General features: G+C 42.0%; 2 protein-coding genes across 9 annotated transcripts in view; one reads left to right on the forward strand and one right to left on the reverse strand.

Moving 5' to 3' along the window:
• Positions 1-9,754: 9,754 nt before the first annotated feature.
• On the forward strand, positions 9,755-82,450 carry CAMKK2 (calcium/calmodulin dependent protein kinase kinase 2). 4 transcript variants are annotated; one of them, XM_075178301.1, is made up of 17 exons: positions 9,755-9,852; positions 32,521-33,091; positions 38,890-38,937; positions 41,874-41,927; positions 42,944-42,995; positions 44,482-44,615; positions 51,281-51,317; positions 53,275-53,296; positions 58,697-58,785; positions 60,190-60,389; positions 60,742-60,795; positions 62,619-62,692; positions 62,908-62,995; positions 66,201-66,329; positions 69,659-69,759; positions 71,482-71,501; positions 73,925-82,450. In XM_075178301.1, exons 2-17 carry the CDS (start codon positions 32,570-32,572, stop codon positions 73,948-73,950), a joined length of 1,650 nt encoding a protein of 549 aa, XP_075034402.1. In that variant the 5' UTR covers positions 9,755-9,852; positions 32,521-32,569; the 3' UTR covers positions 73,951-82,450. The 4 variants fall into 4 exon arrangements, with proteins under 4 accessions (XP_075034402.1, XP_075034394.1, XP_075034399.1 ...); XM_075178293.1 differs by lacking the exon at positions 71,482-71,501; XM_075178298.1 differs by lacking the exons at positions 9,755-9,852; positions 71,482-71,501 and adding an exon at positions 10,538-10,698.
• A 17,602-nt stretch (positions 82,451-100,052) lies between these two features.
• LOC142095348 (P2X purinoceptor 4-like) overlaps positions 100,053-144,179 on the reverse strand; it is a 52,870-nt gene continuing 8,743 nt past the window's right edge. Inside the window, exons 4-12 of one of the 5 annotated variants that reach the window (XM_075178302.1) lie at positions 113,101-113,173; positions 111,119-111,215; positions 110,948-111,028; positions 109,824-109,965; positions 108,530-108,663; positions 106,470-106,560; positions 105,159-105,224; positions 104,306-104,386; positions 100,053-101,639 (exon numbers count right to left, since the gene is read on the reverse strand). In XM_075178302.1, coding sequence (XP_075034403.1) covers positions 101,544-101,639; positions 104,306-104,386; positions 105,159-105,224; positions 106,470-106,560; positions 108,530-108,663; positions 109,824-109,965; positions 110,948-111,028; positions 111,119-111,215; positions 113,101-113,173 — 861 coding nt within the window. In that variant the 3' untranslated portion in view covers positions 100,053-101,543. Of the gene's footprint in view, positions 101,640-104,305; positions 104,387-105,158; positions 105,225-106,467; positions 107,780-108,529; positions 108,664-109,823; positions 109,966-110,947; positions 111,029-111,118; positions 111,216-113,100; positions 113,174-144,179 lie in introns of those variants that run through there. The other 4 variants (XM_075178303.1, XR_012677776.1, XR_012677775.1 and 1 more) reach the window with 4 other exon arrangements.

Below are 144,179 nucleotides of genomic sequence, written 5' to 3' on the forward strand. Positions count from 1 at the left end.
CGAATCATATGCAAACCTCTAATTACAAGCAGTACGCTAGTTCAGGTGTTTGTCATCACCATCATGAATCTGGCTTCGTTGAGGTGGCAAAGAGGTTAGCATTGCTGGGGTCCTGGGTTCAGTTCCAACCAAGCCACTATCTGTATGGAGTATCAATGTTCTTCCTGTGTTTGCCTGGGTATTCCCCCCACACTCCAAAAACATACTGGTAGATTAACTAGCTTCTAATGAATTTAACCATAGCATACCTCCCAACATTTACAATTACTAAATCAGGACAAAAATCCCCATTTCTACTTCGCCCACAAATGTGGCTAATAGGTAATACCCACACCCACTTTTAGTTAAGCCCCACCCCTTTTGTGGTTGGCAAAATCTGGACAGTTGGAAGTTATGCTATAGTGTTATGTCTGTGTGGTAGGGGACAGAGTTTGTAAGCTACACTAGGACGGGAACTGAGATGAATGGTTAAATATTCTCTGTAAAGCACTGCGTAATATGTAGGAAATATATAAATAATGGTTAATAATTATTATAATAGGAAATTATTGGGATTTTTGTTTCCCTGTGCAAATTATTTGCTTCTTCTTGTGCATTAAGTTCAATTGTCGTTTACTGTTTATATCATGGCTATAAACAAAGTGATCAGTTATTCCTGTCTGCACAGCATTGTTTTTTTAAAAGCTTAAGTTAGAATATGAAGAATGATCATGGAAAAAATCCAGATAGGTTTCGTGAGAGCTCTACAAATACCTAATGCCAAAGTTTAATCATTCACTTTGTTGCTCATGGAAAGTTATTAGAAGATGTAGCTAGAAATGACTGTTTACTCTGGTAAAGAAATAAAGGCTCTGGAACTATCTGACTGTGGATATTATTATAACCTGTGATATAGCATCTTGTGTTTCAGAGTCTACTCTTCACAGAAAATAAACAAATCTTCACGCATCAATTCATACTGATCATTCTTTGCTCACTGAGTGCTACCACGAAGAATTCGTCCAGTGAGATTTACCATGATTCATGTTGAGAGCAATGATAATAGAAATGCTTTGGTCAGATTAGGGGAAGTCTGGCAAATTTCAGCCCAAGGGGGCAAGACTCGCATCAGCAGCCTATTTTAAAGGGAAAAAACTGCAGTTGGCCCAGTGACCAAGGCCAAAATAGCTCTCTATGGGACTAGCCTGGGGGGCAGATTCCCCCCTGCCCAGCTAGCCCCTGGATTAGATTGTCTTTTTGTGTGTGTGTGTGTGGCATGCTGTGTAAACCAGGGATGGACATAAATATTCTTGTGTTACTTACATTCTTGCTAATACAGCGATTTATTGGTCAGACTGAGTATATCTATTATCTTATAGGAGGCAAGAAGAGTATATACAAAGAACTAACTGCTTTATTACTAGACACGCTTTAAACAATTAACAAAAGACCGACCGTCTGGGTAGCGACTTTCACAGCCATATTGTCGTGTTAAAACAATTTAATTTCGTACACACTGAAACGACATATGACATCCTTACAGCAATATCGTCAAGAAATGTAAATAATTAGCAGAACATCTCGGTACGAACCTCCCAAAAACTCATAAAAGGAAAAGAAAACAGGTCTTCATTGATTCTATAACACATCTTTGTGTATATAGAAGGAGGAAAAGGAAAGGGAATGGGGGATGGCATGATAAAAGATGCTGACAAAAAACGGGTATAAGGAGTGTATTGTAAAGATATTACAGTTACAAAATACACAAGAGTGATCACTCTGATATACCAAACATTGTAGTTATATACACAGTATCAAATAACAGATGAGCCAGCCGGCTTCAGGTTAATAGTATAACCTTTCCCGGGATAGCAAGTTGGTGCTTAGCCCTCAGGGTCTTCTATAAGGCAGTCATTGTCAGTAAACAATATAACAAGCTAGAAACCAAAATAGTCCTTACAGATAATTGCCGTTAGAGAAACAGTTATTAGGCAGCGTTACCGGACAAAATAGAATCTCGGACAATATGTTACCGTTTTTTGTCACCATCTGTTATCATCCCATCCCTATCCTATCCCCCATTCCCTTTCCACCTTTACTGCCCCGGGGAACCCTCCTTCTATAAAAACCATTAGGGGTTTGGGACCATTCCCCTCCAACTCTTTCCCCTGGCTGCATATTCATCTACTCTGGGAAGCGCAGATCTCCCACCTCTCCTATATAACATCTTTGTGTACAGTATATGTTTGTTCGCAACTGCACAGCAACAATTTATTTTAATATTATAGATACTGTTGAAGAACAGCAAGTTCCTGCTCTTTTGCTACTCGCTATGGCCAGAAGACTGCAAGACACAAAGGTATTTGTAATGACATGTAAACTTTGTCAGAAATGTTTGGAGCACCCTGTAACGTTATACTCACCAAAATGGCGCATGATTTACACCTATGGACCAAAAGGGAAGCTTCCCAGAGATACACCAAGAGGGACCACAACATAAATTTATTTTGAGTAGTGTTTAAGGTGAGGAAATTGTACTTTTTCCCTGTAGTTAAAAAGAACTTGGGTTCCGTCTCTTCGCTCGATATAATTAAAACGCTAAAAATGTATTTTCCTTTCCTCATAGATAACATTGTCATATCAGACAAAAGTTCGGAAGGGGAGGAGAATATTTGTAGTCCTTCTGGTGATGGGAGGGGTGTGGTCCAGAAGATGGGGAAGCTAAACGAATATTTTACAAAATTAAGGGCCAACATCATTGATGTAAAGAACAAAATTCAAGAAACTTGAAAAAAATTTCATGTAGTGAGTCACAAAGCAGTAGCCAGGTTCAACAGTAAATCGTTCAAGCTGATAGTTAAAGTATAATTATATTTTTGTTTTTCTATATATTTTTCAGCAGATAATTTTTGGATATTGTTCAACAATAAGGGGGGTATTCAATTGTCCGCGGGTTCGAGCGCGGAAAAACTAATACCGCTAATACGGTAATCTCTCGCTGGATTTCAGCTCGCAGCTTCCTGAGCTGCGAGCTGAAATCCAGCGAGTAAATTACCGTATTAACGGTTTAATCCTGCGCGGACCGCGGGATTTTCGGCAATCCCGCCGACAATTGAATACCCCCATAAATGTGTTGGATTAACAATGTGTGGTTTATTTTGTGTACTATCGATAAATATATATATTTATTTATTTAAAATAAAGGCACAAGTATAAAACATGTTCAATAGACAGGTACAGTGTTCCACAACACACCTACAAATTACGTTCCCATATGCTTTTCTTCATCACTAGATGTACACAAGTGTATAATTATGCAAGCAGACATATACAATACACATCTATATAAAACATCGCTACTTGCTTTTCCTGTAGACTGCAGACAGAGATGTATAATTATGTAAGCAGCCATGTACAATACACATTTATATAATACATAGGTACGTATTTTTCTTCTGTAGTTCTGTAGTCACGATCAGCACTCACCTGAGCCTGCGTGACGTGTGTGTGAAAACCGGTTAATCAAAAACACTCCCCTGGTCTGTCTAAAATGATTAGATCCTTATCTATCTATGCCACAAACTAGCTTTGAATGACCAATTATGGCACCACCTCGTTTTTTTCGTGAAGAGCTGACGCTCTTATTACGGAAGTCTTAGCTTTTCGCTTAAAACTAATCTATCACAATTTACTTTAATCAGAGTTAACATAAACCACAATATTCTCCTGTTTCAACTATGTAGCATTTTGACCAAACTCGAGTGAATTTGTAAGAACACAAAGACCTGGGGGTAAATGTAGCAAGCTGAGAGTTTTCCGGCGCGTTTGAAAAGTGGAGATGTTGCCTATAGCAACCAATCAGATTCTAGCTATCATTTTGTAGAATGTACTGAATAAATGATAGCTAGAATGTGATTGGTTTTTCAAACCCGCCGGAAAACTCTCAGCATGATACATTTACCCCCTGGACTTATTAAGGGTATAAGAATACATCCACAATGCTTAAGATAAAACAATTAACAAAAATGACATACAAAGGTATACTGCAATGATTTCTTGTCAAATAAAAGGATAAAACACAGAACTGATAAACTACTAATGATCAAGTTTATGTTGCTAGGAGAAGCAGAAAATGGGACACTCTTCAATATAAGATTGTCTCCCAAAAGTGAACAAAACCTTAGTGTTTAAACTACAGACCCCCTTCCTGTGATGTCAGAACTAAAAGTATGTGTAAATGTAAATTACGGTTTTATGACTTCTGTTAACAAAAAAAAACACTTTCCCAGTCAGGTTGTATGTATGCTGTCCTAACTTTTCACCAGAATTGTTTACAAATAGGATTTTGCCTCCACACAACAGGCCATAAGTTCCCCTTCTGCACATACCACACAAGACGCCTGTAAGTATAAAACTGGAGAAAATATGATTATATGTCACTGACATAAAACCCAACTGCCTGTCTCAGCAGTCGAAATGTCTGATTCTTTCCAGAGGTGTCTTAAATATCACTCCAGAAAGAGATATTTCCAAAGGCTTTGCCTTTTGCAACGTGCCATAAATTGATACAAGGTGCTCATTCGTAGCCATGGATCTTGGGCTCTCTTGTCTACAAACACCATTTGGGGAGAACAGAGAAGTTTAACCTAATCAAGGAGACACACTGATGTAGTTTAAGTTTGAAGGTTTTAAGGTGTTAACCTCTGTCTGTACACAGCTTCCTCTGAGCCTAGAAATTAGCTTGCACATGACATACATGTATACAGGTGTATAAATATGCAAGCAGACTTATCCAATACACATCTATAGAAAACATAGCTATGTGCTTTTCTTGTAGACAGTGCAGACAAAGGTGTATAATTAGACTAGCAGACATATGCTATACACATAAATGTAATAGACAGCTTCTATTGCTTTTCCGTTACAAGCACCTAATTGACAATTGACTGACATGTGGGCAACGCACCACATGTGACGGATACAGACATCAGAAATTTACATACACACGCCCTGAAAGGAGTCGCAGTTTGTGGAACTATCGGCAGTTGGTCGTGGAATCGGTCGTGAATTCATACACACTACATGATTGGAATGCAATTTTAAACAGTACGACCAACCAAAGGAACCGACAATCGGTACTTTGGACGACTTTTGACCATCGTGTGATTCTACACACTAACACGACATCCCACCGAACGATCGTATGTCAGCTGCTTGACCCGATTATTGGACGAAAAAGCCTTAGACTTATGGCTGAAAAGCAATATTTAAATTTTACTAGCTTAATTGTTGTAACAAAGTAAGAACTTAACTGGCCAAGCAGTCTGTGATATTGCAATCAGGTCGGGCAATGAACTTATTGTTGCAACGTGTGTGGTCCAAAAAAATAGCTGTGATGCCTAATAATCTTTCTATTAAAAACAATAGGATCATTATTAGGGATGGTGGTAAATGTGGTCAAAAGATACCATTATCATCTGTCACTATCCGGTCACAATGAAGCCAGATCTCCATCTGTTTGGCCACCAAGGTGTGGTGCTACCTTAAGAATCATGACTGGCTGACAATTTCTATTGTGGTAACTAGTTCATGGTTTCCAGGTTTTTCTGTATGTTGTGAAGCAATTTCTGAACAAATAACACATAATGTTTTATAACACATCATTATTGTAGAAACAAATGAAAATGCTGTCACTCAGACTGGTGTCACTTTCTTCTTTGGTGCTAAGTCTCCCAGGTAGCAAAGTGCTTAATCTACCAAAGATTATACAACACAGAGAATGGCAGCACAGGGCCCTCTTAAGAACATCTTGGGCCCCCGGGCACAGCAGTGCACCGGGGCCCCTATATATACAAAAAAAAAAGATTATATATATGGGCCCTTCGGAGGCAGCAAAAAAAACCAAAAACCTGGAAAAAAAAAAAAGACAATACTTACCTTGCGATCCGGCTCACTCCATGGTCTGCTCCCCCGTCGCGCTCCGCAATGGATGTCGGGCGGGCGTGATGACGTCACGCCCGACATGCACTGCGAGCGCCGCATGGAGGAGGAGACCATGGAGGGAGCCGGATCACCAACTGACCGCAAGGTAGGTATTTGTTTTTTTTTCTCCAGGTTTTTTCTTTTTTTGCTGCCTCCGATGGGCCCCCCTGGGCTGCAAGGCCCCCGGGCACCTGCCCATTGTACCCAATGGGAAAGACGGCCCTGTGGCAGCACACTTGTTCTCCTTTGATAATTTTGACACATCCGGCCTAGTATGATGACACACACTTGTTTGTCATGATCCACTGGTTGGGAATGACAGGGCTACTGTATATTTTGAAACTAAACTATTACATGTTGGCTGAACTCTTTGGCAAGTTTTCGGGAGATGCTGGGGACGGGTCTTGGTGAATCGCGCTGTTTGGCCACGATGACTCGTGATTTACGTCATTAGCCCGCCCTTGCCACTTAATTAATTAAGTGTGTACAGGCCGCGGGAGGTTGCTCTGCTCTCCCAGAAATTCGTGAGTCTCCCGGACATTTTGGGAGAGTAGGCAACTATGCTAGATAGTTGATAAACATACATTATGTAATCAATTGGGAATATGACTTTTTTTTAGAAAACATTTGTATGTAGATCCCTCTTAACTCTGAAAAGAGTTCTCAATCCTAAGGAGATCTGATCTAAGTCTAGTGAACCCTAAGGCTATGTCCACACTCAGCGGTGCCAAGAGGGAGTGAGGTAGGTACAAAATACTGAGGCCAAGGCCTGCATGAGGGCCCTGGTCTGCCAGAGTAGTGGGAGGAGTCACCAACCTGGTGTGGCCCACCCCCTTCAGTTGCTATGGAAAAGGGACACAAGAAGTTCTTGTACTGAGGCCCAAAATTTCTAATGGCGGGCCAATCCACACTGATGTGTTCTTCAGTCTGCATGCTGTGAAGGAGTATGAACAATAATGCACACATAATTGTTCACATCATACACACCTGAAAAACAAACAAACATCTGTGTGGACCTAACCTGCCTTCAGTGTTGCCTAAGAAAGCTGTGTGATTACTTTTGCTGTAACTGTATTACTGCTAATGACTACCACTATTTTCCACAAGGCGGTGCTTATTAATAAACGTTCATCACCACACAGCTAACCGTTAATGCACAAGCCATTAAACACAAATATATAAAAAATCCAAAGTACATGCATTGGGCCTACAACCAACCATGTCCAGAAAAAGGATACCCTTCCATGAATGTGCACTGTGAGTCTCAGTCACATCTAGGTTTCACATCTAGTTTTCCTGGAGCTCATATAGGTCCTGTACCCATGGTTTGTAGACCTCACATATGCCCCTTTCACTGCTGCATGGCAACTGCTTTCCCTGGACAAGGACCAGTTTTCTACAAGTAGAAGTAACTGGCATAAAATGCTGAAAAAAATCTCATTCTGTGTGAGATAGGATTATTTGCATTTACTCTGTCATAAGATATATTGTTATTTTTATAACCAATTTCACTAGGTTACTTGATTGTTGACTTCTGCATTAGATCTGTCCCCTATTTTGATATATGCACATATAATTAAATCAAAATATTCTATGTAACTAGCCATTTGTGGGCCCCATAGCATAGTTTTGTAAGGACACCCATGTATGAACCAATGATGCAAAGCGCACCTATATATTGGGCACTTTGACTGGGAAGGTGGGACCCCCTGCACCTATGGTAGTTACATCCTAAATTCTACCTGTTGTGTGCTGTTAAGTGACTTGTGCTGTATATATATATATATATATATATATATATATATATATATATATAGTCTATGAACGCATGAAATTCACAACATAAATAACGCTTATGACTACAGAGTGACTGTGAACCTAATGGTCAGTTTGGCTGTGATAACCCATGTTTTGGTGTGTGGCAGATTTCTGCAAAACAGAGAAGTATGACAATCCTGAAACGTGTTTCTTTTTACTCATTGTATTTGTTAGCAAGCATACCTGAAAATGATTGTTCAGAATAAACATTATGGGGTATATTTACGAAATTGCTGGTTTGCAAAAGGGGAGATGTTGCCTATAGCAACCAATCAGATTCTAGGGGGGGAATTCAATTGACGGTAGTTTTTTTTTGCACCGCGTTAAGTCATTTTAACGCGGTTTTCACTCATTTTAGAGCAGGTTAACTTTACCGATATTCAATTACATTTTTAACACAGCTTTTTTTTTTTGCACAAACGGTCCTATCGCGGACAAGTAGAAGAAAATGTAAACTTTGGTGACATGTGCATATGTTTACAGATACTCAAAATATATTGAGTCATGTTTTATTTTAAGGTTAATGAAAATGTTTATTTTAACATATTTTGTTCGCTGTAGAACAGTAAACAAAGTATAATTTAACATGATCTTGAGAGAGAGAGAGAAAGAGAGAGAGAGATAGAGATAGAGATAGAGAGAGACATTGGGGCACATTATGTTTATGTTCGCATAAAGTGAAAAATAGTTTTTAATCCTTATCGCATTGATGGGGATTTAACTATTTCTCAAATTTATGAAGAACCCAACACAGAAACAGCAGTTTATCGGAACTGCTGCTTCTGTGTTGGATTCTTCATAAATTTGAGAAATAGTTCCGATAGTTCCGATAAACTGCTGTTTTTGTGATTAAAAAAAAAAACATACTTACCACGCCTCTTCGGAATGCGCTGTCTCTGGATCTCCTCCTGGTCCTCTTTGTTTTCCTTCATACTGCAATTGTGCATGTGCAGTTCAAAGAACTGGACATGCCCTCAAACATCTCCGCTCTGTCGTTGCAGAGAGAGAGAGCGCGGTGAGTGATCATGTGATCCCTCCACACATGCGCTGTCCAGCTCTGCTCTTCGGAGCAGAACTGACAGCCCTGAAATTTTTCAATTATGATAATGTACGCGCGTACATTAACACGACAAGTTTCCGAAAAAAATAAATAAATTTCGGAACTTGTTAGATTGCGGAAGGGAGCAGTCACCATACTATTGAATGGTGACTGCTCCCAACAACGAAGCAGAACGCAAAGCAGCAGATATCCACGATATATGCTGCTATGCACCGTTCATAAATATGCGGGACCCTACAAGTGGCGTGGATTTTACAGTAAGTGTCGGAAATTGAACCATCACTAGTTGTTAAATATGCTCAAGAGAGAGAGAGAGAGAGAGAGGGAGCGAGAGGGAGAGAGAGAGAGAGAGAGAGAGAGAGAGAGAGAGAGAGAGAGAGAGAGAGAGAGAGAGAAAGGGAGGGAGAAAGACACAGAGAGAGATAGAGACAGACAGTGAGGGAGAGTGAGAGGGACACAAAGTGAGAGAGAGAAAGAAAGATAGAGACAGACAGTGAGGGAGAGTGAGAGGGACACAAAGTGAGAGAGTGAGAGAGAGAGAGAGGAAGAAAGACAGAGATTGAGAAAGACAGAGAGAGTGAGACACAGAGTCAGAGAGGGACAGGGAGAGAGAGACAGGGAGAGAGAGACAGAGAGGGACTGCATTTGCGAATTAGGAACTATAGTCTATTAGATTTAATAGCGTCCCCAATGTTGTAGTGTTGTGGTCCCTGTACATGTGCCTTATTGTATGGACATCAGGACACATATTTCTCACTCACCTAGCAACTGAGGAGTTAACTTTAGTCCTCGCCGTCAAAACATAGTGATTGGGCCAATCACAGGCTCTCTTACATCCGCGCACATCTGGACCATTCAGGAACACGCTATACGCTGTGGGAGAAGGGGTGGACTGTACAGTTGGGGAAGTCCCAGGCAGCCAATCACCGAACGACTCTCATGAGCTGGTGAAGCTGCTGCCTTGGCAGGACCTGGTGCTCCCTCTGACCCTCTGCCAGTCACCCAGGAGGCAGGTAAGAGCATGGAGTATCCCGCAGCTGGGTGTCTAACCCTCAGCCGGCTGCATTTACAGGGTATTACCGGGTGCATGGGAACCATCCAATAACACATCGCCTGTATCTTATAAGGGTGATGATAAATCCTCCAGATGGGCAGCACCCATCTCTAGCAGAATAGACTCCCAGCATCGCCCTCAGTGCCAACATCTTCTTCCTCTGTCTTCTCTTCGCCGTCGTATTGTTACAAGTATTAATAGCACGTGAGATGCTTTAATATATGAATCGTGGAGATGTTATGATGTAAACATGTTATATTGCCCATACATACTTTGCAGAGAAGCTCATCCACCACTACAACAAGTTGGCTTCCATGTGCATCTGTCCAGAGCCATCGATAATTTTGTAGAACTAGCAATAGATAAGTGTGAAGCTATGTAGAAGGACATATGAATATATATATATATATATATATATATATATATATATATATATATATATATATATATATATATTTATTATTCATATATATATATATATATATATATATATATATTGGACGAAGATACTGCAATAGTTGTTTTTTCTCTCAGATGCAGACATGGGGCGTATTTCTGTACCTGTGTGCATTGTATGACATGTTGGGGGCTTGCTAGGAGGTGGCTGCTGCTGATAGGGTTAGGGTGTTGCTTCAGAGCTATTAGAGAAATGTAGGCAGATGCTGCAACATTGCTGAAATCAGTGGTGTGCTGGCCGAGAGATCACAGGAAAAGAGCTATAATAGGAATGTGAAATGCAGAAATAGATCCAGAGCAGAACACGAGAGGAAATCATCTAGAAAGCTGTGGGAAATATCTTAACCAGGTCTGTATATTGTTCGCTAGCAGTACTAGATAAGGATGGCATGGATATAATACTAATAAGGTCTATATATTATTTGCTAGCAGTACTAGATAATGATGGTATGGATAACTCACACCATCTTTATATTTGACGTCTTTCAAGAGTATTCTTGTGATTACTTAACTCGCTGAATGTTGCCTGAACTCTTATTACACAGTGATCAGCCAATATTTTATTTATCGCTAAGCTGTTTCAATAGTGCTTCAACCACCACTAGTTATATAGGTTTTGCATAAAAATCTGATCTTTTTTGGAATTAATGTGAATGTTTTTGATAGCTACACCCCTTTAAATTAATTTATCTATTTTTGGAAATAGACTTGAATGAAATACTTTTTTCCCTAACAGATGCTGAAAGTACTATACAAATGCATCTGTAAAACTAGCCCAGATCTGTTTCCCAACATATAAATTTCTGAGCTTGATTCCAACTGTAGCTGTACCCAGTTTGAGATCTCTTGTAAATCATTTCCTCTGTTTATCCCCACTCATCTATTTATTAGAAAGTAATTGTCATTTGTAGATGTTGTTATGTGTTATTGTAAAGTAGCAAGAGGTGTTTAAATTCTTATAGCTAATGAGGATTGAATAAATCATTAATAATGTGTGTACAAAATACTGTATGAAATGATAATAGTATATTATGTCTTCAACTTCAATACTCAAAATGAACAGCAGCACAAAGGTATATTCTAAAGAATATAAATTGTATTCACCCACGGGGAGTCAGGCAATGTTCTGCACAATTCTTTGTACTTAAGTATCTATGAATGAATCAATTCCTCTTTAGTCAGACTCCCACCGTGTTGCATTCTCACAGTGCCGTGATCAACTTATATAATTAAAAAAAAATTTTTTTCTAGATTGACCTGCTCTTCTCTCACATGCAGCAATGTACACCAAAGGTACTCATCCAAAAGCCAATTTCCACTATAACAACAAAACACTCACTAGGTGTAAATAGTGCTAATGAAAACAATCCCCCTCCTATTTCAAAATAGTGGGTCTATACAATTTTCAACAAATACAACATTCATTAAACCAAGTGAAAATATATTGAATTTCAAAGTAATGTCCAACAACCTTGTAAAAATTCTGGAATTCTCTGGAATCTGTTCTCTTGTTATAAACGTGATCTTATTCCTCCCAGTGAAACATGTAAAATAAAACAATGAAAAACATTATACTGTAGACCGCACCTTCATTTGTATTCAAATTTTAAATGATCCACAACAACACTAAGGGGTATATTTACTAAACTGCTGGTTTGAAAAAGTGGAGATGTTGCCTATAGCAACTAATAAGATTATAGCTGTCATTTTGTAGAATGTACTAAATAAATGATAAATAGAATCTGATTGGTTGCTATAGGCAACATCTCCACTTTTTCAAACCAGCAGTTTAGTAAATATACCCATAAATGTTTTATAAAAGTGCCAATAAGAAAAAATAATTGTTACTTATCAGAATCTCTCATAATGACTGTGCTTTGAATAGCATGTTCTATGCCCTCTTTAATTCTGGGGAAGCACAATGAAACATTTACAATTGCAATGCAAATACTATTTCATGTGTTAACCATACAATCACTGCTGATAAAATGCAGTACACACTGTGTGGTTTAATGAATGTTGTATTTGTTGAAAATTGTATTGACCCACTAATTTGAAATAGGAGGGGAAATTTTTTTATGAGCACTATTTACACCTAGTTTGTGAACTTATATATAATTGCCAACTATTTCTAATGTCCAGTGATGATCTCTAGTTTTAAAGATCCCTGGAAATTGTTGTCCCTACTTTGCGGCACAATAAATTCCCCTCTATTCTACATGTTAGCTGTAGCTATTCTTATTCTTTAGGCTGTCGAAGTTAAATATTTATGCAAAAGGAGTATATAAAATGCAAAACGTGCACTGGCTCATCACTAACATGGCCCTGGAGTATATTTAAAAATGATGGCAACTGTGCTTTAGACAATATTTAGTGTGCAGTTTAAAAGCTGATGACACAACTAGTCCATATGCCACGTTTTGTATGAATGTCATAGAGGTAAGGGAGCGGGACAAAGCAACAAGTATTTTTGTATACATATGAGAAGTACGATACATAGTCAGTTACTGGTGTGCTTTTGAACTCAGAGATGTTTAAAGTGGAGCCATTTTGTGGAATTAAAGAATATTCATGAGAGTGCAATCTATTTGTTCAGTATGAACAAAATGCCTTATGCCTCAGCGATGTCACTAGTTCATAGTGAATTGAGAGACTGAATAATGGTTCATATAAGAACAGAGGGAAAAGCACCAACTCCTGTAACTACCTCTGTGTGCTGAATGAATGTGTCGGCGTGATCCAGTATGTATACTGATCTCTGGTGTCGACATGACCCAGTATGTATACTGATCTCTGGTGTCAACGTGATCCAGTATGTATACTGATCTCTGGTGTCAACATGATCCAGTATGTATACTGATCTCTGGTGTCGACATGACCCAGTATGTATACTGATCTCTGGTGTCGACGTGATCCGGTATGTATACTGATCTCTGGTGTCGACGTGATCCAGTATGTATACTGATCTCTGGTGTTGACGTGATCCAGTATGTATACTGATCTCTGGTGTCGACGTGATCCAGTATGTATACTGATCTCTGGTGTTGACGTGATCCGGTATGTATACTCATCTCTGGTGTCGACATGATCCAGTATGTATACAGATCTCTGGTGTCGACATGATCCAGTATGTATACTGATCTCTGGTGTCGACGTGATCCGGTATGTATACTGATCTCTGGTGTCGACATGATCCAGTATGTATACAGATCTCTGGTGTCGACATGATCCAGTATGTATACTGATCTCTGGTGTCTGCGTGATCCAGTATGTATACTGATCTCTGGTGTCGGCATGATCCAGTATGTATACTGATCTCTGGTGTCAACGTGATCCGGTATGTATACTGATCTCTGGTGTCGACGTGATCCAGTATGTATACTGATCTCTGGTGTTGACGTGATCCGGTATGTATACTGATCTCTGGTGTCGACGTGATCCAGTATGTATACTGATCTCTGGTGTTGACGTGATCCGGTATGTATACTGATCTCTGGTGTCGACATGATCCAGTATGTATACTGATCTCTGGTGTCGACGTGATCCAGTATGTATACTGATCTCTGGTGTCCACGTGATCCAGTATGTATACTGATCTCTGGTGTCGACGTGATCCAGTATGTATACTGATCTCTGGTGTCGACGTGATCCAGTATGTATACTGATCTCTGGTGTCAACGTGATCCGGTATGTATACTGATCTCTGGTGTCGACGTGATCCAGTATGTATACTGATCTCTGGTGTCGACGTGATCCAGTATGTATACTGATCTCTGGTGTTGACGTGATCCGGTATGTATACTCATCTCTGGTGTCGACATGATCCAGTATGTATACAGATCTCTGGTGTCGACATGATCCAGTATGTATACTGATCTCTGGTGTCGACGTGATCCGGTATGTATACTGATCTCTGGTGTCGACATGATCCAGTATGTATACAGATCTCTGGTGTCGACATGATCCAGTATGTATACAGATCTCTGGTGTCTGCGTGATCCAGTATGTATACTGATCTCTGGTGTCGGCGTGATCCAGTATGTATACTGATCTCTGGTGTCGACGTGATCCGGTATGTATACTGATCTCTGGTGTCGACGTGATCCGGTATGTATACTGATCTCTGGTGTCGACGTGATCCAGTATGTATACTGATCTCTGGTGTCGACGTGATCCAGTATGTATACTGATCTCTGGTGTCGACGTGATCCAGTATGTATACTGATCTCTGGTGTCCACGTGATTCAGTATGTATACTGATCTCTGGTGTCCACGTGATCCAGTATGTATACTGATCTCTGGTGTCGACGTGATCCAGTATGTATACTGATCTCTGGTGTCGACGTGATCCAGTATGTATACTGATCTCTGGTGTCGACGTGATCCAGTATGTATACTGATCTCTGGTGTCGACGTGATCCAGTATGTATACTGATCTCTGGTGTCGACGTGATCCAGTATGTATACTGATCTCTGGTGTCGACGTGATCCAGTATGTATACTGATCTCTGGTGTCGACGTGATCCAGTATGTATACTGATCTCTGGTGTCGACGTGATCCAGTATGTATACTGATCTCTGGTGTCGACGTGATCCAGTATGTATACTGATCTCTGGTGTCGACGTGATCCAGTATGTATACTGATCTCTGGTGTCGACATGTTCCAGTATATATACTGATCTCTGGTGTCAACATGATCCAGTATGTATACAGATCTCTGGTTCCGGCTGGTTCCGGCACTGTGTAACAGCTTCTGCACTAGATAACAATGAATAAAATAGAGAGCGTCACTTCAACATAATACACAGAAGAGAAACTTGGTTCAAATAGAAGAAAACTTTATTAGTGATTTCAGGTGGTAGAAAGTAGTTTGGGTCCGTGTGTCCCCTGGATGCCTTCTTAGTTTGACACATCACTGGGTGTTTTCTCAGAAGATAATTCCTGAACACTGGTCCAGGCCCCCAATGTATGTTGTAGGTCCACTTTGATTCACTGTGTTAAATTCACTTGAAGGTTATACTGAGAACCAAAGGTGATTTTCGAGGAACTTGCACATTGTACTCCCGGTTTCCTAAATTGCCCATTCACAGGCATGTTTTGTTGCTAAATTTTGGTGAAGTGACCCAGTACATTCAGTAACAGAAAATTTCTGTGGTTGAAAACATACAGGGTTACTCTTTAAGTATGAAGATAGGGCTCAGAACTTGATAAGACAATGGAGGCAAAATGTCAAAAGGCCGCACTTAGCTTAAAGGGTAAAAAGATTATTCCACAAGTTGTCAATGAGACAACAATTGACTTTTAACTTATTACCAGCTACCATATTAAAGGCAAATGCCACTTATGTGAACTTTCATTTTTTGAGGAGGGTGTTTAAGATAGACCCTTGTCTATAAGTGTACACGTATATAAACACTTCAGTAGAGTGTATATAGCAGTGATCTGTCCAGATGCTCCTACCATCTTCAGGGTTGGGCATTGAGCTCTTTGTCTACGAACAGTCTCCTCTGCCACCTCACAAACCTGGTGTCATTGGGTTTGAACTGAGCAGCACAAATAGTATACTTTAGGGTCTATTTTCCAAATTGAACCCCTAAAGAAACCTCTTCAAAAGTGTAATTAGCCATTAAGGCTGTGGCACCTTGATTTAAAATAATCAGAACATTGTTAACAATTTTTGCTATATTTACCATAATTTAAAATGTGCTATTTAAATAGGTGAATTGTACATGTTTATTATTGTTGATCGATATGGTTCTCTTTCGTTACTTTTAATATTTTTTTTTATTAATGGCATTTATTTGTATTGCACCATACTCATCAGTGCTGTATAATTGGGAACAAAATAATAAAATGTAAATGAAGAGAAATAAAGGATTTGAATGGATGGAGAGTGTTAGCAAGGGAGGGTTGGGCAAGGGCTCACTTGATTTCCCCCCCCAGGTTTTGTTGAGCTATGACTGGTAGTTCTGTAGGACATATGCTTATCATCATCATCAGCAGCTATTTATATAGCATCATTAATTCTGCAGTGCTGTACAGAGAGCTCACTCGCATAAGTCCCTGCTTCTTTTAAGCTTGCAGTCTAAATTTCCTAACACAGACACAGACAGAGAGAGACTAAGGTCAATTTAATAGTAGCCAATTAACCTACTTGTATGTCTTTGAAGTATGCTTAGGGCATACACCTACTCTTTTCCCTAATGACCAGTTAGGTTAGGTTAGCTACCTTGTGCTGATTTGCTTACCTAGAACCTGCAGGATTGAAAGGTTCGGTGTGGGAGACTGTTTATACAGCGGAGGCCGATTCTGTAATTTTACTCATATGCTTCTCTGCAAGCTACTAAAGCATATGGCTGTTAATGTATTCATCACTTTATCAATAATAGAGGGGTTTGTGGCTGTTCTGATTCTATTTACAACATATGTTGTAAATAATGAGAATATGTATTGCTCTTACTGTGTATTGCTGAGTTTTGTGCTGTATCAGAGTTTTTTCTTGTGTTGCATTTATATAAAATTTTTTTAGCAAATATCTGAGAAATACCAAAATCTCCATGTTTTATTTTCTGTGAAGGTTGCAAATATATTATGAGTGTAATATGTAATAACCGCCTGAACGTGCCAAATAAGTAAAAGCAGTTATAGGAACCTATCCCTAATTATCCTGTTAATTTGAATGCACCCGTAATCTTAATTACCGGAAAACAGGTCCTGTGAGTTAAATCAGTGGTTCTCAAACTGTATGCCGCGGCGATCTCACAGAGGTGCCACGGTGATCTCACAGAGGTGCAGCGGGGATCTCACAGAGGCGCCGCGAGGGAACTCAGAGGTGCAGCGGGGATCCCACAGAGGTGCTGCGGAAATCTCACAGTGGTGCCACGGTGATCTCACAGAGGTGCAGCGGGGATCCCACAGAGGTGCTGCGGAGATCTCACAGAGGTGCCACGGTGATCTCACAGAGGTGCAGCGGGGATCTCACAGAGGTGCAGCGGGGATCCCACAGAGGTGCCGCGGCGATCTCACAGAGGTGCCACGGTGATCTCACAGAGGTGCAGCGGGGATCTCACAGAGGTGCAGTGGTGATCTCACAGAGGCGCCGCGGGGATCTCACAGAGGTGCAGCGGTGATCTCACAGAGGTGCCGCGGGGATCTCACAGAGGCGCCGCAGGGATCTTACAGAGGTGCAGCGGGGATCCCACAGAGGTGCCGCGGAGATCTCACAGAGGTGCCGCGGAGATCTCACAAAGGGCAGCGGCGATCTCACAGGGGCGCCGTGGCGATCTCACAGGGGCGCAGCGGCGATCTCACAGGGGCGCCGCGGCGATCTTACAGAGGTGCAGCGGGGATCCCACAGAGGTGCCGCGGAGATCTCACAGAGGTGCCGCGGAGATCTCACAGAGGTGCCGCGGAGATCTCACAGAGGTGCCGCGGAGATCTCACAGAGGTGCAGTGGCGATCTCACAGGGGCGCTGCGGGGATCTCACAGAGGCGCCGCGGCGATCTCACAGGGGCGCAGCGGGGATCTCACAGAGGTGCTGCGGAGATCTCACAGAGGTGCAGTGGCGATCTCACAGGGGCGCTGTGGCGATCTCACAGGGGCGCAGCGGCGATCTCACAGAGGTGCAGTGGCGATCTCACAGGGGCGCTGTGGCGATCTCACAGGGGCGCAGCGGCGATCTCACAGGGGCGCCGTGGCGATCTCACAGGGGCGCAGCGGCGATCTCACAGGGGCGCCGTGGCAATCTCACAGGGGCGCCGCGGCGATCTCACAGAGGTGCAGCGGGGATCTCACAGAGGTGCAGCGGGGATCTCACAGAGGTGCTGCGGAGATCTCACAGAGGTGCAGTGGCGATCTCACAGGGGCACCGCGGCCAGGTCCAGTGGTGAGCAAGGCGGGGGAATACTTGGTAATTATTTTGGATTAGGGGTGCCTTGAAAAATTTATGGAGACCCTAAGGGTGCCTCGAACTGAGAAAGTTTGGGATTCAAAGAGTTAAATGATTTCTACTGTCTGTGAAAACTGGGACATAAGTGAGCCATATTTATTGTACATGGTGGGAGAGGAAGTATACGTCCTGTACATGGACAACAGCCATATTGCGATATTACAGCCCACAGATTATTAAAAACAAAAAGCAGCTTTATATACCCATGAGGTAATTCTGTGCACAGTTGTCTATACACAAATTTAGCAGTTACCAACAACATACTTCTGACCTGTTATATTAGAAACATAAGATTAGATTTGTTTTGTTGTGTGTTTTTGGTAGTGACAATATATACATTTAGATGTCAGTCAGTGTTGCTGTCTATAAAACATGTATCTGGGAACTAAATGTAACTCTTTGATAGAAGATGGCTATAAGAAGGTACTACACAAGTTAAAAGTAAATGTATTATAGTCTGAATAATTCTATGGCACGTAATGGGGTTGTCCTAATTTGGGTCATCGGATAATATATAGGTTGAACATTACATTTTTGGAATTTCTGGTATTTGACCATATGAGAAAACACTTTAAAGCATGTAAGTGGTAACAGTTTCTAATTCTAGGTTTGCGTTCAGTTCTTGGTACTTATTTCTGTGTTGATACAACAGTATAAGAAACAACTTGCTGGTCAAGCACAATGATCGCCCTCAGTGATTTTGCACACAACGAATTTATGGTTGAAAAAGACAAATATGCCCAATGACTACCCATGTGTACGTCCTTTATCAGATTTGTAGTAAAGTGTGTGATAAAAGGGAAGATCACCTTCTTTTATATTACTGACTTTTGTAATTCTTAGGGTTCATCTTTGTTGATGCCGTTGCCCATTTGAATGAGGGATAAAGAATAATAATGTAAACCTCTCTATGCAGCTTGTCTGTAATACACATCAAGCTGGTAAGAGGCAGGTGTAGTGGTCATGGTGAGCAATGGTCTAGATTCCGCTGGTATATCACAAAGCATGTGCTATGGATGAGTTCATCTCAGTGTGAAGCTGGGCACACACTACAGGTTCTTCAAACAATTATGATGCCAATCACACAATCGTGTACGCTCCCAGAATCATGTTTTATCTTACCAAAGCAAATTGTATTGTTTAATTTGATTTTATAAACTGACGCAAAATCTCTATCAACAATGGAATGATGTTGGGAAACTGTGGAAGTGGGTATCCACTCATGACCAGCAGTGTGGGCAGATCTCTATAGAGTGTGAAGAGTCATGATATTTTCAGCAGATGGTTATGACAGATGAGGAGCACAGATCTGAAGGTAAATCATATAGGTGTGTACACATGTATCAGCGTGTTCACCAGGACTTCAGTCATTGGTAAAATCGTTACAGAAATCGCATCTGCAGTTGTTTTCTGTAGTGTGTACCCAGCTTGACTGTACTACATGCAGGCTGACATGTATACATAGGCAGATCAGTTTGCAGCTATATATCTTACAGTAGTCTTAGAATATAGTACAGTGCAGATAAGTTGTGACTACTGAGAAAAAAAACAAAGCTCGTGCTCTCAATTATGGAAAATTTATGTATCCATGGCTAGAAATGAGAGAGAGTACCTGAATGGACAGTACACAGCCATAAATTAGGAGCACACTGTAAGTTTAAGTAGTTCTCATATATCAGTATAGAAGCTTACTAACAGAGGCCTTCGCTAATAGTAAGTGTACACACTAAAGTAATAGCCCTGATTTACAGTTAGATGTACCTTATCCAAACCATGGTGTGCTGCAGTCTGGGCAAATATGAAATGTATGGACAGATTTAGAATTGGGAGTGGTGTGTGTCCTAGCTGAAGTCCGAATCACAGTGTAAATGTAGCTACCCAGTATTTATGTGCTACATGGAAAAGCAGGATATCAAGGAGCAAATTTGGTGCTTTAGCTGGATCTGCCCCTAACTCTATATTAGATACTTATTGTGCTGTTCTGACACCAATCTAGCAGCCGAGTTTACAGACAATGCACTTTCTTCTTCCTAGATAATGCTGGTTGTTATGCCTTACAATATAAAGCAAATGGGGATTTTTTTTGAAACCCTTATTTTGGTCTATTTTTGTATGACTGTCTTGTTATATCCTGTTTTCTATTAAAGGTCTACATAGAGGAAAAAAATAATGCAGCATTTGTAGACTATATTATGTGGTTTTGTTACAATACATGAATACCAAAGAAATTACATTTTGCTTTCAGGTGTTTCAGCCAGTGAAAGGGTTAAGACGTGGGATCTGTTGTCTGTGTCTCAGTGTTTAAAGTTGAATCCTTTCCCTTCTCATCAGCCATGAAACTCCTGTAAATGCGAGAGCTGTGAATTCCTGGCTGCTCATCTCCCAGATCTGAATTCATGTCACACAGTAAGTTTGCATTTAATGAGGCAGAGGATAAAAGAGGACAATTGATACAGTAACAAGAGAAGCCAGGGGTCAGGCGTACGAAGGATGTCACAATTTCTGCAGCAGTTTTCTTATCTTGTAGAAAGTACACAGCTTTCTTGCCTAATGAGAAATGGGCTATTTCATTAGTCGAAAATTCAATCAGTAGTCATTCGGAATACAAGAGTATATCCATATATATATATATATATATATATATATATCTGTGTATATATATATATATATATATATATATATATATATATATATATATATAGCAGCATAGAGGCGGTAAGTCATTTCAATGATTAGCGGGTTGATGGGATGGAAGAGCTTTAATTTGATGGTAAATTCTGCGGATAAGTTCTGGACATAGACAGCAGCATCTATTTCTGACTTATCATACATTCATACATTTCCTGTAGAGGAAGGCTTTACATTGTTTGGACTGAGGTCACAATTGGAGTGGGGATTTTCCATATGAATCTGGCCTTTTAGTTGTGTTGGAATAACCCATTCATTCATATTTCTCTCCCTTTCTCTGAGCAGTTAGGGAGGCTGCAGTACAATATCAGAAATTTCAGGATAAACATTTATGTAACTTTAAAAAAAAAGTTCAAATGTTTTTCCAGCCAAATTATGTTGTATTCATGAACTTTGTTTCATATCTAGGTGCGTTAGACATCACAGGCCTCTCACACTAGTTTGACGGTTGACTCCTTCCACTATGGGGTAGATTTACTAATACCACTTTCATACTGCCGCCCCGGCAAAAACCCAGCTTGAAAAACCCGGGATATTTTGCGGGGCGGCAGTATGAAAGTGGTATTAGTAAATCTACCCCATAGTGGAAGGAGTCAACCGTCAAACTAGTGTGAGAGGCCTGTGATGTCAAACGCACCTAGATATGAAACAAAGTTCATGAATACAACATAATTTGGCTCGGAGCGTCCCAGCTCAGAAACACCATTCATACTGCACCTCGGACCCGGGAATTTCCCGAGTTGACTCCATTCATACTGCACAAGTCTGTGCCCTGGCAAATTTGTGGGAGTCCTCACCAGAGTAGTTTTCATTGGCTGAAAAATGAAGACTGGATGCTGCTCCAGTGTTTAAATCCTGGCAGAAAAACCTGAACTTTGCATCCTTTCACACAACTAGTATTTCCCAGACGTTGTACCTCTGTAATGTGGGATATCAGCTACATCAGACACCCAAATAAATACACAGCACTGCACTTTAATCAGGACAAGTAATCTTTAAAGGCAAATATACTCTATCTATTAGCATGATTTATATATATATAAAAAAGTACAATAGTGATGGTATGCCTTCTCTATATATCTCCAATCATGTATACCCTATGGTATATTTATGTATGTAATAGCCATTAATAAAATTTCTGTAAACTGCCCTTCTTTTCATATACATTCTTTGTATTCTCCTGCTTTAAATCCTCCAGAGACAGGCAGACAGCCAATCATCTTGTTTTCTGTGCAACCCGGGTTGAAAAACCCGGGTTGCACCATTCATAGTGCAGGCAACCCGGGTCCGACCCGGGAATTACCCCTCGATAAATCCTAGGTTGAAGACCCGGGTTTTTAGACCCGGGATTTTTGACTTGTACCATTCATACTGCACCAAGACCCGGGTTGTTTGAGCTCGCCCCGGCAAAAACCCGGGATTTTGGTGCAGTATGAATGGGGTATAAGGCTTCTAAATAAGAAAAGTGAAGGTGTTGTCCATAGCAACCAATCAGATTCTATATACCATTTTCTAGCATGGATTAGATGAATGAGAGCTAGAATCCGATTGGTTACTGGGAACTCAGTGTGATTTTCATTTGGTTATATCTTGATATTTGCCAGTCATTGCAGGGATACATATTTCGATGAGGTATCCCACCCCTTGACAGGTGCCTTTGTATCGAGATAGTCCGTGTTATTCAGTTCACCTGCCAGTGGTTTTACTGGTGTGGCTGATCAGTGTATAGTTCCATTGATAGAATATTTCCAGGATATTTATAGCCGGTAATGACAGCTTTATCCATCAGATACTGAAGAGTTTGCAGGGGTGTTAACTAACGTTGTAGCATTTCACACTCTATAAGCACATGATAAGCATTCAGACACTCCTGGTAATTGAGGCAGAAATACAGATGGAAGGATCAAAAGAATTCTGAATAATTTTGAGAGGAACCAAATCACTTATAAGAATTCCCAGGAAGTATTCTCCATCTAAAGGGTGCAATGTATGAAAAAAATGCAGGTAGGCCATAAATCACATACTATTTCTTATATTTTATGAAGATATTTATATACCATAAATGTGTGTTTTTAAAGCTGCGCTACTACCTCTGTAAAATAATTTATTAAGGTGCCCCTCTCCCTAGCCAGGGCCCCAGGGTCTTGCCAGTCCTGTGCTACAGAACCAGCAAATCAATTAGTTGACCAATTATAATTGGTGGCGTGTGATTGGTCCTCCCACTTGTACACACCTAACACCTCTAATCACACCCTCTCCACATCTGTCTTTTAGCCAGGGCTGTGAGGAACGGAGGAGCAGTTCCAAACACAGGATTTTAGGATGTAAAGGCAAAGCTATGCGCTTTTGTAAATGACCTTTAGTACACCTCAAATTAAGCGTCTAATGGAATATAAACCTTACTTCTATATGGAGCACATTTTCTAATTAATGTTTCTCCACTGAAAGGTATCACTCACTTAAAGCAACCAACTTGACCCCAAGAGCAATAGAACAAATGACGTTTTGTGGTATGTTACAGGATACATAGGATACATTTTAATGTGACATGGCATCTAGCTGCCTCCAGAGGAAAGAAGCAGGAACTAATGAGATTTAATGAGGCAGTAAATAGATTGTAACTGCCCTGGATTGCATCGCTTGGGGCTCACGAACAGTTAAAGCAAAAGTGTTTTGCCAGTGATATCCTGTACACAGGCTAGGGCTCTGTGTAGCATCCCAAATGGTCTAATAAAGGTTTGGCAGAGGTCTAATTAGATAACTGAAGTGGTATTTCATGTCCGTTTGTAAATGCATATCTATAAAGGGAGCAAACATACTGGGGTGACTAACGTTTTTATGTAGAATTAGACTAAAATTACTAATTACAAACTTTGACAGGGACATCTCTGCTCTGCATTCTCTCATTTGACAATTGTGGTTATGGTGTAGAACAGATGTCTCCCTTCCTCTTGTACATTTGTTAAGTTGGGGTTTTTCCCAGCAGTTCTATCCATAAGTGCTTTTGGATCCTTGATGGTCTCAGGGGAACTAACTATGCAGTTAATGGAAGCATGTTTATTTTGTTATTTGGCACCGATCCTAAAAGAGCTCGTGGAGGAGCATGGAAAGATGTACTTTTCAGGGGGGAGCAGAATGCACTTACTCATCATCATGGAAAAGCTTAGATTAACAGTGATATGAAACTGCAGCCACTGTTCTGGCACTAAAATTTGTCTCTCCCATGTTTTTATTTTTTTTCTCCCTTAATTTTGTTTCCTTACGTTTTAGTGATCTTATATGTATCTATTTACTGCATGCAGTCAACTGTAGAGAAGTAGTCTAGAAGTTATATCGCCATGCTGGTCTGGTAGCCTTATAACAATACATTATCCTCAAGATACCTATATACAGGGGAGATTTCAGCAACTGGATCTCTCTCAGAAAGATCCGCTTTGAGCAGTTATCCGCGTCCGACCAAATGCCATTAGCTCAGCTGAATGATGACCGCACACGTGATTGGGAAGAGCACGCCTAGTTATCATGCATGCTGTAATTTGTGGCCATATAGGTCTAAACAGGTCTAATTGAATGTTAAACTTGGAGTGAAGCTTTGATCTACTCAGACCAGATAGGGTTCTTTCCCAACAGACAAGCGTCTGATAATACCCACAGAGTTATTGATCTCATCCACCACATCAATACTCCAAAGCTCCCATCTGTTTATCTTAGCCTTAGATGTTGAAAAGGAGTTAGATAAGATCTCCTGGCCATTCATGTTTTCTACACTGGAAGCATTTGGTTTCCAAAACAAATTCTTACTAGCTAGTCGTGCCCTATACGCCAACCTCGTCCAAGGGGCTGTCCTTTATGACCATCACTTTTCACTTAATGCACAGAACCCCTGGCTGCTAAAATTAGAGCTAACTGTGACATTTTGGGGATTTCTCTTGGGACCAACCAGTATAAGATCTAACTTTTTGCGGATGACGTGCTTCTGACAGTATCCAACCCAAGAATCTCCCAAATCTCTTATCCGAACTAGCACAATATGGGAACCTATCCGGTTATATAATCAATTACTCCAGGTCTGAGGCTTTGGTGCTCCATGTACCCCTCAAAATTAGAGATTGTTTGGAGGCTTCTTTAAAATTTCAAATGCGCCCTCAGGCCATTCGCTACCTGGGATTTGCTATCACCAGAAACTACTTCTGTTTATACCAATTCAACTATTCTCCCCTGATTACTAGAATTCTTCATGACCTTACTAAATGGAAATCCCTGTATATTTCCTGAACTGGCAGGATCAATGCGGAAAAAGGAATGTTCTTGTTAAGGGCAAGGTATAAGTAATCTTCAAATACTAGAACCGCTTCTTGAGATGTTTGTCTTTAGCAGTCCTATTTCCGACGAACTAGACATGTTCCACAGTACTCACTTCCCCGAGGACTTAAGCTCGGGTAGTGGTAGTTGTTGATTTACAATTGCCCGGTGGAGTGGTCAGAACCAGTGGTAGTCAGTATAACGATACTGACAACACTGACTGTGAAGAGGCCGACACCGAAGGGTCAGTTTCTGGGTCAGGAGACACAGACGTGGGTAATATAGGCCGATTAACAACATCCGGAGATTCAGGTTCACAAGGGAAAGCCCTTGATAGGGCATCAGCCTTTTTATTTCTTGAGCCCGACCGAAAAGTGACAAGTAAATTAAAATGAGAAAGGAAGGGAGACCACAGGGCCTGGTGGGGGTTAAGACATTGCACAGACTAGAAATAGAGCAGGTATTTGTATTCAGTTAAAATGGTCACTGGAAAACGTGCCCCTTCCAGGAGATACCTCCATTCAGAAACTGCCAACCTCATTGCTAGGAGTTCTCTGTCACCGATAGTATAGTTCTTTTCAGCCAGTAGGAATTTGCGTGAAGAGAATGCGAAAGGATGAAGCTGTTTTCCTGCAGAGGAGTACTGCGAAAGAACTGTGTTAACTCCCACTGCTGAAGTGTCCACTTCACCAAAAAACGGTTGAGAGGGATCAGGGTTGTTTGAGAACTGGAGCTGTAGAGAACGCCTTCTTGAGGGTGCTAAAAGCAGACAGAGCCGGCTGGGACCTATTCTTAGTGTCGGCACCTTTTTTGGTCAAAGCAATAATGGGAGCCACAATAGAAGAATAACTTTGAATAAACTGTCTATAATAGTTGGTGAACCCTAAGAAGCGTTGAATGGCCTTCAGGCCTAAAGGAATAGGCCACTCAATGATAGCTCGCACTTTCTCAGGGTCCATACGTAAGTTGTCTTCCGAAACAATGTATCCTAAAAACGAAGTCTCCGTGACTTGAAGACACATTTCTCAAGCTTGCAATAGACGTGATTAGCCCTGAGTCTTGAGAGAACCTCAGAAACATGTTGTCTTTGAGAAGGCAGATCCGCGGAGAAAATTAAAATATCGTCCAGATAGACCACTGAAGAGTGGAGAAGGTCTCTGAAGATCTCGTTCATAAAACTTTGAAACACCGCAGGAGCGTTACTAAGTCCAGAAAGCATGACCAGATATTCATAATGCCTGTGTCTGGTGTTAAAAGCAGTTTTCCACTCATCTCCTTTTCTAATTCTGATTAAATTGTATGCACCCCTCAGGTCTAGCTTGGTAAAGATTCAAGCCCCTTTTATCCGGTCAAACAGTTCAGTTTCAAAGGAATTGGATAATTTTTCCAAGTGATGGCATTAAAACCCCTATAGTCGATGCTCGGATGTAATGAGCCGTTCTTTTTTATAAAAAAGAGGCTGGCACTAGCTGGGAAGGAGAAAGGATGAATTAACTCTCATTGAAGGTTTTCTTTGAGGTAATCTGCCATGGCCTCCGTCTCGGGAACCGACAGCGGATAGACATGGCCCTTGGTTGGATCTTGCCAGGAAGGAGGTCAATGTGGCAGTCCCAGATACGATGTGGAGGTAAGACCTCAGACTTCTGTTTATTAAAAACATCAGCAAAAAGGGTGTATTGGGAAGGAAAAACCGCTTTGGTGGATTCTTTAATAGTAGCAACAGAACATAAGGGCTTAACATGTACCAAGCACTTGTAATAACAGGATGCACCCCAAGACAGAACTTGAGAAGACATCCAATCAGTGTGAGGAGAATGCAGACAGAGCCAAGGTAAACCAAGAATAACTGGACTGGAGATGTGCGACAAGACATAGAAAGATATCTCCTCGAAATGCAGAGCCCTGACTTGGAGAGACAATGGTTCTGTTTGTGTCAGAATTCTCCAATTAGCAATCTGACTCCCATCAATGGCTGTGAGCACCACTGGGGTAGGTAGTGACGTGGTAGGGAGTGACAAGGTCCAGAAGTGCAGCCAGTTGTTTAGATTCCCTGGGACCATGAAGGATAATGGGAATTAAACAAGCACACAAATTATTAAATTCTGGAGAGGACTTGAAACTCCCCAATCTGACCTCTTGATCACAGATTAGAGTTTGGCATTTAGAGCATGAGACCAGGCGATGCCCTGTTTCAGCACAATAGAGACAAAGTCCAATAGAACTTCTCCTTCTCTCTTCAGGAGAGAGCCTAGAGCGCCCTAACTGCATAGGCTCCACTGTAGCACTAGAGGGTAGGCTCTGGGTGACCGTTAACACAGGATTCCGCCGAGAAGATTCTTTATCTGAAGCCCTTTCTCGACATCGGATGTCAGCTCAGTGGCACAATGAGATCAGAGCATCTAGGGTAGTAGGCAGTTTGGTCAGCCAGCCCTTGCCAGAATGTTTCCACGAGGGCTTCATTATTCTATTGCAGCTCGGATGAAAGTGTACGAACTGGATAATGTATTGAGTAAGGGTACGGGAACCTTGTCGGAGTAAACTTAAAGCGGCTGTGGAAACACGCCCTGGCTCACTGAAATTTTTTTTCAGAAGGTTGCGGTAAACACAGCACAATTCTGCAATAAAGACTTGTTTCTCTCCCACAGAGGGGGAAGCCCACGCCAGAGCTTGTCCAGAGAGGAGCGATATGATGTAAGTCACTTTAGTGCAATCAGTGGGAAAATTTTGCAGGAGTAGCTCAAACTGAATTGAACATTGGTTCAAAAACCCTCTACAAAATTTCGGGTCACAATCAATCTTTTGATGAGTAGGTAAACATAGAGATGAGGAGGATTCAGTCTGTGTAACTTGACTGGGCATGTAAACTGGTGGTGCCTGGGCGACCTGTAAGGCAATTTGCAGAGAATCTAACCTAGAGGCTAGGGCCTGTGGGCATTAAAGAAGTTGCAGTTGCGTAGCATTCTGACGTTCACTGTGACCGACCAGGTGTTGCAGCATGTCTTTAGCAGACGGCTCCCGATTGGGTCCATTCCTTTTTTGGCCAGATCTTACTGTCACGAAGCCTGGTTTTGAGTAGACCTCGAAGCCCTGCTCTAGATAGACTTACCCCCAGAGAGGTGCAGAGACTATCGGTAGAGAGATATTCAACAGGGATTCCCGCAAGGGAGTGTGGACTTAGCTGCACAGCTGAACAGGTAACACAGGATACCAACTGAGATGTGGTGAACTGCAGAGAAATGATGCACTGAGATCCCTGGAAAGTGAATAGCTTGAGGACGGGACTGATGTGCAGACGGGAGCCAGAGAGAACAGTGTCCTGACAGGTAAAGAGACCTGAAGGTCTGGCACCTTAGTAGAGAAGCAGGTCCTTTAAATACACAGAGCTGACAGGCAATTAGCCAATCAAGAGAATGCAGAAAGTTTTGAAAAGACCAGGTGTGCGCATGCTCAGTTCAGATCAGCAAGTAAATGCAGAGAGTGAGAACCAAGGGAAACAGGTAAGAACAGTGACCAGAATGTAAGGTAGCTGGTGCAATGTGTGACACATCTTGTAATAAATTCATATGGGGGGACAAGAGAGCTAAACTCAGCAGAACCATACTAGTGCAATCCATGCATAATGAAGGACTTTGTCTCCCTCTGCTCTCAAATTATTATTATGCCACTCAACTTTACAATGTCATTTCGTGGCATATCAACTCTGAAAAATGGGTGGACATCGAGAATGACATGGCCTCAGACATGCCGGTACACTATCTACTGCGGTTGGCCACGATGCACAGTCCTGCCTCGGTGTATACTAGCCTCTCGGTTAATTCTACCATCTATATGTGGGATACTACAAATACCCATTTCAAGCTGGCTCCACATACCTCTCCTTTATTTCCTATTTCCTCCAGGCCACACAGACAGGGCCTGCTGAGCCTTGGAAAGCCAGGAATTTCGATAAGTTTTCCACATCCTTGGTGAATTCGCTCCCTCATCCTTTGCAGACATACTGACTAAATACCATCTCCCCTCATTGCTGTACTTCCCATATCTACAAATTTGGGGTATCATTCAATCACAAACGCACACTAAATCACTCCGCAAACTTTCATTTCGAAAGACATTTTATCTACTCTGTAAGCTGCAAAAGTTACATCATTATAATAATATCACTCTGTCCTTGCTTCTGATTCCCTGTCCAATGTCAATAAAGACATATCGGTATATTACTTATACCGATATGATGCTCTATTGAGACAGCATAGTATATGTTTGGTCTTACAGTGCATGAAATGTTATCTCACTGTTGTGATAAAGTGCGCTTAATCTATAATGTATGTCAAACTTTTTTTTTTTTTTTGCTTTTTTTTTTATCAGATAGTGATGTACTTTATCTACTGTTCTACAGGAAGCACTTACTTTCCGGAACTGGTACATCTAGTAAGACAATAAGTCTTCCTTATACAGACTAACTGTGCCTAGATTGTTGAGGTCATTTATTGCAACTGATGGCTCCACAACACAAATACGTCTTTGGACTCGCCGTGTGCCTTGTTGTAGGCATATACATCTAGATTTATGCTCGGACATATAGGTTTGCGAAGGGGGGAGAAGATGGCCGTAACGAAATCAGTCCTAGTGAAATATGAAGTAGGTACAGTGGTGACCCTCGATCCCCAGAGCATTGCCGAAGCGAGATTTCAGAGAGTGAGATTATTGCAATGAGAGGTGGCCATTCGCACTCTGCAAAAGGGCTTGATTTCTCTACCAGTTAATAGCTGGCAGTGATCGTATCTTATCCTGTATTTGTTAGGTAATAAAACTATAATAAAAAAAACGAATTTATTTTTTAAGGCATTTATAAGGAAAATCAAGAGCTATTTAGATTAAAAACATAAAAGTTAAAAATGTATTTGATTGAATGGAATCCTGCTAAAGGGTTAGGAGGTTAGACTGTGATGTAATGTTTACACTCTTGCACAGTATACCTCATAAAGATTATTCTGCCCCTCCATACAACAGAGCACTTTGTGGAGGCTACTACTTAGTTCTATAAGGAGGCCGACACCTTGAAGTGCGCTGGACAGATCAGGCACCTACTGCAAAACCAAGGTTTGTTTGTTTTTTTACACATGTGCCCTGATGAGAGTTCCTTCTAAATATCTTTCAGTATATGTAAATTAAACAATAATAAGTCTAGGAAAATATAGTTATATACAGAGTATAATACAACATGTTCATGTATATGCCTAACGAATTGAGATTTAGTTTACTTTAGGAGGGTTTACTGTACTGTGAAATTATACTATATTGAAAGCTTCTTTGAGAAGGAACCTTCCAGTGCTGTTCTGTGTAACAGAAGTTCATCTGACTCATTTAACCAATATACTTTGGCTGTGCTCCAACTGTATTCATAGGTACATGGAGTATGGACACACATTGTTTTGGACAAAAATAAACATGATGATCAACTGTTTGCAACACAAAGCTGTCACAATAGCTAGCTAGCAAATTGTTGTTATTCGTAATCAATAGCCTTCACGCACAGATATATGCAATAGCCACCTGTAGTAAAAACAGCCCCCATATTTCCACATTCTCGTGATTGATATGAGCCACAAATTAAGTTAAACAGAACATTATTTAATTAAAAGGGATGGCATTAATTTGTTAATGGGCGCTATTTACAGTTTTGCACAGTGTGTCTTTAAAGATGTTTCCCCCTCTCTGCATATAGAAGAGCGCTTTAATTCTCTGAGTTGTCTTCCAAGTATGCGTAATGTGTGTGCTTCCTGATGTGTGCTAGGTGTACCATTGAGACGCTGTGGTGCAACTCCAGATCGTTATTTGCTACCCAACCAGTGTTCTTTGTAAATGTCTTCCACAGTTATATGATTATATTGAAGTTGTAATAAAAGAAACAGTGGTTTATACACTGATAATTGCAGCTGATTGACTGTGCCTACACAACACAGGCATTTGTTAGTGTAGAAGCAGCGCAGTGCCATTGGGGAGTCAAACAATACATAGAGCATGTGCTATTGGCTGTTAGAGCAACATGTTAGAGCTGGCTCGTGAGAGTCACTCTTCTTCATATGTATATATCTTTTTTACTAAAGAACACTGCATACAACATGGGCAAGCATACTGGACCACCTTACTGAAGAGCTTGCAATCTGTTATGTGTACGTGCCTGTGGTAGAGCTTTATATCATGCAGAATTATGGTTATATATTGAGTGCATATTTGCATATTGTGTGTACGGCTTTGCAGAGCTTGTTGACTTCGATATCTATGGTACTAATTAACACTTCAAAGCTGCTAGGTGCACTTAAGCTGCCTTTATGCATCGGAATAATTTTTTTCTCTTAATTGTTATTCATGCAGAACGCATTTGCATTTAGTATTATCATACCTGGTGGAAAAAAGGAAATTAAAGATTCTTTACAGATTGCTGTTTCTCCCCTCTCAATAATCTAATGTCATTTGAATGTTGAGAACATTTAAGTGATTCACAATGAAGGAGAATTGTAGCCATCTTTATGGTAAATAACTGATTTTTTTTTTTCACATTTTTTCCCACATAATACCAATTTATATGGTTTGTTTGATTTACTTAAAGAGACAGTCTAATGAAATGTGTATTATTTATATATTTCCTTTTGATTAAACATTGAATAGCTGAGTACATGATTTGAAACAATGAAATTATATTTGTTTGCCCTTACCAACGATGGGAATGAGCCCATGAGAAACAACTCAGGTGCTAGCGGATGAAATGCACAACTGTCAATAGGTGGGAACGAACCCAAAATGTTTGCATTTATAAATAATCAACTGTGAAGTCACTTTATTTGGTAGTTTTATTAAAAAACTGTTAACCTATGCTGTGGGTATAGTTTTTTATTGACACCGCAGTTTTGATTCCACACACAAAGCTAAAATTTAAATGTTATGTGTTTACATTATCAACCCCCAATCACAAACAATATGGAAAATATAGTTTTGGATGGACAACCACTTTAATAACCCATATCAGTATTCAGGATTTAGCTTTGATCAGTGTGCTGTACGTTATGAAAGCTAATAGCTGATTGGCTGGTGTAGGCCACAGAACATTTATGTAATTTCCACCATGGTATTAAATTAACCATGTGGCCTTACTGCATTGGGAAAGGTTTTGTTATGTGTGCAACTTCTTAACTCACACCAAAGTTTATTTCTTTGTTTCTTATGCTCATAGGTTCCAATGTGATCACATTAAGTTAGTGCATGAAGCTTGGTCGTACACCATGTCATCATGCGTGTCCAAGAGGGCTTCTTCTGAGAGGTCCATCCTGCAAGATGATCATGAAACTACAAGTCAGCCTCACATTGTCTGTAGCTTCTCAACGCTGAGTTTAGACATAGGAATGGAATCTCTTATCGTGGTCACAGAATATGAACCTAGTATTTCTGAGAGGGAGCATGGTCAGAATGGACAGACTGAGCACCAGGAAGGAGGCCTTAACGAGAACTGCAGAGAAGGACCTGATTTTCATAGACTTACAGAAAGTGGGTGTATGACAGATAATACCGAAGGGCTTCCAAAGGATAATAAGGATCAGAGAGGCAAACTCAACATGTCCAATAGAAAACTTTCACTTCAAGAACATTCCCCATCTACTCAGTCTCCAAATGATAATTTAGCCATGAATGGACGATATATTTACCCAGCTCTTCCATATTCTCCTGTGACTTCACCACAGTCTTCTCCACGTTTGCCACGGAGACCAACAATAGAGTCTCACAGAGTTTCCATTAAGGGTTTTCAGGTAAGCATAGTTTCATTTCACAGAATTGTCAAGACCTTGTGCAAACATAAAACAACACAAGCCAGAACATTGAAAAAAAAACAACAACAACAAATAATTTAACTGTGTGCACTGGACTGAGCTATATAAAGGAATGAACACAGATGTAATAACCTGACATAGTTAAGTAAAATGTATTAACTTCTAGTTTCGGGAGCAAAATTTCACTTTCATTGAAATTGTTGTAAATCACACTAAACCTCTGTATTAAATTGTGACTTAAAAAACAAAAATTAAAGTTGGCTACATGTAACATCTAAGTAGTCAATACATTAGAGCAAATCAGGGATTTATTGATTTATTTTTAAAGATAAGTCTACAATTGTGAAAGATTATAAAAGCCACACAGCTATGCTATTTTCTAATTACAGCTACTTCTTGTAAAAATGGCACCAATGTTAACCCATTTAGTAATCTTGTCACAATGAGTAACATTTGTCTTATGCTTTTCTAATGGAGAGCTGCTTTCAACTGTATCTTATTCATAGTGCTGCCACTGCACATTTTAGATCAAGTTGGTTGAAAGTCGCTTCATGTACAGGCCACAAACAAGCGCAGTCCCAATCAGCATGTCATAGATGTTGATTGGGACAGGTGTAAAATCCGGATTGTTGAAGATGGTGATCTGCCATGTGTGTGGACAGTGGCCAAATACACTAATTGTCCGATTGCTTGGTCTGAGTGACAAGAAACTGGATTGTTCCAGTTGGGTCACCATCCTTTTCTAAAGTATCCCATTAAATGTATAGGTCTTCTGAAAATAATAAAATGAGGTGTATTCTATGGCTAGTTCTGTGGTTCTGGTTCTCTGCGTTGTGTGGGCAGGTGTGCGTCATCATGCTCTTATGTGATGTGTGCACCTTGGTCTGCACTTCCCATTACGCCACCAAATGTCTCAATCACTCTCTTATTATCTCTCTCTTTGTCTCCTGTCATCTCTCCCCACTTCAATCCATCCTCAGCTTTTCTGGAAGACTGATTTCCCTCTCCCGCCGCTCTGCTTCTCACCTGTGCCAGTCTCAGCACTGGCTCCCCATTCCCTACAGAATCCAATTTAAATGCCTCACCTTCACTTACAAAGCATTCTTCCACTCTTTCCCCCATACATCTCCATCCTCATCTCTCACCACACTCCCTCACTCCCTCTCCACTCTCCACTCTCCCTACTGATAACCACATGCCACTCTTGCTTCTAAGACTTCTCCCTTGCCGCTCACCTCTTATGGAGCTTAGATTGTAAGCTTTCACACCTCATACACCTGTGTGTCCTTGTACCATGCCTCTTGCATGGTATGTACAACACTTGTTTATTATTTACCTTCCCTATTATGTCTTGTGTTCAGTATATTCTCCAATTTCTTGCTGCTCTTTCATTTATGCCTGTTGGTCCTCTATGTCTATGTGTGATGCTGCAGATTCTTTTAAACCATATAAATAAACAATAACAATAATAATTTGTGTAGCTTACAGTTTTTCTCATAGTGTACCTTCTGCTTATGTTTCCTGCTTCCAACACATCAACTTCAAGAACTGACTGTTCACTTGCTGCCTAATATATCCCACGCCTTGACATTGTAACAAGATAATCAATGTTATTCACTGAACTTGTCAGTGGTTTTAATGTTGTGACTGATCAGTGTATAATTTGATACAAATCAGACAAGTGGATGAATGAGCAACAGCTTTTAACACCAGAAATTGGTATTATAAATAACTTTTAATGTACAGGTAGTTGCCTTCAAAGATGGTTCTGGGGTTGTTCTTTTCCGCTATTCTGGAAGTCTTATCAATCATGACCACTGTGCTTATTTCTACAGAAAATTTCCTCTGCCAAAAGTCCTTATGATCAAGGTAGCTGCAAATTGTAAGCAGTCAAATGGACATTTAAAAAGCAGCACCATTAGTTAGAAAATGTTCTACATCCTTTGTTGGTATTTACATATTATATAAATGTAGAATTAATTGAAATCAGCTAAATGATTGAGTCACAGGCTGACTTGATTGTCCTTGGTTTCCTCATAGTTTTGTCATCTATAGATCAGGAACTAAGAATATCAGAGCTGATCCTCTGTCCTGTAGATTCACCTGTAGTAGCTGCACTGAGGCCATGAACTCATAGCCATCAATGTTATAGTTGGTTTAACCTTACCCAAAGAATACCATTGTTTGTGTAGTGTAAATCGCTTCCACATAATAGACCACTTCTTTCCTTTGTCTCATTTACCTTCTGCCAGACATTTACCCACTATATTCATAGATCAAGTACCAAGGAATTCCCATCAACATAGTGTCTGATAGAGGATGCCAATTTATGTCTATGTTTTTGAGAGCAGTCTACAATTTACAAAGCTGAAGCCAAACTCCTTGAAGAAATGGCCCATATCCGTTAAACACCCAGGACCACTAATATAGACTAAAGGGGTATATTTACTAAATGGCCTATAGCAACCAATCAGATTCTAGCTGTCATTTATTTAGTGCATTCTACAAAATGAAAGCTAGAATCTGATTGGTTGCTATAGGCAACATCTCCGCTTCTTCAAACCCGCAGTTTAGTAAATCTAGCCCTAAGACTTGATTTTATACACTCAACTTGTATAGTTGCTCTTACAAGATCTGGAGGCAACTGAGTATCGGTTAACATATTAAGTTTTATGGGAAGACAGCTAAGATCATATGTAAGATCTGGCATTAATAGCTGACCTACTGCTGTGGACATTACAATTTCCTCTTGTTTTACACAGGTACTTTTTAAATGGGGTGATTTGTTTTTGTTATCACTCACTTTGATTCCTAGTATTTTTTGTTTTCTACCTTTGTAAATATAAACAAATCCAATATATTTAAGAAGTCAGTCATTTCATAACCTCTTCCTTTCAATGTCCCCAGTTTATTGTCTTGTAACCAAATAATATTAATTTTTAATGTTTTGCTGTTTATATACTTGGAAACCTTTACGTTTACCCTTTATTTGTTGCATTCCTTGTAAATACTTCATTACTTTTCAGCCTCTTCTAGATTTACAATTTAAACTGCCTTATTTTTATTTTTGCATCATTGCCAATACTTTATTATTTAGTCAAATATTTGTCTTTTTACATATCTGTAATTTGTGCTGCCATACAAGAATATTCCAACAACAATACTTATAGTTTTGAAAATGTCCCATTTGTTCTCTGCACTTTTATTGGTGAAAGCATTAATCCATTCTACAAGCTTTAGCCTTTCTGTGAGCTGTCTAAAATGTATTTTTTTTTAAATTCATGGGTTTTTGCAATAATCTTACATAATATTTTATGAACACAGAAGTCATATGTTATCCTGTTTTGATCACTTTATTTTTTTATAAATGCCCATTGACCAATATGTTGGGGGTAAGATATGTCCATTTAAATTATTCCATGTGCCAAAGTGGGCCTATCACCTACAAACTACTGCACAATAAAACTATTTGAACAGACAACATAAATTAATATATATAGCTTATTTTTTTTTTTAATTATCGCATGTTTATTTTTTCCTGTATACTGCAGAATGCAGTATATGTTTTTTATGCTGGATTTTCCAAAACTGCATGACGGATACACAAAGGCAATGTAGCTTAAATATAAAGCTTCAACATCCTAATTTATTTATGAATAGTTACATCACCAATAATGAGGACCCTACTTGTTTTGCTGGCATTTACATTTTCATTAATGATTGAATAATGTGAATCATGTTGAATATTTTACATTTTGTTACTTTTCATGTATCCACCCATAAGGACTCTGTATTGTCATTTTCTTCAGAGGTACCGTCCTCACCCCTGATTCACTTTTGCACAGTACTGGGTAGCGCCCCTCACACATTAATTATTCTAATTTACCTCTTGTTTGAAGGAAGGGAATGCTGCTAACATTTGTTACTATATATTTGCAAAGTGTTCTGCTACTTTTTAAGCACTTCCCCATTACTTATTATAACCCTATGCCCCTACTCCACACCTTCTTACCATCTGTTCCCTAGCTACAATTCCTAGTTTCAAATCTCCTCACTTCTAACCATATTTCCCCCCAGCACAACTACATCTTATCGTAGAATCTGTAATAGAGGGAGAAATTGTCTCCATATACATCAGACCCTCTTTTCCCAAACCACATTTTCTAAAGTCCATGGAACTGACAATTTGCATGGAGTGTGCAAGTTACAAATATAGTGCAAAATAACAAAGCAGATCTCAAAGATTGTATCTGCAGAACCTCTGCGAAACGTACTGTTCCGATGTAAAATGAGATTACTCGCTGCAACTTCCATCATATTTATTTATATACATGGTTAAATAAATCTCTGTCCATATCTAGTGGGCTTCTAACTAAATCATACACATGGGCTATCTATCTACAATAAGACTCTCCTCTGGTCTACAAACTTTCAAGCGTTCTCTTAAAACCTACCTATTCAGACAAACTTATAATATTCCTCATCCACCCTCTTAACCTCATCGCCTTTAGCCTGTTACCGCCTGTTACACAATTTCACACAAGACAACTACCCCCTGACCAACATTGTTGTGTGACAGGATCATTTAGCTTATGGGTCACTTTTACCTTTGCAGTCTGGCTGGGCCAAAATGCAAAATGTAGACTTAACCTCATGTGTCAATCTCCCATTGTCCCATAGATTGTAAGCTTGCGAGCAGGGCCTTCTCACCTCTTTGTCTGTTTTACCCAGTTTGTTTATTATGTTTGTCTCTAATTGTAAAGCGCTACGGAATATGTTGGCGCTATATAAATAAATGATGATGATGATCTATCTATCTATCTATCTATCTATCTATCTATCTATCTATCTATTTATTCCTTTTTTTAGTCTACCTATGTGTTTTTAATTTCTAACTATTCCATATTTTGTTTATAAAACAACCATAAAGAGCATTTAGCTATGGAATTACCCTGTGTGATGTCATTTTCTCATGTGGTTTGTGCTTCTTAGCCATACATAACCTGGGTTGATATTTATGTTTGACTTGGGGAAGCAAAACTAAACCTTTAATTATTATAACTCTGAAACTTTCGATTTATTTTGTGGTTCTGTGTATCCAAATCTATGTTGTTCCCTAAGTCAAACACATACTTCAAGCTGGATTATTTATGGTGATAACACAGGGTATATACCGAAATCCAGTGCATATTGTGCTGTGTAGTGCCTCCACCCCATGACCAGTTTCATTGTTTGCCCCTCATTAAATAAAATAACTTGTTCCACACAGTGTAACGCTAGAACTAAGTGCCCTTTCTGTTCACTTTATAAAGGTAAAATGGGAATAAACATTATGCTTTACTGAAGTCATTTAATTCTGATGTGTATGCGATTGTTTTTCTTTTTGTTGTTTGATATGTTTGTACCTTGAAAAATTTCAATAAAAATACTGGATTTAAAAAAAAAATGGGAATAAACAAACAACACACAGTTAGCATTGTATATAGTAATGGCTATAATAACTCAAGCTCAGTCTGTAAGAGCAGAGTTGTTTGGAAAGAGGTTATCCACATTACTAACTACAACATTGCAAGCTATTATTAAATACAGTGTTTGGTTTACTGTACATTTTCTTATTTAAGTGTTAGTATGTCTTTAATGTACACAGAATAACTTCTCTCCAGTGACAATGTTTACCAGCTGCCTGAGAAAGACCAGAAATAAACTGTCTCTCAGAACCAAGGTATTCAGTCTCATGTCCCTTTGGTAACAATATATTTTCTTTTCTTGTTATAAAGGACTGTGTCCAGCTCAACCAGTACAGGCTAAAAGATGAGATTGGGAAGGTGAGTGTATACATTTCTCAGCCAGTATTAAGAGGTTGTATTATGGTTTTATAATCCTGAATTCCATACAAATATTTTTTATGTAATTTTTGCTTATATCGGACTTATGTACTCATGTAGCTTTGTAATATAATTCTTCACCAACTATAGTTAGGGCCTTATATTATTGGATATAATATGAAGTCACATTTGAAATAAAATATCTTAATTGTTAAACACGGAACTGTACTTGGACACATGTGTTTCCGTCTACCCCCGTCCCACACATAGGACTAATCTTTACATCCTACTAAATATGTTAAACCATGCATTTCTAATTAAAGCCTATCAAGCACATGTATTCCGCAAAATAGATGAAAATATTAGAAATGTTCTATAAGAAAATGATAGAGGAAATGAAAAAGCATTTTAATTGGCAAGGATCCTTCTTGGAAATAGATATATGTACTAGTTTGCAAGAAGATTTGGTTATTAGTGGGAATAATCGGTATTCTTCTTTCTGAGGATTGAGGAAGACCAATATTTTCTCTACACGTTGTTATCTGGTCCCTCTGCATGAACTTCACAAAACCAGATCAGTGAGATATTTGGGTATACACTAAACTGCCCTGATCTGGTTGTTCCAACAATACAAACAGCAGTATTGCAGTACTTTGCACTGTCACTTGTATTTTTGGGTTATACGATGAACACACACTCTAGAGATATACACTACACATGTAACAGTGTTTTGGGTTTTCTTATGTGGTTAAATTTAATAGTATCCAATTTTTATTGTGTACATACATATCATTTGTTTTGAAGCCTGAAAATGTTTCAGTGGTTGTTTTCTTTGGTCAAACTGGTCCTTTAGATTTTGCAGACCGGATCATAAGGTGTAACAGGAACTGAAATGCAGGTACAGGCAACCAGAATAGGGACGGATAGAGTGCAGCAGCAGTAGAAGAATGTTTTGCAAGGAACATTATCTAGCAGCTGCATTCAAAATAGATTGTAGGGTGGAAAGTCTTTTAGGGGGAGACCAGTAAGAAGGGAGATTATGAGTGCATGAATTGAACTTTTTGCAGAATCTTGTGTGAGATATGTGCTGTTCTGGAAATGTAATAGGATTTGAATTGCGTTTGAAGTGGCGAGAGATGATATGACAGTAAGACATTCAGTAACATGAGCCAACAATAATGGTGGGAGATCTGGAGACGATAATTACATCTGAGTATCTACCACATAGAGATAAAATGACAGTAAGACATTCAGTAACATGGGCCAACACTAATGGTGGGAGATCTGGAGAGGATACTTACATCTGAGTATCATCCACATAGAGATGAGATGACAGTAAGACATTAAGTAACTATGGGCCAACACTAATGGTGGGAGATCTGGAGAGGATACTTACATCTGAGTATCATCCACATAGATATGATGCTGAAATCCAAAGGAGCTTGTTAGTTTTTGAAGAGAAGGGGTATAGAAAGAAAAGAGGGGAGGGCCTAGAATGTGCAGTACTCCCAGCTGATAGAGGAAGTGGAGAGGAAATAGATCTAGAGAAATGAACACTGAAGAAGTGGTTTGATAAGATAGGACAGCCTCCTGAAGACCTAGGAAAAGTAGCCTTTGTGTGAGAAGAGAGTGGTCATTCCTGTTTAATGCAGCACAGAGGTCTAGGAGAATTGGACGTGAGTAATGGCCTTTAGAATTGACAGTGACCAAATGATTGACCACCATAGTCAGTGCAGTTTCTGTGAAGTATGGGTAACGGATGTCTCAATAGAGAGGGTCCAATAGCCTGAGTGTGGAAAACAAGTGCGTGAGGTGAGTGTTAGTAAGCCTCGCAGGAAGCTTGGATGGGCATGAGAGCTGAGAGATGGAACAATAATCTGCCAGACAGTGTGATAACATTGTAACCATCCTGTTCCTCATTTCTCACATAATGTGGACTATAGCAAGTACTTTTTATAGCCCTTGCTTTTGTTCCCCAGCTCAACAGACTACAACTGCAGTGTCTAATTACATGTGGATACTGGGACTTTGTAGCTCATTGTAAATATGTATGTTTGCCAGAGAGGGAAAAGCTCTATGAAAATTAGACCGTACATATAAGGAGCCATTCCATGGGGGGAGGGGATATTAATTCTGGGTCTGTAAGCTGCAGGGTGGCTGGTTTTTGAGTTGCCGTTCTCTGCCAGTGAAATACATCAGCAGATCCATGGGTCGTCAAGTCCGGACAGCCAGGTGACTGTAACTCCTTATGCTAGTGGGGTAAGGGACAGATAATGTGGTAAACCTGCCTGGCATTTATTTACTGTGTGTATATAATAAGCTAGTGATTGTTTTTGTTACAATAAATGTATTGCTTTACTTTCTAACTGCATTTGCCTGAGTGACTAATAAGAACCTTAGAAGGTACTGGGCAGGCTTCCCTGGCCTAGGAAGGCACCCGTGGGTAGCCAGCCAGTGTGAAGTGGGTAGAATTGGCCCAGATAAACCCGGTATCTTCACAGACAGCTTGGGCCAGAATTATTATATTTCAGAATAGGAATAATAACTACATGCTGGAAAGGAATTGAGTGGGTTGTTTGCTTGGGGAAGAGGATAACATCTCATATTGAGGTTTGGTAGAGTTAGAGTGCAGAGATTAAAGTGGCGGAGAGCTAGCAAGTGATATAGTCTACCAGAGGGAATGGAGTGTTAAAGATATCAGAAACTGAATAAAGTCTGGAGAAAAGACAGTGGCAGCGACCATCACGATATGTTTCTCTGCAGGGAGAGGCCAAGAGAGAAGCTTAAGAGGGAGGATTATTAGTAATAGATTGTTACGTTTTAGTTCTAACTGATATCCACCAATCCAAGACTTTCATCCAGCTCTCTGGAAATGAGTGTTTTATGTTTATTTATCCTAATAGGGTAGGTGAGATTTTCTGTTTGCATTCCCACAGGGCTCATATGGAGTGGTGAAACTGGCGTACAATGAAGATGACAACACATACTATGTAAGTGAACAGCTATGAAAAACAAGACATAATATTATATAGCAAATTGTCATTCTTATATGTAGAAAAAAACATTTCTATGTTTTATACCTCCCAACATTTATGTCCTCGAGGTCATACACGCATAAGGTCCGCATTAAAAGATGACATGGCATTTTCCCTGGGGTTAGTGCCTCACACTTCTTAAGCACTAGGGCGCAAGTAAATATAAGTTGGACATTCTGTGCGGTCCCTGCTGTCAGATATATTTGTTTTAATAATTATGTCAGATCTAACTCCCAACTGTTCTGAGTCAGGACTGTAATTACATTAGTGTGATACTGTGCTGAGAGGGAGAACTGAAAGGTTTCGTTGAATGTTCCTTGAATTAAATGCTGAATAGAAATTGTTTCCATGTCCATTATGACCCAAAGTCTTGGGGTAGGAAAAGTTGACTTTTTTTTGTTTCTTCTCTTTTTTTTTGGAGAGAAAGGGGGGGTTCTGGTTAACTTATTTTTTTTCAGGGCCTGGGACCACAAAAGCCTTTTCATCTGTTTGTGTTTTGCTTTGAAGGAAATGATTCCGCAAGACATGCTTATCTACTGTGCAGTACAAACAGCTTAATCAATAATTATTTTCTTGCTTTGCAAATGTTAATATCCAGCGTGTGTGATAAAATGAGATTTCAGGTGGTCTTGAACTATATAGCATTTTCTCCTAGCTTTATATAATTAGCCCCAGCGTGTGTATGCCTATGCTTCAGGTCAGTACTGCCTTGCTTTTCTTTCTGGTGTTCATAGCAGTAATGTTCTCTGCAGTTATTGCTTTAGGTAATAGCGGGGGAGATTGTGTGGGAGCTTATCTGGTGCTGCATTCTTTTTAATATTCATTGTACGGTTTGTTTTTGCCTTGTAAAATTAGCATAGTAATGGTACATTTAACAAGAGCTATGCATATTTGGCAGTACATCCTAAGGATTTATAATCGCTTATTACCTATATATCCTTGTAATTGTTTTTACTTTAATATTATTACAGGCAATGAAGGTTCTTTCAAAAAAGAAGTTAATGAGACAAGCTGGATTTCCACGTGAGCTTCTGTTGTCATTTAGTGTTGTGACCGTGTGTCAGGGTCTCTGTGCTCCAGCATCACGTGTCTTAATGTGTGGTACACGTGAGATATACACGGCACACATGAGATATACACGGCACACATGAGATATACACGGTACACATGAGATATACACGGTACACATGAGATATACACAGCACACATGAGATATACACGGTACACATGAGATATACACAGTACACATGAGATATACACAGTACACATGAGATATACACGGTACACATGAGATATACACAGTACACATGAGATATACACGGTACACATGAGATATACACGGCACACATGAGATATACACGGTACACATGAGATATACACAGTACACATGAGATATTCACAGTACACATTTGGGGACCTGAATGGCTTTGACTTTCAGATCATTGTTAAAACCAAATAAGAGAGCACCTATCACCGTGATATAACATTATCAACATGTTCCTCTTCAATTACTAAGTGGTTCCTCAGTTTGATCTTGACTGAAACCAATAAGTAGGTAAAATAAAAGCATTTGGTGGCTCTATATGTGCTTCAGATGGAGGGTGCAATATAGACATAACTATATGCAGCAAACTATTAGTGTCAACTCCAAGTAGTTTATGGGGGCAGAATATGCCGGTGTCATTTATAAGTTTCAGTGTAATGTTCTCTGCTCTAAAGCATCAGATTGTCAGGATCACAGGACTCCAAACTCTGTTTCCACCTACACCTTCTCACTCAGCATACACAGCAGCATGCACAGCCAGAGTTGTCATTTTTAGAACCCTATAGGAGATAGGGTTGCACACGGTAGATACATTCAACAGCAACATTTTCAGGCTCACCATTCATTTTGCCTACCTGATTATCGTAACAGTGCCACTTTTTAAACTATATATTTACATTATCAAGAGATAGAGCAAGTTAGAGATTATGAATGCTTGATGATAGGCACACATTTTAAATATTGAAGTGGACCTGTCAGCACCTACATTGTGCCTTGTGCACCTGGGAGAGAACCTTTTTTAGTTTGTGAGTTTTGCTCTTCCCTAGTAGCTCCCTCCAGCCGACACAGCAAAAAAAAGATGTGACAGGTTGGGTTGGTCAACCCTCTAGTCCGTCAGCTTGACGTGGCTTCTGGGTCGACCTCCTCTACACTTCACATCTCTACTTCTGCACAGACTGGAGGGAGTGAGCATAAAAGCTAAATAAAATGTTTTCTTTCCTGCAAACAGCGTTCTGAGGGAACATTGTTTTTTTGTGTTTTTTTGAGTTACTACATATAAACTATAGATAAATCCAGTAATAATGTCAGCGGGCCTGGGGACAGTCCCACTTTAAAGTTGCATTGTTGGTTGTATATATAATGAATAAATGTTGATTGTGATGTGTCTTTGCCTAATAAATGAAGTTGGGACTAGATTGATTGGCTCCAGATGATTCTTCCCAACCTGTATTCTTCATTTTACAGGTCGCCCTCCTCCCAGAGGTGCAAAAGCAGCGACTGACGGCAGTACCCAGGCCAAAGGGCTTATTGAGAGGGTTCACCAGGAAATAGCTATTCTGAAAAAGCTGGACCATCCCAATATTGTCAAGCTGGTTGAGGTAAGTCAGTGTAGATAGGTTTACTGGCTGTCTGACATAAAGCAACCACTGTAGCAGATCTTGTTTCAGCCATTCCATTCCGGTGTCACCATTGAAACGGTGTACTGGTATTTTTGTACCATGGGAATGTGGTAAGTGGGAATCCAGGGAACAATTATGTGCCTATAAAAACATGATATAAGTTCTAATATTCATGCAGAATATTTGATTATTGTTTTTAAGAAATATTTTTCCAGGTTTTTCAACTCGGGTAGGGAGAGAGGGTACAAAAATGGCAGTGGGGAATATCTACAGATTTATTGTAGACGAATAAAACATACTAGAAATATAAGTAGTTTTTTTTTCCTTATAGCTGAGGAGAGTGTAATGGGTAAGTCCATGTAGTTTAGAGAGTCCTAAATTATTCCAATACTGGGCAATGTGAAAGGATGCCCTATGTTAACTATGTTGTACATAGTGTAGGGATAATCTAGCACTCGTTAATTTTCATGATGACTACATAACATATTCTTTGATGTGTAGTACACCAATCATAGAGGACATTGGATGTTGAGGTAATGTCGGAAGACATTACCAGTTAATAAATAAAATGAATTAAAACAAATTCTGTAAAGAACCAACATATTCCTTGTTGCTGTATTTTGTACATAACTAAAATCTATGAAAAAAACACAGAGACAAAGGGTAGTAAGATCCCTGATAACATAGCTTGTTTAAGAGGAATAGAGAGCAGATGTATGAACACAAGGGGCCTGGACTCTTGCAATGTGTAGAGATTTGAGAGTTTTGCCACCTGCAGTTCTCACATATCTCAGAGTGGTTATCCTATAACATCCTGGCTCTAAGGTGAAAGAGAATGACTTTACCAGTTTTATAAATCACTAGCAAAGTAGCTGTGAAATCCAAATCTTGTTTTAAAATGTACATGTCACTATGTGGTCAGCCATTTTGTAGGCTAAACTAAATATCCAGCTTACCAATTGGCTAAGACCTTGTGACATCACTGTGGCTTGAGGAACTTCAGTCCACAAAATAGCTGCCTCCACTGTGCCTTTGTGATAAGTCAGCAGATATCGCCCGTAGTGGATTGTACCACCTACTGCTCTACAAGGTGTAAAATGAGGAAATATTTCAGATGTGTTCAATGGAAAGTTGGTCTTTAATGTCAAATACTGTAAAACTGTAAGAAGCAATGTCTACCTGGAGTAGATTCAAGGAAAACAGTTAGTAAAGCAAATAAAATGTTTAGTGGAAAACAAAGTATACCTATTTCACCAGACTTTTATACAGTAGAAAAGTAACTTTTCCTTATTCACCAACATTACAAAAATAACAAGACAACTGACGTCACATGTGTAAAGACTGCGAGTGCTTTGTCTAATTGATTGACAGTTCCATAATTTTAGTGCCTAATATTTTTGTACTGTACTGCTAGGAATAGATTTCTCATCAACACTTTTCAAAATAATAAATCTGCCAGGTCTATGATGCAATGTGACAGTGGACAATGATGATGGCAATTTTTCCGTGAAGGAATTGCTTTGAGTGAGAGAATTGTGCTCTCAACACCTCTCTACATGAGTGGGGGCTGCAGTGCAGATGTTGCCCCTGCAGCACTAGAAGGCTTTTGGGGTTAATTATGAATGTTTTAGAGACTACTACAGCAGATTCTGCATCTGTTCCCTTGGAAACATGCAAACTGGATGAGCTTGATGCAAAGTCTGAATAAGTGAAACCTGATTAGCCTGGTTTTAAGAGAGCTGTGTATTCCCAAGTGCAATAGAACACTATGAATTATAATGCGACTATAAAATACTCCTCACTTTCCTGGCTCTTACAGAAAGAAATTATGTGTATAGTTTGACCCTTTAGCTACCATTGAGGCCTACCAGGAATTATGAGAGTGTATGCTAGTCATGGGCAACAGATGGCCCTAGGCTCTGTCTGTTGGCCCTAAGAGCCTTCACCTGTGGCCCCCAGCTCCTTCCTGCTTTATTGACAGATTTGTTTGTTATAACTTGTAACACTTGTAATAACATATGTTATTACAGATGGGTGTCGCTTTATTTGATTAAATGTATTTGAACTTTTACTGAGATTAAGGGTACTGTGCGGCCCTACTGAAGGTTACAGGGGTGCACCATGCAGCCCCGGAAGTGTATCAGGTTGCCCATAACTGGTCTATGCTAACAAACAGTGTTATCTAAAGGTATTCATAGAATTCGCCTCCACAAACTAGAACAGCTCCTAGGTTTGCAACCAGCAGAGGAAATCTGAAGCCGCTCATTGTGTAAACTCTTCTGGTTTTTTTCAGCCTGAAATACTGCTCTGCTAAGCCTCATTTATGACTTATATGAATCAGTAGAGTGAGGGGCATTGGGGCTCTCTTATTACAGTGGTCAGCATTGCTGCCTCACAGCACCATGGTTCCATTGTAACCAGAGTATGATCTGTGTGGAGTTTGTATGTTCTCCCTGAGTTTGCCTGGATTTCCTCCTACAGACCAAAAAACACTGGACCTGATGCAGAGCTGAACATATGGCTGTTTGCTTAGCATAAATTGTGTGAATTCACACTGCTGACGCCCACGAAAAAACCCAGCAAGTACGTAGGTGCTGGTGTAAATACACCATGATGATGATCCAGCACTAGCTAAGCGCTTCTGATAGCGACTTCAGCTCTGATGTTGCTGGGTGCTCTCTTCACTGCTCAAGCATATAATATAGGATTTTGTGTGCGTATTAAAAAATAAACTTTTGCTACCTTCATGGAGAAGAAAGGTAATACTTGTGGTGGTATTATGTGAAGCCTAATAGTGAATACATTTTTCACTATGAAAATAAACGTTTATAAAGTTTTATTGCGCTTACTACCTGGTTCTGAGACTTGGCATATGGACTAAAATACACTATCTTTGCATGCACTGTTTTTTGTCCCGTAAATTACGGCCAAGTTGAACTTTGCATCAGGCCCACTAAAGGTTAATTGGCTTCTGACAAAATGTACCCTAGTGTGTGTGTGAGGAAATTTAGACTGTAGGATCCAATAGTGTATGGACTGATAATCAGTCCTAATTAGCCCGCAGGGTTAATTGAATTCACCGCTCTCAGGTGTCCTGTGTTGACAGGTCGGCGTCCGGCTGTTGCCCTAGCAATGGTCAGGCCGAAAAAACGATAGTCAAGGAGACGGCCAGGATGCGGAGGACAGAGGGAAGCGAGTCGCGGCGGTGCCTGCGGCCGCCGCGGGTCGTAACACTGTATTAGTGTTTCACTGGAGCTTATACTAAAGAAGTATTTATTCTGTTTCGGTCACCAAACTCAGAGCAAGCACATAGTGCATAATGAACTGATTATGCTACTACTTCCAACTAGTTGCCAGCTCATTTTCCCAGTATAAACTTTTGCAGCCGCGGCTTTACATGCAGATTGCTGGGCCATACTTAAAGCAGATTCCTATCCATAGAAGCATTTTACTGAGAGATACTCTCCTGTCTAATGACTGTCTAACGGTTCACTCTTGTGCCACTAATGGCAGTGAAGTTTGAAGCTCTGTTCTTCTGGCATGTTGCGGTTTGTAGTGTCTCCAGAGCACTAATCAGTCAGTCGTCTTCACACAAGTGTGTCAGAAGAGTAAAGGTTCACGTTTCCCCTGACTGGAGAATAAGATGTTAGATGGTCAGGAGAGTGATTATCTGCTGATACTGGCATCTGGCGTGAGGGGGCTTTACTAGTAAAGTACTTCTCTGGGTGGTCAGCTCCTATAAATAATACAGTTTAGTTCATTCAACATTTTAAAAAGTGCAACTAAGGTGTAGAATATCCAGGGAGAAGGGTCTTTCGCAGCCTAACCAATTTTGAATATATGAGAGTGAGAGATAACTCACACTTAGTGCCCCCTTGATTGGGTATATTTGCTGAAATAGTGCATCCAAGCTTCCATATACAACTTCGTCCAGCAATCAGGCACAAATAACCCTTCTTCTGTGATTTATTATACACAGAGATCGCACAACCACTTACGTGAACAGCATGTGACAGGCAATGCAAAACCTAACCCATCTTGAATGATAACCTGTGCTATCTCTTTCTTTCTTTCTCTCTCGTTCCTTCAGCCCTGTGTGTGTGAGATTATCTGGTGGTGCCCACCACTTTACCACTTTTAGTGTCCATTCTCCTGCGGAAATGTGAGCAAGCACACTCATTTTTGCACCATTTTCATTACATCCTCACTCTTTATACTATATTTAAAAATGTTCCCAACTGATATAAGAATGTAGGTACATACTGTATCCAGCCCAGTTAAGCCTCTTTACAGCCTGTAGCTTCAATACATATAGTCTTTTGTCCTTGTTAAATTTATTTCACATTCCGAGAATGTATTTCTGGCTGGGGCTAATTCACTCTTGTGTAAACGTTTCTGATCACCGCTAGCAGTTACATTCTCCATAGCTAAGGATGTGTCAGCCAATACTCACATGACTGTAAGAAACCAGATAAATGGAATTCTCAGACAACAGTGCCGGCTACTTACTTGGCTGCAGAGATGGAAAACTGTACAAATGTGTCATATAAAACAAGCTCTAAGCACAAGCTGTCCTGGTGTAATTCATTCTTTCTGAATGTTTTAACCATTTGAATAATGAATCCTTATGAAGTCATTATCACTTTATATTATATGTCTTATTTTGTTTGTGTATATATAAATACACATACACACACACACACACCATGTATTAAATATTTTCCAATATAAACTGCGTACAATTAAGAAGTGAAATAAGGCTTATCTGCAATTAGAAGTCCTCATTGGCCAGTCTCCAGGTATGCCCAAATCTAGTCAATAAGTAAGCTATAAACCTATAAAAAGCAGAAAAAGAGCCACAACACGTGAAATTGTTTTCAAGAGTATTTTATTCACAGCAGCAGTTAAAAACTCTTAAAAATAAAATAGTTTTGTCGCTTATCGGAACCATCATCTCTTTTGGAAAGCTGCAACAGGTCTGGACCAAACAGCGCCACCAGGGTTAAGTGATTGACACAAGCACAGTGCTTAAAAAGCACTGACGAAGTGCACTCTGGCTCTATTTTTGTTTCTAGATTGCTCTTTGCTGGTTGGGGTGACTTTCTAGCCCCTGAAGCTGTAGGAATTTTAAAAGGTTTAGATTAATTTTAGCCCTAATTTTAGATTTTTAACACTATTTAGCAAAATACAAAGACTTGACACCTCTGCATCTCACCTATCCCATGTCACCAACACATGGGATACACAAACACTCACAGAGACTGATAATAACATCCACTGTACTTAAATATGTCTTTATCACTGAAGTACTGTCTGTGTCCTAAGATTAATGGTGTTGAGTAATTAAATAAATATTAGAACCCCTGGTTTGTTCATTCTGCTGAGAAGAAGTTCCTAAATAATATTTTGCCAGAACATCAGTTTTATATCAGAGTTATATCAGGTAACACCCATTTTTCTCAAGACTAATATAAACAGAGGCCTATGCAAATAGCTCACCCACAATGGCTTCTGCATTGGAGACAAATTTTATTGTGACAGTTGATCACCAAGTGTTGAGTCAGACGAGCAGCAGGGAATAGAGCTTTATGACAAACCTTTGTATAACAGCCCAGTTCGACCACTGTATGTATATTACTGTAAAGGGTACATTATTCCTTACATTTATGATGCACAAGTTTTAGTGTAAAACAAAGAAATCTGCTTGTACGAGATTATTCTCATATCCAAGAGTGTTTTTCCTTCACTGAAAGTTATTTATTCCATCCCTGAACACCTTAAGTGACATCAGTACTCTAAAAATATAAGTTGTGACATCACTAGTCAACAATATAAGGACATATTGTACCGGATATTGCATATCACAGGGAATTAATCATACTACACACAACAAATAAATCAGTGGTCCTGAATAACATTTAATTTTCCTTTGCTTGAAGTGCTGTTTTATATGTGTCAGAGCCCCCTTGCTGTGGGGAACTAGGTGTAATATAAGTGTGATCAGGGGCTGGTTGGCAAATTTTAGCGTGGGGGCGAGACTCTGCTCAGCAGCCTATTGGGAACTTTTTAAAGGAAGTAAAATGCAGATAGCCCAGTATCGGGCAGGCACAGGGCGGCAGATGCCCCCTGCCGCCCCAAGCTCAGCCATCACCTGCGTATGATCATCATGTACAGCAGAGCTGGGCAAATTCCAGGAGTCAGGTAACCAATGCACCTGAAAACGACTGTTGTCGCCTTTATTCTGGGAAATTGTTATTGAGGTCAATGGGTGCACGTTTTCCCTGGCTCCCTATAAGTTCCTGTTGACTCTTTATCTTTATCTTCACCGATGTTGTACTGTACTCCAACTGTTAGTTTTTGCCAATCCTTTCCTTTTGCCAAACAAGACACATGCTCAGTGGTATCATATGGATTTCCCTGAATAGATGTCCTCTTTTATGAGCAAATAAAAACTAAATTGAGTAGTGTAACAGCTGTGGCTATATTCATATTTACCTATGCTGAAACTCCAGTGTCTTTATGATATGTTTATATGATAAATTGTCAGATAGAGATAGTGAATATAAATGCTGATGAGAGAATGTTAGTTAATGTTTCACTTTCCACCGCTGTACATCTTACTGGTCTTCCTTTTGTGTTGCTAGGTGCTGGATGACCCCAGTGAGGACCATCTATACATGGGTAGAGATCCTTTCCTTTACTTCTACCACTGTCACCCCTTCTGCGTACTTAAAACCACACTATGGCTCTAACATATAGTCTGCAATGTTTACCTCATATTTTATCTCCATGTGAAATAAAGATGTGAAAGCTTATGTACTAACATGGTGCAAGGATGCTGTAGCCAATAGCAACAACATTATTAGTTTAATGTGGAATAAAGTGATTACAGCTGGCGTTTCAGTTAATGATTGATATAAGTAGCAAAGATAGTATCGCAGCATTTGTAAAATGTGCTGAGCAATGGAGCAGAATGAATAAACGGTTATCTGCTAGATCTGCTTATTGCTTTGTTTGTTTCTATATACCTGAGCACAGTAACACCATTGCAAGATTATGATCACTAATCAATGACTAGAGCATGATAAAGACCATTTATGTGCTATTTGTTATCAAAAATGGATATATGTGTACAACTAGTAGTTCTAGCAGTTTACTAATAACATAGAGAGTAAAGAAAGGTAAGATTCACCTGCATTCTGAACACGTTGGGGTTATTGCTTTAAAACCATTTATGCCTTTCATTAGTCATTTTCCTAGAACGATGTATTTTAATGTATTTAATGTTATTATTTTTGTTAATGCTGTTATGATTATTTGCATTTTTTTAAATTACAAGTGTCAATGAAGGAGTTTATATCAGGTCACAATTACTGTAAGTATTGTTGCATTAATTGGTATCAGAGACACATAAGGAAACGTAATATCTTTAAAGCTGTCGACTGTTTAAAAATGCAGATTTTAAAAATTAGGCTTAAAATGCCTAGCCCTGGGTAGTCTGTTTTAATTAATGACCTTTTAAAATCCCAACTTGTTTAAAGATGACAGAGCCACTTTAACATCTAGAGCCCTGTTCTCACTGAATGGTCATTGTGAGAGTCTTGTAGTTCTCAGATAGTCACAGAATGCCTAGTTGCCATGGTCACCATTTCAGTCACTTTAAATCACCTGGTCCACCTGCACAGCAGTCCTTGGTTGCCACAAGTAGATGCTTGATGCCAGTGCATGTGGCTGGACTGCCCATCTGACATGAAGGTGCACATCTACTGTCAGGAGACATCTCTGCATACTAGAAGTGTGCCTAGTTGTGTGCAGAGTGAAATATTACTGATCTACAAATAGATGCTTTATAAAGCTTTTCTTGCTAAGTATACTTAGATGATGTCCTAGGCATTATGGGTGTTTATGCCCTAAGTTACTGTGATCCCCAACATGTCCATGCACTTTATTTATTTTTTTAGACCAAGTAACTAAAAAGTAAACAAACCCATTTTGTATACTGTCCTGCCGTAGGTACATGCTTAGTTTGCTTATTTGGCAAAGTACACCCCAAAAATCATATAAAATAGACACAGGCAAAGAAGAAAACACCTATCAGCCATAGAGGTGAATCCACAATCAGACAGTGGCTAGCTAGTGCTGGCGACCTTCATCATCATCACGTATTTGCACCAGCCCTCGGGCACCGTCAACGTGATTGATGCGGCTACTGACAGGTGTATGTGCAGGACTGCCACAGTTTACAATTACACCATCACACCCTTACTGTACTCACACTGTGTTTGCACTTCCCTTATCTCTGCCATTTCACCTCTCTAAACGTAAGGAGGTGTTAGTACCCAATCTGCTTATGGAGGTAGGCATATGCCTCATTCGTGGGCATGCACAGTACAAATTTGTGTATTTTACGCTAAGCAAATGGGCACCCAAGTCAGCGTGAGCCCTAATATGTCCTCTTAACTGTGATATGTTTATGATTTCTGATTACTAGGTTTATACCGGATCCTTGGTTTCTTAGAGAACCTATTTGGTTTTGTTACATCACGGAAGAAGACATATGTTTCAGTCAATGTTTTAATAAAATCACTTTTGATCTGGACAAAATAATGATAGATATCTTTCTTTTCTTGTTTTCCAGTGTTTGAATTGGTTAAACGCGGGTAAGTTGAAGTTGATACTTACAATGGTAGAGCAGTCTTAATTTTACAGTGCTTTTTGTGTAGTCATGATGTGTTGAGATCACAATATATATGTATAATATATGCGATAACGTATCCTTATAAGGATGTTAGAAGTCACAGAGGAAGTATTTTACCAGATACAGGCATGATCTCTGTCGAAGTGCTTTTATGAAGGTTACGGAAATCTGAGGTGAATGCTAGCAGTTCAAGTTCGAGTAGGGGTGCATTATTATGTATAATATAGATATTTTTCTAATGAATGAAGTCTATACATATATTAGCTTCACTTGTATATTATTAAAAGTGATGTTATTCTACAGCCTTTTTAGAAATTGAATATATTGTGTGCAGGAAGAATGATTTGGGTTGTACCTTATTCACCTACTCATGTTTAGAAAACTTATGATAGGTTTTCATGAACTGGTCAAAACAAGGGAAAATAACTAGTTTTTCCTGTATTTTTGTGTAGGACAGTGTTAAGTAAATATTTGACTTGTATATTTTATGAAAACAGGCAGATTTCTATAGGGAGATTGATAATGTTGTAAACAGTCAAAGAGTAATGCTTAACCCTTTGAGTGACAGGATGATAAAGCTTTGATAACTTTTCATGTTAGAAACTTGCTGAAGGTTGAAAGGAAAATATGTTATATTTACAATCTACATAGACTGATTAAGAAATAAAGTAGTTATTCCAGGTGTAAGTTATGTGTAACTAGTCTGGTCATTAAATGCAGCTAAACACACTGGGCCCGATTCATTAAGGAAAGTAAACAAAAAAAGAGGAACTTTGGACCTTGGCAAAACCATGTTGCATTGGAGGGGGTTGTAAATTTAAAATGTGATGGCAGATTTATACCTAGATCAACTTTAAATATCAGTGTACAAATAAAGCTATCAAGTATTTGTGTGCTACATGGAAAAACAGCACAATAATAATGTACAAAGTAATAAACTAATTTGCACCACTTGCATCGTAACATGGTTTTGTCTAGGACAAAACTTTTTTTTTGCCTTACTTTACTTAATGAATCAGTTCCACTATGTGATTTCTCCTACAGTCCATAAAAATTAGTGCAGACACAAGGTTATAATACCGTGCTGGCTGGAGGCAGGAGAAACTTTCACATATAACACAGAATTTTTTTCTGCCACCAGGTGGCACTGAAAAAGGGAGGGTGTTTCTGCTTTTTAATATTGTCAGTTATTATTTAGCTATTATTGTTAACACTTTTATTGTTTTGTATATGTGTCTGACAATGTTGCTTATTTAGCTAGGGCATTTTACAGTATATCTACCTTGTACATAGCGGTTGCTGAGTAATGGTCAACACTTGACATTTGCGGGTCTGCATGAGGCACATCTATCCTTTCACAGTCATCGTTCTCTGCTCTGAATGACAGTTTCAATGGCAGCTTAGTGGCAGCTTAGCTCAGTTTCAAAGGCAGCTTAATGGCAGCTTAGGGCAGTTTAGTTGTCTCTCTTATTATCACGCTCAAATGGTGACTGGTTTTGATCACCCAGCCTTTGTTATTGCTCCCTTCTTTCTCCCTTACTCTCTTCTCTCCTGGTGAATATGGCAATTGCTGGGCTCCGTCTAGGTGGTTTTGGGCTCTGGTCAGTGGGTTTTTGCATTGTAGAGCTTGTCCTACGCTTATGATGCAGTAACAGTTTCAGTTTGCTATTTAGGATTGGTAACTGCTGCTTTTGTCATATTCTTAATTTTTGTGGTGTGTACACCATATCACGAATGATATTGGCGACTACAGTTATAGATGACAGGTACCTCTACATTACTGTCTTAGTTCTATTTCTGCTTATATTCTACCCGTTAAAGTTTTGCTGATTAGTAATGATTGTGTGACACAAGAGAAGAGACCAGTAACATGGTCATTACCTTCATCTACTAGGTCTAATGGCATTCTCACTCGATGCAGTTCCACTCTCACGTGTACCAGTTACTAATTAATTTCCAGTCACAGTGGAACGAAAGATCCAAAAGTGAAGTTGAGATAAAGATTTATTTATCCCAACTTCACTGGTTGAATTCAGTGAAACTGAATCGAGGAAGGTCCATAATCCTGGGTCATTGGACAACAATGTATGTGTATGCGATGGGCCCACCTTACATACTTGGGGGCAGTATGGAAGTTAAAAAACTGTCAAAGTCTGTGGTCAGAGTGGGAATCAAAGCTTCGCTTGTTCTCATGTTCTTGAACTAAGTGGTTAATAGAATCCAAAAATAAACCAATCACAATTCTATTGAACAACACCACAGCTATTGCATACATCAACTAGTGAAGAAGCACATGAAGCATTCTAACTCTTTGGGAAGTTTTCTTTCTAAGTCTTCCTTCCTTGGTAACCCATCCTTCTTTCACAAGGGGCAATTCTTCATTGCAATCTGAAAATGCTTTCCTAGAAACATTTTTTACTTAATTGAGAGATGATTTTCTGCATACTTATTAATCCTGGTAAAGAATCTAATAGGAAAGTCTACCACAGAACTTAAATGGCTATCGCTGATTTGCATTCCCATTATGAAATACTAAATCAAACTTTACTTTTTAATAAAAATTAAAGTGGATGGTCATTATTATAGGAATAGTGCAATGTACCTTTCATTTTCATTTATAAAAAGATTTACCAACTGGTAGAGCCATAAGCTGTAGGTGTCAATGTAGACACTGGGTTATGATTCTAAGCTGACTGGCGTCAGGATAAAATTAAACAAATTATATATATATCTACTATATAAATCTACTATATAAAAGCCTAGTGGCGTGTGTCTATGTGTGGGGGAAAAAAACCAAGCTGCAGCGCCACCTGCTGGGCGAAGTTATACACTGACCTACTAAATTCTTAGTGTGTGTGTGGAAAAAAAACCTCAGAAAGGGCTGAAATTTGCTGCAGCGCCACCTGCTGGGCGGAGTTATATACTGACCTACTAAATTCTTAGTGTGTGGAAAAAAAACTCAGAAAGGGCTGAAATTTGGTATACTAAGATGTTTTTAATTTGTTAATTTAATTTGTTAATTGTTAAAAGTGTTTATAAAGATTTTAAAAATATATATATATATATTTCTTGAAGGAGAAGTGACAGTTGGGAGTGGTTGGTGGTTGCTGGGGGTGACAGTTGGGAGTGGTTGGTGGTTGCCGGGGGTGACAGAGTGAGAGGAGTGTGATACTCAGGACCGCTGAGAAAGATCCCTGTGTCTGGATAGACATCTGGATAGATGTGGCGATAAAGATGAAGGATGAGGTGATGGAGAAAAATGATGAGGTGGTGACATGTGGACAAAACCACGTTAAAAAAGGGCGCTTGCGTCGGGAAGTAACACTCTTCCCCTGAGGAGGCCTGGGCTATGGTCCAAATGCATGACAAGAACCTTTTTAACACCTTAAGTAGCTTGATTTGACTAGAATGCATGAGTATCATGCACGGGTTATCTTGTATGTATGTGTATATATATATATATATATATATATATATATATATATATAAGCTAGTGTGAAGTTTTTGGGGTTTGTAGATGATTTCTGTGTATTGGTAGCATTGTATTAAAGGTTTAAATAGATATTGGAGTTCCTTTTTAAATTAAACAAAATGTGCAAAATGATATGTGAGCCATTGTTCTGTATTCTAAATCTCCAGGCTTTGCATAATACATACATTTAGCATCTATCTGCTCGTAATACAAGGCAGATTACATTTTGTGTTCAGTTACGGACATTGCTGGCAGGGGTGAAATGATGGTGACACAAGTCCGTTCTCTTCTACCTGGGCAAGATCGCCATTATCAATACTTTGATATCTGTTTGTTACCATCAGGAAATTCCAGCCTTACTCAATTTGAAGTTACTTTCCTGGGAAAGTTAGGCCCCTTTTGCAGTTTAAAATGAAATTAAAACCAACTATGTGATCATCATTGATCACAGTTCTCATTGTCTGCAAAAATACCTATGTTTCATAGCCCTAAAACAGAAATTCATGAATTGTGAATAATGAAATGAACGTGCCATGTTCTTCTCTTACACAAATTACAGCTGTCACCAAGTCAGTCTGTTTAGTTAGTGGTGACTGTTACCTTGACGACATCACAGATAGGAAGAGTAGGATGTGTTCCTCTTAACCTCTGCACTGCCAGGGTGTTTTGCAAAAGCATTTTTCCTCTTCTGTACCAAAAAAGGAAACTGGTTTTAAAGATCTAAAAAGCTACTAGTAACATTCACGATATGTGTATATTTGTTCTCAAACCTTGACAGAACTTGAGTAAGATTAGTATTTACATTTTCTATGCAGCAGAGCGCAGACAATTGTACACTGTTATTGTTATCCTTCACCAGTAGTGTCACCTCTAGTGCATCATAAAACACAGCCAGCACAATCTAACATGTACCTGCTGCATAGATAAGACTAAGGGCTCACACACACCTGTTATTGTTATCCTTCACCAGCAGTGTCACATCTAGTGCATTATAAAACACAGCCAGCACAATCTAACATGTACCTGCTGCATGGATAAGACTAAGGGCTCACACACACCTGCACCTTCCCTGTACCATAGGAACTCGGGTCTAGGCTTCTTTCATGGCCTGATAAACACGGCTTAACCAGAACTAATTAGGGTCAGTTGGTGAATGTAGCTCTAACCAGACATAGATTTCCCTGAGCCATGTCTACGAGCCCGAGAGGTGATCTTGCTACAGTATCATTGGTAATATCTGCCAATGGGTAATATAACAATATATCTATCTCTAAAATGACCATGCTGCTCAATAATAACCTGACTAAAGTCAATTGGCTTTTTGTTGGCATGTTGGAAGAAGGCTGCTAACAGTCTGTATGTGCTGGCACCTTCCAACCTCACTGACAGGCCCCCGTTTAGGCTAGAAGTGATCTGGCTGCTCTGCCAAATGCCCATCTCATTCAGCTTGGCCACACATGTGGGTGGACACATTCAACAGTTATTCTCTTGCTCAGGAAGTGTTGTATGTGTTGCCTGCTTTAGTTTCTCTGTACTTTATTAATATACAGTATATCAATGTTTTACTGAATATTTGTTGAACTGCAGTGGAGAAATAATCACTGATAATATAATTTCTCCTTATAGTGGACCTCTCACCTACATGCAGTAGAGGCAACTAATGTTCATTAGAATGCAGCCTATCAATTAACCAGTAACTCTCAAAGACCACTAAGATGTCATTAGCAAAGGAATAGAATATTGGTTCATATCACAATATGAATGCCTTCACAATGCCCCACTTTAAAAGAGATAGCAAATGGTCAAAACCAATCTAGTTGTTTATGACACTGTCAGATAAATGTAGAAATACTCTGTATTGAACGTGTTGATAATTTGTGTTTACTTTAGGGCGGTGATGGATATACCCACTACTAAGCCACTAACAGAAGACCAGGCACGTTTTCACTTCCAGGATCTGATTAAAGGAATTGAGTATTGTGAGTTTTTACTCTGTTGTGTTATAGGCCTAAATAATATATAGCTCTTCATTTGTAGTTCAGCTACAATTCCCAGCATGCTCTGATACTAGCAGTTGAATAGAGCATGATAGGAACTGTAGTTCAGCAACAGTTTGGATACCACTGGATTTCTGAAGCAGAACGCTATGGTTCTACTTGTAATGTTTGTGTGAAACATTTCATTTACTTTCTTATAATACAGTGTATTAGTTTATTACATATTATAATGTATGTATGCCCCCCTATTACACTATTTTGAAATGGAAAACTGGAACACCAACAATATGACATGAAGTTTGCTAAGGCCATAACACAGACACCATGCTTCCTTTTGGTTTCCAAATTAAATAATCATGTACAGGAACCTGTCTCCACTTATCCTGTTATCACCTGGCTGATACACCTCGTCCAAAGGTGTGGCTGCAATATGCAGGATAACACCCGATTGGATGCTATGTGGTTATTGGTTAGATAAAACAGTGTTAAGTTAGTGGAGGAACAGGCAGATAGGGTCACATTCAGACCTAAAAACACAATATTTTGCTTAGTTTTAAAGGCAAAAATGTGTGTTTTACCCTCTGAAAAACACAGAAAAAAAATAATACTACAAGTACTGGGCAATACATGGATGGTGCTCTTATATCCAAGACGTCTAGAGACTTCTGTTTTATGGTGCGTAGCTTGTATCTTATAAGATCCTGCAGTTATGACATTTCCAGTTCTGCAGTGTTGCTGCACATGCTCTTGCAGTGCCCTTTGAGATGATAGCCATCAGTTGCAGGTAAGTAGTTTAAAAAGAAAGTGATAAAACATGAGTAGGACATGTTCAAGGTCATCAGTCTTGCCTCTTACTATAGATGGCAAGTGAGACCCATATAAATGCTCTAGAAAGCTCACGGACTACATAATTATTAGCAGTGCTGGGCAACTTAAAATATCTTAAAAGATGGTATTCCATTTTTTTCAGTGAAAGAAGAGATCCTGTGGCTAATGCACCGTTTACTTGTCCTATGACCACATTATGACATCACAGCAGAAGTGCAGTAACCTCAGTTTGTTTAAATGGAAAAATGACTCTTGGGGGTGAGATTTTGACAAATTGCCAATATTTGGCGATATTGCCGGCTAAATTTAGAGCCGCAATGTGATTAAAGGCAAGTGTTGCCTTTAATCACATTGCTTTAGAGTTAGCCATTGTCGATTTGTGAAAATCGCACTTTAAAACATTTACCCTCTGGTCAGGAGCGCCACAGGTCACCTCGTTAAAGCTGCATGATTCTCACTGCTGTAATAGAGATGACTTTTCAAATGGTTCCCTCAAAAACACAATTTCATATATTGGCAGGAAAAATATCATAAAATTATTACACCTTTTCCTTGCAGTGCATTATCAGAGGATTATACATCGTGATATCAAACCATCCAATCTATTAGTGGGGGAAGACGGTCACATTAAGATTGCTGACTTCGGGGTCAGTAACCAGTTTGAAGGAACAGATGCGTTTTTGTCTAATACCGTGGGAACACCAGCGTTCATGGCTCCTGAGACCCTCTCAGAGACCAGCAGAATATTTTCAGGAAAGGTGAGCAGCAGGTTTTCTACTGCAAAGAATGTTTAATATTTTAATATTGTGTAAATGAAATCTGTCACTTATTGATACAGTATAAAAATGCATCTTTCTCTGTGTGTATATGTGTATGTATACATTTCACTGGCAGTTATGCAAGTGAAATCTATCTATCTATCTATCCCACACACTGACCCTAATCTTCCCCTTCTGTGTTTAATATCTACAGATACCCGACATACATGTGCTGTGTAGGTAGTGCGGGGGGTAACCATGGATACGGAATCTTGTGATATTGCGAATCCTGCTTGGCAGATGTACAATGTTAGCAGATTAACATCATTGTTTTATTACCTTTCCTTTACAGGCTCTGGATGTTTGGGCAATGGGAGTCACCCTGTACTGTTTTGTGTTTGGTCAGGTATTTATCTACATAGAGTAATTTGTAAGTCTTAGTTTCTATTTGTCTTTTTTCTTTTCTGTGCATATAAATAATATTTATTAATGATACCTTTAACAAAAGAGCACACTATTCCTATGTAATCTGATTAATTAATTCCAGTGAACCATAAAAAACTAGATGAAGTTTTTTTTTTTATGCAATAAAAATACTAAAAATAGCTTTAAACACTGGTGGACAATGCACCAGCGTACACAGATTACATTTCAACACCTTCCCACATCACAAATCACTATTGCCAGAGATATTAGGGGGTAAATATATCAATCTGCGGGTTCTTCAACACCCGCGTGTTCAGCCTCTTCCGCGATTAAATTTCAAGCGGCGCTGCATTGTAAAGGGTTAACTTTGTAAAGGGAAGTTAACCCTTTACAATGCAGCGCCGCTTGAAATTTAATCGCGGAAGAGGCTGAACACGCGGGTGTTGAAGAACCCGCAGATTGATACATTTACCCCTAGATCTGATTCTAGAGCTTGTCATTCCTCTGAAATGCAATACTGGACTCTTATAATAAGATGATGTACAGTATCAGATCTTATTAATGCAAGGTCTAAATACACACACAATATGAAAATAAATATATTTACACTTCCAGCGCCGAGACTTACCGGTAACCCTTTCGGCAGTTTGTGCCACAGCGCCCCTACATTAAATATATACATATAAATTAATAAATATTTCCTTTAATATATTGTATATCCCCAGTGCTGGGGTATTAACCCTGTTCGATGCACTGGCAGCCATCTTGACCTTGTGAGAGATGAGGAGGACCTGGTCCCAGACGCCATTACAGTCTCAGTTAGAAAAGTCTTATTAAAAGGAGAAATTTTAATGTCATACTGTAATGTAAATCTGTCTAGATAAGGTAAAACAAATTAGTGTTTATAATTTATAAGCATAATACTCTTTAAAACTTTGTTTAACTTACGTGTAACATGTGTTATGATTTCCATTAAGGTTAGTGCCTTAGTACCTGTCATTTATGTTTGTAGTAGTGACCATTAAGTGTGGTCCTATACATTAGGCCAGGACTCTGCTTTAAGAACCAGGAGATGTCATTCTACTTCTCCTTTAACCTTGACTTGTGTGAAACAGTTCTGACAATTATTGCTCTAATGCTTCACCACAAAAGAACATTACTTGGAACTCTTGCATCCATGGGTCACTAAACATGGGGCAAAACCTCTATCAAATTTAAGTAATGCTTTGTTCAAAACTTGTTGCTTGGTAAAGCGATAACAAGAAAAGGAGCCACTATGGGGCACTGTTTCATTGGTTTCTGTGGAAGATACTTCAATTAATTGGCCACCTAGGCTGCAGTGTGATTGGACAGTTGTGGTTATAGATGACAATATTGTCCTACCTTTATATACTGTGTGTGAGCTCCAAAAGGATTGTTATAAAAGGTCAATGTACAATACAATTACTGGATCCTCATTAGACATCATACTTGCTTGGAACAAGTTCACTAGATCTTGTGTCAGTGGAGAACCATGGAAATATGGTCACTGACCATTTTACTGTGGAGGAACCCAGGACTCCTGGCCCATCAACAGCAGCCTAATTTTGTGGCCTGGCACCAGATACACATACAGTATCTAGCTAAATAATATATGACACTGATTGGAAAGTGGTTCTGGCAATCGGCGCTAAGTGCGCATATAACTTGAAAGCAGACAGTAAGGACAGTTACATTCCACCCATAGTGCATGTCAATGTAGTCTTGTGTTTCTGTATTATATTCTGTGCAATATGTTACTCAGCTGACATCTTCATATTTTAGTGTCCTTTTATGGATGAGAGGATTTTATCACTTCATGGCAAAATAAAGAATCAGCCACTGGAGTTACCAGAACAGTAAGTTCCATACATCTCCGGTCAATTGTGTGATTTTGGGAATTTTGTAGGTTTGGTGGCATATGTGTAACACTGCTAATGATGCTACGGATACAAAGTACTGGTAGATGTTTCAAAAAACCCGCAGGAATAGTGGGATGTGTGGAACAAAATAGCTTCTTTAACATTGACTACAAACCACACATCTGATTTGTATTCCTTTCCTGCATGTACAGGCCTGAGATATCAGAGGACCTAAAGGATCTAATTCTGAGGATGTTGGACAAGAATCCAGAGTCTAGAATTTCTGTTCCTGACATAAAGGTAAACCTAATATGAAGCCACAGTTGACAATTGTGATATATCTCCTGCTAAAAAGGGAATGCAATAGTGCAGACGTCTGAGGTTCCAACTATATTAGAAATATATGACAAACAGTCACAAGTGAATATAAACTAGCTTGAACGTTGTTTAGTGGCACATCAGCAATATGATGTAGAAGCAAATGAAACCTGGAGTTGGGTTGAATATGTACCATTTACACTCTAGCATTAACTCTGATATGTTTGTTTATACATTTTATTTATGAATAGATCAGCAAAATGTAAATGGAAAATAAAAATAAATGAAGATCATAGAATGTTCACAATGTATAAAGAATTACAAATTGAATGGGGCCAAAAAAACATACATTACCAGATAAACATCATTACCAGCTGATCAGTTTTATAATAAGGAGGTGAAGATGAGGGAGGTGGTAGCAAGACATTGTGGTGTACCACCAAGGAGGTGGGGAAGAGGGCAAGGAGGGATTGTGAGCCAGGTTGACAAGTTCCTTTAAGTGCTGTGATGAGACCTAGGATGTATAAGCTATTGGTTATATGTGAATGGTAAGCGAATGTTGAATCATGACAGGGCTCCCTGATCTTAGCAGATGCTATTATGCTGCTCATGTATTCCATGCTGTGTGTGTGTGTGCCAGATCCCACTAATAATGACTTGAGCTGAGGGGGTGTTAGACTGTTTTGAGTCAACCTCTAGCTGGCAATTGGCGGCAGAAATTATGTGTCGTACTAATTTATTTTGGTGGCGACTAGCGGGTGGGACTTGAAGAGGAAGCAGGAAAAACTGGGAACTAAGGAAATGTCTATCTGAGTTATTAGATTTTTAATGTTGAGACCAGAGAGCTTTGGACAACTCTACCAGTTGTGAAGGAATGAGCCCTCTGCAGTCTCTCCAGCATCTATCTGAGGTGTCTTGGTGTGCCTTCTGGAGCCTTGTTGGGACTCTAGAAATATCTGTTCTAGAGTTTACCTACATTTTCCTTGATTCTTACAGAGATAGAGTTGGAGGAGGCATTCTCCCCGATCTCTACCCAATTCTCGCCATGTAGACTCTCGCTGAAATCTATGAGTGCCTGGGGGCTGGCTCTGGGACCATCAGTTTCGCATACAGTGTAGAGACCAGGCCTGTCATAGACTAATCATTTCAAAAGTGGTTAAAGTTCTGTTGCAAAGAACTACAATTAGATTCGTTGTGAAATTACCTGATTTGGAGGTACTGAAAGAAAGTTTTGTTAGAAATGTTGATATTGGTCTGGATATCAGTTAAAAGAAGAAAGATATGGCCCTGTACAATATAATTTGTGTTCCTAATGCCACCCGCCAGCCAGGCTTCAAAGAAACTATTATTAAAGAGCGGTATGATAGGGGTAGGGCGGGGTAAGCTAAAGCAAATAGGCAATTAGCCTGGTCCCACACTGTCATGGTGTGGGAGGCAGCAGAATTGTTTTGGGATGACATGGCCACGGGAGCCAGAATAGAGGAAAGTGAGGTCACTATCAGACTTTTAGCATCAGTTTCTGTCCATATTCTGGAAGATCTGGTATTACTCTACAAGATGCATTGAATAAGTTGCACTGCGATATAGTAGCTCTTGAAATTCAGGTACTGAGATGACCACCTTGTCAAGACCCTTGCAGGGCCTGAAGCTTCACTCATGGGTGCCTACCTGCCATATAAATGGCATGGTAGCGTGTTGTAGAAACCTAAATATGTATGGTGGAATACGAATGGGGAGAGTTTGGAAGAAGTATAAAAGTCTGGGAAGCATTTTAATTTTAATGCCATTAATATGGCCAATTCAAATAAGGGAGAGAACATGGGGATGGAAAGGACAGGGAAGATAGTCCAGATATTCATGGCCAGATGAACCATATGTTGATAAATTGCACTTAAGAGAAGAGAAAATAAGTGTGACCTATACAAGCAAGGGAAACTTGTGAAAAAGAAATTATGGGTTCCAGAGCAGCTAAAATGTATGTGCTGTTTTATTCAGCCTGATGTAATATTTTCCATATTGACCACAAGCCAAATAGTAGTGATGATAGACTCTATTGGGCAAGAGTTCATTTGTTTTCAAACCTGCGCTGTCCCTGGCATGCTAGAGTGTCTGAATATTGTTGCAGACCCAGTATTGAATGTCCTAGTAAAAGGCTCGAAGCGTTTTTAGAGATTGTTCTATTTAGTACTTTTTCCATCAAGACTTTAATCTCATCCCAAAAAGTAATCATCCTGGGACATGATCACCAGACATGGAGGAAAGAACCATTCTGACCACATTGCCTCAAACAGAGGAGACTATAGAGAGAATCTTATGCAATCTAGTTGTGACTAGATACGATCTATAGGACATTTTATAGATATTTTCCTTAATCAGCGTGGATATTGAACCCCTAGCCATCCTCTCCATGATTTCCTTCCACATTTAGTGGGGGTCCAAGTCCCCTCTCATTCAGAATCATGTTTTGGAGTATTAGCAGATTATAAGAAAAAAATATAGAGTATTGTCATAAGACCTTTTTTAGATGGGGAGTAGGGGCATATATGCTCGAAGGCCGGTGGTTTTGCATTATTAAGGGAGTTAGGAAGGAATGGTATCAAAAGCTTCATCTTATATATTCAAATACATGGGGCTCACAGTTTGTGGATAAGATCCTCCAGTGTGAATCACAAGTATTTGTTTATAATTAAACAAACAATCAACCATTGCTACCATTGCATGAAGGTCCCAGTGGTAATTTGGGTTATCCCACAGGGGTGTAAATAATGATGGGGTTATGGGTAAGTTTATGTTGACAGTTACACTTCTCACACAGTTGACAAGAGAAGTGTGTATTCAGTTGGATTTTAATAGTTACTTCTATGTTCCTAATAAGTAAGCCAAGTATGTTATTAGCGGTATCCTATTTAATTTCAACCCAGCTTTTCATTCGAGGAGAGATAAACCTATAAATGGTTACTAAATAATAGCATTTCTCCTTGGGGTATAAAATCTGGTTCTTGGCAGTCTACTATTCTACACAAACTTGACTTTTGATGGGACTTGTGTTATTCCTCCCAACCCTTAGATTTTTCCATCTTTTTTGTTTGTTTGTTTTATTCACGTCACCAACTTTGAATTATGTTATTTTGTAATGTTAAACCACAATATCTATACAATTCCTAATTCAGAGTAATGTTCTATTTAGCTGCATCCATGGGTCACTAAACATGGCGCAGAGCCTCTACCAAGTGAGGACGAGAACTGCACCTTGATAGAGGTGACTGAGGAGGAAGTGGAGAACTCAGTGAAGCACATCCCAAGCTTGGCTACAGTGGTGAGTTCAGGCATATTAATCTGTTATTAATTTACAATCCTCTCCATTTCACAGTACACTATGTGTTCACATTGTATCCCTTCTCAGTGGCCTTTACTAATTAGTGGTCACATGGAAAACAATTTCAGGAAGATAGAAATGTAAACCACATTGCCACACGTACTTGTTTCATTGTTTTGTACCTGTTATCCTGTTTACACTTACTTGTATTGTATCTGTTATCCTGAATCCTTTGCCTACACACAGCAGTGGTTAAACCCTTCCTGCTACCCACATCTGTTTTACTCCAGTCCCTTACTGTTAGGACAAGTTCACTCTGCCTCCCCAATCTTCAACAGGCAATTCAGACTGTCCTTCTCCGTGTGGTGGCCACCAGCATAGTGCTGAGATAGTAACTGCTTTGTGGTGTGCCTTGTTGTGACAACAGCTGTGAGCTGCTTGATGCATTACATTAACTGGTGTTGTAAGTTGTTCTGAGCACTCGGCAGAGGTGTTGTAAATCACCTTAACTAACAGTCTTCATTGGATGGTCACAGACCTTCAGGTGCAATGACTCCACGAGGTTCAGGGAGCCCAGCAGTGAAAAATTAAAAGGATTCTGGTGTCTTTTGGTTCAAACCACACAGGACTGCACGCCTGCAGTTTCAAATAGTTACTCAAGATTGTTTTCTTCTGTTCTGACATCCCAAGTGTGAAGTTCACCTTGGGTAAACATTGTGATTATAGTCAACAATACGAAATTACACTCAGTACAGGAAAATTGAGAGGGCAAAGATGAAAAATCTGTCCTTATAGGCCAGAACATTGACTCCTTGATGGCAGCTAGAAATCTTCCATGTCCTTGGAATATTGGCAGACTTTCTTTACTTGGAGTCATCAGGAGATTTGAAAGCAACTCTATAAAATGAAATAGTAGTAGAGTTCATGCAGGACAGCCACGATATAAATGTAAGCCTTATTACCCAGCACATATATATGCTCTTTTAGCTTGAACAGAAAAGAGGTGGTCAGAAAAAACATTAGTCTACGTATTTATTAGAGTGATAACTCTTCTGACCCTGGACCAGCACTTTCTCGTTTTTCAGGCTCTGATGAAAGAGCCATTTGAACCTCATCGTTCATATCATTGGAAAGTTTGTCGCTTAATGTGACAATTATGAGTCAGTGAGATTAATGCAAAGCAGTCTCAGAACTCACTATAGTAGGGCCAGCTACCTTATTGGCATGTAAAACTTCAATTACTTTGGATGAAATTTGCAGAGCTGCAGCGTGGTCTTCAGTTAGCACTGTTAACTTGTTATAGAAGTTATTTGGCTATAAAGTTTTGGAGGCCGCTTGTTATAGTGGGTTTCATTTGTTGATGTCCCATCCCTTTGTTGATTGTGTCTGCTCTGGTGGGTCCCATCAGTGACCACTGCCAATTATAGGTTGTGAGCTACATTTACTGGGATTTTCTTTTCCTGTACTCAGGGCCGGATTAAGGGAATGGAGGCCCCTGGGCTAAGGGGCCCTCCATTCCCCGCGAGGCCCCCAATGTGAGCCGTCCGCCGCCCCCCACCCCCCGCGAGGACCCCCCCCAAGCACTTACCTGTCAGTGCAGTCCTCCGTCCCGGCGCGCTGTAAGCTCCTTACTGAGGAGATCTCGCGAGAGTTCATGAACTCTCGCGAGATATCCTCAGTAAGCAGACTACAGCGCGCCGGGACGGAGGACTGCACTGACAGTACTCAGCAGCATCGATCGGGCCGGGGGCGCCCCCGCCCCCGACCGATCAATAATGCTGCTGAGGAGTTTGAAGGGCCCCCTGGATGCCCGAGGCCCCTGGGCTATAGCCCAGTTAGACCTCGGGTTAATCCGGCCCTGCCTGTACTGAAGTCTGGCATTAGTCTACAATGTATAACCCTGATCCCGCCTGTTTTGGACAAGTCAAGAACTGAAATGAGGAGCAAGAGTGGATTTGTTCTTTGTAATTAAGCTTGATAATTACTGTCCACATATGACAGGAAACAGATTAACCCAACAGTGTCATGGTTCTTTACAGAAAAATAAATATTTTGTTTAGTTTAGTTTAAGTTTTCCATTATCCTGAAAGTTCTGAAAACCAAAAAGAAAGTAGTGAATAACTGCTGCTTTTCAGTAATCATGTCATAAGCATTACCACACATGTTATCCCCTATGTCACTATGTGGAGCATTGTTAAACATGATAATAAAGAAGGGCAGTGCTGTATAAGACACCTGTAATTTTTAGATGTAATATGGTATATTTTAGGTATGCTACTCCCAAGTTATTTGGAAAATTATATGTGAAGCCCTAAGTCTCAAGTATTCCCAATAATAGATCCCATACCGGTACATATAGATACCTTTATGTAGTCAAGAAAAAAAACAAGATGTCTCACTATTCAGACTAAACGTATCACAGGTTACTAAAGATAATTGTAATGTACCACATAGCGATCACATCTTCTAATGACCATCATGGGATGGGGCTACACATGTTTGAAGCTGTTCCAGAATTAGGGAGTGCACAGTTACTTTTCAGCAGTGCAGTCACCTTTACCCCTTCAGAGGTGCCGGTTACCAAACTTCAGCCGACTTTTAATGGGGCACCTTTTGCAGTGTACAGACAGATTTGATATGGGAAGTTTAGATATTAATATGCACAGAGAAGTCTTTGTAAATAAAAAATCCAAATGTAAAGTTGTTATATTCTTACATATATATAATTTCAAGAATAGGGTCTGACGACCAATGAAAATGCAGAATTATAGCACTGTCCAATCTATTTATTTTTGCGTTTTCAATAACCCCTGTGTGCTTAACACATTAAATCGGGTCCAACGTCTTTGGCCACCAGGCAGGCGTAGGCTTTAAACCTGCAGGCAGCCTGACACTCCACAGAGACGGTCAGCTGCTGTCTTGAAACATCCCTGTAAAAGCAATCTACGTTTAGTTTTGTGTGCTGGCTGATGCTCTGGAAAATGTGCGCAATGGAAACGATCTTTGAACCACCCTCTTTATTTAGTTAATCCTGTACATTTTTCTCTTTTAAATACAGCTTGATTTAGCTTCAGTTGATTTACTTGAGGAGGTATTGCGCCATGTAAAAATTCATCCTACGTAATACTTGTCACACTATTCATGTGCACAACTTTCACTCGTATTTCAGTTGAGCATGTCATACTTGCACTCACTTACACTTGGAGAGACAGGTCAAGGATGACTTACCCGTATCTTTAAGATGCATGTTTTAGGAGGCTTATATTTGCACGTACCATAGGCTTGGTGCATATCTTTTATATTGCTATGTGGATATTACTCTTTCCCAGATATTGGTGAAAACCATGCTTCGGAAGCGCTCCTTTGGAAATCCATTTGAAGGGAGCAGAAAAGAGGAACGGTCCATGTCCTCTCCTGGAAATCTACAAACGTAAGTACCAATACATTTGGAATATTATTGTGTTCTATTATTATAACTATTTATGTATAAAGCACCATTGGACACATCCCTTAGTGCTTTAGCCTGCTATAAAAATCTGCAGCTAATGTTTAGGGAATGACCACCAATCCCAGAATTGAAGTGTTAAGATACAATCCATGTAAATAACTTACAATGTTCAGCATTAACCTGACTTTCCCCTACAGTTATCTTAAAAAGTTAAGTGTTACCTCCCCACTCCACTGCAGACAGCTGGAGCCCCTTCCTAATTTATAGGACAGCATCCTAATGGAATCTGATGCCGGTCAATAAGCAGTTCTTTGAGCTGCTGTGACATCACTGGCCCTGCCCCTCTGTATGAATCCACCAATCCGCACAGTGCGGTTTTGCAAAGGAAGCATGCCAAGCTGTTAGTCACCCTGTGTCTGCTATGTAGAGAAGCACCTCCCTCCTAACACGGCAGCCTGCTGTGGAGGAGTGAAAGAGAGCTTTGTGGACCTAATTAGTTAAGTATATTTTTGTGTATTTTATTCAGGGCTGTAATATACAGCCTTTGATATACATTAATGCCATTTAAGGGCTTTACTAGCTCTTTGATGAGTTTCACATAAAGTTGCTCAGTTTGAAGCATTTGAGGAATATAGAGAAACCCGCGGCCATTAGTGCATGCTATTTCTGTATATACACTTTGAAACGGACCCTGGCCAAACAGCGCATAACAAAACATTAGTGTGACATAATGTGGGAACATGAAAAGACTTTACCTTAATTCTCAGTCTGCTCTGATGGTGCCCTGCACTGTCATTGGTTTAATCATCGCAGTGGCATGAGCATGGCTTGGTAGGGTCTCCAGGGAAGGCCTAATGAAACCACTACTACCCTTATTCATGAGTCCCGGTCTATCTGGTAACACAGTCCCCTGGGCACTTAGCAGTTGCAAGGAGCCTCAACTGCCCCAATAATGTTTCCCTTTAACCCCTGCCCAGCCTCTAACCTACGTTTAGCAGATGACACCAGCTGACCATGAGCCTGGTGGAATAGGAGGTCACTGGGGTAGGTGAGATTGTTGTGATTGGGATGAAGGTGACAGATCTGCCAGGAAGAAAAGGGGCATTAGACGCATCTCCTCTCCTACCAGGTGGGAAAGGAACATATTTTGAGAGAGTAAAAGTGCCAAGCCAAGCAGCGGGCATTTAACATGGTCCTCATTCCACCAGACTCTGGCGGTAAACTAACAGAACACATTGCCTGGGAGTCAGCTCTGCCAGTGGCGAAAGTGTGGAATGGGGGGAGCTGGACATCGTTTAGGCCAGAGAAAAATAAAATGTTCCTGTCAGACAGACGGGCCACTTTCTGATCAGGTGCCCTGGTGCTCTACCCTGGCTGTAACAGCAGTAGTTCTGCTAATGATGTGGTTCAATGAGATTTAATTATTGTGCTTTAATTGTACACAATCTACTTTGTAGCTGTTATATTTCTTAATAAAGCCATATGGATTAATACATGTTTGTATATGGCTACAAGTAATCTCTTGTAAAATGACCATTACATATGCTTTTATCCACTGATGTTATTTTTTTATGTCTTTATTTAAAACACGTATATCAACCTATGTAAACCTTTCAGGAAGCAGACTGGATAATAGGTTTATAATGATCTGTTTAGAGTCCCGGTGCTTCATCCTCCCATAAACCTTTTTCTTTTCAATTTTAGAAAACAAAAGTCAGCGAAAGGTAACAATAGTATAGCAGAAATAATCTATCTATCTTCCTAATCTATTTACTTTACCTAACACAGCTTTGCATGGTATTCACAAGTGCATTTTAGGCTGGGTACACATTACAGGAAAAGTCTGACGATACAATAGTTTTAGCGATTTTACCCCATGACAGGGGGAAAAAAAAGTCCAGATCAGCTTGTCGATTTATGTGTACACACTATACAGGTTGTACACGATTACCTTCAGATCTGTGCTCTTCATCTGTCATAACCATCGGCTGAAATTTGTGTGGGCAGCAATGCCCACTTCTCTAGCACCGTACAGCCCACCAGGACGCTGGACATACACTACTATTTGTGCATCAATATGGAAGAATAAATTAGTTGGGTGCCCGAGGCTGTGTTCTGACCTGATCATCAAACAAACATAGACAGGATCCCTGGATATCATATGCTCTCCCTTCCATCACAGGCAATTAGTATTCCAAACAGCAATTATTACTATCACCACATTAACCCTCTCCAAATTCCCTGCATAGAGGAGCTGAACCACTTTTCCCTTTGTCACCAGATCTGGACATATTTAACCCTGGTGTACTGTGGATAATTATCTCCTACGCCCTCTGTAATGCACCAGTAACAATACATCTGGTATAGAGTGGCACGGTGCAGTAATGTGGGATTGTGTCTCCATGTCCTCTGCATTAGATAAAGCGCAACACCAGTTGTGCTAAATCAGATCCGAGAACTGCTATAAGCTTATCTTGTGGTGCTTAAGGTTCGTTCGTGACCCCTATATCTGCAGCTGTCACACTCTGCTACCATTCCATGGCCATCACCTTACCAGAGCTGCGTCCTGTAAACAAAGCCACTGATGGATCATTGGTTGAAAGACCGCTAATCCCCGTTCGTTGCTGGCATCTGTGAGACGCCGAGTTGCTGCACACTGTAAGGTGACCTGAGAGGATAGAGTCACCCGGGCCATCTGGCTCTGCTCCAGCGGTAAAGCTTAAGCTCCCTATTTCTCAGCTGTTATAGCAGTTTCCAAATCTTTGACACCAGCTGTCAAACACAAGGTAAATAGCTAAATTGTCATTCCAATTCTGCAGAGTGCATACACACTGCAGAATTCCATCGTTGAACGAGATTTTTGTTCAGTTTAAAAATCTCCTTCAATGATATTATGTGCTTTAGAACGATAATCGTTTCTCGTTGCAGGGTACACACTACTGTGATATCAGGCCAACCAGTCGTTTATCGTCTGATTGGCCCGATAATCTCCTGAAAACACCGTAGTACACAGTCTTACAAAGGGCAGTTTGCAGCGGGCTACAAGACGGCTTGTGATATGTAGGATGAATTGCTAGAACTCTCGTTACTGCTGAAAGTAATGCAGGCTGTGCACTATTACCGTTACTACGGTAATGGTGCGCATTATTACCGTTATGCTAATTTTTAACGCTGGTTTTTGGTTGTGGCTCGAGCATAATCCGGGTTAAAATTACTGTATTAACAGTAATAGAGCGCAGGCCGCGTTACATTCGGCAATAATGCGGCCAATTGAGTTCACCCCTAAGTACTTAAAGGGCTTGTATACTTTTGGTAAAGCCACCCAGTTTATGCAGTTGCCCCTACCATCATGGAGCAAACAGAAGACCCTACCCATGATCCCTCACCATTACCTGCAGCTGAGAGCCACACTGTCTATGTGGTGGCAGCTCCTGCAGCTCACAGAGCAATCCGAATCAATAGAATAAAATAGAAGTGCTTTATTGAATAGGGCTGGATGGACTGAGTCATCCTGCACTGTTTGCTGCATTCCCAGGGTAGATGAGGAACTTGCCTGCTGTAATGTCTGTTCTACATTCTACATTTAGCTTCTATTACATCTTAAGGAAGAAATAAATAAAGTAAATGTTACCAAGGCTTTGAGGTCAGCTCAGAACACTTGTTTCAGGTACATGAATAATTTATGAACGTACAAGTTCCTCTGGTTCAGTTCATAAATTTCATCAACAAGAGATTGTAAATCACTGTGTTTATATGCATAGAGGACATGGGTCTATATAAAAATGAAACCACAGCATCCGAGAATAGACGTGTCTCAACATCATAATTACATAGATTTACAATTGAAGACGGTTTAGCGTTCTCTCAGGTACTCTATGTTCAGTGGATCCAGTACAAAACAATCTAATTGCTTTGCAACTCTGCATTATGTTTTGTTAAAAAGACATCCACTCAACCTCTAAAATTGCCTTCCAAATGTGCCGCAGTCTGCCTTGATCAAACATGTCACATCTGTACTACGCCTGTATTATCTGCTGCTAATTTTATTCTAGCCCTTTTCTTTTTCCTGATACAAAAACTACTGATTTTATGTACAGAGAATAAGCACTTTTTTTAGGATACTCATAGCTTTATGTTTAATTCACAGGATTCAAGGCAGCGATGAAAGTGTGAGAGTATGCGACTTACAAGAGTTAGGAGAGGACGAGGTTCTTTCCTGAGTGTATCTGCCCAGAGACCAGAGATGATTTGACTTGTGTGCATCATCTATGACTAGGACGTGTGTATGTCAACACACCAAGTGTAATCTAAACCGTGCATGCTACTTGCTCAAAGAACACCTTATGTTGCTGCATGCGCTAAAGACCTTGTCCTGCCTTGGGTTGTTAAGTCGTTAAACGTTATTGATTGCTTCGTAATGGGCGCACTCTTCCAGAGGACTCCTGGAGACTTATCCAGAGAAGGTGCTTGTATTGTATATTGCAAAAAATGATTCAAGTGGCTTGTAGCATATGTATTAATGATGCCAAATATTACACACAGACATTGCACACATCTAATGCTTTCAGGACACTAATGTTTTACAGACAATGGGCTTAGGATACATTCATGTATTGTAGGCCCTACTGCAGGGGGCACTGATGGGACTCAGTAACAGTGAGGTGGGCTCCCTAAACCTTTCAAGTCAGAGATTTCAGATTTGAAGAAGTGACAGATGAATGCTTAGCGAAGTTTTTGCATGGACTGAAATCCCTGGTCTGTGGATGGTCATTGAGGATATCAGGCAGCTGAAGACGTTTCACTACTTTTTACATTGGAAGTAGAATGTACTAGAGCACTTTTTGTGCCATTTTTTCTAAAGATGTGACGTCAACAGGGAGAGTGCTGAGTCATCTAATGCTTCCATGTCCATTTTATGTAATACTCTAGTACATTGTCTATAGCACCATCTCATTAACTTAATGTGCTTTGTACATTACTGCCTCACCCTGTGCTCACACAGTATTTTTGCACAAGCTTATTATGCATAGACCATTTTCAATCACTTGGAATAATTGCACAGAGAAATTGATCGCCAAGGTATGCATACATAAACAAAGCCAACAAGATCTACATCTCATCCTAGACATAATTATGTGACAATTTAAAATGACTCCTATTATGCTACCAATGTCCTCACAATGCTGAACTGCAAGCAGGACCGCCAGTGAATGAAGTCATCAATGTTCTCAGCTCATGAATCATAAAGATTACAGAGACTATTAGTGTTGTTGAGTAGATGATGCTGATTATCTTGTATCCTTCCTCATTCTCTGTACAGCTGGCCTGTGCTTCTGGCTTCCATATCAAGGTGAGTGGAAGTAAATCTATAATGGGGGACACATATATACGAAAACTGGAGCACATGAAAAATGTGATGTAACCATAGCAACTGATGCAGTTGTAACTGTGTTTTTTCTAGTTCACGTTTTTTCCTGTGTGCCACTTTTCCTAAATATCCTTTCCTATATATTGTATTTATAACCTGAATTTTAGGTTCTGCGTAGAACACGGTTTCTATGACCCAGTGAAATAACTGTACACTAAACCCCACTAGAACTGCTTAGCATTGAAGATTTAAAATAACTCACAACAGTAGAAAGAGAGTGTTGGTGTCATGTTGTGAAGCTGAACTACAGATAACTAGATCTTACCTCATACTCAGGATTCCCTTGTTTAAGCCATGTCATATTTTTATAAGGACTGTTTATTAATGGTATCAGGAACAAGATACACATTTATGACTCGCATATTACATATCTAAGACATGACAAGTACATTATTGTGGGGTAGAGTATAAAATACGAGTGTGTCTAGTGTGTCTGATGGCAGTTGATAGTATAAGCAGGAACAGTGTGATTTCTGCAGTTTTTGAGATTATATGAAGGAAGGGGAGTTAAGTTGGATGATTTGATATTGGTGAGGAAGGAAAGGATTTCAATTTGGGCAGGGCTGAGAATATTGTCTTAGTAGGGTTAGTGACATATTAGGGGTGTCTGTTTCAAAGGTATGTGAGTGAGGGTCAGTAGTTGGGATTGGACTGGTTACTAAATGAGCCCCAGGTTTTATGGAAAGAGACAGAGGAGCCTCTTGGAGCACTGGACATAGTGCATAGCAGTTATTACACTAAAAATGTGTCTAATGCGTTTGTTGTCATGTCTCGGGGTGTCCGAGTTGGGAAGAGGAAGATGGTCAAATTGTAGATTTTTGAGGAATCATAATAATCGTAATGCTAAAGATTAGATTTCTGATCTCTGTCCATAAGGATTGTATTTTTGGACAGTTCCACCAAAGGTGTAGGTAGGATGCTTTCTGATTGCACTCTCTCCAACACATATTGTAAAGCTATGACATTTTGGGGCTCATGCAGAGTTGGACTCATTTGCTACCAGAGCAATAGCAGGAAAATACTTGCTCATGAAAATGCTTATTTACGTGCATATGCTCAGTCGGACCCATCTCATGATCCATACAGATCTACAACACCAGCATATAGACCAGGTTTACGTCAGGAACAAGTGTAGCGTAGAGACAACGTTAGTAGTAAATGCACAAGTTGCATTACCCTATTTCTAGACAATGTAATAATTGAATGAAGTGTCATTTACCTGTCACGGTCCATATGGAATATTAATTAAGTAATTTTAATAGACGGCCATGACTTCATATAATAGCCACACTAATGAAATAAGTACTGGAGAGGTAAATCCCATCAGAAGCGACTAGTTAGTTCTGCTGATCGTCATCATCATCAGTGCGCCTTGTTGCACCAGCTCTCCAGCATTCGCAACAGATAGGCCTTCTGATAGGTGCTTATGTGTCTGCGTCCAGGTATACCTCAGTCACTATTACGTGAACACACCTTTACTGTACTCAGCCTATGTTCTCCCACCTCTTTCCTTTCCTATCCCGCCTTTCCAGTCATAAGGAGTCACAAGTGTAAGATGTGACCAAATCTCTACATGGACATATGCATACAGATTTTTGGTGCACCTGTGCAGTACGGAAACGCGTATTTTATGCTAATGAAACAAACAAATGTCCAACTCTAAATGAAGCCCTCTAATAGGTGACTGTCTTTCACATGTTTACACATCCCTGCCAGCATACACGATGGGAAAACTGAGCCAGTATAGGCCATGCACCCAATCCACCCATACCATGGTCCAGTCTACCCAAACCATGTTGATTTTGGTTAAAGTGAAATGGATTGTATTTAGAGCAACTATGTTGGATCCCTTCTGTTACAGAGGGAGCTGAGCTTCACAGGGCATAGCTACATGCTGGGACCCTACTAAATATTGCCATTGGGGGAGCTGGGAAAGAGAGGGAACTCCACCAAAGTACTTGTATTAGGAAATGTAGTAGAAATGATATTTAAAGTGGTGAACCCCATTAAAGATTTGTCCCTAGTGGTGTAGCACAGAACCATTATGTGTGCTAAGTCTTCCCCACCCTACCACACCCAGGACTAAAGAGTGACGTGTCAGGGGAGGCACAGCCAGCGTGTAGAGCCAGAGTTAAAAAAAAATATAAGGAAATGATAGTGCTCATATAGTGAAGTATAGTTGGATCAACTCGTGCCACAATCACGCAGATAAGTGTACTACACATCATGTTACAAACAAGCTAAACTGATGCCACAGTGGACCTCCTCTTTCCAGGGATCACACTCTTCATTGATAGAACTCCCAGATAGAGAAACAGAATAAATAAAATATAGTGTAATATTGCTAAAAAAAATATTTATTAGTACAAGTGAGGAAAATATATGTTAAAGAACTAGTTAAAACAACTTATTTGAAGTGTTGAGTAGATAGCCAGTCTGGATTAGTTTAAAAATCCATGAATGATATTCCACCACTTCAGGGATATTCCCTACTTATAGATACTTGGCAGAACATTGTCCTCCTCAGCAAGACAGAGAATAACAATAGTTTTCTTTATTAAATGCATTATTTTCTGTCTTGCTGAGAAGACAAGTGTTTGGCCAGACATCTCCTAGTAGGAAATTCCTTCTCAGTTGTGGAACCTCATTGATGGATTGGTAAACTAATCCTATTTATAGTTCTGTAAATGGAACAAGGAGACCCACTGTATCTCTCGGTTAAGCTTTTATTTGGTACGTGTTCACTTATCCACATGGCATTGACACAGATTGATTCCACTATACGTCAGTATATGGGCGCCAGTTTGGGATGTAGCAGGTGCTTTATAAAGCTGCCACCTTTGTGTAAGACGGAGTGATGTGATATCATATATATATATAGACTGCAGTTATAGGACTGAATTGGGATAAAGTGGATGTTTTATGGTTATTACTGTATGCACTAAGATAGCACCTATTATACTTGAATTACCTGCAGCACATCTATCATCTGGAGAACATGACCCACCTGTTCTGTCAGGCAGAAATATTATTATATAATTATCTGTGCTTTAGTTAATTTTTACTGAAGAAAATATAAAATACGAGAATATTACTTTATAGCTGAGATCAGTAAACATATTATAGTTATTATAGGCATTTGTTACACAATGATCCATTTGTAAAGGTACCGACCAGCAGGAATTTCTTAACATTTTGACAACTGTTTAATGGGTCCAGCTTTAATTATTATTATCCTTCATTTATATAGCACCAACATATCGAGCATCACTTTTTAATCAGATCATTTTTATTTATTGACGCTGGTCACTGCGCCACTGTCTAATTTTCCTACCAGAGACACAAATGAACATAAATTCTATAAAATATGTATACAGAACAGGTTTCTTTTTATGATATAATGTGTTGCATTCTTGTGAATGTAAAACAAAAATGATGTAGCCATACAATTGTAAATACAATATCAAACAGAGAAACAGAGGTAGTGGATGCCAGTCAGCTACCTAGCTGTATATCAGTGGTGTACAGCCGGATGTATGCGGGGTCTAATATGTGGCTATTGGTCTCTTATTGGGACGTGCAAATTATATTTACAGAGAAGTGAAACTTCTTGCATTTGCTTCCGTTACAAACATGCACATGATGTCTTTCATGGAACTGGTGCTTATTGGAACTGTTTCCCTTACAGTTTCCCAACAATGTTGAGTCACAGTTAAAGCTACACGCAAATCTATGATGGTGACAGGACTTGCAGTTAAGCAGAGTAAAGCAAAAAAAAAAAAAAAGTAGTAACCTTGCTCCTTGGCAAAGCCATGTTGTATTGGAGGGGGTGGTATATTTAAAATGTGGGGACAGATTTATAGTTGGGGTAGGGCATGTTCTAGATCAACTTTAAATTTCAGTGTAAAATAAAGCTATCAAGTAATTGTGTGCTACTTGAAAAAGCAGTCAATATTTAACTTATGTGCAAAATGGTAAACTAATCTGCACCCCTTGCATTGTATCATGGTTTGTCCAGGAGAAGACTTACTCTTTTATTTTTGCTTTTCTTTCCTTAATGACTTAGTGCTAGTGAAAGGGCCCAATGGGGTGATTTTTCCTAGTGTCTGAATCCTGTCTGCCATATATGATATCAATATTATTTCCATAATTTGCTCTAACATCTCTACCTCCAGGAAATCTAGAGCTTAGTGTAGTCAGAGAATTATATGTATGGATAATAGCGTTAGCAAATGCATTGTATGTATGGATGCAGCATGTACAGGAAAGTGATCTGTGGAAATACGTAAATTATTGCTGCTGTTGTTTGGTTTTGTCATATACACACAGCTATGATCACTAAGTGCGTCTTCCTACAGTCACTAAGAGGAGCTCCGCTAGGCAGTGGAATGAAGATGGGAATGCCAGGGGCAATGTGGACACATTTGTGGGAAATATTAAAATGTGTTTTATTAGATTTTAGGCCTAGTGCTCCAAATAATGACTAAAAATAAAACCTTATGTGGGAGCCTAGGTGCCAAGCATTCCAGATAATAGATCACATACCTGTTCTGCTAGGCAACACCCCGTATGTCCCGGTGAGTTGTAGTTGGTATAAGGAAGGCATTCAGGAAGTTATGTTTAGTGATCAGCTTAAAACCGAAAATAATGACTAGAAATATAAGCTGCTCCAGTACTGAAATGTATATTGTGGCATCTACACATACCTGCCATGTATTTTATTGATCAGGTGAGCAGAATTAACTTTCCAATGTACAGCAGCTTCCGCTCCAACAAATGACTTGTTGGGAATTGAATTATTGCTTCCCCAGTGCGGCACAAACTTTATCAGTTATCCTCTGTTCTCACAAATTCTGAAGTATAAAATATGTATTTCATAAAACGATGACCCATCACCTCTGTGTAAAAGTACTATTTCCATAGACACTATGCATGTGGTAAAAATGCATTCACCGTATGTTCCTTCTTTCAGGAAATTGTATAACATATTAACATGTTCTGTATGTAAACATAACACACCAGAGAGGCTCCATTTACATAGATCCTCTTCCTGACTATTGCTTGTGACGCAGGGAACAAGTGACATACTGAGACACTTACCTGGAAGTGAGCATAATGCTGTGTGCTCACATAGCATTTATATACAGCATGCATATAACGATGTGGATCATAGTTACATCACTCTCTATACTAAATCTTCAGCAAAAAAATGGCCTTTATTTCTATAGGCCACAAAGGTTAACCTAGCCACACAGCTAATCAAACTTTCTACATCTCTTCCCTATTCATAAATCCACATGCACCCTTATCAAATGAGATCAGGGCTCCAAGAAAATGGCGGCTGAAGACATAGACTTCCATGTCCACACAGTACTCCGCTCGATAGAATTGAGTTGTAATTATGCATGCCTCTGTTATGTGCACACGTGACCAAGCCACAGCACACAGCCAGCCCAGCTAGGAAGCCATCAACTTCAATTACTTCGGCCTCACAGTTCATTCTCCATTGTCACCAATGCCTGCAGCCCTGTGTACAGAAAAACAAGATGGGACATAGGAGATCTATATTTCTTTTTACACATCCATAGGGCACTATATAAAAAGTACTTTTACGCACAGTTAACAGGTTCTCTTTTATCATTTGGACTAAATGTTAGAAGCTATTAATATATTTTGCTCAGCTGGTGAAAAAAAAATATTGGTTTTTTTTTAATACAGATTTTTTTGTTTTTTTGAAAATGGATTATGTTGCATTCTGGATATTTGCAGCACAGGGAAATTAACTAATGCAATAATTAATGCTGTTTGAAGTGCACCTGTTGTCTACACACAGTAACGGTAGCCCATTTGTGGACTAAACCAATATTCCTGAGAGTGAAACCTCAACGTAATAGGAGCCAATAGATCACTCAGCATTATGTTAGCTGAACCAATAGGCATGAGAACACAGTCGGATCTAATGACATCACTAAGGGATATTGTTTCAGACATTAAATGGCTACCTGCACTGTGGGTACGAAATGCATGTACTTTAACCTGGCAGCTGCTACTACTACACCTAAATATATATAATACAATTAAGTTATTGTAAAGTTGTTCATGCACTTTATTTCAAATATCTAGTTGTATAAATATCCAGTAATACTTTCCATCAGGATACACATTTGTACGTCAAGCTAGGTCGGCGCTTGTTTATTTTGTACATATGAACAAGACCGATTTCTGCTTTAAGAATACACTAAAGAGTACAACATTTGTATTATTCACTGTCGCATCTGTGCAGAACTGCCACAAATTGAGATGATTAATTCTATGCTATTATTGTCAATGGCATGTAGATTTATGATGGGGTTACTGACCAGTAGACGGTGCCACGTGCGTTATATTCGTGCATCAGAACTGGGTAAGGAGGCTGTTCATGTTTTGTATTATAATGTAAGCCATTGTAAAAAAATAAATATCTCAAGTAACAACCATCATTAACCTTTTCAGTATGAGGATACTGCGAGTCTGCAGTTAACTCTTTCCATGTCCTATCGAGCAATTTATAGATTTTGTGCTTTTCTAGATTAACAAAATGTACTTTTTGTAACAGAATATTGCTCTTTTGATGTTGGATACATATTATTCATATTTACAGCTAAAATTTGATGTATTGTGGAGTTTTTTTGGCCAAGACGCCAAAGATTATACTTGCAACTTTCAGGAATCCTTCATTTCCTGGTAAGTCTATTTTACAAAAAAAAGGAGATAAAAAAACCTTAATAAGGGATTAATATATAGCTGCATTTTTCATTTCAGTAAAAATTCGCTGTTAGTATTGACGTATAGATATAAAAAATACATAATATGTATGTTTGAAATATCTGTTACTTATTGCATGAAAAAAAATCTCTGCCGATATGTATTTAGGGTATTAAACCCACACATAGCTGCTAAAATATCTCTTTACTTACATGTTTTCTATATGCTTTTGTATGGGTTGCACCAATGTTTTCGCACTATAACATAAAATACAACTTTTCACCATTTGTTAAATGCTTACGTGATGTCAGATGTCTACAATTTGGTTGGCGTTTTATATTTTATCAAATATCTTTTGACTGTAGCTTTTTTATTGGATTTCTTTTAAGCTTGAATCATTTTTATCTTTTACTATGCATTTCATTTTACTAAGTTGTATGTTTAAATACTGTGTATTTATCACCTATTAAAATAAATGGTCCAAATGCTTACCAAATAGAATTGCATTACTGTTTCTAACTATAATGGGTATATGGTTCCAGGGCTATGAAAGCAGCTGCTGGTTTAAGTATGTTACTAGTGATGCTTCTACTTTAAGAGTCAGAATTACTCACTACTTTCTAAAGCAATGGAGACATTGGGCTAGATTTACTAAACGGCGGATTTGAAAAATTGGAGATGTTGCCTATAGCAACCAATCAGATTCTCTTTGTCATTTATTTAGTACATTCTACAAAATGATAGCTAGAGTCTGATTGGTTGCTATAGGCAACATCTCCACTTTTTCAAACCTGCAGTTTAGTAAATCTAGCCCAATCAGATTCTCTCTGTCATTTAGTTAGTACATTCTACAAAATGATAGCTAGAATCTGATTGGTTGCTGTAGGCAACATCTCCACTTAGAATCTGATTGGTTGCTGTAGGCAACATCTCCACTTTTTCAAACCCGCAGTTTAGTAAATCTAACCCATTGACTAGATCATTAGAACTGGAGGGTTAGAATGTTGTATAGGCAGTGTGGCTCCTAGCTGTTCATTGAGACCAGTTATTGATAAAATGACTGGAAAAATTAAGGTTTTGGATTTCACTTTATCTGCATCAACACAACATTGTAAAGGTAAAATATTCAAATCATTTTCTTGCCACCAGACCGGCTATTAAACGTTTGCTGATGCTTTCAGGATTCATGTTATCTGATAATCATCATCATCAACATTTATTTATATAGCACTAGCGCTTAGGTGATAATAACTTCTAAAGTAGTTTGATGATCTTTCAAATGCTTCATGATGATCTCTAAAGTAATATTGTTTGACATTGAGAGGTGTCTATCATCAATATCGTCACAATTTTACTCTAGGGGAAAAATATTTGTCTCAGATTTAAAATAAAATAAAATAACAAAAAATAACGATTGTAAATATTTTGTTGCAATTACTCTCTAGTAGAAGTGTTTAAGTTTCCCTTGGGCTCTGCTTTACGTAAAAATATACGTAAAGTCCTATAGAAAAGTTTTATCTATGATGCATATAGAGACGGGTTTCACACCACAATCGTCCCACTTTAGTTTGACAGGAGCTTCACATCACCACTGATAGTAGAAGGTGCAGCGTTCGTGGCACAAGCAGCCCTGTGCTCAGTCACATGGGTGGATTGGTCACTGCCTCCCACAGGAAGTGTAGTTTGACTTCCAAAGGGTGCTCTGACCCTATTGAAAAGCACCTTTAAAAATTATGTCACGTAATTGACTTTGCCCCCTTCTGTAGATTACCAGCTTCACTCTGAAAAACAATGGGCCTCTCCCTGACCCCCATGGCAATGGTGCTTGTTATGGAATTTTTCAGGAATAATTCAAAGACAAAGGTCTAGATTTACTAAGCTGCGGGTTTGAAAAAGTGGGGATGTTGCCTATAGCAACCAATCAGATTCTAGCTGTCATTTTGTAGAAAGTACTAAATAAATGAAAGCTAGAATCTGATTGGTTGCTATAGGCAACATCCCCACTTTTTCAAACCCGCAGCTTAGTAAATCTAGCCCTAAGTCTCTTTAGTATATGCTTGGTTTATCTTTGTATGCGCAATACAGACCAATTCAATCTGAGCAATGGTGATTACATATTAACTTTGCAAGCATTTTATGCCCTAAAACCACAAACTAATACGTAGATAGAACATCATATAAGACTTTAACCAATAATATCACTGCATTTGACAGGACCACTCAACATCACCCCACATCCCCCCAGATACAGACATAAATCCAAGTAGACCTTGACACATCTTATCTGGTGTAGACTTATAGTACCACAAAATATTTTAGACATGTTTCCTCATATATCTTGAGCAACACTGTCCCAGAAGCAGAAAAACAACTTAATTTGTCAATATATGCGCTGTAGCTTTGTTAACTCTTATGCGTCCTACTACTATTTTATAACCAGCTTTAATTCAACTTCCATTTGTGTGAATTGATTATCCATATTAGGGCTGGGGTAAATTACAAGATTGTGAGCCCCATGAGTGGCCACTTTGCTACCACACTGGTTCCAGTATAATTAATAGTGGCCCATTATTACAAAAGAGCAGAAATTGAATAAAAGATCGCTCCAAAACTTATGTCACCACTTTATTCAGTTGTACACTTGTATGTGTAATCCAGACTGCACAGTGCACTTACTAAAGATTTTTCCAGGAACAAGCTTGTCCCCTAATGTGCGCTTGGTGAACCATTGAGGTGTACTGACTCAAAAAAAAAATGATTTTGGTGCGCATTGGGTGCACTTTATAAATAATAATGGGAGATTATAGCCATATAATGTCAGCAGAATGAATGAATTAAACCCCTTTGCTCTCAGATGTAGTCTTAGTAACTCCATGATGCCTAATTGTCAGGGAGTGCTGACATAATATGGTCAGCAAAAGACCATTCTCCTGAAGAGATGTTGGTAGTCACTCAATGTTCAGGGCAGGAGAAGAACAAATACCAGACAACAATAAATGTTGATCACAAGCTTCATCCATGAGGACACAGGTTGAAGAATATTTTGGCTAAACAAAGCCCTTCTGGAACTGTTCAAATCTAAGCATTTATACCTTCTGAAGAATATGTCATGAAGGAAGAGAGAATATAAGAAGCCATTAGGTGACATATAATAAAGTTTGTTTTTATCCAGATTCTAAGAGACCCAAATGAATAAAACTATGACAATAAAAGTCCACTTTTTGGCCCTGTCCTCTTTCTAAAGAGCATTCTCTGGTTCAACTAATAACATTTTACTAAGTTGGATGATCTAGAAAAAGGAAATGCACATTAAAAATCTCTAGAGCAGAGTTTGTAATAGATAAACTATCAAAGGCGGTAAGATCTGCCTCTTTGCATGGCTTTATGTTGAGTGCAGTAATGTATAAACAAATTTATAATATTAAATATTAAAATGTATCTGAATTGAGGAACCCCGTCATGGCAGCGTCTGCTCCCATGTTCTGCTGTATAGTCCATGCCAGTTCTTTGTCTCATCTGGTAGCTAGGACAGTAAATAATAAACCTGGGGGTAAATGTATTAACATGCGGGTTCTTCAACACCCGCGAGTTCAGCGTCTTCGGCGATTAAATTTAAAGCGGTTCTGCATTGTAAAGGGAAACTTGAAGAACCCGCATGTTAATACATTTACCCCCTGATGTGCATAGGGCAACATGTCTTATGTTATAAAACATTTTGGTGAATTAAAAATGAAGAATGTTCTTGTTTCTTTGTACATTTTAAGCCGTATGGGAAATTCCACTGAGCTGTGTTTTCTTAGAAGACGCTTTTCTGTGTATCAGAAAACAAGAAGTAAGAAATGTATTCCCATGGTTACGAAACATAGGACTTACAGTTAACTTGTGTTGGCTTACTAAGTAGGGAAAACAGCACATACTGCAGATACTGCATTTCCTAACATTCAGTAAACGTTTTGTGATATCAAACTGTAGAAAGTCAAAGGGGGGTATTCAATTGTCTGCGGGTTCGAGCACGGAAAAACTAATACTGTTAATACGGTAAACTTTCGCTGGATTTCAGCTCGCAGCTCCCTGAGCTGCGAGCTGAAATCCAGCAAGTAAATTGCGGTAATCCTGCGCGGACCGCGGGATTTTGGGCATTCCCGCGGACACTTGAATATGCCCTAAAGACTTCTGATTGGCCCTGATTGATTACATAAAATTACACTTAAACTACATGAGCCCACAGGGCAACATCCACCAACAACTATTTTATTTAATCATTTTATCCCTAAAATTACAAATGTAAAGGAAGGGCACATTTTGCAATTGGTAGTTGATTGTCTCAAGAATGTTGTGTGTGTTAATAATAGGGATGTGCACCGGCGACTTTTGAGGTTCCGTGTTTTGTGTTTTGGATCCGGATTTTCATTATTTTTGGGGTTCGGATTTGTCTCGCAAAACACTTGACGAAAGGTCTCGGTTCGGATTTAAGGTTTTGGATTCGGATTTTTTTTGAAAAAAACATAAAAAGTTTAAAAATCAAGTTTTTGGGCTTATTTTCACTCCTACGCTATTATTAACCTCAATAACATTCATTAACAAGCATTTCCACTAATTTACAGTGTATTCTGAACACCTCACAATATAGTTATTAGTCCAAAACGTTGCAACGAGGTATCTTTCTGGACTGCGTAGAGGAGTGGGTCACCACAATATATATAATAAGAAAACCATCAACTTGTATGATTCGCACCAATAAATGTACCTGGACTGCCTAGAGGAGTGGGTCACCACAATATATATAATAAGAAAACCATCAACTTGTATGATTCGCACCAATAAATGTACCTGGACTGCGTAGAGGAGTGGGTCACCACAATATATATTAAAAACCCTGAACTTGTATGATTCGCACCAATAAATGTACCTGGACTGCGTAGAGGAGTGGGTCACCACAATATATATTAAAAACCCTGAACTTGTATGATTCGCACCAATAAATGTATCTGGACTGCGTAGAGGAGTGGGTCACCACAATATATATAATAAGAAAACCATCAACTTGTATGATTCGCAGCAATAAATGTACCTGGACTGCGTAGAGGAGTGGGTCACCACAATATATATAATAAGAAAACCATCAACTTGTATGATTCGCACCAATAAATGTACCTGGACTGCGTAGAAGAGTGGATCACCACAATATATATTAAAAACCCTGAACTTGTATGATTCGCACCAATAAATGTACCTGGACTGCGTAGAGGAGTGGGTCACCACAATATATATTAAAAACCCTGAACTTGTATGATTCGCACCAATAAATGTATCTGGACTGCGTAGAGGAGTGGGTCACCACAATATATATAATAAGAAAACCATCAACTTGTATGATTCGCAGCAATAAATGTACCTGGACTGCGTAGAGGAGTGGGTAACCACAATATATATAATAAGAAAACCATCAACTTGTATGATTCGCACCAATAAATGTACCTGGACTGCGTAGAGGAGTGGGTCACCACAATATATATTAAAAACCCTGAACTTGTATGATTCGCACCAATAAATGTACCTGGACTGCGTAGAGGAGTGGGTCACCACAATATATATTAAAAACCCTGAACTTGTATGATTCGCACCAATAAATGTATCTGGACTGCGTAGAGGAGTGGGTCACCACAATATATATAATAAGAAAACCATCAACTTGTATGATTCGCACCAATAAATGTACCTGGACTGCGTAGAGGAGTGGGTCACCACAATATATATTAAAAACCCTGAACTTGTATGATTCGCACCAATAAATGTATCTGGACTGCGTAGAGGAGTGGGTCACCACAATATATATAATAAGAAAACCATCAACTTGTATGATTCACAGCAATAAATGTACCTGGACTGCGTAGAGGAGTGGGTCACCACAATATATATAATAAGAAAACCATCAACTTGTATGATTCGCACCAATAAATGCACCTGGACTGCGTAGAGGAGTGGGTCACCACAATATATATTAAAAACCCTGAACTTGTATGATTCGCACCAATAAATGTACCTGGACTGCGTAGAGGAGTGGGTCACCACAATATATATTAAAAACCCTGAACTTGTATGATTCGCACCAATAAATGTATCTGGACTGCGTAGAGGAGTGGGTCACCACAATATATATTAAAAACCCTGAACTTGTATGATTCGCAGCAATAAATGTACCTGGACTGCGTAGAGTAGTGGGCACTGGGCACCACAATAAAAAATATATAGAAAACCTTCAACAGGTCAGAATTACACCCAAAAATAGTATCTGGGCTGCATAGAGGACTGGCCACTGGCCACCACAATATAATATATAGAAAACCTTCAACAGGTCAGAATTACACCCAAAAATAGTATCTGGACTGCATAGAGGACTGGCCACTGGCCACCACAATATAATATATAGAAAACCTTCAACAGGTCAGAATTACACCCAAAAATAGTATCTGGACTGCGTAGAGTAGTGGGCACTGGGCACCACAATAAAATATATAAAAAACCTTCAACAGGTCTGCATTACACTGCACATACGGCTGCTCCTCCATCCTCTCCATCATATACATGTTGGAGTTTCAGCGTGTGAAAACCTCTTGTTTTTGATAATGTCAGTGCATTTTGAATATTTTTCAATTTGCCCCACACCACTGAATGTACTTTATCTATGATACGCATCTATCTATCTTGACTGCGTAGTGTGGGGGCCCCGGTACACAATTTGGTACCGAGGCCACAATATAATTAAAAAACCCTCCACGGGTCAGAATTCCACCAAAAAAGGGTATGGACTGCGTAGTGTGGTGGCCCCGGTACACAATTTGGTACCGAGGCCACAATATAATTAAAAAATTGGGCATCAACTGTCACCGTTGTTTAATATCTGATACACCTAAATATGGACTGCACAGTGGAGTGGCCCCGGTAGTAAATTTGGTGCCGGGGCCACAATACCTCCTCCAACTTCCAAGTGTAGTGTTTATAAAGACAGACAGCGTCGAAGTGTTATTAGTTGACTTTCTTAACCCTAAAATTGTCCCTGTTGCAAATATTCGTGCAATGGACAGTTACTTTTTTATTGAAAGACTCAAGCTTTCAAGTGTAGTGTTTATAAAATATAAACAACAATACAGTAGTTTTAGAGCACGTCAATACCTCTTGTTTTAAATTATGACAGGGCATTTTACTTTTGGTTTAATTTCTTGAATTTGTTTAAATTTGGTTTTACTTTTTGAACATGGCAAACGACTGTTGATTGGTCATATAATGCAAAAAAAAAAGTTCCAAGATGGAATTGTCCTTGGGCCCTCACACCCACCCTTATGTTGTTGAAATAGGACATGCACACTTTAACAAACCAATCATTTCAGCGACAGGGCCTACCAAACAACTTTGGCTGAAATGATTGGTTTGTTTGGGCCCCCACACCAAAAAAGCTATTCATCTCTCCCTGTACAGACTAAACAGACTCTACTGAGGCAAGATGTCGTCCTCATCCTCAACCTCTGATTCCTCTCCCCCTACAGTGTGTACTTCCTCCTCATCACACATTATCAATTCGTCCCCGCTGGACTCCACAACCACAGGTCCCTCTGTACTATCTGGAGGGCAGTGCTGTACTTCATTGAGGAATTGATTATTCATTTTTATAAACATCATTTTTTCAACGTTATGAGGAAGCAACCTCCTTCGCCGCTCACTGACCAGGTTCCCCGCTGCACTAAAAACTCTTTCCGAGTACACACTGGAGGGGGGACAACTCAGGTAAAATAGAGCCAGTTTGTACAGGGGCTTCCAAACTGCCTTTTTTTCCTGCCAGTAACAATATGGACTGTCTGACATGTCTACTTGGATGGTGTCAGCAAAGTAATCATCCACAATTTTTTCTATTGTGACAGCATCCAATGCAGCGAGAGTAGACATGTCTGCAATGGTTGGCAGGTCCTTCAGTCCGGACCAGATGTTATCAGCATCCCCGCCAGCGCCTCTTTTGGGAAAACGGAGCTTTTTCCTCGCAGCCATAGATGTGGAAGAAAATGAGGGTGGAGCTGTTGGCATGTCACGGTCCTCTTCAGAGGACAATCTCCTGACCAGCAGGTCTTTGCACCGCTGTAGACTTGTGTCCGCCGGAAACAGAGACACAACATACGCTTTAAACCGAGGATCGAGCACGGTGGCCAGAATGTATTCCTCTGACTTTAAAAGAGTGACCACCCTCGGATCCTGGCAAAGCGTACGAAGGGCTACATCCACAAGAGCTACATGCTTGGTGTAATCGCAATGGCTTACCAGCTCCTCCCTCACTTTCTCCAGCTGCTTCTGTAACAGCCTGATCAGGGGAATGACCTGACTCAAGCTGGCAGTGTCGGAACTGACTTCTCGTGTGGCAAGTTCAAATGGCTGCAGAACCTTGCACAACACGGAAATCAGTCTCCACTGCGCTTGACTGAGGCGCATCCCCACTCCTTTGCCTATGTTGTAGGTGGCTGTGTAGGCCTGAATGGCCTTTTGCTGCTCCTCCATCCTCTGCAGCATATAGAGGGTGGAGTTCCAGCGCGTCACAACCTCTTGTTTGAGGTGATGGCAGGGCAGGTTCATGCTTTTTTGATGTGCCTCTAGTCTGCGGTAGGCACTGGCTGAATGCCGAAAGTGTCCAGCAATTTTGCGCGCCACCGCAAGCATCTCCTGCACACCCCTGTCACTCTTGAGGTAATGCTGCACCACCAAATTAATGGTGTGGGCAAAACATGGGACGTGCTGGAAATTGCCCATATTTAATGCCCGCACAATGTTACTGGCATTGTCTGACACCACAAATCCCCATGAGAGTCTAAGTGGGGTAAGCCACTGGGAGATAATTTCCCTCAGTTTCTCTAATATGTTGTCAGCGTTGTGCCTCTTATTAAAGCCCGTAATACACAATGTTGCCTGCCTTTGCACGAGCAGCCATTTTGTAGATGCTGCTACTGATGCAGCTGTTGCTGTTGCTGCGGAAGGGGATGCATCTACCCAGTGGGCTGTCACAGTCATATAGTCCTTCGTTTGCCCAGAACCACTTGTCCACATGTCCGTGGTTAAGTGGACAGTGGGTACAACCGCATTTTTTAGAGCACTGAGGACACTTGATCGTACTTCTCTGTACATTTTTGGTATCGCCTGCCTAGTGAAATGGAATCTCGACGGGATTTGGTACCGGGGACACAATACCTCCATCAACCCTCTAAATCCCACTCCACTGATGGCGGACACTGGGCGCACGTCTAACACCAACATTGCAGTTACAGCCGCAGTTATACGCTTTGCAATAGGGTGACTACTATCGTATTTTGTGGTCATGGCAAACGACTGTTGGACGGTCAATTGTTTTTTGAAAGACTTAGCGGTCTTACGACTTCCCCTCTGGGAAGATGACCGACTAATAGCAGCAACAGCAGCAGTGGCAGTAGTAGGCGTACCGCTGCAGGATTCCTCGGATGAATCCCGTATTGAGGAGGACTCAGTCTGGCTGCTGACTTGGGCTGCAGGACTGAATCTGATGGAGATTGTGGAGGAAGTTGACGAGGAGGGTGTTGCTGGTGTGTATCCAACTGGACCACGGGAATTAGGTGTCCCTGTACCGATGAGGGTCCTAGCCCCAGTTCCTGAACTAACCACTGAACTATGAAGGTTATTCAGGTGACGTATAAGGGAGGATGTTCCTAGGTGGGCAAGATCCTTACCCCTGCTTATTTGAGCTTTACATAAGCTACATATGGCCATACATTGGTTGTCTGGATTTGGATAAAAATAACTCCAGACCGAAGAGGTGCATTTTTTGGTCTTCTGATCAGGCATGACGATGGGCTTTTTCATCCCATGGACATCAGCTGTTTCCCCCCCTGGTGCCTCATTTACAATAACCACATCACCATCCTCATCATCAAGTTCCTCCACAGCGCCAGCTACATCATCAATAGGCTCCTCTCGAGTTACCTCTTCCCGTACAGTGATGGGAAGGTCAGGCTTGACAACCACCAACACCCTTGGACTCGCCTTGAGGATTTGTGATAATTTCTCTTTAGAAGGCAGAGTTGTTTGCTGTTTTGTTGCTGACAGCATAACTCTCTTCAATTTTTTGTAGGGGGGGGGAAGAGGAGGAGGGATAAGATCCGTGGGTGAAGCTGAACCACTAGTCATGAACACGGGCCAGGGCCTAAGCCGTTCCTTGCCACTCCGTGTCGTAAATGGCATATTGGCAACTTTACGTTTCTCCTCAGATGATTTTAAGTTTCTCTTTTTGCTACTTTTTCTTAACTTGGGCTTTTTGGATTTTACATGCCCGGTACTACGAGATTGGGCATCGGGCTTGGAAGACGACGTTGATGGCATTTCATCGTCTATGTCATGACTAGTGGCAACAGCTTCAGCATTAGGAGGAAGTGGGTCTTGATCTTTCCCTACTTTATCCTCCAAATTTTTGGTCTCCATTATATGTAGCACAAGATACTGCAGAATGTGTGAACTTGGTAATATTGCAGTACCAATGGGCTTATACTGCAGGATTGGTTGTGCAAATTTTTTGGTAATTAAAAAAAAATTAAATTAGTTTTTGGTATTTTTTTAAATAACTTTTTTTTATTTTTTTAAACACAGGGGAATATTGGGGAAATAACTATGCCCTTAGAAGCACAGAGCACAGGACACAGCACCACTGGACTGAACAGGACACAGCACAGGACCCAGCAGCACCACTGACCTCAGAAGGACAGAGCACAGGACACAGCACCACTGGACTGAGCACAGCACAGCACTGAACTGAACAGCACGAGATATAGCAGGACAGAGGACCACCTAACACACCCTCCCTCTACCCTGATCAATGCCCGAGTGAAGATGGCGGCGACTAGCGGGGAATTTATAGGATCCGAGTATCGCGAGATCCGACAACAAGATTATGAGTCAGAGCCTCAGTTTCAGATTTGAATTTGGCGCCAATACCCGGATCTGTCTCGGATCCGACTCGGATCGGCAACGTTCGGGTGGGCACGGATTTCATAAATCCGAGTGCGCTCATCTCTAATTTATTTATTTTAACTCAGGCTGAGCTGCCTAAGAGGGTTGGTCCTCTCAGTGAGCAAGCATTGGCAGGCAGCTTGCCAGCAAATCAGAATGAGACAGCTGTGTTCTGATTTATTTATTTATCCAATTTATCACAGAGAATACAGATAATGTGTTTGATGTGACCTTTTTCACAGACGAAGTGTGGTTCCATCTCGGGTTATGTTAATTCACAAAATTCAAGATTGTGGTCATCCAATAATCCTCACATTTTGCACGAAACACCCCTACATGATCTCAAGGTTGGTGTGTGGGTTGCGATTTCCAGCCGTCGAATTGTTGGCCCTATTTTCTTTATGAACACATTAAACAGCGAGCGCTATTGTTGGAGATTCTTTACCCCTTCATGGTTTAGATGACAAGTTATGAAATCAATTACTCATGGTTTCAACAGGATGGGGGGCACTGCCCACATATCTTACAGATCTATGCAGTTATTAAAGGAATTTTTTGGAGATCGCATTATTTCAAAAGATAGGTGGCCACCACGCTCACCAGATCCAAATCCACCAGACTTTTATCTATGGGGAGCAGCAAAATCTGCAGTGTATCAAGATCATCCACGCACACTGGATGACTTGAAAGCAGTGATAACAACATTCATTCAGTCTATTTCAAGCGAGCAACTGATAGAGGTGTTTAGAAACAAAATAAAAAGGATCCAAGCCTGCCTTGATGCTAACAGTGGTGATTTTTAACATTGCTTATAATTATCATTCGTGTTTACATCATGTATTATACATTGTATATTGAAACGTGTGTAAATAAATATACATAAGTGCACAGTGACTCTCGAACACCCTGTATTATATACAGACACTAGGATGCTGTATGTATTGTATGATAGACACTAGGATGCCCTCTGTGTTGTATGGCAGTCATTAGGATGTGCTCTCTATTTTATTATATAGCCGCCACTATAATAATGCCCTCTGTGTTGTATGGCAGTGTTGTATGCTCTCTGTACTGTAAATACGTCCCTAGAATGCTCTTGGTATTGAATGTTGGTCACTAATATATGCTCTGTATTGTATAGGTGAGGTGGTCTCTAGTATGGTTTTCACAGGATGGATACCACCCCCGCCACACATGACTGAGTGGGAAGAAGTTGTATTTTATAATTACAAAAACAACAAAACTTAATAAAAACAGTAAGAGAGAGGGCCCTGCTCATGATAGCTTACATTCTAGAGGAGAGGACGCAGAAAGAGTGAGCAGCTGAGTAGGTGCAGAAGTTGGACTGTGAAGGTGGCAGAGTTAGGATGAGGGCTGGTATGCTTGAATGAAGAGGTGAGTTTTTAGGTTTGATGTTTTGATGTCATGGAGACTCATGTACAGTCATAGCCAAAAGTCTGCTGCCTCAGTTTTTATGATGGCATTTCACATATACTCAGAATGTCATGAAGTGATCAGATGAATTGCAATTAATTTCAAACTCCCTATTTGCCATGACAATGAACTTTATCCCAGAAACAACATTTCCACTGCAATTAAGCCATAAAAGGACCAGCTGACATTAGGTCAGTGATTGTTTAGTTATCACTGGTGAGAGTGTTGACAAGGACAAGGCTGGAGATCACTTTGTCATGCTGATTAAGTTAGAATAACCGACTGGAAGCTTTAAAAGGAGGGTGGTGCTTAAAATCATTGTTCTTCCTCTGTTAAGCATGGTTATCTGCAAGGAAACAAGTGCAGTCATCATTGCTTTGCACAAAAAGGGCTTCACAGGCAAGGATATTGCTGCTAGTAAGATTGCACCAATTATTGGATTATCAAGAACTTCAAGGAGAGAGGTTCAATAGTTGTGAAGAAAGCTTCAGGGCGCCCAAGAACTTCCAGAAAGTGCCAGGACCATCTCCTAAAGTTGATTCAGCTGTGGGATCGGGGCACCACCAGTGCAGAGCTTGCTCAGGGATGGCAGCAGGCAGGTTTGAGTGCATCTGCATGCACAGTGAGGTGAAGACTTTTGCAGGATGGTCTGGTGTCAAGAAGGCCAGCAAAGAAGCCATTTCTCTCCAGACAAAACATCAGGGACAGACTGATATTCTGCAAAAGGTCCGGAGATTGGACTGTTGAAGACTGGGGTAAAGTCATTTTCTCTGATGAATCCCCTTTCAGATTGTTTGGGGCATCTGGAAAAATGCTTGTCCAGAGAAGGAAAGGTGAGCGCTACCATCAGTCAGTGTCATGCCAACAGTAAAGCATCCTGAGACCATTCACATGTGGTGTTACTTCTCAGCCAAGGGAGTGGGCTCACTCACAATTTTGCCTAAGAACACAGCTATGAATAAAGAATGGTACCAAAACATCCTCCAAGAGCAACTTCTCCCAACCATCCAAGAACAGTTTGGTGATTTTGCCATAAGGCAAAAGTGATAACTCAGTGGCTCAGAGATCAAAACATTAAAATTTTGGGTCCACGACCAGGAAACTTCCCAGACCTTAATCCCATTGAGAACTTGTGGTCAATCCTCAAGAGGCGGGTTGGACAAACAAAAACCCACAAATTCTGACAAACTTCAAGCATTTATTAGGCAAGAGTGGGCGGCCCTCAGTCAGTATGTAGCCCAGAAGTTCATTGACAGCATGCCAAGGTGAATTGCATAGGTTATCAAATAGAAGGGTCCACACTGCAAATATTGACTCTTTGCATAAACTTAATGTAATTGTCAATAAACGCCTTTGGCAGTTATGAAATGCTTGAAATTTTCCTTCAGTATACCATAGCAACATGTGAAAAAATTTTTGTGAAAACCAATATTAATGTCATTCTCAAAACTTTTGGGCATGACTGTATAGTCTAATTGGGCTTGGGAGTGCATTCAACAGGATGGGAGGAATGCAAAAGAAATCCTGAAGGTGGCAGGGGTAAGAGGTAATCAGTTGGGAGGTGAGGCAATATTCATTGGCAGAGTGGAGATGAGTGTGTAGAAATTAGGTTGGAGATGTAAGGTGGAGAGGTGAGGTTGAGGGCTTTGTAGGAGAGGGTGAAGAATTTTAACTAGATTCTACAGGCTGTAAGGAGCCAGTGTAGGGAGTGACAGTGAGGTAGCAGAGATACAGTGGCGAGAAAGGAAAATGAGACAGGCAACAACTTTGAGGACAGATTGAGTGGGGAGAGATGGGTATAAGGGAGGCCAAAGAGAAGAAGGTTACAGTAATCTAGGCGAGAAATAACAAGATAGTGGATGATAGTTTTAGATGCTTTCAATTTGAAACAAGGTCTGATTATGGAGATATTATGAAGGTGAAAGTGGAGGGATGTGGAGGTTGAAGGACAGGAGGAGTCAAGGATAACATCCAGGCAGCAGACTTGAGGGACAGAGGAGAGGGTGGCATTGACAATGGAAACGAAGAGGGGGTAGGGTGAGAGGACCTTGGAAGATGGGAAGACAATGATTTCTGTTTTCGTTCAGTTTGAGAAAGTGCTGAGATATCCAAGAAGAGATGGCTGACAGACAGCAGGTGATGTGAGAGAGGACAGAATGGAAGAGGTTGGGGAGGAGAGGTAAATTTGGACATCTTAGTCATTTTGTGCCATATGACTGCTGACATACAGTTAATTGCACATTGCTAAGATATTGCTTTTCTGAAGACTTTCCATCCTTATTAAGGTTTGTGAGACAGAGATGTCACCTTAATTCAACCGATCGGTGTGTGTTATGCTTTATACAGAAACAAGTGATGGCAATATGTTATTAACTAATGTTAATGTAAGCATTTCAGAAGCAGGTATTTAAAACCCACCACACATCACCAGCCATTTTAAATCACAGCCTCAAACCACCATATAGTAAATGCGGCGGTTTGGACCACTAAACGTGTTGCGGTTTAAAACCTTAGTAAATCTAGCTCCATCACTGTCATTTGACAGGTAAATTGTGAATAACTAACCTACCATAGCAACATCTATAGCCAATTAACCACAGTGTGAAATGCACTATGTTTCCATTGTTACAGAAGTTTTTTAAGACAGGTCAGTTATTAACAATCTGTCAAATGACAGCAACAGTTTTTTTTTGTATGTTTTTAGTTTTCAAAAGACGATTTCAGGCAGAATTCCTGTTTCAAGAATCAGGAATTATTCAGTAATTGATGTAACCTGTATAAAGATTGTTAGGCAACAACATTTTTTATTTGAGTTACACTTTAATAGTAAGATTGAAAAAAAGACAAATGCAACTCAGCTTCAGCCTTTTGTAAGTTCAGGCTGTGTTTGTCTAGCAGAAAATTAACCAAAACACTAGCAAGACAGCTGTCAATTTATTTTTATGCTATGAAAAATTCCTTTCGGACTCCATGACAATGGATATATTATAACCTACACAGTCCACAAAATACACAGAGGGGACAATTTGTCTTTCTGTATAATGTAATACCACATTTATCTCCATTTCAGATTTGCTGTTACCTTCTTTAGACAGGTTCCCAATATTTCAAATGTAAGCTAATAATCACTTGTGCACAGATAAGACTGTCTGCATCACAGGCTTCTATGCTCTTTTATGCTTCAAAGAAATTTTACTAGCCTTTGAGTGCTGCTCTCCAGCTTACTATCTACTAGTATTCCTAAATCCTTTTTCCCGTCACTGATTTACCCAATTGTTTCCTATTTCATGTGTAAGTAGCATGCTTGTTACCAAGGGTAAGATGCATAACATCTATATTTATCTACATTTAACTTAGTTTGCTATTTCCCTGCCCAACTTCACAATTTGTCAAAATTTTTCTGTATTAATAACCCTACATGATTTCAGGTCAAATGTGGACATTTAACTTTCTATGCCATCTACATGCTACATAATGAAAATATTAAATAGGCCATGGCCCAATACTGATCCCTGTGGCACTCACAACAGTAACCCCATCTGAATGTGTCCCATCTATATAGATCTTCTGATTTCTATCTACAAGAAAATTGTCTATCTATGTACCATAAATACTTTATTTCTCTTGGCCTTTTATTTTCATACTTATTTACTAACCAGGTATGTAAACAAGTATCAAATAATACTTTGGGCATTTCCTACATCTTCATTTTAATATATTACTAACTAATATACTTCTATTACTAATATACTACTAAATAGTAAGCATTCAGATTCATTCAAATATTTTATCCACAACTGATGTTAGGCTCACTAGTCTATTGCTGACGTTGTTGTTTTTTAGCATTAAGCCTGTCATTTCATATATACCTTGTTATAATGTAGTTCTTTAGTATGATAAATATTGGTATATCCAATTTTCAACCTAACTCCCTAACATGTGGGTGGATGCTATATGAGCCAGGTGATTTGAAAAAGTCAGCCTTTGAGCAGGCGAAATGCGTCGGTTTTTGAAAAAGGATATTAGTGCATGCCTGAAATAGCAGATCTCTTTAAAGCTACAAGCTGGACAAATTATACTATCAGATAACAATTCCTTTTTCAAATGAGCTTATCAGTCCGCCTTCACCCGTACAAATAGAAGCACAGCAGATTGGGGCAATCAACATCTCCCTCGGCTGCTGGAACTTTATAGGGGAAGGATTTTCCCAAACAGCCTGGATGCCCTCTCCCTGCACCAGAAAGGTTATGAACATAAGGGGTGCACGGATGATACACGCTACCTTATTCATTATATAGAAGAACTGGATCCGAAGGTGCTATTAGCACTAATTACAGGTGCCGCTGTTTCTGGGTGAGACTACTTTATTTACACTTTTAATGGTCATCTGTTGACTGATTTTCACTGCTATTGTTATCCTTGGTTTATCCATGCATATTCAGGATTCTTTGATTATTTGTTTACAAAGTGTACTGGCCACACGCTTTGTTTCTTACAAGAACATCCGCAAGTTAGTCTCCAGATGGAGACCCTATTATACATGTTTGCCATTTAAATGTATTGTTATTTCTGCATTTGCAGACATGCACAATGCTATATACAAAGATATCCTCTTTTAGAGGTAGTTTTTAGACGAAGTCCGCCTTCTTTTATTTTAATACACTTATTTACCACGGTTGGTTTCCTTGGCGCACCTGGTTTTGTATATATAATGGCCAGGTGATTTGCTTATCTTAATTTCCTTATGGTGAAATTAACTAGGGTCAGATAATCTTTTTGCTATCATACTTCATCTCCTGTTCACTCAGATGTCCCTGGCTTTGAAGTAGGCTGGAGTAGAACAACCTGTAGCCAATCACATCATCAGAATGTTCACAGCAACACATAGTGTTTGAAGAGCTGAGTGTGATAATAGGTTGTGACCTGTTCACTCTTGAGGTTGTAGAAGTGTAATGATGTTTAACAAGAGTAAAGTTCCTTCAAGCAGCAGTTTAAATAGAGTTGAAACAGTCAGTCAGTGCCCGCAGGGAAAACAGTTGTTAAAAGGTGCACTTACAGATAAACAAATGGAGATTACACTTTTCTGGTTCTATATGAGCAATGGAACACTGAACAAAAGTAATTCAGGATAAAAGAGGATCCCAGATATCAGTAACTTGTTTCACTGTCAGCAGAATGAAGATGTGCAGATTCACAAGGGGGTGAGCTTCATAGTTACTACTTTCCTGACAGTGGGAACAGAGTTGCACGTCACAAAGGCAGTATCATAATGGGATTGGGTGTGAAGCACACCTCTATATGAAACAAACTACATGCTTCAAACTAGGGATGGGACATCGAAAGAAAACATTGGTTGTACTGATGTTTTAAACATCGGTTACAAAACATTGTGTAGCCCTAAACATTGGTTCTAGAACCAATGATAACCGATGTTTTTATATCTTTTAAGTAAACTGGCTACTTCACATATAGTACACTATTAAACTTCTATAATCATCCTTGTTCATCTAAATATAGGATTAGTGTGTGTGTGTGTGTGATATATATACACAACCACAAATGGTGCAAACATTATAAAGATGCGCACATTTTTTTTAGCAGTAAAACATGTTTTTAAGATAAAGCAAACTTATTATTAAAGGAAAAAAACCATGAACCATTAACAATAACTAGTTAAACTTTAATGGAACAGCTCATTGGCACTATTGCTCACACACAGTGCTCTTTATTTATTTATTTTTTAAACTTGATTTGTTACGGTAGCAACAGGTTAATAATTAAACATATAAATTACAAAAACTGTACATATAGTACAACATACAATGAAACTGGGAGTTTGTTGTTTTTTTGCAATATAGGAGTATACTATTGAGTTAGATAAATTTTGGGCATCACCGAGGGAAAAAAACAATTGAACATGGGAGGAGAATATTGGAAAAATTATCTGGAAATGGGGGTGTGGTGAACTCCAGTCCAGTGCACTTTTAATTTTCTCATTCACGATCTGCAAAAATAGTAAATTTGAAAGTATCTTCCCCTTTATCCTATTTCTGGTTTTACTTTTCATTTCACCAGCCTTAGAGAATAGCCATTCTGTAAGAACTGAAGTTACCACAGTTCTCAAATATTGTCTCGCTATATGTCCACCATAGGGAAGCATCGGAAAACATTGGAGGAGAAATCTATCGTGGTGAGGAGACATTGGATCCTCACAATTGCAGGTTTAAACATCGAACATCAGAACCATCTAATCGATGGTTCCGATGAAACATCAAATGATTCTCATCCCTACTTCAAACTAGTTTATACGTATTACCGCATACTCCTGGGTTAGGATAACTCTTCAAAGTCACCAAATGATCAATGTTAACTGCTACTTTGTTTACAAACAATGTACAATGACACATATATGCCCACAGACAAAATTACAATACAGGTGTAGAGTACAACAAGCTGAAAGTCCTGATAACGTGACTCCCCTGTTGCTTTGTTCACTTGCCAGGAGTTGTACAATAATAATAATAGCAAAGCAGACAGCAGGCGCGGGCTGGCAAATTTCAGCCTGGGGGCGCACAGGCGGTCGCATCACATGATACGCGATGCGGCCGCGTCATTGATGGCGCGGCCGCATCACATATCTGTGCGCCGCTGGTGATCAGGTAATATTGCATCCACAGGGGGGGGGGGGGGGGGGGGGGTCGGCCGGCCCAAACAGCGGATAGACTGAGCGGCCCAGGGCCGAAGCCCCCCTGCCCCCCTGCCCTCCGGCCCAGCCCGCCCCTGGCAGACAGCCAGTCCCTGTGTCATCTCCTTGGCTGCTATAATATTCCTGATAGAGTAGTACAGTCCTGCTCTTTGTGTAGTCCTTTTTCACTTGTTATTTTACTTGCAGTCACCATCCAACTTGTGAGTGATGAGATTAGCTGGGAACTTTCTAAACCAGTTGGCCCTGAGATGCTTCACAGTATGAAGCCTTCAATGGCAATATCAGATTACAATGATCCTATCGTTTATAGTATTCCTGAAATGTATGTATGTATATACAGTTTCATTGGCAAACTAAACATATACTCCGAACTAGTCTTATAATCTTGTATTAAACTTTGCCCTATGAAGAAAAAGTGAATGAAAATTGTGGGCCGTCATAGTGTCAAAAGGTAAACTCTGTATTGTGGGGATTTGCAACATTCCGGAGAAGGGTGTTCTCATCACTGTCATCTGCACAATTGTCCTGTGACCGGGGCTCCTTCAGAGAAAGAATAAAGATAGACTTAGTCTTACAAATCTAGACTGCATGAAGTAGATGGATAGAGAACATTAAAATATAATTGGTAAAGGAAAGAACATAAATTGTACAATACTATATATTAAATGCTTCTAAATGTTTAATTGCCGCTCTATGGAAAAACTCCTCTCCCCCCTCTCTCTCAGCCACTATTAATAAAGTTTGGTCAGTTTATAGGATGGAAAGCATCACAGCTCATCTTAAAGACAAACCAGTGAATTTCAAGAACACATGGTCTTCCTGGACGAATTACTATGAGGCTGAACCTCCCTTGACAACCGTTTGACGAATCTCCATTGCTTTGATAGGTTTCCCCATCAGGCTTATGAAGGATCACCACACATATAAGTTGTGTAAATTCCCAAATTAAATTGATCCCTATATAGCCACAAGGGTTAATGCCTCCCTTCCCTATAGTCGGTAACATAAAACAATGAGTAAAATATTCTCCTGTTCCCCTCCCCATCCCCCTAAAACCTTTCCTTTCCTTTTTGTTCGTCTCCCCCCCCCCCCTAAAAAATAAAAACAAACAACATTTTTCTTTTGCATGTACAACATACCGGATTTTAAGATAATTAATCCAAGTCTTTCTTACTATTGTGTGTAAAGTTTATTGATTTTCATATGTAAGCAATATGATTATACATTCTTTTGGTATGTTTCAAACCCATTGTTTTGTTTTGAAAAAACCCCAATAAAAATTATTTTCAAAAAAAAATAAAAAATTGTACAATACTGAATTACAGAGTATATTTATAACAATAAGTATAAAGATAGTGGAACAGATAATCCTCTCCTACAGCTGAACTACCACCATTTGCAGCCAGAGTATAGGCTGTCAATCCCTGTTGAGGTATTTGCTTATAGTACAGATACCAAGCAAAAGAAGAATCACAAATTACAGCTAAAATTTGCTACCTCAAATGACGAAAATGGCAACATGCATGTGATGAATATGTAAAACTGCAAATCACAGGTATATTACTGTATGCACTCATTCAGAAAACTATAGTTCCCATGAGTGCCTCTGAGAAGTTAAATGCAAATTGTGTCGGTCATTTTTGGGTGGACAGTCTGCAAACTATAGCCCAGGCTGCTCTCTAGAGCCAAAGAATGTACTAGAAGGCTTCAGTAGATTCTTGCAGAAAAGGGGAGGAGCCAAAAACGGACTGGCTAGAGAGAGAAGTGATGTGTGTGACTGCTGGCTGAGCTAATGACGGATCTTCCCACCAAGAGCCACTGAATGCTATAGCTGCATTGTTGCCTTGAGGGATGTTTGCAGCCAGCCCAGAAAGATGTACCTTTGCAGTATAGGAAAAGACCTAACTTGCCACTACCAGTGAGATGTCAGCAGGACTCGTATGAAGACATATAAGTTTATTTTGCTTTGCTATGTTCAAGTCATTTAAGTGAGACATCAAACTGTGTTATTAAAACCTCTGACCGGGACTGTAATATTGCTATGGAGAGGTGTTATAGCACTGGCTAAAGGAAGAGTTTGTTCCAGCCAAATCTGCTGTATTTAAAGTTATCTGCAAGCTGACTGAAACTGCCTAAAATGGATGCTGATGAGAGAATTGCCAGTTGTTTAACCCTATAGTTATTGGGAGAGAGTTGCTTAGTCCATTAGACGGATTGCTAAGTGGACACTGTCCTTTACACTGGAAATCATTTATTATGCAGAATTACTGTTGTTTACAGAGCTCAAGAGTCATGAATGAATCAAGGTGACTACTGATTTCAACCTGTACAAGTACATAAGCTTCATGTGTCAGCTGACACTTCGCTTAAACCTGTGGATTATAATTTACCCCCTTGGATTCTGTATATCATAAAGTGAACTAGAAAGCATCAAATCTGAACCAGCTGCATTACTCCTTGTTGCATCTCTACTGATTTTTGTGTGATATATTTGATCTTTATAAATGCAATAAAAGTATTGTGATTGATTTGTCTATATTATCTGCTTCCGCAGCATTTAGTGTAGTGGTCTCATTAACTTGTAGCAACCGGTTGTCTCCTAAAATCTCTATCCAGTGAAATCCATTTCACTGAAGCACAGTGCCTAAATGATGGATATATTTATTCAGTGACCTAGTGTCGTGTTAATTTAAGTTTGCATATTGTTGAACCAAGATTTCTAAAATGTTATTTATTTTGTGGCATGTTGAATAACATTGCATGTTGATGGTATAGTGCTATTACTTTTCTACACTACCGCTACTTATCTGCTGCTGTGGTAAAGCCTTATGCCACAAGCAAAGAGAATAAACCCACGAGTTTATGCAGTTTTAGCTCTGTTCCTTGTTTCATTCCAACACTACTGGGAGATACCTTCACCTCTCTACCATACCACCGAGCCTGTAGAATCCTACCTTATACTACTTTTGGGGTGCCAACCATCTGCCACGTTACAACTAGATAATTGTGTAACTCAACTGATAGATATTTCTGCAACGTAACCCCTATGCAATGTGTAACTAGATTTGCAAAGGGAAACCGATATTCCTTCCACAATCTACTATATCGTTTTGTCATTGTTGCCATAATTTAAATGCAAAATACTTGGATGTTGTTATTCTGTATAGATAGGATAACATAGCACAGATTGGATAGATATATCTTACCACGTCCTTATATAGCTTGTCTCTGTAGTGTTTTCTTTCCTCTAAACAGTAAAGTACAATTATATTACAAAGTCCAGCAGCCTAGAATAAAATAACACCAAATGTTAGGAACACTCAGTAATGTCACTGTTGGAATTGAGTTGAATCATTTTGGTAGTGCTGTAACCTGCTTCTATTTTAGTAGAACCAGCAAAGACCAAGTTATTCACAATAATATTTATCTTCAAGCACATAAGCATTGTTCCAGATAACAGACCACTGTTAAATGGACGACTTGTTCCAGAGGATGGGTATAATTCTTATTCCGTTTTTACTATCATTGTTCTGTTTCTGTGATTCTCTGTTCAACTCTGACTTTATTGAAACTAGGGGCTGTCACTGACAATCTGGTACCCACAATGTTGGTAAACACTGTGTATATGTATTTGCTGATAAATACATGATTGTCTTGGTAGATCTTGGAGAGTTTTCCTTGAATATTAAAGATACATTAAACTAAAAACATAAGTTAGTCCAATATGAAAAGACATCTGGGTGTAAACGTATCAAGCTGAGAGTTTTCCGGCGGGTTTGAGAAGTGGAGATGTTGCCTATAGCAACCAATCAGATTCTAACTATCATTTTGTAGAATGTTCTAAACAAATGATAGCAAGAATCTGATTGGCTTTTCAAACCCGCCGGAAAGCTCTCAGCTTGATACATTTACCCCCTGATGATGTTCTTCACAACAGGGGTGAGGTGTGTATGTAAAAATACCTTCTTTCCCAGAAAAAAATCTTAATTGATGAAAACAAACAACAAAAACAGCAGAAATGTCCAATTGATGAAGAGAATTAATTTCTTTAAAACTCACCAATGAAAGCAAAGCAAGACTTGATCCAATGTTAATCACTGTAGGAATTATTTTAAATTTACCTGCCTGGGATTAGAAAAGAATCATCTTATGGCATTGTTATTGAAGACATACCATGCAAATTGTTGTCATGCTATGAATAAATGGCTTATAAAACAGGTTGTTTGAGTTTTCTGGTCATTTTGATTTATCCTCTTTAGTTATCTCAATTACAGTAGTCTAAATTGCATTATGTAATATAGCTGACAGAAATTGTAAGTATATATTTTTACTTATTATGCTCTCCTGTGGCTGCCCACTTTACTGAACAAACAAAAGACATTGTAGCATAGACTGAATAAGGGCCCCGTGATGTAAGGTATAACAGAATCCAAATACCCTTATTTATAAGTAAAAGTTTTCAATGAAATATCAAGACCTGGTCATGAAAATCTTTGGTAAATTTAACAATGTACCTCCCCATATTGAACAGCAATGGCCATTTATGAAAGTACAATGCTCTTTATTATGGCAGCAAGTTCCTCCTGTAAATGCAATAGTTTTTAAAATTTAGTTAACGTTGAGAGCAAATTCCTGTCCATTTTCTTTCTGGCACCAATAAAAAAAGTATACAATGCACTATTCACAGGGCCTGATTATCCAATAGGCTGACTAGGCTGCAGCCTAGGGTGCAAGGTTTTTTTTTGGGGGGGGGGCAAAGTTTTGACAGGGAGATGCATAAGCTGAAATTAATTTTAAAATTATAAGGAATATTTGTTCTTCAAAGTAAAAAGAAAACATGAAAGAAAAATGTAGTAAGGTTTTAATCTTGACGTATTCCCATGGTACAGGCTGAAGGCAGTGAGTCATCCTTGGGCGGGCACTTGAGGATAAGCAATTGGCAAAAGCTCAAATGCCCCCTCCACCTTCACTGTGCAGTTCTGATATGAATAAAAACTAAAGGAGTGACAAAGATTGCCGTGAACCCTTTTAAAGAGCCAAGTAGAGCAGAGTTTCACATTGGAACATAAACATTGGTGGTGGGGGTGAAGGATGGATTTTAAATTAAGATTTTAAATTAAGAACGTTTTCTATTTTACCTGCCTCGTGTTGGCTTGGAGTAGTAGGCAAGAGGGCACTACAAGAGTATTAACCTAGGACGCCCTGTATGCTTACTTTACAATACTGGTCATAAAATCAAGCTGTGCTAAAACACGCTTGAACTCTGTAATCTTACCCTTATATGAAACAATTACAAATGGAACATACAAAAATAGGGTCAACATGGCTTTAACATTATCTTCATAGTAAAAATAACTTCAGTTTACTTACATTGCCATAAACCAAGATATTAAAACGTATTCCATACACCTTGATAAGGGTCCTTGATTCAACTCCATTATTCATGTAATATTTTGCAAACCTGAAGTGCATTAAACATTACAGATATGAGAAAATTTACAATATGTATTATTTTAGTCAAATTTAAATGTAATGCCAAAATGATCATCTTTGCACTAAAACAATTGTCTTCGAGGAAATAGGTTGGGGACATGCTACTTTCCAGAAGACCATCTGTACCAATCACAACACACACAAACACACATAACTTCTCAGCTCACATCCATTCTCTATGCTATGCCTTACTCCTCCAGCCAAACCCACAGGACACAGTCAGAAGAAACAGCACAGTGGCAGTACTACTGGCGGTGCAGCCAGTGCAAGGCCTCTGGAGGTAAGGGGGCCCACTGCCGTCGGCTGAACCGCCAGCGATGTGCTGGACCACCGCCGGATTAAGGAGAGGGTCCCCCGCTCCCGCCTCCCCCGATGGTCCGATCACCTGTTAGTTGGTCAGGTGAACCGGCCAGAGCTATTCCTCAGCACCAGGCTTCAAGATTAAGGATATGGAGCTGCTGCACGTGCGCAGCTGCAGCAGCTCCTCCAATGGACCGTCGCGGATCTCGGCGTGCAGGCTACAGAGGTGAGTCTCAGGCCACTTTGCTTTTGAAGTTTTATAAAGTTTCTAGCTTTTCATAAAGCGCGGAGTAGATTAGCAAATGCTCAACGCAGAGAGCTGTGGGTTTATCAGTGCAGACATATGGTGGGGATTACAGCGTTCTATACAGTATCTCCCAAACAAACCATTTTACAGCTAAAGCACAAACAAAACACATATATGAAGGGATTAGTGCTAGTGATCCATACTATTAGTTTGAGATGATCATATCGTTTTTTGTTAAAAGGGAAGTGATAGAGAAGTTATTACATAAATCATGGGTAGGTTTTAGTATTGTATTACTATGTTTCAAAAAGCGCACATACAACACATCTATCATACTGGGATGAGTAAGTGTGAGTGTATTTGTATCCATTTAAGTATAATCCATAGAAATGTAGTTATTTGTAACTGATTGACTATTTGTGTGTACAGGTTAAACCACTCGGTTAAGTGCCATCAATACTTACTAGCACCAAACCAAATACTTCCCTATTACTTTACTCTGTGGGAATCCAATGAAGAAGTTAGAAGCTTTTCAGATGTACTTTAGGGGAAGAAGGGCTGACACACGACACACGTAGGTCGGGCACACACATAAGTCCAACTCCAGCTCTGGCCCATGCTGTGATAAGACCAAATGTGGCTAAATTGCCAAGGTCAAGAGGAAAATGTTAATTTCTAATAAAACTTTTTATAAAGCACCAGATTATTTTGGGGATCAGACTGCTACTAAAAATTTTTCCGGTTTCCTCCCACACTTCAAAAACATACATAGAGTGAGTACTCTGTACAGTGCTGCAGAATTAGTGGTGCAATATAAATAGCTGCTGATTTTATATATATATATATATATATATATATACATACATACATACATACATACGTGCAATATATACATCGAGCCATCAAACCTTTGCGGATCTGAGGACTCAGACTGAGAGAACCAACTGTCCAGAGGAGGAAATCAGTGGATCGGAGCAGAAGCAGGAAGGGGCAGGAAGGGGCAGGAAGTGGTAAGTAGTTACAACATATATAAACACAAGTTGGAATTAATTAATGTAAAGAATGTAGTGCAAGAGTGATGGGACTTACATCAAGAGCTACCAGCAGGTCATGTTTTCAGGAATTCTGTTTGTAGAAACGGGTGGGATAATTATTCACCAAGAAAAATAGATTACCTGACCTGTGCATGATTAAAGAAATCCTGAAAACATGTACTGCTTGAAGCTCTTGAGGACTGAGTTTGAGCACCTCTGCCATAAAATATGTGAATGTATTTTTTGTGATTAAGCTAAAATTTCTTATATAGAAAAAAGTATATTGAAATCCAACTCAAAGGAACTTATCAGGTCATCAATCTATGAAACTACAGATACTTCTTGGACTATCTAACCTGAAATTATATCCACGGGATACGTTATGATCATCTTGGTTATCCAAGCGCCGAAATGAATACTTTGGAACACAGTGGGAATAATTCCAATCCAGATCACAGTTCCAGTTTATCTGGACTCCAATAACTCCGCCCTGCACCAAACACAAAGAGAAATGTCAAACAGAATATGCACAAAGACATTCAAAAGCAATAGCCTGAGGTAGACAGGTCTTTAGGTCCACAATGCAGTACAGCAAATTACCCATAACTTTTTCATGGTTCATCATGGCAGAAGCTATTGTGCAGTTAGTGATACTGAAAATAGGGACATTTTCAAGAGCAAATCTTGAAAACCTGGGACTGTCCCTGAAAACTAGAGACAATTGGCAATTATGGCATATTGTAATCAGTTATTATGGAGAATTATTCTAAATAAGTAAAAAAAAAACAGGACATGAATAGTACCATAAGGGGAAAGCTGAAATCATAACCGAAACAAATTGAAATTAGGTTAGTATCTGAACATCCAAACATGGTTTCTGAATACAATTAAAACATCAGTCTTATCATGAATATTTAGGTATATTTATAGCCTGCTAATAAAACAACCGTGGCAACACAGGGTTGTGAATCCATCAACCGTTAATTCATACTTCTTTATAAAGGTACCGCACACCGAGTGCATATATATAGCAAATCTTAAGATCTGAAAATCAAATTCACGCTTCAGCATGTAGCACTTTTCTAAATTTTATTCATACTTGCCAACTCTCCCGGAATGTCCGGGAGACTCCCGCATTTCGCGTGAGTCTCACAGACTCCCGGGAGAGTATGGCAATCTCCCACATCTGCCCACTTCCTAGTGAAGTGGGCAGAATTAGGTCCAAAACGCCGCAATTCACCGGGAATCGCGGCGTTTGGCCCTGCCCCCCTGGTGTAAAATGACGCATTTGCGTCATGATGTCACGGGGGCGGGTCCAAAATGGCGTGACTTTTGGAGCCCCGCCACCCATCACGCCCACTTCCCCCAGCAGGCTCCCGGAAGCCAACTTCAGAAAGTTGGCAAGTATGATTTTGTTCCAGTTCCATCACTAAATTCCAGTGATAGCAGTTAAAATGAATACAAAAAATAAGATCTAATCTGTATCCTTATTGGTGGGATCTCTAAAAATGTGGAGTGGTGAGAAAGGGGAAGATAAGTAAGGTCACAATATTCAAATTGTGAAATTCTTCCAAATGTTCCTAATTCACAGGACCATGGTGTCATGTCCATTATTACCATGCTGCTTGTAATGTACACAGGATTGCTCACCTTTTCTGCCATGCTCTGGAATGATTCTCCTGCCTCCTCTACTATACTGCCCAGCCGGAAAATAGGGCAGAATGGGTGGGTCACTCGATTGTATCGACAGATCCTAAGGTAACTTGCAGTAATATTAGGTAAAAGGTTTCTTCTAGAAAAATAAAACAACACAATACTGGGGATAAGATTTGGACATCCCTGTTTTCAGAATAGATCCCTAGTTTGTCATGTAACACCTCCTATACATGATCCCTTAATAACACAGTATTCCATTCCCAGATTGGGGAATTTTTTCTTTAAAAATGATTAGGATCATAACGGCTCTGGTTGTTACAAAATCTCTGTTGGAGTTGTCTGATACCTTTTACCAAGGCCTTTTTTGGCATTTATTTTACTTGTGTAGAATGTGTATTGGTGTTTTATAAATGAAGTTCTTAAAACAAAAAAAAAATTAGGATATTGCTGAATTCTCCCACTCTGTCGCCTTCACTGGCTGCCTCTCCCATAAGAAGAGGAGATGTGTAACGTGAGCTGCTGTGTTTAATAAGCACATAAGTACTGATGTGGGTAGTGTGAGTGCTGGATAGGCTTCTTGTCTACTGCAACATACACAAATATCATATGTCATTTTTTTAAATTTAAATTATATTCTGTACAAGCATACAGACAAGAGAGGGAAGGAATACCACCCCTCCCCCCCATCCTTTTCTCCTCTCAATTTATTATTTGATTAAATATTGGTACCATTGATTGCCCTTTCAACTTATCACCTTAATATATACTTGATTGACTAATTAATTAACTACTTGTCATGCTGTACAGGAAATACTGCTTCCTTCCTTATGATTCTGAATGTGACATGTTATCTAACACTGTATGTCTGTGTATTATTTGCTTGTTGTCCTCAATAAACATTATTAATAATAATAATAATAATAATAATAATAGGGGGGTGGAATGAAATTTAGATAGTTGTTGATATAATATGAATGGATTTTATTGATCAGACTTCTTGCCAGTGGTCTGTGTGTCCTGCTCCATGAGGCCAGCTGTTTTGGGAATGTCTGTTCCCTAAACCTTTCCCCTGCTACCCAGCTGGAAATTGCATAAGAGAGGTTGCACAAACTACTCACTTTGAGAAGTTAAATTTCGGATAGGATATACTATTTTTGATAAGTACTGTGAAGTTTTCAGCATCCTTGAGTACCGCGGGGCTGAAACAATAAGAAAAAATGGAAATGTATCTTTATCTTTTATTACTCAGACAGAAATATGTATTATAACTGGATTAAAGGAATACTCACTCTGGCACCTCTGTGTTACTTTCTACTGGGCACCAGGCAAAAACTTCACAGGTATTGATTGTGTCATTGTATTTCACACACTTTCCAGTAAAGACTCCTGCATAATATAGAACAATGACTGAAGTATTCATGCCCTGTTCAAAGCAAAGATATATAATTGTCTATGTCTGTCAAGTCGAAAGCAGGGATTTACTCTATCTATACCAGGCATGAGTTTAACAATTGTCTTACACTAGGCCCCTTTCTATCCTCCACCTTCGCTGCGCACTTCATGGCCAGAACCTGCATCCCTACCCACCTGTATATATTATTATACCAGTAACTGACGCTGATGAGACATTGCTAATGCTGGCAGGCATACCCAAGAACAAGGGGCTCCCTGCCATCCTAACAATTCCGTCACCTCATTCTCAGGCCTATGTGGACTTTCCACAAATCAGGGCCCAGAGGAATGTCTGTCTGGTGTTTTAGGGACTGCATGAGACCCTCATCTTTCTGTGGCCCTCATCCACTTTTATATAACATAATAAAATACTGCAGAGGGGGAATTAGCGAGCTGTGAGCTCCGGTACAGGGAAGCGGGGAGGAGGGAACTGGGGCCCACAGCTCGCTAGCTCCCCATGTAGCGGGCCCCATTATCTCCATGGGCCCCGCTGCACTGCACCTACTGCACCAAAGGTAGTTCCGCCACTGAAATACCGCCTTCACCCTTTTAAACTATTCTATGCCACAAAAAATCCTTTAATTATTTTGCAGCCAGGCTAGTTGTTCTTGTGGATTTGCTTTAAATTGGGATAGAAATGTATTAAACTACAATAGAGAACTGCAGTCATTGAAATATTAATAGTAATAAAATATATGTTACCCCATTGTTACAAGCCGCGGCGGTGCCCAGCCGCCGCGACTCCCCTACCTCCGTCCTGGCCGTCGCTATGGCGACCGGGACGTCACTTACGGGGGCTCGGCCCAGCCGTTGCCTAGGCAACGGTCGGGTAGCTGTGTATGAAAGCGCCGCGTCCCAGCAAGGGGAACTGCTGGGCGCGTGCGCACATAGATAGCCTGTGGGCTAATTAAATATGGGCAGTATTCTGGCAGAGCTAGGCTCTGATTGGTTGGGGTTAGTATTTAAGGCAGTGAGGTCTGCTACCTCATTGCCGGTTATAGCTTCTGCTTCCCAGTCTGCTGACCTGCTTGTTCCTGTTCCTGTATCCTGATACCACTACTGATTTCCCGTATATGACCCTTGGCTTTGAATTGGACTTCGCTTGTGTTTCCTGTGACCCTGATCTCTGGTCTGTTTACCGTTTGTGCTATCCGCCTGTGACCCCTGACCTCAGCTTGTTCACCGATACAGTTGTCTGCTGCCGGCCCTTGACCTCTGCGTGGACCTCACTCCTCTTGCCTGGGTTCTCCCCAGCCGGTACACACTTCACGACCCTCTGTCAGTCTGCAGCTCAGTCTGACCCCACCATCAGGGGCTCCAGTGAACACCTGATTGGCAGAGTAGATTCCGGGTTGTGTTGTGCCGGCTGGAGGGGTTCCTAACACCCATAAGGAAAAGCGCAGAAATGTTGCAGCCCCTACTGAGATTTATCCATTTACTGCCTATTCAATATAGTATATAGCAATATTACAGAAGCTTACACTGACACAGAACATTTTACACTGCTCTGTACTGAAGTTATAGGACAGGGTTTTTCCCACTATTATGTATTGAAATGGAAGTGAATTGTGTTACTTTTCTATGTTTATTTTTTTCTTTCTTCAAAAAATAATAATAAAAAAATGTGAAAGCAAACAGAGCTTACAATCTAATTTTAGAGGCTACTGTTAGTCCCATACTATGATTACTGGAAGAAAACACCTAGATCAAGGAAAATAAGCGAGGAAAAATGAGTCAAAGAAACATACAGTATCAGTTGTGTAATGAAAGTTTCCAAAGCATACCTAAATAAAGTATAAATAAGTCTGTAAACTCATACCGTTGCTGTAAGTGAACTTATACCCCGGAGGACAGTCATGGTTAGAGGTGCATATGGTTTCATTTAGCGGGAACTGCAAAGGAAGCTCCGCATTAGTATTGTTTATTTCAGTTAATATTAATTACTATGCATTCATACCACACCCACAACATGTATGTATGCACATAGTTTAATGCCTGTGTATACATAACAAAACATTGATTATTTCAAAGTCTTTTTATGCTCTGTTTTTGTCATCGATGGTTAATATAATGGATGCAGTGAGACTGTATCACTGTTGCCCCAGCAAACAATTTTTTTATTAACAAAGTTTTCCACCTTCCTTTTATGTAAAAGTAGCTCCACTTTCCCAACATTCAAATCTTGGTGTGATTCCCTAACCTGGGACCTCCACCAATTGCTGTACTCAGCAGGATCCCTGTGCTCTCTGAGTGATGGACAATCAGATTCATTAGCAGACGGGTGGCATGCATGTGACCTGGAAGATGGCGGCCTAATCTTTTCACTCCATACTTCACATGCTGAACCTGCAATAGCCTGGTGACCCAAAGAGACTTCTCCCCCTTTAAATTGCTATGGCCAGACTCACCTTGATCACCTCCATTCTTGGGTATGTCTGTCCAGTTGAAGCGGGTGCCACAAGGCCAGCTAAATCAATCTTCCTTGACAGTCTATCGGCCTACAATATGGCTGGCTTGGACATGAATGAGTTGCTGCACTCTTCCGGACAATTATGGAAGTGCTGAATTCTCCCCACTTATTAATGATACTAGGACATAAAGACCACAGATTGGATGGCATGAAGCAGCAAGTGACGACATCTTTGTGGCACAGACAGACAGACAGGGAAGTCATGAAGGATCATTTGTATTAGCCAGCACTTAAAATAGAGGATTTTGAGAATTGGTCCTTGATCCAGAACATTAGAATTCGCAGGGTGCCTGAATCAAACTAACTTGAAGAATTATTGAATGGCTTGATAGACCAGATTCATCGCATTTTGGGGCTGAAGCTGCCCAACACAGAAACTGCGCTATTTTACCATTAACAGATGAAAGAGCTAATCCAGACAGTCACAGACAAATTGGTCCTTTTTTTGTCAGATGTGGCCAGCCCTGCCCAATGATATGCCTTAAAGCCATTAACCTTGGCCGTTCTCGGGAAACAAATAATGATTTCAACCAGGGATTTACCTACAAGAACATTCAACATAAAGTCTGTAAACTAGATTGTGTCCAAGGCGCCTGAACTGCCTGGTAATTCCAGTTGAGGGACATGACCCGGCAGGAACATCCTGGACCTTATCCCAATGCTGCTACCAAGTGCACCAGAGACTCTTGTTCTAAGTCTAAAGGCACCAAGAAAAAGGCCAAAGCTTCCACTTTCACTGCTTTTAGAATGAAATAAATAAAATTCACCAATCTGGCGGCGCCTGGGACCAGACATCCTCCTCCCTGTTCCTTTCTCACCGACTGTCGGGCGTGACATCATAAAGTCCAACATTTTCAGTGAGGAGTGAAGCAGAGAGGAACCACAAGCATGAAGAAAGAAGAGAGAAGAAAAAGAGAAGAAAGAAGGACAAGTAATAGGTAATGGAATGGAGGCAGTGGGCACAGAGTAATAAAAAGGAAACTGATGAAGGGGAAACTGTGATGGAGGTCACAGTGTGATGGTGAAGCGGGTCACAGGGAAATTGTGATACAGAGAGGCACAGTTTGATGGTGAAGGGGCCCAGAGGCACAGTGTGATACAGAAGGGACAGAGTGTGATACAGAAAGGGACTGCCAGAGGCACAGTGTGATGCAGAAGGACACAGTGTGATACAGAAGGGGCACAGTGTGATACAGAAGCGGCACAGTGTGATACAGAAGGGGCGCAGTGTGATACAGAAGGGGCGCAGTGTGATACAGAAGGGGCGCAGTGTGATACAGAAGAGGCACAGTGTGATACAGAAGGGGCACAGTGTGATACAGAAGAGGCACAGTGTAATACAGAAGGAGGCCAGAGGCACAGTGTGATACAGAAGGAGCACAGTGTGATACAAGAGGGGCACAGTGTGATACAGGGGGGGCACAGTGTGATACAGGGGGGGGGGACAGTGTGATACAAAAGGGGCACAGTGTGATACAGAAGGACACAGTGTGATACAGAAGGGGCAGAGTGTGATACAGAAAGGACACAATGTGCTACAGAAGGGGCACAGTGTGATACAGAAGGGGCACAGTGTGATACAGAAGGGGCACAGTGTGATACAGAAGCGGCACAGTGTGATACAGAAGGGGCACAGTGTGATACAGAAGGGGCACAGTGTGATACAGAAGAGGCACAGTGTAATACAGAAGGAGGCCAGAGGCACAGTGTGATACAGAAGGCGCACAGTGTGATACAGAAGGACACAGTGTGATACAGAAGGGGCACAGTGTGATACAGAAGGGGCACAGTGTGATACAGAAGAGGCACAGTGTGATACAGAAGGAGGCCAGAGGCACAGTGTGATACAGAAGGCGCACTGTGTGATACAGGAGGGGCACAGTGTGATACAGGGGGGCACAGTGTGATACAGGGGGGGCACAGTGTGATACAAAAGGGGCACAGTGTGAAGCAGAAGGGGCACAGTGTGATACAGAAGGGGCACAGTGTGATACAGAAGGGGCACAGTGTGATACAGAAGGGGCACAGTGTGATACAGGAGGGACACAGTGTGATACAGGGGGGGCACAGTGTGATACAGGAGGGGCACAGTGTGATACAGGGGGCACAGTGTGATACAAAAGTGGCACAGTGTGATACAAAAGGGGCACAGTGTGATACAGAAGGACACAGTGTGATACAGAAGTGGCACAGTGTGATACAGAAGAGGCACAGTGATACAGAAGGAGGCCAGAGGCACAGTGTGATACAGGAGGGGCACAGTGTGATACAGGGGGGCACAGTGTGATACAGGGGGGGCACAGTGTGATACAAAAGGGGCACAGTGTGAAGCAGAAGGGGCACAGTGTGATACAGAAGGGGCACAGTGTGATACAGAAGGGGCACAGTGTGATACAGAAGGGGCACAGTGTGATACAGGAGGGACACAGTGTGATACAGGGGGGGCACAGTGTGATACAGGAGGGGCACAGTGTGATACAGGGGGCACAGTGTGATACAAAAGTGGCACAGTGTGATACAAAAGGGGCACAGTGTGATACAGAAGGACACAGTGTGATACAGAAGTGGCACAGTGTGATACAGAAGAGGCACAGTGATACAGAAGGAGGCCAGAGGCACAGTGTGATACAGGAGGGGCACAGTGTGATACAGGGGGGCACAGTGTGATACAGGGGGGGCACAGTGTGATACAAAAGGGGCACAGTGTGAAGCAGAAGGGGCACAGTGTGATACAGAAGGGGCACAGTGTGATACAGAAGGGGCACAGTGTGATACAGGAGGGGCACAGTGTGATACAGGGGGGCACAGTGTGATACAGGGGGGGCACAGTGTGATACAAAAGGGGCACAGTGTGATACAGAAGGACACAGTGTGATACAGAAGGGGCACAGTGTGATACAGAAGGGGCACAGTGTGATACAGAAGCGGCACAGTGTGATACAGAAGGGGCACAGTGTGATACAGAAGAGGCACAGTGTAATACAGAAGGAGGCCAGAGGCACAGTGTGATACAGAAGGAGCACAGTGTGATACAGGAGGGGCACAGTGTGATACAGGGGGGGCACAGTGTGATACAGAAGGACACAGTGTGATACAGAAGGGGCAGAGTGTGATACAGAAGGGACACAGTGTGCTACAGAAGGGGCACAGTGTGATACAGAAGGGGCACAGTGTGATACAGAAGGGGCACAGTGTGATACAGAAGCGGCACAGTGTGATACAGAAGGGGCACAGTGTGATACAGAAGAGGCACAGTGTGATACAGAAGGAGGCCAGAGGCACAGTGTGATACAGAAGGCGCACAGTGTGATACAGGAGGGGCACAGTGTGATACAGGGGGGCACAGTGTGATACAAAAGGGGCACAGTGTGATACAAAAGGGGCACAGTGTGATACAGAAGGACACAGTGTGATACAGAAGGGGCACAGTGTGATAGAGAAGAGGCACAGTGTGATACAGAAGGAGGCCAGAGGCACAGTGTGATACAGAAGGTGCACAGTGTGATACAGGAGGGGCACACTGTGATACAGGGGGGCACAGTGTGATACAGGGGGCGCACAGTGTGATACAAAAGGGGCACAGTGTGAAGCAGAAGCGGCACAGTGTGATACAGAAGCGGCACAGTGTGATACAGAAGGGGCACAGTGTGATACAGGAGGGACACAGTGTGATACAGGGGGGGCACAGTGTGATACAGGAGGGGCACAGTGTGATACAGGGGGCACAGTGTGATACAAAAGGGGCACAGTGTGATACAAAAGGGGCACAGTGTGATACAGAAGGACACAGTGTGATACAGAAGTGGCACAGTGTGATACAGAAGGGGCACAGTGTGATACAGAAGAGGCACAGTGATACAGAAGGAGGCCAGAGGCACAGTGTGATACAGGAGGGGCACAGTGTGATACAGGGGGGCACAGTTTGATACAGGGGGGGCACAGTGTGATACAAAAGGGGCACAGTGTGAAGCAGAAGGGGCACAGTGTGATATAGAAGGGGCACAGTGTGATACAGAAGGGGCACAGTGTGATACAGAAGGGGCACAGTGTGATACAGGGGGGGCACAGTGTGATACAGGGGGGGCACAGTGTGATACAAAAGGGGCGCAGTGTGATAAAGAAGGACACAGTGTGATACAAAAGGGGCACAGTGTGATACAGAAGGGGCACAGTGTGATACAGAAGGGGCACAGTGTGATACAGAAGGGGCACAGTGTGATACAGAAGAGGCACAGTGTAATACAGAAGGAGGCCAGAGGCACAGTGTGATACAGAAGGAGCACAGTGTGATACAGGAGGGGCACAGTGTGATACAGGGGGGGCACAGTGTGATACAAGGGGGGGACAGTGTGATACAGGGGGGGGGACAGTGTGATACAAAAGGGGCACAGTGTGATACAGAAGGGGCACAGTGTGATACAAAAGAGGCACAGTGTGATACAGAAGGACACAGTGTGATACAGAAGGACACAGTGTGATACAGAAGGGGCACAGTGTGATACAGAAGGGGCACAGTGTGATACAGAAGCGGCACAGTGTGATACAGAAGCGGCACAGTGTGATACAGAAGGGGCACAGTGTGATACAGAAGGGGCACAGTGTGATACAGAAGGAGGCCAGAGGCACAGTGTGATACAGGAGGGGCACAGTGTGATACAGGAGGGGCACAGTGTGATACAGGGGGGGCACAGTGTGATACAGGGGGGGCACAGTGTGATACAGGGGGGGCACAGTGTGATACAGGGGGGGCACAGTATGATACAAAAGGGGCACAGTGTGATACAGAAGGGGCACAGTGTGATACAGAAGGGGCTCAGTGTGATACAGAAGGAGGCCAGAGGCACAGTGTGATACAGAAGGAGCACAGTGTGATACAGAGGGGGGCACAGTGTGATACAGAGGGGGGCACAGTGTGATACAGAGGGGGGCACAGTGTGATACAGAAGGAGGCCAGAGGCACAGTGTGATACAGGAGGGGCACAGTGTGATACAGAAGCGGCACAGTGTGATACAGAAGCGGCACAGTGTGATACAGAAGGGGCACAGTGTGATACAGAAGGGGCACAGTGTGATACAGAAGGAGGCCAGAGGCACAGTGTGATACAGGAGGGGCACAGTGTGATACAGGAGGGGCACAGTGTGATACAGGGGGGCACAGTGTGATACAGGGGGGGCACAGTGTGATACAGGGGGGGCACAGTGTGATACAGGGGGGGCACAGTGTGATACAGGGGGGGCACAGTGTGATACAAAAGGAGCACAGTGTGATACAGAAGGGGCACAGTGTGATACAGAAGGGGCTCAGTGTGATACAGAAGGAGGCCAGAGGCACAGTGTGATACAGAAGGAGCACAGTGTGATACAGGGGGGGCACAGTGTGATACAGAGGGGGGCACAGTGTGATACAGGGGGGCCACAGTGTGATACAGGGGGGCACAGTGTGATACAGGGGGGGCACAGTGTGATACAAAAGGGGCGCAGTGTGATACAGAAGGACACAGTGTGATACAGAAGGGGCACAGTGTGATACAGAAGGGGCACAGTGTGATACAGAAGCGGCACAGTGTGATACAGAAGGGGCACAGTGTAATACAGAAGGAGGCCAGAGGCACAGTGTGATACAGAAGGAGCACAGTGTGATACAGGAGGGGCACAGTGTGATACAGGGGGGGCACAGTGTGATACAGGGGGGGCACAGTGTGATACAGGGGGGGGACAGTGTGATACAGGGGGGGGACAGTGTGATACAGAAGGACACAGTGTGATACAGAAGGGGCACAGTGTGATACAGAAGGGGCACAGTGTGATACAGAAGCGGCACAGTGTGATACAGAAGGGGCACAGTGTGATACAGAAGGGGCACAGTGTGATACAGAAGGGGCACAGTGTGATACAGAAGAGGCACAGTGTGATACAGAAGGAGGCCAGAGGCACAGTGTGATAAAGAAGGCGCACAGTGTGATACAGGAGGGGCACAGTGTGATACAGGGGGGCACAGTGTGATACAGGGGAGCACAGTGTGATACAAAAGGGGCACAGTGTGATACAAAAGGAGCACAGTGTGATACAGAAGGACACAGTGTGATACAGAAGGGGCACAGTGTGATACAGAAGGGGCTCAGTGTGATACAGAAGGAGGCCAGAGGCACAGTGTGATACAGAAGGAGCACAGTGTGATACAGGGGGGGCACAGTGTGATACAGGGGGGGCACAGTGTGATACAGGGGGGGCACAGTGTGATACAGGGGGGACACAGTGTGATACAGGGGGTCACAGTGTGATACAGAAGGAGCACAGTGTGATACAAAAGGGGCACAGTGTGATACAGAAGGACACAGTGTGATACAGAAGGGGCAGAGTGTGATACAGAAGGGGCACAGTGTGATACAGAAGGGGCACAGTGTGATACAGAAGGGGCACAGTGTGATACAAAAGGGGCACAGTGTGATACAAAAGGGGCACAGTGTGATACAAAAGGGGCACAGTGTGATACAAAAGGAGCACAGTGTGATACAGAAGGGGCACAGTGTGATACAGAAGGGGCTCAGTGTGATACAGAAGGAGGCCAGAGGCACAGTGTGATACAGAAGGAGCACAGTGTGATACAGGGGGGGCACAGTGTGATACAAGGGGGGCACAGTGTGATACAGGGGGGCACAATGTGATACAGGGGGGACACAGTGTGATACAGGGGGTCACAGTGTGATACAGAAGGAGCACAGTGTGATACAAAAGGGGCACAGTGTGATACAGAAGAACACAGTGTGATACAGAAGGGGCACAGTGTGATACAGAAGGGGCACAGTGTGATACAGAAGGGGTACAGTGTGATACTGAAGGAGCACAGTGTGTTACAGAAGAAGTACAGTGTGATACATAAGGGGCACAGTGTGATACAGAAGAGGCACAGTGTGATACAGAAGGAGAACAGTGTGATACAGAAGAAGTACAGTGTGATACAGAAGGGGCACAGTGTGATACAGAAAGAGCACAGTGTGATACAGAAGCGGCACAGTGTGATACAGAAGGGGCACAGTGTGAAACAGAAGGAGCACAGTGTGTTACAGAAGAAGTACAGTGTGATACAGAAGAGGCACAGTGTGATACAAAAGGGGTGCAGTGTGATACAGAAGGACACAGTGTGATACAGAAGGGGCACAGTGTGATACAGAAGGGGCACAGTGTGATACAGAAGGGGCACAGTGTGATACAGAAGGGGCACAGTGTGATACAGAAGAGGCACAGTGTAATACAGAAGGAGGCCAGAGGCACAGTGTGATACAGAAGGAGCACAGTGTGATACAGGAGGGGCACAGTGTGATACAGGGGGGGCACAGTGTGATACAGGGGGGGCACAGTGTGATACAGGGGGGGCAGTGTGATACAGGGGGGGGACAGTGTGATACAAAAGGGACACAGTGTGATACAGAAGGACACAGTGTGATACAGAAGGGGCAGAGTGTGATACAGAAGGGGCAGAGTGTGATACAGAAGGGGCACAGTGTGATACAGAAGGGGCACAGTGTGATACAGAAGGGGCACAGTGTGATACAGAAGCGGCACAGTGTGATACAGAAGGGGCACAGTGTGATACAGAAGGGGCACAGTGTGATACAGAAGGGGCACAGTGTGATACAGAAGGAGGCCAGAGGCACAGTGTGATACAGAAGGCGCACAGTGTGATACAGGAGGGGCACAGTGTGATACAGGGGGGCACAGTGTGATACAGGGGGGGCACAGTGTGATACAAAAGGGGCACAGTGTGATACAAAAGGAGCACAGTGTGATACAGAAGGACACAGTGTGATACAGAAGGGGCACAGTGTGATACAGAAGGGGCTCAGTGTGATACAGAAGGAGGCCAGCGGCACAGTGTGATACAGAAGGAGCACAGTGTGATACAGGAGGGGCACAGTGTGATACAGGGGGGCACAGTGTGATACAAAAGGGGCACAGTGTGATACAAAAGGAGCACAGTGTGATACAGAAGGCGCACAGTGTGATACAGGGGGGCACAGTGTGATACAGGGGGGGCACAGTGTGATACAGGGGGGGCACAGTGTGATACAAAAGGGGCACAGTGTGATACAAAAGGAGCACAGTGTGATACAGAAGGACACAGTGTGATACAGAAGGGGCACAGTGTGATACAGAAGGGGCTCAGTGTGATACAGAAGGAGGCCAGCGGCACAGTGTGATACAAAAGGAGCACAGTGTGATACAGAAGGACACAGTGTGATACAGAAGGGGCACAGTGTGATACAGAAGAGGCACAGTGTAATACAGAAGGAGGCCAGAGGCACAGTGTGATACAGAAGGAGCACAGTGTGATACAGGGGGGGCACAGTGTGATACAGGGGGGGCACAGTGTGATACAGGGGGGGCACAGTGTGATACGGGGGGGACAGTGTGATACAAAAGGGGCACAGTGTGATACAGAAGGACACAGTGTGATACAGAAGGGGCAGAGTGAGATACAGAAGGGGCAGAGTGTGATACAGAAGGGGCACAGTGTGATACAGAAGGGGCACAGTGTGATACAGAAGCGGCACAGTTTGATACAGAAGGGGCACAGTGTGATACAGAAGGGGCACAGTGTGATACAGAAGGAGGCCAGAGGCACAGTGTGATACAGAAGGCGCACAGTGTGATACAGGAGGGGCACAGTGTGATACAGGGGGGCACAGTGTGATACAGGGGGGGCACAGTGTGATACAGGGGGGGCACAGTGTGATACAAAAGGGGCACAGTGTGATACAAAAGGAGCACAGTGTGATACAGAAGGACACAGTGTGATACAGAAGGGGCACAGTGTGATACAGAAGGGGCTCAGTGTGATACAGAAGGAGGCCAGCGGCACAGTGTGATACAGAAGGAGCACAGTGTGATACAGGAGGGGCACAGTGTGATACAGGGGGGCACAGTGTGATACAGGGGGGGCACAGTGTGATACAAAAGGGGCACAGTGTGATACAAAAGGGGCACAGTGTGATACAGAAGGACACAGTGTGATACAGAAGGGGCACAGTGTGATACAGAAGGAGGCCAGAGGCACAGTGTGATACAGAAGGAGCACAGTGTGATACAGGGGGGGCACAGTGTGATACAGGGGGGGCACAATGTGATACAGGGGGGACACAGTGTGATACAGAAGGAGGCCAGAGGCACAGTGTGATACAAAAGGGGCACAGTGTGATACAGAAGAACACTGTGATACAGAAGGGGCACAGTGTGATACAGAAGGGGCACAGTGTGATACTGAAGGAGCACAGTGTGTTATAGAAGAAGTACAGTGTGATACATAAGGGGCACAGTGTGATACAGAAAGAGCACAGTGTTATACAGAAGAGGCACAGTGTGATACAGAAGGAGAACAGTGTGATACAGAAGAAGTACAGTGTGATACAGAAGGGGCACAGTGTGATACAGAAAGAGCACAGTGTGATAGAGAAGGGGCACAGTGTGATACAGAAAGATCACAGTGTGATACAGAAGGGGCACAGTGTGAAACAGAAGGAGCACAGTGTGTTACAGAAGAAATACAGTGTGATACAGAAGGGGCACAGTGTGATACAGAAAGAGAACAGTGTGATACAGAAGGGGCACAGTGTGATACAGAAGGGGCACAGTGTGATACAGAAAGAGAACAGTGTGATACAGAAGGGGAACAGTGTGATACAGAAGGGGCACAGTGTGATACAGAAAGAGCACAGTGTGATACAGAAGGGACACAGTGTGATATAAAAGGGGCACAGTGTGATACAAAAGGGGCACAGTGTGATACAAAAGGGGCACAGTGTGATCCAGAAGGGGCACAGTGTGATCCAGAAGGGGCACAGTGTGATACTGAAGGAGCAAAGTGTGATACAGAAAGAGCACAGTGTGATACAGAAGGGGCACAGTGTGATACAGAAGGGGCACGGTGTGATACAGAAAGAGCACAGTGTGATACAGAAGAGGCACAGTGTGATACAGAAGGAGAACAGTGTGATACAGAAGAAGTACAGTGTGATACAGAAGGGGCACAGTGTGATACAGAAGGGGCTCAGTGTGATACAGAAGGAGGCCAGAGGCACAGTGTGATACAGAAGGAGCACAGTGTGATACAGGGGGGGCACAGTGTGATACAGGGGGGGCACAGTGTGATACAGGGGGGGCACAATGTGATACAGGAGGGAAACAGTGTGATACAGGGGGTCACAGTGTGATACAGAAGGAGCACAGTGTGATACAAAAGGGGCACAGTGTGATACAGAAGGGGCACAGTGTGATACAGAAGGGACACAGTGTGATACAGAAGGGGCACAGTGTGATACAGAAGGGGCACAGTGTGATACTGAAGGAGCACAGTGTGTTACAGAAGAAGTACAGTGTGATACATAAGGGGCACAGTGTGATACAGAAAGAGCACAGTGTGATACAGAAGAGGCACAGTGTGATACAGAAGGAGAACAGCGTGATACAGAAGAAGTACAGTGTGATACAGAAGGGGCACAGTGTGATACAGAAAGAGCACAGTGTGATACAGAAGGGGCACAGTGTGATACAGAAGGGGCACAGTGTGATACAGAAGGGGCACAGTGTGATACAGAAAGATCACAGTGTGATACAGAAGGGGCACAGTGTGATACTGAAGGAGCACAGTGTGTTACAGAAGAAGTACAGTGTGATACATAAGGGGCACAGTGTGATACAGAAAGAGCACAGTGTGATACAGAAGAGGCACAGTGTGATACAGAAGGAGAACAGTGTGATACAGAAGAAGTACAGTGTGATACAGAAGGGGCACAGTGTGATACAGAAAGAGCACAGTGTGATACAGAAGGGGCACAGTGTGATACAGAAGGGGCACAGTGTGATACAGAAAGATCACAGTGTGATACAGAAGGGGCACAGTGTGAAACAGAAGGAGCACAGTGTGTTACAGAAGAAGTACAGTGTGATACAGAGGGGCACAGTGTGACACAGAAAGAGAACAGTGTGATACAGAAGGGGCACAGTGTGATACAGAAGGGGCACAGTGTGATACAGAAAGAGAACAGTGTGATACAGAAGGGGCACAGTGTGATACAGAAGGGGCACAGTGTGATACAGAAGGGGCACAGTGTGATACAGAAGGGGCACAGTGTGATACAGAAAGAGCACAGTGTGATACAGAAGGGACACAGTGTGATACAAAAGGGGCACAGTGTGATACAAAAGGGGCACAGTGTGATACAGAAGGGGCACAGTGTGATACAGAAGGGGCACAGTGTGATACAGAAGGGGCACAGTGTGATACTGAAGGAGCAAAGTGTGATACAGAAAGAGCACAGTGTGATACAGAAGGGGCACGGTGTGATACAGAAGGGGAACGGTGTGATACAGAAAGAGCACAGTGTGATACAGAAGGGGCACAGTGTGATACAGAAGGGGCACAGTGTGATACAGAAGGGGCACAGTGTGATACAGAAGGGGAACAGTGTTATACAGAAAGAGCACAGTGTGAAACAGAAGGAGCACAGTGTGATACAGAAGGAGCACAGTGTGTTACAGAAGAAGTACAGTGTGATACAGAAGGGGCACAGTGTGATACAGAAAGAGCACAGTGTGATACAGAAAGAGCACAGTGAGATACAGAAGGGGCACAGTGTGATACAGAAGGGGCACAGTGTGATACAGAAAGAGCACAGTGTGATACAGAAGGGGCACAGTGTGATACAGAAGGGGCACAGTGTGATACAGAAGGACACAGTGTGATACAGAAGGGGTACAGTGTGATACAGAAGGGGCACAGTGTGATACAGAAGGGGCACAGTGTGATACTGAAGGAGCAAAGTGTGATACAGAAAGAGCACAGTGTGATACAGAAGGGGCACGGTGTGATACAGAAGGGGCACGGTGTGATACAGAAAGAGCACGGTGTGATACAGAAGGGGCACAGTGTGATACAGAAGGGGCACAGTGTGATACAGAAGGGGCACAGTGTGATACAGAAGGGGCACAGTGTGATACAGAAGGGGCACAGTGTGATACTGAAGGAGCAAAGTGTGATACAGAAAGAGCACGGTGTGATACAGAAGGGGCACGGTGTGATACAGAAGGGGCACGGTGTGATACAGAAAGAGCACAGTGTGATACAGAAGGGGCACAGTGTGATACAGAAGGGGCACAGTGTGATACAGAAGGGGCACAGTGTGATACAGAAGCGGCACAGTGTGATACAGAAGGGGCACAGTGTCACTCACCGGACTGTGAGTGCTTCTTCCCGGACATTTAGGAACCGTGGCCGTCCTCCATCCTGAGGGACTGCGCATGCGCAGCCCTTTCTAAACCTTCAGTGTATGTTCCTTTAACTTAATTGGCAGATCAGGCAACCTCCCTATATTAAGCACCTGTGGTCAACACCACGTTGCCTGATCTTGGAGTCTCATTCCCCATGAGTCTCTGAAGGTGTTCCTGTGTTTCCTCGTTTATTCAGCCCAGCTGATTCCTGTGGTTTCCAAACCACTTCTACCTCTGTGGTTTCCAAACCACTTCTACTACTGTGGTTCCCATACCACAGCTACCCTTCTGTGTATCATCGTGACTGTGAGCTGATTCCTATCCGCTGCCTCCGTGCACTACAGTCTTCTAACCACTTCAACTCTACCATGTATTATTGGGACTGTTAGCTGATGCCTATCCGCTGCCTCCGTGCACTACAGTCTTTCATTCACATCCACTCACCTGTTCATGATTGTGACTGTTAGCTGATTCCTATCCGCTGCCTCCGTGCACTACAGTCTTCAACCTGTAACTCGTCTGTGTTTCATCATCGTGACTGTTAGCTGATTCCTATCCGCTGCCTCCGTGCACTACAGTCTTCAACCTGCAACTCGTCTGTGTTTCATCATCGTGACTGTTAGCTGATTCCTATCCGCTGCCTCCGTGCACTACAGTCTTCAACCTGCAACTCGTCTGTGTTTCATCGTGACTGTTTGGCTGATTCCTATCCGCTGCCTCTGTGCGCTTCAGTCTTCAGTCCTTGTCAACTCTCCCGTGTTTCCTTGAGTCTGCTGCCACTATTGCTACCCGCTACTCTCCGTGATCAACAGTTCCAGTTCAACTCTGCTCTCCCGTGTCCCATCGTTACTGCACCTGCTGGTTGCTATTGGCTACCTCCGTGTTCCCGCAGAGACCCGCTGCTGCTACTCCTCAGCGCTACTTATCCATCTACTGCTGATCCGCTCTCCACGCTTTCCTGGGTTCCCTGCTGGTCTACCTACCTGTGCGCTGCACCTACTAGATCACCGCTTCATCCATCCAGGGACCTTGCATCCTGCCGGCCTCCTGCCGTTCAGGTATCTCTGCACTCCTGTCTGACTGCCTTCTCCTGAACCACGGTATGCATACTTCTCATTGACTGTGCTGTGTATTGCATACCTTGCTGGACTGTGTTGGTTCTCCTCTGGAGTTTGCTATCCGCTGAGTCTATTGCCACCATTGACTGTGTTATCTCGTGCTGGATTACTTCAAGAGACTTTCTATATTGGCAGTGTTGTTCAGTCATATATACATTTATATTGTGCATATTACTGTGGATCAAAGTCAAGGTGCCCGTGTATATATTGTGTTGCAGTCTCTCCCCGTGCACCTCCTCACATATATATATTCAGTGGTACAACTTGCTAGTGGCAGACCACTGACCCCTGTTTCCAGTTTCACCTGTTCCAGTATCCTCTCACATAGCAGTGGTACAACTTGCTAACGCAGACCACTGACTCCCCGGATACCTCCTCTTGGATTCCATTCCTTCACTCAGACAGCGGTACAACTTGCTATCCGCAGACCGCTGACTCTCATCACCTCCTCGTTTCTGTTGGACATTCCTCCTCACTATAGCAGTGGTACAACTTGCTACCGCAGACCACTGACTACCTTCACGTGTCCTTTGTCCATACAGTTCCTCGTGTATTACTACCTCCATATTGCCAGTGCTGCTAGTCATAGACTTTCCTGAGCATCTCATCATCTGCTATTTCCTGTTCCGTGATCACCCTGCTACCAGAGTACCATATTACCACCTATACTGCTCTGGTAAGCCTATCACCTGGTGATCCCTGGGTAAAGACTCCTAGTGCCCGTGACAGTAAGATCAGGCCATGACAGACCCAGATACGGAACCTACCGCTAAAGAGATGCTGCAGCATCTGGTCAGCCGTGTGGAGCAACAGGATGCTCGCCAACAGCTGTTACTTCAATGTTACCAATCATTAACCTCCCAAGGAACATCTGGACAGACTGTTACAGCTAATATTGAAGCTCCTGTGCTTTCCTCCGTTTCCCCAGTGCCATCCCAGGTGTCTACAGTTCCTACGCTTCACCTGCCTACTCCGTCAAAATATGACGGGGACCCCAAAACTTGTAGAGGTTTTCTTAACCAATGTTCAGTCCATTTTGAACTCCAACCTCAAAATTTTTCTACCCATCGTTCCAGAGTGGCCTATCTTATCTCATTGTTTTCTGGACAAGCCCTGGCTTGGGCCTCCCCTCTGTGGGAGAGAAACGATCCAATTCTACAAGATAGTGCCAAATTCATTTCCACGTTCCGAAGTGTGTTCGATGAACCAGGTCGTGTGACCTCCGCTGCTTCCAGCATTCTTCGTTTGCGACAAGGCTCCCATACAGTAGGACAGTATGTCATTCAATTTAGGATCTTAGCCTCTGAACTTCAGTGGAACACTGAAGCATTAGTTGCCGCCTTCTGGCAGGGGCTCTCCGATAAAATTAAGGATGCACTGACTACCCAAGAGCTTCCTTCGTCACTAGAAGATTTGATCTCTCTTTGCCATCGTGTAGATATGAGATATCGTGAAAGAGAGTCTGAGAAAACAACGGCTGTCAAAGCACCTCTTCGTTCAAACCCTCAATTTCGTCCAGCTCCATCCTCTGCGATTCCCATGGAGATAGGACGTTCCAAATTATCTTCAGAGGAGAGGAAACGAAGAGTAAAGAATAGACTCTGTATCTATTGTGCTGATTCCACGCATATGCTCAGCTCTTGCCCTAAGAGATCGGGAAATGCCAGGCCCTAACTAGTTCTGGAGAGGTGAAGTTAGGGTCCCTGGAGTCCTCTCCATTGTCTATGAAATCTAAAGTCTGCGCTTTTGATGTTACGATTTCCTTTGCTACCAAATCCTTTGAGTCACAGGCATTGATTGATTCCGGAGCAGCAGGAAATTTCATTTCTAAATCACTAGTGAATCAATGGTCCCTACCAGTGATCACTTTAAAAACACCCATTACTGTGACGGCTATAGATGGATCACGTCTCATCAATGGTCTCATCACCCAGAGTACGTCTCCAGTAACTCTTCAGATTGGTGTACTACACCATGAAGAAATTTCGTTTTTAATTCTTCCAGTTACGACAAGTCCGATTGTCTTAGGCCTTCCATGGCTTCAGTGCCACTCTCCCCAGATTGACTGGCGCACCCCGCAAGTTACGTCTTGGGGGTCTGAATGTCACCATCGTTGTCTTTCTCAAGTTATTCCTCTCAAAGTACAGCAATCTTCCATCTCATCTTCCTCCCCGGGACTCCCTCCTCAGTATGCTTCATTTGCCGATGTGTTTGATAAAGCTCAGTCTGAACGTCTTCCTCCTCATCGTTCTTGGGATTGTCCGATCGACCTTCTACCTGGCAAGACTCCTCCCAGGGGTCGGGTCTATCCTCTCTCGTTACCTGAAACTCAAGCCACATCTGAGTACATACAGGAGAATCTCCAGCGTGGGTTCATTCGACCTTCCACCTCTCCCGCTGGAGCTGGGTTCTTCTTCGTCAAAAAGAAGGATGGATCATTACGCCCTTGTATAGATTTTCGTGGACTCAACGCCATTACTATCAAGAATCGGTATCCCATTCCGCTGATCACTGAGCTATTTGATCGCATCAAGGGAGCTCGGATATTTACTAAGTTGGATCTTCGTGGTGCCTACAATTTAATTAGAATCCGTTCCGGTGACGAATGGAAGACCGCGTTTAACACCAGAGATGGGCATTACGAATATTTAGTAATGCCCTTCGGGCTGTGTAATGCCCCCGCTGTTTTCCAGGGTTTCATCAATGAGATCTTTCGGGACTTATTATATGTATGTGTCGTTGTCTACCTGGACGATATATTGATCTTCTCACAGGACCTGCCTTCTCATCACCAACATGTGGCAGAGGTCCTCTCCAGACTACGGAAAAACTCATTGTTCTGTAAATTGGAAAAATGTTCATTCGAGTTGCCCCAGATTCCATTCTTGGGGTATATAGTTTCCGGAGTTGGCCTGAAGATGGATCCAGACAAAGTAAATGCTGTACTACATTGGCCTCAGCCAACTACTCTTCGTGCCATCCAGCGTTTTTTAGGTTTTGCCAATTACTATAGACGCTTCATTCAAGACTTTTCATCCATTGCATCTCCTATTGTGGCCCTAACTCGGAAAGGGGCTAATACTAAGCAATGGTCATCTGAGGCTCTCCAAGCCTTTCAAATCCTCAAAGAGTCCTTCTCGTCTGCTCCCATTCTTCGACAGCCTGATGTGACACTCCCCTTCTTCCTAGAAGTAGATGCCTCTAATGTGGGCTTAGGAGCCATTCTCTCCCAACGCTCGGAGCAACAAAAATTACATCCTTGTGCCTTCTACTCTCGGGGTCTTCTGCCCGCAGAGAAAAATTATACTATCGGGGACAAGGAGTTGCTGGCCATCAAAGCTGCATTAGAGGAATGGAGATACTTGTTGGAAGGAGCTCGCCATCCGGTGACGATCTTCACGGATCATAAGAACTTGTCATATTTGCAATCTGCCCAATGCTTGAACCCTCGTCAAGCAAGATGGTCTCTTTTCTTTTCCCGTTTTGAATTAATTATAACCTTCAAACCAGCCGCTAAGAACAAGAAAGCTGACGCTCTATCTCGAGCTTTTGTGACGTCCTCTGATATAGAAGAGGTTCCCAACCATGCTATTCTAGACCCCAAATGTATTTCTCTGGCTGCTTCATCCACCAAAATGCTACCATTTGGGAAGACCCTCGTGCCTCCTACTCTGAGGAGGAAAATCCTTTCGTGGTTCCATGCCTCTCGTTTTTCTGGACACGCCGGTGAACACAAGACCTTTGAGATTCTCTCTCGAAGTTACTGGTGGCCTTCAATGAGGAGAGACGTCAAAGAGTTTATTGCTTCCTGTGATTTATGTTCTCAATTCAAATCCTCCCGCAGAACTCCAGCAGGGTTGCTGCGACCACTACCCATTCCGTCCAAGCCTTGGACCCATATTAGTATGGATTTCGTTACTGATTTGCCACCAAGTAAGAATCACAATACTATTTGGGTAGTGGTAGACAGATTTTCGAAGATGGCCCATTTCGTCCCTCTGTCCGGTTTACCTTCCTCGTCTACTCTGGCTGAACATTTCATTAAAGAAATCTTTCGCATCCATGGATGTCCGTCTGAGATTGTGTCAGATAGAGGAGTACAATTCGTTTCCAGATTCTGGCGGGCCCTTTGTAAAACCTTGGGCATACGATTAGCACTCTCATCTTCTTACCATCCGCAATCTAACGGACAAACGGAACGAGTCAATCAAGATCTTGAGACCTTTATTAGGATGTTCTCTTCAGCCAACCAAGACAACTGGGTAGAATTGCTCCCTTGGGCTGAATTCGCCCATAACAACATGTACCATGAGTCATCATCCAAAACTCCATTCTTTGTGGTCTACGGTCACCATCCGTCTTTTCCGGAATTTCCTGCCCTCCCGCCCACCCAAGTTCCTGCTGTGGAGACTGCTTGTCAGACCTTCAAAAATATCTGGTCTCAGGTCAAAACCTGTTTAAAGAAGACATCTAACAAATATAAGTCTTTCGCAGATAAGAAGAGGCGGGCTATTCCACCACTAAAAATTGGAGATCGTGTCTGGTTATCTACCAAAAATATTCGTTTGAAGGTCCCATCTATGAAATTCGCCCCTCGTTTTATTGGTCCATATAGGATCATTCAAGTTATCAATCCAGTATGTGTTAAACTTCTTCTTCCTAAGAATCTTCGGATTTCCAATGCCTTCCATGTGTCCTTGCTCAAACCTCTCATCATCAACCGTTTCTCGACTCCTCCCTCAGCACCGCAGCCAGTTCAAGTTCATCAGGAGGAGGATTTCGAGATTACTGAGGTATTGGATGCAAAAATTTCGCGAGGAGTCCTCCGTTTCCTCGTTCATTGGAAGGGCTTTGGTCCTGAAGAGCGTTCATGGATCAAAGCTGAAGATCTTAATGCTCCTGCCCTTCTGAAGAAGTTTTATTCCAAAAATCCGGACAAGCCCGGTTCCAGGCGTTCTGTGCCCACCTTTAAAAGGGGGGGTACTGTCACTCACCGGACTGTGAGTGCTTCTTCCCGGACATTTAGGAACCGTGGCCGTCCTCCATCCTGAGGGACTGCGCATGCGCAGCCCTTTCTAAACCTTCAGTGTATGTTCCTTTAACTTAATTGGCAGATCAGGCAACCTCCCTATATTAAGCACCTGTGGTCAACACCACGTTGCCTGATCTTGGAGTCTCATTCCCCATGAGTCTCTGAAGGTGTTCCTGTGTTTCCTCGTTTATTCAGCCCAGCTGATTCCTGTGGTTTCCAAACCACTTCTACCTCTGTGGTTTCCAAACCACTTCTACTACTGTGGTTCCCATACCACAGCTACCCTTCTGTGTATCATCGTGACTGTGAGCTGATTCCTATCCGCTGCCTCCGTGCACTACAGTCTTCTAACCACTTCAACTCTACCATGTATTATTGGGACTGTTAGCTGATGCCTATCCGCTGCCTCCGTGCACTACAGTCTTTCATTCACATCCACTCACCTGTTCATGATTGTGACTGTTAGCTGATTCCTATCCGCTGCCTCCGTGCACTACAGTCTTCAACCTGTAACTCGTCTGTGTTTCATCATCGTGACTGTTAGCTGATTCCTATCCGCTGCCTCCGTGCACTACAGTCTTCAACCTGCAACTCGTCTGTGTTTCATCATCGTGACTGTTAGCTGATTCCTATCCGCTGCCTCCGTGCACTACAGTCTTCAACCTGCAACTCGTCTGTGTTTCATCGTGACTGTTTGGCTGATTCCTATCCGCTGCCTCTGTGCGCTTCAGTCTTCAGTCCTTGTCAACTCTCCCGTGTTTCCTTGAGTCTGCTGCCACTATTGCTACCCGCTACTCTCCGTGATCAACAGTTCCAGTTCAACTCTGCTCTCCCGTGTCCCATCGTTACTGCACCTGCTGGTTGCTATTGGCTACCTCCGTGTTCCCGCAGAGACCCGCTGCTGCTACTCCTCAGCGCTACTTATCCATCTACTGCTGATCCGCTCTCCACGCTTTCCTGGGTTCCCTGCTGGTCTACCTACCTGTGCGCTGCACCTACTAGATCACCGCTTCATCCATCCAGGGACCTTGCATCCTGCCGGCCTCCTGCCGTTCAGGTATCTCTGCACTCCTGTCTGACTGCCTTCTCCTGAACCACGGTATGCATACTTCTCATTGACTGTGCTGTGTATTGCATACCTTGCTGGACTGTGTTGGTTCTCCTCTGGAGTTTGCTATCCGCTGAGTCTATTGCCACCATTGACTGTGTTATCTCGTGCTGGATTACTTCAAGAGACTTTCTATATTGGCAGTGTTGTTCAGTCATATATACATTTATATTGTGCATATTACTGTGGATCAAAGTCAAGGTGCCCGTGTATATATTGTGTTGCAGTCTCTCCCCGTGCACCTCCTCACATATATATATTCAGTGGTACAACTTGCTAGTGGCAGACCACTGACCCCTGTTTCCAGTTTCACCTGTTCCAGTATCCTCTCACATAGCAGTGGTACAACTTGCTAACGCAGACCACTGACTCCCCGGATACCTCCTCTTGGATTCCATTCCTTCACTCAGACAGCGGTACAACTTGCTATCCGCAGACCGCTGACTCTCATCACCTCCTCGTTTCTGTTGGACATTCCTCCTCACTATAGCAGTGGTACAACTTGCTACCGCAGACCACTGACTACCTTCACGTGTCCTTTGTCCATACAGTTCCTCGTGTATTACTACCTCCATATTGCCAGTGCTGCTAGTCATAGACTTTCCTGAGCATCTCATCATCTGCTATTTCCTGTTCCGTGATCACCCTGCTACCAGAGTACCATATTACCACCTATACTGCTCTGGTAAGCCTATCACCTGGTGATCCCTGGGTAAAGACTCCTAGTGCCCGTGACACACAGTGTGATACAGAAGAGGCACAGTGTGATACAGAAGGAGGCCAGAGGCACAGTGTGATACAGGAGGGGCACAGTGTGATACAAGGGGGGCACAGTGTGATACAAAAGGGGCACAGTGTGATACAGAAGGACACAGTGTGATACAGAAGGGGCACAGTGTGATACAGAAGGGGCACAGTGTGATACAGAAGAGGCACAGTGTGATACAGAAGGAGGCCAGAGGCACAGTGTGATACAGAAGACGCACTGTGTGATACAGGAGGGGCACAGTGTGATACAGGGGGGCACAGTGTGATACAGGGGGGGCACAGTGTGATACAAAAGGGGCACAGTGTGAAGCAGAAGGGGCACAGTGTGATACAGAAGGGGCACAGTGTGATACAGAAGGGGCACAGTGTGATACAGAAGGGGCACAGTGTGATACAGGAGGGACACAGTGTGATACAGAAGGGGCACAGTGTGATACAGGAGGGACACAGTGTGATACAGGGGGGGCACAGTGTGATACAGGAGGGGCACAGTGTGATACAAAAGGGGCACAGTGTGATACAAAAGGGGCACAGTGTGATACAGAAGGACACAGTGTGATACAGAAGTGGCACAGTGTGATACAGAAGGGGCACAGTGTGATACAGAAGGGGCACAGTGTGATACAGAAGAGGCACAGTGATACAGAAGGAGGCCAGAGGCACAATGTGATACAGAAGGGGCACAGTGTGATACAGAAGGGGCACAGTGTGATACAGAAGGACACAGTGTGATACAGAAGGGGTACAGTGTGATACAGAAGGGGCACAGTGTGATACAGAAGGGGCACAGTGTGATACTGAAGGAGCAAAGTGTGATACAGAAAGAGCACAGTGTGATACAGAAGGGGCACGGTGTGATACAGAAGGGGCACGGTGTGATACAGAAAGAGCACGGTGTGATACAGAAGGGGCACAGTGTGATACAGAAGGGGCACAGTGTGATACAGAAGGGGCACAGTGTGATACAGAAGGGGCACAGTGTGATACAGAAGGGGCACAGTGTGATACAGAAGGGGCACAGTGTGATACTGAAGGAGCAAAGTGTGATACAGAAAGAGCACAGTGTGATACAGAAGGGGCACGGTGTGATACAGAAGGGGCACGGTGTGATACAGAAAGAGCACAGTGTGATACAGAAGGGGCACAGTGTGATACAGAAGGGGCACAGTGTGATACAGAAGGGGCACAGTGTGATACAGAAGCGGCACAGTGTGATACAGAAGGGGCACAGTGTGATACAGAAGAGGCACAGTGTGATACAGAAGGAGGCCAGAGGCACAGTGTGATACAGAAGGCGCACAGTGTGATACAGGAGGGGCACAGTGTGATACAGGAGGGGCACAGTGTGATACAAGGGGGGCACAGTGTGATACAAAAGGGGCACAGTGTGATACAGAAGGACACAGTGTGATACAGAAGGGGCACAGTGTGATACAGAAGGGGCACAGTGTGATACAGAAGGAGGCCAGAGGCACAGTGTGATACAGAAGGCGCACTGTGTGATACAGGAGGGGCACAGTGTGATACAGGGGGGCACAGTGTGATACAGGGGGGGGCACAGTGTGATACAAAAGGGGCACAGTGTGAAGCAGAAGGGGCACAGTGTGATACAGAAGGGGCACAGTGTGATACAGAAGCGGCACAGTGTGATACAGAAGGGGCACAGTGTGATACAGGAGGGACACAGTGTGATACAGGGGGGGCACAGTGTGATACAGAAGGGGCACAGTGTGATACAGGGGGCACAGTGTGATACAAAAGGGGCACAGTGTGATACAAAAGGGGCACAGTGTGATACAGAAGGACACAGTGTGATACAGAAGTGGCACAGTGTGATACAGAAGGGGCACAGTGTGATACAGAAGAGGCACAGTGATACAGAAGGAGGCCAGAGGCACAGTGTGATAGAGAAGGCGCACAGTGTGATACAGGAGGGGCACAGTGTGATACAGGGGGGCACAGTGTGATACAGGGGGGGCACAGTGTGATACAAAAGGGGCACAGTGTGAAGCAGAAGGGGCACAGTGTGATACAGAAGGGGCACAGTGTGATACAGAAGCGGCACAGTGTGATACAGAAGGGGCACAGTGTGATACAGGAGGGGCACAGTGTGATACAGAAGAGGCACAGTGTGATACAGAAGGAGGCCAGAGGCACAGTGTGATACAGAAGGCGCACAGTGTGATACAGGAGGGGCACAGTGTGATACAAGGGGGGCACAGTGTGATACAAAAGGGGCACAGTGTGATACAGAAGAGGCACAGTGTGATACAGAAGGAGGCCAGAGGCACAGTGTGATACAGAAGGCGCACTGTGTGATACAGGAGGGGCACAGTGTGATACAGGGGGGCACAGTGTGATACAGGGGGGGGCACAGTGTGATACAAAAGGGGCACAGTGTGAAGCAGAAGGGGCACAGTGTGATACAGAAGGGGCACAGTGTGATACAGAAGCGGCACAGTGTGATACAGAAGGGGCACAGTGTGATACAGGAGGGACACAGTGTGATACAGGGGGGGCACAGTGTGATACAGGAGGGGCACAGTGTGATACAGGGGGCACAGTGTGATACAGGAGGGGCACAGTGTGATACAAAAGGGGCACAGTGTGATACAGAAGGACACAGTGTGATACAGAAGTGGCACAGTGTGATACAGAAGGGGCACAGTGTGATACAGAAGAGGCACAGTGATACAGAAGGAGGCCAGAGGCACAGTGTGATACAGAAGGCGCACAGTGTGATACAGGAGGGGCACAGTGTGATACAGGGGGGCACAGTGTGATACAGGGGGGGCACAGTGTGATACAAAAGGGGCACAGTGTGAAGCAGAAGGGGCACAGTGTGATACAGAAGGGGCACAGTGTGATACAGAAGCGGCACAGTGTGATACAGAAGGGGCACAGTGTGATACAGGAGGGGCACAGTGTGATACAGGGGGGCACAGTGTGATACAGGAGGGGCACAGTGTGATACAAAAGGGGCACAGTGTGATACAAAAGGGGCACAGTGTGATACAGAAGGACACAGTGTGATACAGAAGGGGCACAGTGTGATACAGAAGGACACAGTGTGATACAGAAGGGGCACAGTGTGATACAGAAGGGGCACAGTGTGATACAGAAGCGGCACAGTGTGATACAGAAGGGGCACAGTGTGATACAGAAGAGGCACAGTGTAATACAGAAGGAGGCCAGAGGCACAGTGTGATACAGAAGGAGCACAGTGTGATACAGGAGGGGCACAGTGTGATACAGGGGGGGCACAGTGTGATACAGAAGGACACAGTGTGATACAGAAGGGGCAGAGTGTGATACAGAAGGGACACAGTGTGCTACAGAAGGGGCACAGTGTGATACAGAAGGGGCACAGTGTGATACAGAAGGGGCACAGTGTGATACAGAAGCGGCACAGTGTGATACAGAAGGGGCACAGTGTGATACAGAAGAGGCACAGTGTGATACAGAAGGAGGCCAGAGGCACAGTGTGATACAGAAGGCGCACAGTGTGATACAGGAGGGGCACAGTGTGATACAGGGGGGCACAGTGTGATACAAAAGGGGCACAGTGTGATACAAAAGGGGCACAGTGTGATACAGAAGGACACAGTGTGATACAGAAGGGGCACAGTGTGATAGAGAAGAGGCACAGTGTGATACAGAAGGAGGCCAGAGGCACAGTGTGATACAGAAGGTGCACAGTGTGATACAGGAGGGGCACACTGTGATACAGGGGGGCACAGTGTGATACAGGGGGGGCACAGTGTGATAGAAAAGGGGCACAGTGTGAAGCAGAAGCGGCACAGTGTGATACAGAAGCGGCACAGTGTGATACAGAAGGGGCACAGTGTGATACAGGAGGGACACAGTGTGATACAGGGGGGGCACAGTGTGATACAGGAGGGGCACAGTGTGATACAGGGGGCACAGTGTGATACAAAAGGGGCACAGTGTGATACAAAAGGGGCACAGTGTGATACAGAAGGGGCACAGTGTGATACAGAAGAGGCACAGTGATACAGAAGGAGGCCAGAGGCACAGTGTGATACAGGAGGGGCACAGTGTGATACAGGGGGGCACAGTGTGATACAGGGGGGGCACAGTGTGATACAAAAGGGGCACAGTGTGATACAAAAGGGGCACAGTGTGATACAAAAGGAGCACAGTGTGATACAGAAGGGGCACAGTGTGATAAGGAAGGGGCTCAGTGTGATACAGAAGGAGGCCAGAGGCACAGTGTGATACAGAAGGAGCACAGTGTGATACAGGGGGGGCACAGTGTGATACAGAGGGGGGCACAGTGTGATACAGGGGGGCCACAGTGTGATACAGGGGGGCACAGTGTGATACAGGGGGGGGCACAGTGTGATACAAAAGGGGCGCAGTGTGATACAGAAGGACACAGTGTGATACAGAAGGGGCACAGTGTGATACAGAAGGGGCACAGTGTGATACAGAAGCGGCACAGTGTGATACAGAAGGGGCACAGTGTAATACAGAAGGAGGCCAGAGGCACAGTGTGATACAGAAGGAGCACAGTGTGATACAGGAGGGGCACAGTGTGATACAGGGGGGCACAGTGTGATACAGGGGGGGCACAGTGTGATACAGGGGGGGGGACAGTGTGATACAGAAGGACACAGTGTGACACAGAAGGGGCACAGTGTGATACAGAAGGGGCACAGTGTGATACAGAAGCGGCACAGTGTGATACAGAAGGGGCACAGTGTGATACAGAAGGGGCACAGTGTGATACAGAAGAGGCACAGTGTGATACAGAAGGAGGCCAGAGGCACAGTGTGATACAGAAGGCGCACAGTGTGATACAGGAGGGCACAGTGTGATACAGGGGGGCACAGTGTGATACAGGGGGGGCACAGTGTGATACAGGGGGGGCACAGTGTGATACAGGGGGGGCACAGTGTGATACAGGGGGGGGACAGTGTGATACAGGGGGGGGGACAGTGTGATACAAAAGGGGCACAGTGTGATACAGAAGGACACAGTGTGATACAGAAGGGGCAGAGTGTGATACAGAAGGGGCACAGTGTGATACAGAAGGGGCACAGTGTGATACAGAAGAGGCACAGTGTGATACAGAAGGGGCACAGTGTGATACAGAAGGGGCACAGTGTGATACAAAAGGGGCACAGTGTGATACAAAAGGGGCACAGTGTGATACAAAAGGAGCACAGTGTGATACAGAAGGGGCACAGTGTGATACAGAAGGGGCTCAGTGTGATACAGAAGGAGGCCAGAGGCACAGTGTGATACAGAAGGAGCACAGTGTGATACAGGGGGGGCACAGTGTGATACAGGGGGGGGCACAGTGTGATACAGGGGGGGCACAATGTGATACAGGGGGGACACAGTGTGATACAGGGGGTCACAGTGTGATACAGAAGGAGCACAGTGTGATACAAAAGGGGCACAGTGTGATACAGAAGAACACAGTGTGATACAGAAGGGGCACAGTGTGATACAGAAGGGGCACAGTGTGATACAGAAGGGGTACAGTGTGTTACAGAAGAAGTACAGTGTGATACATAAGGGGCACAGTGTGATACAGAAGAGGCACAGTGTGATACAGAAGGAGAACAGTGTGATACAGAAGAAGTACAGTGTGATACAGAAGGGGCACAGTGTGATACAGAAAGAGCACAGTGTGATACAGAAGCGGCACAGTGTGATACAGAAGGGGCACAGTGTGAAACAGAAGGAGCACAGTGTGTTACAGAAGAAGTACAGTGTGATACAGAAGAGGCACAGTGTGATACAAAAGGGGTGCAGTGTGATACAGAAGGACACAGTGTGATACAGAAGGGGCACAGTGTGATACAGAAGGGGCACAGTGTGATACAGAAGCGGCACAGTGTGATACAGAAGGGGCACAGTGTGATACAGAAGAGGCACAGTGTAATACAGAAGGAGGCCAGAGGCACAGTGTGATACAGAAGGAGCACAGTGTGATACAGGAGGGGCACAGTGTGATACAGGGGGGGCACAGTGTGATACAGGGGGGGCACAGTGTGATACAGGGGGGGCACAGTGTGATACAGGGGGGGGGACAGTGTGATACAAAAGGGGCACAGTGTGATACAGAAGGACACAGTGTGATACAGAAGGGGCAGAGTGTGATACAGAAGGGGCACAGTGTGATACAGAAGGGGCACTGTGTGATACAGAAGGGGCACAGTGTGATACAGAAGCGGCACAGTGTGATACAGAAGGGGCACAGTGTGATACAGAAGGGGCACAGTGTGATACAGAAGGAGGCCAGAGGCACAGTGTGATACAGAAGGCGCACAGTGTGATACAGGAGGGGCACAGTGTGATACAGGGGGGGCACAGTGTGATACAAAAGGGGCACAGTGTGATACAAAAGGAGCACAGTGTGATACAGAAGGACACAGTGTGATACAGAAGGGGCACAGTGTGATACAGAAGGGGCTCAGTGTGATACAGAAGGAGGCCAGCGGCACAGTGTGATACAGAAGGAGCACAGTGTGATACAGGAGGGGCACAGTGTGATACAGGGGGGCACAGTGTGATACAGGGGGGGCACAGTGTGATACAAAAGGGGCACAGTGTGATACAAAAGGAGCACAGTGTGATACAGAAGGACACAGTGTGATACAGAAGGGGCACAGTGTGATACAGAAGGGGCTCAGTGTGATACAGAAGGAGGCCAGAGGCACAGTGTGATACAGAAGGAGCACAGTGTGATACAGGGGGGGCACAGTGTGATACAGGGGGGGCACAGTGTGATACAGGGGGGGGCACAATGTGATACAGGGGGGACACAGTGTGATACAGAAGGAGCACAGTGTGATACAAAAGGGGCACAGTGTGATACAGAAGAACACTGTGATACAGAAGGGGCACAGTGTGATACAGAAGGGGCACAGTGTGATACAGAAGGGGCACAGTGTGATACAGAAGGGGCACAGTGTGATACAGAAGGGGCACAGTGTGATACTGAAGGAGCACAGTGTGTTACAGAAGAAGTACAGTGTGATACATAAGGGGCACAGTGTGATACAGAAAGAGCACAGTGTTATACAGAAGGAGAACAGTGTGATACAGAAGAAGTACAGTGTGATACAGAAGGGGCACAGTGTGATACAGAAAGAGCACAGTGTGATACAGAAGGGGCACAGTGTGATACAGAAGGGGCACAGTGTGATACAGAAAGATCACAGTGTGATACAGAAGGGGCACAGTGTGAAACAGAAGGAGCACAGTGTGTTACAGAAGAAATACAGTGTGATACAGAAGGGGCACAGTGTGATACAGAAAGAGAACAGTGTGATACAGAAGGGGCACAGTGTGATACAGAAGGGGCACAGTGTGATACAGAAAGAGAACAGTGTGATACAGAAGGGGAACAGTGTGATACAGAAGGGGCACCGTGTGATACAGAAAGAGCACAGTGTGATACAGAAGGGGCACAGTGTGATACAAAAGGGGCACAGTGTGATACAAAAGGGGCACAGTGTGATACAGAAGGGGCACAGTGTGATCCAGAAGGGGCACAGTGTGATACTGAAGGAGCAAAGTGTGATACAGAAAGAGCACAGTGTGATACAGTAGGGGCACAGTGTGATACAGAAGGGGCACGGTGTGATACAGAAAGAGCACAGTGTGATACAGAAGAGGCACAGTGTGATACAGAAGGAGAACAGTGTGATACAGAAGAAGTACAGTGTGATACAGAAGGGGCACAGTGTGATACAAAAGGGGCTCAGTGTGATACAGAAGGAGGCCAGAGGCACAGTGTGATACAGAAGGAGCACAGTGTGATACAGGGGGGGGGCACAGTGTGATACAGGGGGGGCACAGTGTGATACAGGGGGGCCACAATGTGATACAGGAGGGAAACAGTGTGATACAGGGGGTCACAGTGTGATACAGAAGGAGCACAGTGTGATACAAAAGGGGCACAGTGTGATACAGAAGAACACAGTGTGATACAGAAGGGGCACAGTGTGATACAGAAGGGGCACAGTGTGATACAGAAGGGGCACAGTGTGATACTGAAGGAGCACAGTGTGTTACAGAAGAAGTACAGTGTGATACATAAGGGGCACAGTGTGATACAGAAAGAGCACAGTGTGATACAGAAGAGGCACAGTGTGATACAGAAGGAGAACAGTGTGATACAGAAGAAGTACAGTGTGATACAGAAGGGGCACAGTGTGATACAGAAAGAGCACAGTGTGATACAGAAGGGGCACAGTGTGATACAGAAGGGGCACAGTGTGATACAGAAAGATCACAGTGTGATACAGAAGGGGCACAGTGTGAAACAGAAGGAGCACAGTGTGTTACAGAAGAAGTACAGTGTGATACAGAAGGGGCACAGTGTGATACAGAAAGAGAACAGTGTGATACAGAAGGGGCACAGTGTGATACAGAAGGGGCACAGTGTGATACAGAAAGAGAACAGTGTGATACAGAAGGGGCACAGTGTGATACAGAAGGGGCACAGTGTGATACAGAAAGAGCACAGTGTGATACAGAAGGGGCACAGTGTGATACAAAAGGGGCACAGTGTGATACAGAAGGACACAGTGTGATCCAGAAGGGGCACAGTGTGATCCAGAAGGGGCACAGTGTGATCCAGAAGGGGCACAGTGTGATACTGAAGGAGCAAAGTGTGATACAGAAAGAGCACAGTGTGATACAGAAGGGGCACAGTGTGATATAGAAGGGGCACGGTGTGATACAGAAAGAGCACAGTGTGATACAGAAGAGGCACAGTGTGATACAGAAGGAGAACAGTGTGATACAGAAGAAGTACAGTGTGATACAGAAGGGGCACAGTGTGATACAGAAGGGGCTCAGTGTGATACAGAAGGAGGCCAGAGGCACAGTGTGATACAGAAGGAGCACAGTGTGATACAGGGGGGGCACAGTGTGATACAGAAGGAGCACAGTGTGATACAAAAGGGGCACAGTGTGATACAGAAGAACAAAGTGTGATACAGAAGGGGCACAGTGTGATACAGAAGGGGCACAGTGTGATACAGAAGGGGCACAGTGTGATACAGAAGGGGCACAGAGTGATACTGAAGGAGCACAGTGTGTTACAGAAGAAGTACAGTGTGATACATAAGGGGCACAGTGTGATACAGAAAGAGCACAGTGTGATACAGAAGAGGCACAGTGTGATACAGAAGGAGAACAGTGTGATACAGAAGAAGTACAGTGTGATACAGAAGGGGCACAGTGTGATACAGAAAGAGCACAGTGTGATACAGAAGGGGCACAGTGTGATACAGAAGGGGCACAGTGTGATGCAAAAGGGGCACAGTGTGATATAGAAGAACACAGTGTGATACAGAAGGGGCACAGTGTGATACAGAAGGGGTACAGTGTGATACAGAAGGGACACAGTGTGATACAGGGGGTCACAGTGTGATACAGAAGGAGCACAGTGTGATACAGAAGGGGCACAGTGTGATACAGAAAGAGCACAGTGTGATACAGAAAGAGCACAGTGAGATACAGAAGGGGCACAGTGTGATACAGAAGGGGCACAGTGTGATACAGAAGGGGCACAGTGTGATACAGAAGGACACAGTGTGATACAGAAGGGGTACAGTGTGATACAGAAGGGGCACAGTGTGATACAGAAGGGGCACAGTGTGATACTGAAGGAGCAAAGTGTGATACAGAAAGGGCACAGTGTGATACAGAAGGGGCACGGTGTGATACCGAAAGAGCACAGTGTGATACAGAAGGGGCACAGTGTGATACAGAAGGGGCACAGTGTGATACAGAAGGGGCACAGTGTGATACAGAAGGGGCACAGTGTGATATAGAAGGAGCACAGTGTGTTACAGAAGAAGTACAGTGTGATACAGAAGGGGCACAGTGTGATACAGAAAGAGCACAGTGTGATACAGAAGGGGCACAGTGTGATAGAGATGGGGCACAGTGTGATACAGAAGAAGGACAGTGTGATACAAAAGTGGCACAGTGTGATACAGAAGCGGCACAGTGTGATACAGAAGGAGCACAGTATGATACAAAAGGGGCACAGTGTGATACAGAAGGACACAGTGTGATACAGAAGGACAGTGTGATACAGAAGGGGCACAGTGTGATACAGGGGCGGCACAGTGTGATACGGGGG

Source organism: Mixophyes fleayi, chromosome 1 (genome assembly GCF_038048845.1).
Source record: "Mixophyes fleayi isolate aMixFle1 chromosome 1, aMixFle1.hap1, whole genome shotgun sequence".
Lineage (NCBI taxonomy): Eukaryota > Metazoa > Chordata > Amphibia > Anura > Limnodynastidae > Mixophyes > Mixophyes fleayi.

Excerpts from the sequence above, each read along its gene's own strand:
- CAMKK2 (XM_075178293.1), top strand. The coding sequence starts at position 32,570 with ATGTCATCATGCGTGTCCAAGAGGGCTTCTTCTGAGAGGTCCATCCTG. Across the intron at positions 33,092-38,889 it reads TTTCCATTAAGGGTTTTCAG|GACTGTGTCCAGCTCAACCA; the intron begins GTAAGCATAGTT and ends CTTGTTATAAAG. Across the intron at positions 62,996-66,200 it reads TTTCTGTTCCTGACATAAAG|CTGCATCCATGGGTCACTAA; the intron begins GTAAACCTAATA and ends TGTTCTATTTAG.